This window comes from Polyodon spathula, chromosome 16, assembly GCF_017654505.1.
Source record: "Polyodon spathula isolate WHYD16114869_AA chromosome 16, ASM1765450v1, whole genome shotgun sequence".
NCBI classification, from domain to species: domain Eukaryota; kingdom Metazoa; phylum Chordata; class Actinopteri; order Acipenseriformes; family Polyodontidae; genus Polyodon; species Polyodon spathula.
In genome coordinates this window covers 6,994,724-7,112,337 of record NC_054549.1, presented here as the reverse complement: position 1 = coordinate 7,112,337, position 117,614 = coordinate 6,994,724, and the positions used below count along the sequence as shown (strand labels likewise).

The 117,614-nt window shown below is 40.6% G+C and overlaps 6 protein-coding genes and 1 long non-coding RNA gene across 10 annotated transcripts; 4 read left to right on the top strand and 3 right to left on the bottom strand.

Annotated features, from left to right (window-relative positions):
* Positions 1-491: 491 nt before the first annotated feature.
* LOC121328473 (ubiA prenyltransferase domain-containing protein 1-like) lies at positions 492-3,180 on the bottom strand. The gene is made up of 3 exons (XM_041273156.1): positions 2,885-3,180; positions 1,593-2,218; positions 492-1,395 (listed from the first exon to the last, which is right to left on the bottom strand). The coding sequence occupies exons 2-3, from the start codon at positions 2,143-2,145 to the stop codon at positions 908-910; spliced, it is 1,041 nt and encodes a 346-aa protein (XP_041129090.1). The 5' UTR covers positions 2,146-2,218; positions 2,885-3,180; the 3' UTR covers positions 492-907.
* A 310-nt stretch (positions 3,181-3,490) lies between these two features.
* LOC121328834 (serine/threonine-protein kinase mTOR-like) lies at positions 3,491-81,694 on the top strand. 4 transcript variants are annotated; one of them, XM_041273925.1, is made up of 59 exons: positions 3,491-3,597; positions 4,930-5,078; positions 5,647-5,755; positions 6,112-6,344; positions 6,723-6,923; positions 7,041-7,175; positions 7,563-7,838; positions 7,997-8,105; positions 8,373-8,556; positions 8,783-8,911; positions 9,283-9,527; positions 10,240-10,455; positions 11,083-11,288; positions 11,804-11,926; positions 12,398-12,481; positions 13,585-13,677; positions 15,316-15,450; positions 15,943-16,072; positions 18,409-18,659; positions 19,575-19,661; positions 20,482-20,649; positions 21,895-22,007; positions 22,868-23,030; positions 23,138-23,230; positions 23,646-23,792; positions 25,486-25,628; positions 27,551-27,713; positions 29,247-29,392; positions 57,259-57,334; positions 62,692-62,831; positions 64,610-64,710; positions 65,709-65,824; positions 68,244-68,321; positions 68,414-68,521; positions 69,279-69,404; positions 69,794-69,925; positions 71,112-71,227; positions 72,670-72,787; positions 73,796-73,837; positions 74,273-74,470; positions 75,022-75,122; positions 75,528-75,624; positions 75,804-75,902; positions 75,990-76,112; positions 76,294-76,476; positions 76,911-77,045; positions 77,443-77,617; positions 77,955-78,090; positions 78,216-78,363; positions 78,544-78,666; positions 78,858-78,940; positions 79,082-79,154; positions 79,357-79,431; positions 79,551-79,686; positions 79,931-79,996; positions 80,114-80,194; positions 80,578-80,658; positions 80,792-80,897; positions 81,382-81,694. In XM_041273925.1, the coding sequence occupies exons 2-59, from the start codon at positions 4,959-4,961 to the stop codon at positions 81,395-81,397; spliced, it is 7,590 nt and encodes a 2,529-aa protein (XP_041129859.1). In that variant the 5' UTR covers positions 3,491-3,597; positions 4,930-4,958; the 3' UTR covers positions 81,398-81,694. The 4 variants fall into 4 exon arrangements, with proteins under 4 accessions (XP_041129859.1, XP_041129858.1, XP_041129862.1 ...); XM_041273924.1 differs by having other exon boundaries at positions 74,273-74,479; XM_041273928.1 differs by lacking the exon at positions 73,796-73,837.
* Positions 34,055-39,777, bottom strand: LOC121328836 (angiopoietin-related protein 7-like). Its single transcript, XM_041273930.1, has 5 exons — positions 39,168-39,777; positions 37,355-37,455; positions 36,727-36,921; positions 35,503-35,701; positions 34,055-34,975 (listed from the first exon to the last, which is right to left on the bottom strand). Exons 1-5 carry the CDS (start codon positions 39,556-39,558, stop codon positions 34,806-34,808), a joined length of 1,056 nt encoding a protein of 351 aa, XP_041129864.1. The 5' UTR covers positions 39,559-39,777; the 3' UTR covers positions 34,055-34,805.
* A 287-nt stretch (positions 81,695-81,981) lies between the features above and the next one.
* On the top strand, positions 81,982-90,633 carry LOC121328835 (exosome component 10-like). The gene is made up of 25 exons (XM_041273929.1): positions 81,982-82,205; positions 82,683-82,819; positions 83,180-83,303; positions 83,461-83,562; positions 83,670-83,835; positions 84,208-84,316; positions 84,407-84,482; positions 84,827-84,937; positions 85,034-85,177; positions 85,271-85,461; positions 85,602-85,758; positions 86,128-86,276; positions 86,718-86,768; positions 87,152-87,263; positions 87,415-87,465; positions 87,743-87,818; positions 87,905-88,014; positions 88,166-88,261; positions 88,556-88,630; positions 88,785-88,890; positions 88,970-89,043; positions 89,449-89,626; positions 89,969-90,036; positions 90,169-90,245; positions 90,345-90,633. Exons 1-25 carry the CDS (start codon positions 82,080-82,082, stop codon positions 90,373-90,375), a joined length of 2,697 nt encoding a protein of 898 aa, XP_041129863.1. The 5' UTR covers positions 81,982-82,079; the 3' UTR covers positions 90,376-90,633.
* Positions 90,634-92,017: 1,384 nt separating this feature from the next.
* LOC121328837 (spermidine synthase-like) lies at positions 92,018-96,313 on the top strand. The gene is made up of 8 exons (XM_041273931.1): positions 92,018-92,291; positions 92,679-92,799; positions 93,290-93,382; positions 94,039-94,192; positions 94,335-94,418; positions 94,513-94,658; positions 94,850-94,972; positions 95,081-96,313. The coding sequence occupies exons 1-8, from the start codon at positions 92,161-92,163 to the stop codon at positions 95,096-95,098; spliced, it is 870 nt and encodes a 289-aa protein (XP_041129865.1). The 5' UTR covers positions 92,018-92,160; the 3' UTR covers positions 95,099-96,313.
* A 147-nt stretch (positions 96,314-96,460) lies between these two features.
* Positions 96,461-98,258, bottom strand: LOC121328838. The gene is made up of 4 exons (XR_005951724.1): positions 97,955-98,258; positions 97,317-97,462; positions 96,759-96,862; positions 96,461-96,630 (listed from the first exon to the last, which is right to left on the bottom strand). It is a non-coding gene; the product is annotated as an uncharacterized LOC121328838 (long non-coding RNA).
* A 3,252-nt stretch (positions 98,259-101,510) lies between these two features.
* sst7 (somatostatin family member 7) lies at positions 101,511-103,224 on the top strand. Its single transcript, XM_041274935.1, has 2 exons — positions 101,511-101,830; positions 102,845-103,224. The coding sequence occupies exons 1-2, from the start codon at positions 101,726-101,728 to the stop codon at positions 103,073-103,075; spliced, it is 336 nt and encodes a 111-aa protein (XP_041130869.1). The 5' UTR covers positions 101,511-101,725; the 3' UTR covers positions 103,076-103,224.
* The last annotated feature ends 14,390 nt before the right edge of the window (positions 103,225-117,614 follow it).

Here is a 117,614-nt window from a genome sequence, read left to right as displayed (position 1 = left end):
TCACAGATGTTAAGAAAAGACATTCTTGACAAATAGAATGATAAGACATTCTATTTGTCAAGTTACCTTACAGGCTTCTGAATTCCTTTGGTTGCACCTTTCACAGGAATAACTATTGAACCCTCAACCCATTGAAGAATGGTAGGGAGAAACATGTACGAAACAGCAAAACTGAATTGAATATTTTAAACAATGTTAAATAGAACCCTTACCAAATGTATTTTTTTAAATTTTATTTTAATTTAACTGAAAATCAGATAGCGTATAATGAACAGATAACAATGGAACTTCCGACTTGCAGTATTATTTGTTTTGTACAAATTGTGTGACAAGTTGCATATGACTGGTGCAGAGCACGCATTACTTAGTTTGGGTGAATGGGGACTTTTTCAAAGATAATTGAGGCAGGACACATGTGATAGATGTGTATGAAACAGTTGTTTGACAGTAATTAAATACTGAATTGTAGTAGAGTTTAATTATAATATGGATCATTGTGCAAACTTTATTTTATTTACTTTTTTTTTACAGAATATATTAAGCGAAACATGTAATTGCAGCAACTGTGCTACCGTACTGTATATTAAAACACATAGAAATGCTTTACTTCCTAGGCTCAAAAATCTGTATTCAAATATTTTTTCTACCTGTATACCAGTTTTATGAAATTAGAGTTAAAATAATAATTTTTTTTTTTCATAATGACCGTACAAAAGCTTTCAATTATAAATAAGCTGAGTTTTAGCCTTCGCAGTTCTCAAAAAATCCTTTTTGTTTTTGCTATTAACAGAAAGCCATAAAATATATTAAACCCGTATTTGTTACCAACAGAAGTAAAGCCAAAAGTTTAAATTACATAAATGCATATCAAATGATTATTAGTTACAATTAACACATCTTCTTGAAATTACAGCCTGGGCAGACTGCCTGGTGCAGCTAATATAATACCGAACACATAAAACAGCCCCATTAACAGGTTGAGCTTTGCAGTCTTCTGAGGAATCTTGGTGTAGCACCGACTCCTGAACTGTTTCTCCAGGGGAAAAGCCATGGGCACAGTGAGAAGCGGCAACGCCATGCTAATCGTATACCGCGTTGCGAGAATGGAGAACAAAATATAGGGCACGAACAGCAACAGGTTGTACAGCACGTAAGACAGCGTAGGTCCAATGAGAATAGCCAGGGTGACTATCCCAGCCTGTTTGTCTGAATCCATGTCTCTTGTGTTGTTGCTATGCAAGATAGCTTCAGTGTTCAGGGCCAGGGGAATGGCGTAGACCAGCGGCAAAACAGACAGATAGCCGACTTGAACTGCGTGGGCAAACATGACAGCCAGCGGTCCAAAGGTGATCAGGATGACCACATCGCCCAGAGCCACGTATTTCAACCCGATGCCTGTGTAAAGCAAGAAAAGAAGGGTTAAAAAAATCACCTTGAGGAAAAAATCTACCATAAAACTGAAAACGAACGGCACCACTGAAGCACGCAGCATTCAAGAACTTCAAAAGGGTTGGGAAGAGAAGCATAGCGGAAATCAGAAAGGCCAGGGACAAATGTCGTTCATAGCGATTTATTGAGCAGTCGTTACTCACCTCCAGTATAAAGGAAGGAACTTGAGAGGCCCCCAAAGTAAATGAGGGCAAGATGCTCTAGTTTCAAAGTGGACAAAAAATACAAGCAAGTTGCACACAAACAGCCCAGGGAGTAAAGCACAGCTCCAAACATGACCACATCTTGTGGCTCCAGAATCTGGTCCACCAGCGTCCTGTCATCACTCTTCTTGTGGTCAATCCCTTTGGAGAAGTCATAGTAAGTGTTGACCAGATTCCCTGCCCCGTGGACCACCAACACCGCCACGGCACACACCAGCAATATCAAAATATTGATGGTCCCTTCCGATTTATACGCCAGCGCACTGCCCAGAGCTACAGGAGTCAGAGAAGCACTAAAACTCCACGGTCTCAGGGCCAGAACATAGGCGGCACACTTGTGCTTCACGTCGACTGTCTCCTGGGCATTTTTCTCAATGTGATTCCGGTCGCAACCACTTAGGAGTGAATCTGTTGCATTTCCAAATCCATTCTGTTTCACCTCCACGAAAGCTTGGGGACTACTGATGGCATTATCGTTCTTCTCCTCCTCCATCGCTCTACCTTATAATGGCGGAAGGCTTCAGACAACCAATCCTCTGCTCGAATACAGTAATTCCAGCGAGATCCTGAAATGCAAAACCAAGAAGACTATTAAACAAAGTTGCAGTAAGTTAACCCCGTTGGTCTTTCAAGCAGTTGTGTGATAGCTGGCCGACAAAAGCAAAGGTTATCACTTTGTGGTAACCAAACTCATGTGTTCATGGAAAGTACCTTGCTTAAATCAGTGGTTATCAAGTAACCGCAACTGTCCAAAAGTTTGTTTCAATTAGAAGAATATTAGTCTACGGTCAAACTGACTGAAATCAAAATTGCGGGTACCCAAGCCGGACAAATAAATAAACACGTAACCAGATTAGTCAGTTTTGGTTCCAACGGTGAATTGTAATTTGAAATAAGTTTGACTGTAAATCTTTTAAGTTGGTAAAGTTCTGCAGGACAACAAAGAACATCCCCCTTTAAAAAAAAAAAAAAAAAAAAAAAAAACACTTTCACTTTTAATATTAGATGTAACTCTTGTACATGTTGCTATTAACATATCCACTTAATGTCATTGCAGAAACCTTAATAACACACTCAAGAAATCCAAGTTTAAACACAGCTAGCCTTTTGAACCCTAACCACATCAACTTTATCTGATGTAAGTCACTGGTTTTATCTCAGCAATAAAGTGGACTATTAATAGGATTAACAAAAACAGATATTTTAAGAACAGTATTAGTAAACAGTATTACCTGTTCATATGCTATCCTGGTTTAATTTAAACGCCCAAATAGCACCATCTCTCCTGAAATCCGTTACCCTGAGTCCCCTCTACGACGTGTCCACACTCTCAAGATGTTATGACTCTCCACCTGGACAGCGCCATAGCATCACGCCCCTTTGTGCAACTTCAAATGCTGTCCGACCGAAAACCTGAACGAAATACCGGTTTGCTTTCCAGCAAGGAATCATGAAAAGAAATCCACGCTTTCTCAAAACTCCACAGAGGACAATTACCAACACCCACACTGCGCTGTATTATTACCATTAAAATCCTAAAAACATCCCCTCTCCTAAATGAATGGACAGTAACTGCCTCTCAACCAAACTTAAAAGATGGAAAAGACCGCCTTTACTGAACTGTTAATGTTTACTGGACCCCTGTCCAATCAACCTTTCAGCTGATAGGCTACAACCCTAGTCAATCACCAACATACCGCCCACTTCTCTGCCAGAAACCCGCCTTCCTATTAAATACAGCAAAACCGTTGGTCAATAGGAATTACACTCCTCCGCTCTTGGTCGCCTATTGGTTTCTAGTCTCGCCAGGTTGTAATGTTAATATTCCTAACATTTGGTTGGAAATAGTTAGGGTGCACTTTTAGCTTGCTCTGTGGACGCTTCCTATCTGTAATGGGAAACGAATACACCTCGATTAGATTTAAATAAACAGCAATTAGAAAGTGTAAGTGTTTTCTGTTGATCGCATTTACAGTGGTCAGTGTGCAGGTGTTGTGACGCAAAGCATGTATACCCGCTATATCTGTATTGGTATCCGACGCATGACACAGGGAGGCTGGCATTCGGTAGAGATAATGTCATCTGTGTGTTTGTAGAGTTTTTCAAATATTTATTGCGTTCAATCTGATCAGCGAAGAAGGTTCGTAGTTGGTATTATGGCTTGTTAAAGTTGCTGCTGTTTGTTGACATTTTATGATGGGGTATTCGAAGACCCGCTGTCCGTTGCCGCATTTCACATTTGTCGATTTTCAATCAGGCTGCTGTTTAAAAGGTCTGCAGATCATATTGAAATTGATAAAGTCAAGACTGTTGTGCCTTGTCAGTGTCATTGTAAGTGAACAGATAAAACACACGCTTGTATGTGTTTGCACGTTTTTACAATTTTAAGTGCCTGCTCTACAACTATGAGCAAAACACAGCAAACAGGCTGATTTGGCATTTGCGTCTTCCTGGGTGTGTGGCACTGGATACAGCATTCTGATTAATTTAGAATTAAATATATATGTTTATAATTATTGCAAAACACACACACACGCGCAGTTTCACCCCATTAACGCTGTCTGGTCACTGTATATGCTATTACTTTTTAAATGGTATTACGTTGTAAAGGTGGGAATTGCTGATGAATACTTTTGTGTTATAATATTTAAACTTTGGTTGCGATATCGGATATAGTAATTTTGTGTTTTGGGGCATAGTATATTGCATTCAGTAATATAGACTAAACAGAAAGTCTTTATTGGAGACGGGAGGCGCGTTTGTTGTCATTGGGAGCACATATTCAGGGCATGTGGCTGCCTTCCTAACGGGAGGAACCAGCACTGAATCAAGCTTTGAGGTAACAACGAAGAACTGAGCCCTGTTCCCTGCGCGCAATACATTTTCATTTCTTCTCAACTAAAATAAGCTTAAGGAAGGAAGCATCTTCAAAATGCACACATGGCTGCCTCTGGTCTTGGATAAACAAATAGTTTTTTTTTAATTGCTAAACTTTTTTAAACTTGTTTTATGATTTTAATGTTCAGACCCAGATTAGCACTAATGTCAGACTACTTTACTTAAAATAACATTAGTTCGTCTAAGATTAGTGCTAATCAGGGTCTGTGAAACCAGCCCTTAGTCTATTAAACATAGATTTACAGGTAACATTAGGTAGCCCTGGAAGAAGAGTGCAGCCAACTTGAGCCCCCAACACTGGAGACCAGACCCAACCTTAATATAAAAATGTTGTGTAGGAGACCCTAAGTGAGCTTTCACTGTTGATCTTGTTTCCCAGGGAGATTGTGATCTGCTGCTGCTGCCATCATGTCGGGCACCACGTCTGTCCTTCAGCAGTTTGTGAGCGGCCTGAAGAATCGCAGCGAGGAGACTCGGGCCAAGGCTGCCAAGGACCTGCAGCACTATGTCACCACTGAGCTGCGGGAGGTACGGGGGGAAGCAGACCGCCTGGGTGGCGCGCCAAACCCAGCCAAGTGGAGGCAGGCAAAGAGAATGCTTTTGGGAAACGTTAGCAGGCCAGTGGAGAGCCCGGCTATCGTTTCTTCACCTTTATTATTTACTAAATGCAAACATGGTCAGATTTTAAGCAAACGTCTGAACGATCCGTGTCTTCGTGACTGATCAAAATCTTAGTGGCATCTTGTCAAGTGCAGAGAGATCTTGCAATTTAATAATCGACATTTAGAACAATATATGTTATAAAAATAGAGTATGTTTGCTTAGCCTCTTGTCAGCTGTTCAGTGTCTAATTAGCAGCTTTACTTTTTGCACAGTTGACAGTGCTCTTTACAAATCTAATGCTAATCAGCTCCCTGCCTGTGATGTGCCAAGATATTTTTATCCATTGATGTATCACCCTGTGAGCCCTGTGATTGGCTGACGTGCTGGGAGCAAATGCTTGCTAATGAATTATCCATAGCTGCAGACACTTAATCATGCATTCTGAAATAAAGCTATTAGTAACTTAGTTAACTTGTGGTTTTGTTCTCTGAAGCTGAGCCAGGAAGAAGCGACCCAGTTCTATGACGAACTCAACCATCACATCTTTGAGCTGGTGTCAAGCTCAGATGTGAATGAGAAAAAAGGGGGCATTCTTGCTATTGGTAAGTACATCGAGCACTTTCATTTCTACTCCTGTGCCTGTTCCAGTGATGCCTACAGGCTCCCCTCTCCATTCCACCAACCATAACACACCCAATTGAATTCAACCAATGAAAATCTGAATTTATATAAAGTACAGTAAATATCAATGGAATTCTGCTTATCATCAGTCAGCACTAATTAAAACAGTCCCATCCCCAAGTCATTGCATTAAGGAAGATGTATTTTTATTTCAAACAGCAGCATTAATATTTCAGTACATACCACATTACCACTACTGTTTGTTTGTAGGCAACCTGAGCCGAGACATTTTTACAGTGGCGTGTTTATTTTATATTTCCGCCTGTTTGCTTCGCAGTCAGCCTCATTGGAGTTGAAGGTGGAAATGCCACACGCATCAGTAGGTTTGCAAACTACCTTCGTAACCTGCTTCCGTCCAGCGACCCGGTTGTCATGGAGATGGCATCGAAAGCCATGGGCCGCCTGTCGATGGCTGGGGACACGTTCACCGCCGAATATGTGGAGTTTGAAGTGAAACGGGCCCTGGAGTGGCTGGGAGCTGACAGGAACGAAGGGAGGAGACATGCAGCAGTAAGCATGGTGGGGGGGGGGGCACAATTAGCCTGCCTTGTGATCCTCTTTCCATTCATTGCTGCTTTCTCATGCGGCATTTCAAAGCGCTTTACAAAGCAAGTGCATGTTCGAGTGAAGGCAAGAGACTGCTGCGTTATATTCCCCAGGATCGAGTCAGAATACTCTCTCGGTCTATGTCGGCAAAGATGCTAATGGTTTCTGTATTTAAAAATGAATGCGGGTTAGAGCCATTATCTTTTTTAGCCGCAGCAGGGACTCAAGTGTGGCAGAATGTTCCAGCAGTGTGTTTTGTATGCAGTTTGTTCCAATGTCCCCCTGATATTTTGCCCCTTTCCCCTTGTGTGTCTGGCTTGGACACTTTGTTCTTGCCCTCAGGTGCTGGTTTTGCGGGAGCTGGCAGTCAGCGCGCCTACCTTCTTCTTTCAACAAGTGCAGCCTTTCTTTGACAACATCTTCTACGCCGTGTGGGATCCCAAGCAGGCTATTCGAGAAGGAGCCGTGTCTGCTCTGAGGGCCAGCCTGATCCTCACCACCCAGAGGGAGACCAAAGAGATGCAGAAGCCACAGTGGTATAAGGTAAAGCAGTGCTTTTAATGGGGTAGATATCATTAGAATCGACTACTACTGTATGCACACATCAGAGTAGATGTCCTTTTTTATCACTGAGTAATGTCTGTTTTTGATGGTTTATAGCAAACCTTTGAGGAAGCCGAGAAGGGCTTTGATGAAACTCTTGCCAAAGAGAAAGGTATGAATCGTGATGAGCGAGTCCATGGAGCCCTGCTGATTCTGAACGAGCTGGTGAGGATCAGCAGCATGGAGGGGGAGGTGAGTCTGCACCGTGCATCCACACACACAAACACACACACACACACACACACACCACACACACACACACACACACACACAGCAGCATCAGAGTCACTGCACACACACACACACACAGCAGCATCAGAGTCACTGCACACACACACACACACAGCAGCATCAGAGTCACTGCACATCCACACACACACAGCAGCATCAGAGTCACTGCACATCCACACACACACAGCAGCATCAGAGTCACTGCACATCCACACACACACAGCAGCATCAGGCACCTGTGTCACACTTTTCATAGTCTGCAATAGAAACACACCTCTATGACCCAGCATCTTTCTTGAACGGTGGAACGAGAAGCAGTGGGATGATTTGTCCGTTTTCTTTCTGCAGCGCCTGCGTGAGGAAATGGAGGAGATCACACAGCAGCAACTGGTGCACGACAAATACTGCAAGGAAATGATGGGCTTCGGGACCAAGCCCCGTCATATCACCCCCTTCACCAGCTTCCAGTCCGTGCAGCCGCAGCAGTCCAACGCCCTGCTGAGCCTCCTGGGATACAACACCCCGCAGGGCATCCTGACCTTCGGGGCCGCACCCACCCCCGCCAAGACCACGCTGGTGGAGAGCAGGTACTGCCGGGAGATGATGGAGGAGCGATTTGATCAGGTGAGAGGGGCAGGGCTTCTTCTGTGCTTGTAGGGGGCTGTAGTGAAGTGGGGAAGAGGTCTGTCTATGTTACTTAAACAATAACCCCCTATTTTGCATTGGCAGAGGGTTTTAAATGCACTTGCTATTTTCTAAGCCTCCGGTAATTGTCTTTCCAGGTCTGCCGATGGGTGTTGAAATACAGAAGCAGCAAGAACCCCCTCATTCAAATGACAATCCTCAACCTCCTGCCCCGCCTGGCTGCCTTCCAGTCTCATTCATTCACAGGTCAGGACTGCTGGTCCTTGTGCGTCTGTTCCTGGGTTCCGTGGGCCAGGGTGGGTGCAAGGGACTGGGATAAGCTAGGAGAAAAAAACACTGTTACAGTAATTACAAACACCGAAGTACAGTTTAGAGATATGCTTACATTAAGTACTGTTCTGAAATCTTAAGCAGTCTTTTTTTGTTTAAAGGGGGTGCAGTGTTTGGGAATTGCAGTTGGAATTCCGGAATAGTACTAATGATCTAGTGCCTTTGCGTTTTTGCTTTTTCCAGATCAGTATTTGTCTGACACCATGGGTCACCTCCTGGGCTGTCTGAAGAAGGAGAAGGAGCGCACGGCTGCCTTCCAGGCTCTGGGGCTGCTGGTTGTGGCTGTCAGGACTGAGATCCAGCCGTACCTCGCCAGAATACTGGAGATCATCAAGGCAGCTCTGCCTCCCAAGGATTTTGCCCACAAGTAAGTCAGCACAACATGAGGGCACATGCTATCCCTACTGGACACTGATGAGCATTGCTTTGAATACATGTTGTAGATTCTATAGTATCCAAAATAATTCACAAAGTGATTCAAGTAGAAGTATAATTAATTTTGCACAGCTGAGAGCCAAAATCATTATGAGCCACAAAAGCTATAGAAAGTTTTAAGGAGTTGTAAATTTATTATTTATTTATTTTTAAAACAGGAGGCAGAAGAGCATGCAGGTGGACGCCACAGTGTTTACCTGTGTCAGCATGCTGTCCCGTGCAATGGGTCCCTGTATCCAGCAGGACATCAAGGAGCTGCTGGAGCCCATGCTGACTGTAGGGCTCAGGTCTGTGGATTATCAATTAAAAAAGGATGCATTTCTCCATTGCTGTATGCAATGCATGACTCGGGAAGGAGTGTGGAGGCAAAAACAATCCTTTGCTTATGGCAAACTTGACAGCCTTGCAACAAAAGATTCCCATGCTCAATCCGTAATCACAATATAAAAAGGAAATATTCTGATAAATATTCTTCTCAAATCAATTCTTTGTGTACGTTTTCATTCCCGCTTTTGACATCTTGGCTTTCCCCTCTACGCATTGTTCTAGTTTGATGTTTTTTTCATGTTTTTTTTTTTTTTTATTTAAAACCGGAATCCCAAAGCTTGTTTTAACCATAACCCGACTCGCTTCTTTCGACTGTCTCCTGTGCCTGTAGCCCAGCCCTGACAGCAGTGCTGTATGACCTGAGCCGACAGATCCCCCTGCTGAAGAAGGACATCCAGGATGGGCTGCTGAAGATGCTGTCCCTCGTTCTCATGCACAAGCCCCTCCGGCACCCTGGCATGCCCAAGGGCCTGGCTCACCAGCTTTCCTCGCCCAGCCTCACCAACATCCCCGAGGCCAGCGACGTGGGCAGCATCACACTGGCACTGCGCACGCTCGGCAGCTTTGAGTTCGAAGGTGAGACTGGTGGGGGGGAGTGAGTCATGATCAAGTGCATGTAAAAACCTGCTTGAAATTATACAACACTCAATTAATACAGGGGTACGTGAAACAGTCCACACATAGCAGCATGCTACATGTACAGCGCATGTGGTTCAGTGAGATTATACCTGGAGCGTTTTTGCACACCACGTGTCACCATGTTTTGAGCACTGCTACTGTTAGCATGCTGTAGTACTTTCAGCACTGATTATTGTTTTTTTTAACTAAGGCAAATAATTAAATCCGATTTTAGCTGGGGGAAAAACAGGCTGTTTTAGGGGAATGCAAATTCAAGACTTGTATGTCTCATCAGTCTTAATTGAATAAAAAGAAACAAGTTCTTCGCTTTCTCTTTTTAATGCTTGAACTTTGTTTTCTTAAAAAAAAAAAAAAAAAAGTGTTAAAATAATTCCAGCTTGCTGATCGTGTGTTTAATAGTTTGTCACTTCCTAGAAGATTAATAAGTTAATCCTCCTTATTTTGAATAGTGCTGTGGGACACTATTGCTGACAAATGAATATCATGGAATGAAGTCTGAATTTTGAGAGGGTGATGATAAATGAATCCTAATGTCGTCTTTCCCCCTGGATCCCCATGCCATTGCATAGGGGCTTATCCTTGTGTGTGTGTGTGTGTGTGTGTATATAAGCTTTATGGCGCCTCTCTCTCGCTCTCGTTTTCACCGCAGGACACTCGCTCACCCAGTTTGTCCGTCATTGTGCTGACCACTTCCTGAACAGCGAGCACAAGGAGATCCGCATGGAGGCGGCACGGACCTGCTCTCGCCTGCTCACCCCCTCCATCCACCTGATCAGCGGGCACGGCCATGTGGTCAGCCAGACCGCCGTGCAGGTGGTGGCCGACGTGCTCAGCAAGCTGCTGGTGGTGGGGATCACAGACCCAGGTGAGAACAGACCGGAGGGGCCGGCCGTTCTAGGGTGTTGTAAAGAGTATAGCTGTGGCCAGAAGTTTTACTTCACCTAGAATTTTAGGATTGAGACATCCATTTTAAAAAGTTAAAAACCTATATGAACATAATTGTAACGTGATCAAAGAAACTACAAAATGTTATTGTAAAAGTCTGCCGGAAGCCATAATAGCAGTATAGTATTTCATGTTTTGCAATGTCACGTTTTTCAATTTTTGTCAGTTTTTGGTTAAGTATATGGAAAACTACAAAGGGTGATACAAAACTGTAGGCTATAGCTGTATACATTGTAATTGTGACTGGTTTTTAGGGTATACCAGTAAGAAGGGTCTATTACAAACTGGACTGAGACCTGAAAAGCTGGTTCCAACTAAAAGTAGAGACCTGGTCGGGAAGGCCTTCTCTCCAATTGCTTATCACAAAGCTGTTTAAGTGTTCCATCATTATAAAGCTTGCAATAGGATCTGTGTTATTTCCCATTAATGTGTACGGCAAACCAGCCTGTTCTTACCCACTGAAATGCTGGGCCCTGTTCACATGGCTCTGTTGTTTTAATGAGTACAGTCTTACAGAAGCTTCTCCTCCCTGCTCTTCCTTACGCAGACCCTGATATCCGCTACTGCGTGTTGGCATCGCTGGATGAGCGCTTCGATGCCCACTTAGCTCAGGCTGAAAACCTCCAGGCTCTCTTCGTTGCTCTTAATGATGAGGTGTTTGAGATTCGAGAGCTCGCAATCTGCACCATCGGCCACCTGAGCAGCATGAACCCAGCCTTCGTCATGCCTTTCCTGCGCAAGATGCTGATTCAGGTAGAGAGCAGGGAGGGGGGTTACCTCGCCACTGCTTTTGCAGTCTGCAGACTCACTTTATCACTAAATGATGTATTTCAAAATGTTATTCTCTGGAAAAGCCCCATGAGCTGCAATCAGCTCGTTTACAAGGATGTCCCAGGAGGAAGGCCAGAGCGAGTTACGGTTACATACCAGCATACAGTGAGCACTCGGTTTCACAGTCCATGGAACACAATCGCAAGCATAGTTCAAGTGATCAAACAACTATCTCTTAAAACGAGAAAGCGACACTGTCGATCCGAGTTCTCTGGGTAAATTCAGTAAAATCTAAAATAAAAGATTTTATTTTTTCAAATTTGTTTATGCTTGACTACCTTACCTAAATTAACATTTAAATATTACATAAATGCACTTTAGTAGATGCAGTCCCATACCATTCCAACAGATGGCGGACGCACATTATATTTAAAGGGATCCAGCTGTGGGTGCGCCATCCCTTATTAAAGTGACAAAGCCTTTTGTTTCTCCCACAGATTTTAACTGAGCTGGAGCACAGCGGGGTGGGTAGAAACAAAGAGCAGAGTGCTAGGATGCTTGGGCACCTGGTCTCCAACGCGCCTCGCCTTATCCGACCGTACATGGAGCCCATTCTTAAGGTACCTTTGCAAACTAAACAGCCTTCAGACAGCCCAGTGCTTTTTACTGCCTTACCGTTTTGCCATATTACTCCCGCTACACATCTGTTAAAGTTAATGTGCTGCATAACCTTGTGGCACACCATGTTTGTGGAACAGTAAAAAGGAAATGGGATAATATTATGTTTGCTGAGCATTTATGCTGAGGGTTAAAGGTGATGCTGTGGTTGTGGGAGAGATGGAATACTCTTATTGTTTGGGATTAAATATAATAATTGTAATATTACATTTTTAATTTATAATGATGATAGAAAAAACAAACCGCCTTTGTCTGTTCTGTTAGGCTTTATAAAGACACATGTGTCAGGAAATGAGAAGAAACGAGATGACAGCGTACAGCAATGGTCAGCTGAGACCCTGGTCTCTCTTGAATTGTGACAAGGTTTAATCATCCCTTTTTACTGAAGTATATCTTGACCGTCTCTCTTCCAGGCTTTAATACTGAAGCTCAAGGACCCTGACCCTAACCCTGGCGTGGTGATCAGTGTTCTAGCCACTATTGGGGAGCTTGCTCAGGTATGGTAGAAAGCACATGGACCAGCAGCCCTGCACTTTCCAATCACCGATTCCAGGGTATGTCACGGCTGTATTCTTCCATCCCTTGAGAGTAACTCTAAACTTCTAAAACTAAATCTTCTGAAAGTGTCCCCATAGGAAAAGCATAGCAACGTGTAGTGAAGCACTGTAAAGCATCGATAAGCATTGTAAAGCCCAGAGGGGTATGGTAGAGCAAGTAAGCTATGATAAATGCATAGTATAACAATAGCAAAAGCATAGGAAAATGCACATTTTACTGTAGCAAACTTTTATAAGGGTGTAACCGTGTGAGATGTACATTTACAATCTGAAGCAAACTTTATTTAATTTGAGTCTTGGTTAGTCCCCTCCCCTGTCCATTCTCATGTCCTAGCGAATATGGAATTTTGGAAATAAAAATATACATAGTGAGGGATTGGTAGTGATTGGCATATCGGGTAAGCCTTTTTTGATATTGTTTTTCAAAATAAAAATGCTGCATGTTGATCATCTTACACTGGATAGACCTTTTAAGATTCTAGGTGTACACTTACACTGCAGTTAGGTATGAAGTAGGCGTGATCCAGGGAAACCTAGATTTAGAAAGCAAAGGCAGTGGAGACAGCAGCAGAGTAGGGATCAATTACAAGGTACAGTATCCTAACAGCAGCTGTACAAGCACAACTCAGGACTATTGATTAAGCTGGAGACACCTTGGAAATATAGTATAGAATAGCAGAGGCTTCATTTACATTGCATTTAAAATTTATTTTAAAAAAATCAGTTTTCTGGATGTTTTCCAGTACTTGCTGAGCCCGTTTGTTTTAACTTAAAATCATTTTTTTTGTATTCCGTTCTTGCTTTGAATTTGAAATGCGTTTTTCTAAATAAATTATAAAAGCAAGATTGCTAGTGTTTAGTGAGTGCTCTGCATTTTTCAGTTTTTTGTTTTTGTTTTTTGATATCTTGTGCCTTTTTTCTTTTAGATACAGTTTTTACAGCGTGCTTTTAAAGTGAGCTCAGGTGGCTGTAAACTGTTATTTTAACACCACTACTTTGCAGGAGCATCAGAGTGTCATCTCAGTAAGCGTTTTCCATTGCAGGTGAGCGGTCTGGAGATGAGGAAGTGGATGGATGAACTCTTCCCAATCATCATGGATATGTTGCAGGATTCCTCTTCCCTGGCTAAAAGACAGGTAACACAACCAGGATCGCTCAGTCATCCATACATATTGCCGCTGAGTGGGAAGCAATCTCCACATTTACCAAGCAGAACCAAACACTTAGAAGAGAATTAGCGAGGGTGAGATGGAATCTGGTCAGGCCAGTTTACCCAGGACACCAGGGCTACTGTGTCTGTATGGGCTAGATTCTCAAAGCTATTTATTCCATATATGAAAGAAAAAAACATAATTTATAATTCTAAAACAATTAGGAAGGCACCTGACTCACAAGCCCCTCCGTTAAATTATTTTAAACATTTTTCTTTAAGGTTTTGGGTGGCTTTTTACTTGTATTAATAAAATAATTGTACTAATGATGATTTGGAGTCGTCTAGCACTTTGACTTTTAAAACTTTTTCATACTAGATGCCTTCATAGTGAAAGCTGGTTTCATGCGTTCAGGAGAAACTGAAAGAAACGGAATAAGTGAAATGACTAGCAGTCTTTTTCGGGGTCTGCAATGTTGAAATGTGCCATTTGAATCTCTTTCCTGAATTTCTAAGTTGACCACTGTTGAGTGCTTTTTATTTCTAGATGATTTTGTAGAAATCTGCTGTGTCCGAGATACGAAACCAGCTTCACCTTCTGTTAGCGCAGAACTATAGAAGGGGAATCGGACCAACAAAAGACAAGGTTCAGAACCAGGAACAGAAAGTATGGCAGTGGTGTCCAAATCATTGACTTCAAATGTCTGCTGCTTTCCTAGTCCTTTAATTTCAGCCAGGATCTCAAAATTAAAGTTAAAAAGAATGTCACTGATCTCTGAATGACACAGTAGTTGCCTGTAAGGCACATCTATTTTTCATTTCGTATTACTTTGCCATTGTTTTGTCCAGCATAAGTAATCATTCCTGTCGTAAAGCATACACAAGCTGTTCCTTCACAAGCCGTGGTGAACTTGGGAAGTGAGGAAGAGAGCTATAAAACGGGCAATCAAACTACAGTCAGACCCCAGGATTCTGGCAAGAACAGCCAGATGGAGAGATACTGAACCAGCTGAAAATGAATGGAGCACTCAGGGGGACCATGATCTACATTACGTTTGGCAGCATTAACATGGATTATTGCTGTCAAATTCCCATTCACGATAAGTTATAGGCTACTTTTCCTCTTATTTTAAAATTCTACTTGGGAGTACTTTATCTAGTAGAGTAATTTTGGTTCAGTTTTAGTTCAGAAATGGCTGTTTATGTTTTTACCTAAAACACATCTTCGTGCATTTTTCATCGTAATAACGCTCGCTAGGCTGACACTTCTAAGTTGTATGCATTTATTAACTACCGCAACACACCAGTGATTATTGTATCATGCAAAACAATAGCAGTGCACCCTTATCTTGTACAGCAATTTGGTTTTTCTGTTCAGGTTCAGAGCAGGGATGGCAATTTCTGGTTACCTGAAATACATCTTGGAACCTCGTCATCCAAATAACGCTAGCTAACTATGCTGATGTATTTATATTATCTATGTATGCAGCAAATGTGATTTAAAAAATATAACTTATAGTGAACATAGGTGTATCAAGTTGCATGCATTTCTTAACTATACCGAAACAAGCTTATGAGGTTTGGATCATGCAAAACAAAGCTTCTTCTGTTCTTGTGATTATAGGTAGCTCTCTGGACCCTGGGGCAGCAGGTAGCCAGTACTGGCTACGTGGTGGAGCCCTATCGCAAATACCCTTCACTGCTCGAGGTGCTGCTCAATTTCCTCAAGACTGAGCAAAACCAAGGGATCCGAAGAGAGGTAAGGGAATATAGAGAGGTAAGGGAATATCCAGCTGGGCACAGAGAGAGGGCTAGGGGCAGTGACAGAATTAAGGGGAAGTAGTTCTATTGCAGTGTGCTCCCTAGACATTGTCACCCCTACAGAAAAGGGCTCTTGTTATAGGGTAGGGTGCACATTTAAGACGCAGCCTTTGACTTCTGAAAACAGACTTTTAAAATAAGTTGGTAAGTGTTAGTTTAGCATTATGGATCTGTCATAGGGTGTTCATCAAATCTGTTTTGTATTGTATTATATTTAATTGCACTATATTTATTAGGCTGATAATTCAAAGTTTACATTTTATAGTTATCGGTCCTGTAAAAAAAACAAAAAATAAGATATTTAAATGAATAGGATTTTTACTAGTATGATAAAAAAAAGAGGTAATCTTGGAATTTTGGGAAATGTAATGTATTGTTCCCTCCTGTTGCCTTGGCCCTTGTGTCAATGACTGCCTCACTGTGCTTGCAGGCTATCCGGGTGCTAGGTCTCCTAGGTGCCTTGGACCCTTACAAACACAAGGTGAACATCGGGATGATCGACCAGTCAAGAGACGCTTCTGCTGTCAGTCTGTCTGAATCCAAGTCCAGCCAGGACTCAGGTACAAATCATTATAGTGGCGCGCTGGAGCAGCTGAAACCCAGGGCATTGTCTAAATGAAGTCCAGTATTGGGAGGCATCCTGTCACCACTGTAGCTAGCTGACCACCTTGCTGAGGCATCATGCACATGAACCTGGCATCTGAAAATGTGATTTTAACCGGAAGGTTCACAGAGAAAATGAATACATTTAAACTATTAAAACAGGATCTTCCATGGAGAGACTAGCGTGCACTGTGCGATGTCTGATTCTCATACCCTTTTCAAACAGTGGCCCTATTCAGATCCACAGCTGTTCAGATTAACTGAGTAGACTCCATGGTAGGATGGAATTAATCTCTACAGGTCATCTAGCACTCTACCAATGGTGTCCTGCGGAGTGCAGTTCAATTGTAGTCTGATTGAGAAAGTGCCATTTCATTTTTATTTATTTTTGTGTGAATTTGCTTACCTTTGGCATTACACAGGCTAATAGTTTTAGCAGTTTTACATCGTAAAAATGAGCAGCCTGCAAAAGTGAAATCTCCCCATTCAGGTTTCCAGTTACAGCCGGTGCAAGTGCTTTCGAAGTCTTATTAATGCAATCTCTTTTCAGCTGTTGAGCAGCCAGCTGTGCCTGGCCTCCTGCTCCTTCAGTAGTCTTTCTTTTAATATAGAAAGCATTCTTTGCAATGACCAGGAATACCCATTATAATTTACCACTTTGAAATTTCTGGCCCCTGGTTACTTTCCAGCTAATTTCTCGGTAGCTTCACTATTTTCCCATCCAACTAAGAAAGCCGGACAGTATGTGGTTTTCTTATATTTTTTTTTTTTTACTTCACCTGAACTATTGCCTTTCTGTGTAATTATTAATCTATAACACAAGGTTGTTCTCCTTGCAGAAGTCATTCAAATAACATGCAACAGTAATATCTCATTTTGTGGGAGATCCTGCCTCTTGGTTTACAAGGTGACTTGAGTGAGACAGTGTCTAAGCAAGTATTGAAACCCCTGATCTCCTTACTCCTAGTCCTCAGTTCTAACCATTGTTAGACCATGCTGCCTCCTATAATCGAGTGAAAAGGAAGCCTCACACCCCCCTCTAACCAGATCAAGTTCAGCATCCAGACCACAACGCTGTTTACTGGGAGTGTCCGCCTTATTTGGGAGATGTTTTTCATTCTGTGAGATCCTACTGTGTGATCTGATGCAAAATTGAATACCCTAACTTGTACTTCACTCTATCACATTGAGAATAGGCTACAACATTTACGCAGACTTTATATAAATACTGAAAAGAGGTTGATTTTATATTAGTGCTTATAAAGATTTAAAGCTGACAATACTTAGACATGCCACTTCTTTAAATTATTAAAGTAGAACCCAATATTTCGTGGGCTAAATGTAGCTGTGGGTGTCTTTGAATCCCATAACCCCACACTAAAAATCATTATGTTTGTCTGTGTCAATAGAAAATGAAATTCCGTGCAAGTGAAATTTATGAAGGTGTTGGATGCATTACTCTGAGTTGCTAAAACCAGCAACGGGATTGGTTTGGCACATTAATAACACGTCTACGTGGGGTTTTCTTTTTTGTTCTTTGTATTTTTCTTTTACGTAAATCTGGAACTGGTTAGCTTTTTGGAGCAGAGAGGCATCCTCTAATCAGCGCAGTCAAAATAAAAAGCTTAGCCGCGGGCGGATCTCATGTCAGCCAGGGATTATTGCTGGTGTTTGTATTAGACAGGTGATACTGATTTCTGTGTAATGAAGAAGTTTTCTGACAAGGTGTTTAGACCGCATGAACCCAGTGGGTGCTGTGCAAGGCTTGCTGTTTGCGGTTTGGATTGCTGTGTGCTGGCACTGCGGTTGGGGTGTACTCAGTCCAGACTAGAGGAGGCAGTGTAGGGGAGAACATCATGACTGCCGTCCTCAGAGCCTTAACAACAGCCTCTGACTTGACTTGTGGGAGTGGCAAAACCCAGGCAACTGACCCCGCTTCAGACTTCAAGCACCCCTGCGTGCTCACTGGAGTCTGATCTTGAGTTGATGTGATGGGGAACCATGTGGAATTCTGAGGGTCAGTGGCTTAGCTGGCATGGCAAGAAGAATCACCCTTTCACAGACTAGATAATTAACTGTTGCAGCTCTAAGGGATTGCTTTGATCAACCTTTAATCCTTGTGTTGAAAGACACACTACTGAAAATGCATGGTTATCTACAATACTTATTGCCAGTTATGTAGGAATTAAAATCCTATAGCTATTGATGCCTTTTGCTATGTCATCAGTTGAAGTCCTGTTTCCTGATGCGCCACAGACTGTTAACTCAGCACATGTGCATCTGTGTTTTCCAGCTGACTACAGCACCAGCGAGATGCTGGTGAACATGGGGAACCTGCCCTTGGACGAGTTCTACCCAGCTGTTGCCATAGTTACCCTGATGCGTATTCTGCGGGACCCCTCTCTCTCTAACCACCACACCATGGTGGTGCAAGCCGTCACCTTCATCTTCAAGTCGCTGGGTCTCAAGTGTGTGCAGTTCCTGCCACAGGTCATGCCGACCTTCCTGAATGTCATTCGAGTGTGTGATGCCAATATCAGGGAGGTGCGTTACAATGGGATTGTAGCAGGAGCAAACAGTGCAAGAGCTCGCCACTTTTAGCTAAATGCAGTCCGTAAATGTAATCTTCTGGGATAAACCGTAGTAGACTTCTTGGGAAACTGGTTGAATGTTAAAACACACAGTAACCATTATAGGTTTATAAGTGCATCTAAAAACTAGAAACTAGAGGACTATTAACTGCTTCATAACATTGCACTAGGGTGCGTGTATTCCTATCAGTGTTCCAGTTATTTCATTATTATGCCGTCTTGTAAGCCATTCCCATGTTAACACCAATTAGTTATTTTCATTCAGGGATGCTGCAGGTAGATTTCACTATAGCATGACATGCCAGCCCCAGTTTATATTGGTATAACTTTGAGATTTACATGATGGAATAATCAAAGGCAGTAGTGCTCCTGTGATTTTAATGGAAACCATGTGTGCAGCAAACTCTTTGGACTCTGTAGCAGCGTGCGTTTTCTGAATAGGATAAAACCGGCAGTATAAAACATAATTGCCGCCAGTAGTAAATACATTATAGTTCTGAGCATTACCTTTCTAGTTTTTATACTGTTCAAATAGCTTTATTCCATTCAGAAAATGTACCCATGCACATGTTGCTAAGAGCAAACGTTTGGCTTCGTCTGTAGGGGATTACAGAGCGTTTAAAGTTAAGTACAGAGTCATCTGTGCAAATTCAGCAGATCTAGACAAATTTCTTTGGATCACCATCTCCGAACGTTATGTAATTATCAACGTGTGTCAATTAGCCCATCATGCTGATACTTCTTCTTTCTTCTAGCTCCATTATTTAATCTTTTGATCCATACTTGGAGGATCTAAATTTTCCCAGCCTTTAAAGTTTTGTCAAAGATCAGATTTAACAGATGTTGTGTTTTTTTTGTTTTTCTCCAGTTCTTGTTCCAGCAACTGGGAATGCTGGTTTGCTTTGTCAAGATCCATATCAGGCCATACATGGATGACATTTTTACCCTGATCAGAGTAAGTTTGCTTCAGTGTTTTTAATTTATATCCTGCATGTGCTTTCAGTTAGCAAATGTAATTCTTGTTGCATCCAACAAAACACTGAATGAGTGTTTTGTTGGATGCAACAAGAAATGTAAAAATATTTTCCTGACAATTAAGTGATGCTGAAAACCCTGGACTTGGTTTTAGTAGTGTAACATTCCTAGTTTTAATGCTCGCTTGTCCTCACTCAGTTAACATGTTTAGGAATCAATCTTCATGGGGCCAGAAACACTTTTTGAGTGCGATTATGCAACCCAGGGCTTGATTTCCCTTAATCTGTTAATATGAAAGTCAACGTTGTTTTTGAAGTTGGTGTGGAAAAGCATTTATTGGAGTTTTGTTGGCAATTTTTGCTGATTATTTTGCTCTGGCGTGTAAAGCCTTTTTTTTTTTTTTTTTTTTTCAGTTAGTTTTTTTATTTTTGGCATGGGGGGGTGATTTATGATGGATGTGAGTGTCATCCATCCTGGGAATAAAACAAAAGATCTTTTCTTTTGTTTACTGTCTACTGAATAGAGGGATACTTTCCATACCGTAATCATATAAGAATTGCACTGGCTGTTTGCCCTATTAGTCTAAATAGTCCATGAACAGGAATAGTAGAATTGGTGAAGGAGCCAATAAAGGACTACCCAGAGGTTTTGCAAGAAAAACATAAGGTTTCCCCCCCCCCACCCCCCTGGGGGGGGGGGGAGGTACAGTATTTCCTGTCAGTAGGGGCGCCTCCCCCTCCCAAATCTTTCTTTATTTGTATTAATTAAAATGTACCACTGTTTAACTGTGTCCTTCTCAGGAATACTGGACCCCAAACAACCCTATGCAGAATACCATCATCCTGCTGATTGAGCAGATCGTGGTGGCTCTAGGAGGAGAGTTCAAACTGTACCTGTCGCAGCTGATCCCTCACATGCTGCGCGTCTTCATGCATGACAACAGCACGGGGCGCAGCGTTACTGTGAAGGTGAGGAAGACCTGGTCTGGGGTGCAGTTTACTTAAATAATACCCTCCTTAAAAGGGCTCCTGACTGCCCTAGAGCAGGGGTCTCCAACCCTGTTCCTGTAGAGCACCAATTCTGCAGGCTGTATAGGTGCCATCAATAGCTAAAAATCTGGAACGCATGTTAATCTTGACTAATTTAGCCAATAATTTGTAACTAAGAACTTGGCTGAAATGAAAACCAGAAGACCTGTAGCTCTCCAGAAGCAGGATTGGAGACCCCTGTCCTGCAGTGTTTGCAAGAAACACATTACTTTAACTTTGCTTTATCCCCTACTGTATGTATTGCAGCAATATATTGAAATCAAGGTTATATTTGTTACTTAACAATGCTTTTCGAAAAGTAATGGTAACCTTAAAGCAAGAGTGGTCAATGTTGGCCTTGCTGGTCCTGGTTTTTGTTCCAACCCTGTTCTAAATGTTTTAATTGAACCGATTAAACCTCCATCCAGACCCTAAAGTAGTTAAAATTAGATAATTATCTGTTAAACCTGGAGTGGAATGGCCCTCCAGGACCGTGATTGGACACCCCTGACTTAAAGGGTTACAAAAGACTGCATTAGAGTACAGCAGTTTCCTCGTGCAATAGCGTCGGACGCTCTTGAAACTGTTCAGTTTCAGCTGATTTTAGTAACTTAGTAATAATAATAATAATAATAATAACTTATAGAAACTAATTCTAGTAACTAATAGAAACTTCTGTAACCAGTTCAGGTTCGCATTACTTTTCAAATAGGACTCGTAATTACCGCATGTATATCTCTATATTGTTGAAATTGTGGACTGGTTTTACTTATTCTGGAGCGTAGATGGGACTTCATTCTAACAGCAAAATAAAAACAAACCAGACGTAACCTGAACATTTTTATTTAGTGACCGATTGGCTACCTGTCAGTTGGATAATATAGAGGTATTATTATACGAAGCTTGCAGGAGCAAAGCAGGCTTCCAGCTGGCATTGTGCAGAGGAACCTATTTTGCTGTGGGGGGGGCAGCCTTATTAGCTTAGCTTTTTTTGCCAGGAATAAGTCTCTTATTTCACCCCTGCGAAATAAAAAATAAAAATAAAATCTGATAAAAGTGGGTTGAGGTAATACCCGTTTTATGTACACAGTGGGTATTAAAAAGGATTTGTATGAGTATATTGCCTGGTTAGGTAGTGTCATTGCAAATATTCTCCTAAGATGCGTTGAAATCTTTCCGTTCCAGTTGTTAAACGCTATTCAGCTGTTTGGTGCAAACCTGGATGATTACCTGCACCTGTTGCTTCCACCCATTGTAAAGCTCTTTGATGCCCAGGATGTTCCACTGCAGGCTCGCAAGTGAGTATAAACAGAGAAAAATAGATCAAGATAGTGAGAAATATGAAAGTAATTCCATTCTGGGAGCAAACCGAGCCACTCCGAGTGAATAATAAAAAGTATTGGGAACAGTTTGTTCACTTGACCAGCATGACTTCATCTCAAATTAAAGTTGACGTGTACGGACCCCTTTAGCAGTTTTCTGGATTAAATTCTCCTGGTCCTAGATTGATGAATGAAGTGTGATTTAGATGATACAATCCAGTCCAGACCGCCAACCTCAGATGATATCGGGAACAAAAACAGATCATTCTGTTCAATAGTCTGCTTCCAGTAATCTGCAGCAATGGTGATGACTGAAGCAGATTCTGTTCTACTGTAGCCTGGCAGGCTTCAGGATCAGTCACATTTCCCAGCATAAAACAAAAATACAACTTCTCTTTCAAAATAAAATTACACAGTGTTATTATGTGAGGAATAACTTTCCGAAAAACATTCCTGAATCCTTAATAACAAAACTGAAAAACGTGCCTGGAATCTTAATGTCTAAAGCAATCGGTCAGTTTTCCTCGTGTGTTGCGTTGGCTAGATCTATATGATGAGGTGCTGGTGTGTTAGGAATGCTCAACTAGTACCGTTAAGGCACTCAATCCTATTATTTCTTGGTGGGTCTTAAAAAGGAAGAAAATGTTTTTGTGTATTTTCATATTCATTTACTGCACATGCTGTTGTGGTGAAGCTTACATTAATCGCTCGAGTATTTAATGAGATTCAGGAATAAAACTCTTTAATAAAGTCTATAATGGCACTGAAGGCTGTTGAGGAGCCTGTTTTAGTTTTACAGTTCCAATTACAATTGTATTGAAAATGTGAAATGACAGGGTTGCCTTGGAGACCCTGGACAGGTTGACCGAATCCCTGGACTTCACCGACTACGCCTCCCGGATCATCCACCCCATCGTACGCACACTGGACGGGACCCCCGAGCTGCGCACCACCTCCATGGACACCCTTTCCTCTCTGGTCTTACAGCTGGGCAAGAAGGTAAGGCCCGTGTCCCTGCATTGGCACTCTCCACATTTTTTTTTTTTTTTTTTTTTTTTGCTGGATGATTTAGCCTTTGAATACCTTGGTGTGTTTTTGTTCTGCAGTACCAGATCTTCATTCCGATGGTGAACAAGGTGATGCAGAAGCACAGGATAAGCCACCAGCGCTACGATGTGCTCATATGTCGCATTGTCAAGGTGAGGGCTTCTGGGAGATAAATAGGGGTGTCTCCCTGCAATCTGTAGTCATTAGAAAGATACTGACAACTTGAACGTGAATTTAGTTTCATTCCACTTGTTACAGTCACTGATAGCTGCTGAATGTCAAGCTCCAGATTTGTGTTGTGATTTGGTTATCATCTAAAAAATCTTGGGCTTACAATTAGTGATATGGATCATTTATTGAACAAGCATGGCAGTTTCTTAGAATGACAGAAGTAAAAAAAAAAAAAAACTGCATAACTGTAAGAACCTCGGATCTACTAAAGTATGTGCCGGTAGGTCTTACATTTCAGTTAGTTCAGAATCCTCAAGCTGCCGTGTTGCTGAGGTGTTGTGTTGGTGTGGCCTTGCTGATGGGCTCCGGTTCTGTGTGTGTTTGTGTTTTCTGCAGGGTTACACGTTGGCTGAAGAGGAGGAGGACTCTCTGATCTACCAGCATCGCCAGCAGAGGAGCAACCAGGGCGACCTGCTGGTCAGCGGACCTGTGGAGACCGGGCCCATGAAGAAACTCCATGTCAGCACCTCTGCTTTGCAAAAGGTCAGCTGTCAAAGTGCATAAGAGTTTGGATGTTCTTATTATGATGCTGCAGTGCATAAAAAAAATAAATTAAAAAAAAAACACACAAAGCGTTCCTATAACAAATGTAAAGCAGTCTAGACTTACCAGCCATCTGTAAGTCCCAGGTGCCAGCTACACATAGTGTTCAACAGTTTCCTGTTTTTTTTTCTCTTCATCTATAAAATGTATTTGGTGCATCAGCCTTTGGGAGATGAAGCCTGTTTCCAGGGTTATAGCGTGTGTACAGCAACACAGCTGTTGCAGCGCTAGGAACAAAGGTTTTTTTGCATGTTTCTCAGAACTCCCCCGAGTAGGTTTATTATGAGCTGGTTTAGCAGGAGTACTTTTACCATTACCCTATAAACTTGGCTGAATCCACCACTGTTCCCGCTGTACCTGCAAGAAATCTCAGCAGTGCACAGTTTAATATTTCATCACCATCACAACGCACTGAGACATTTAAGTAGCCCATTAAGGGTAAATGACATGTCTGCGCAGAGAATTGTAACGTTATATGACTTTAAGTCCTTCACATAATAGGGTGTATTTTAATAATCTCACCACATTGGTGAGATGCTATGAATGATGATTCCACTCTAACCCAGAGATCCCTTTTAAAGTCCTTGTTCCCTATTCCCATCCCGTTCATTTTATACTTGTAACCTGGATTATTACGACCAATGTGCAACATTTCTTCACATTTAAAATGTATTTGCCACAATAGTAAAGGATAAAAAAAAATGGGGGGGGGTTCTTCTAATGTTGGCAAGAGCATCCCAAAACTCTTCTGATTTAAAGGCAGCCAGCCAGCCATGTCTCAGTTGATTTCAGTAGCAGCTCATTGATGTCGACAGCCATCCTCGATGCAGTTTAACCCCAGTCTGGATACCCACTCTCTTCCCAACAATACAAGATTTTTTTTAACATGACCTTGCTGAGTCCAGCCGTAGTAAATCTATTCCAAGCGCACATTCGAATAATGCAAGACAGCTGCACCGCATAAAGGTTAAAGGTTTTATCATTACCTTTTATTGTTCTGTCTGCTTGCATGATACCCACATCAAACTGCTAGCTTGATCATCATCTAGCAGGCACGCCATACTTGGGTACTCTCCAGAATTAATGTCAAGGGGGCTGAAAATGATTGCACACACAGTGACATTAAGGTTCTATTATAAATGAAACACCAGTTGGCTGGTAACAGAACCAAATCATCAGATTAGTTGGTAATATCAGTGTTGGAGTTTGTTTTGCATGTGTAAATAAATCCTAACCATGAAAGTTTGACTACATTGTATAAAGTGCGCTGTTGTGTATGGAGATGACCAGGGCGTGTGCCCCTCTCAGATGAGCTCGTGAGCGATGAAAACGTTTTGCGTGGGTCTCACTAGTAGGATGGCAGTAGTATTTGGTCGTCTGGTTTCTCATAAAATAAGTTTCAGTGGTTTAGGGGTTGCATCTTGGCTTTGCATTAGCTTCATGTGGAAGAAATGAGCTGAACTGGATGACTTTGTACTTAGTACTCTTTCAGGGTAGTGAATCTAAACCAAGGTGTGAAAGAGCCGTCCTCGCTGCAGTGTGACACGACCATTTCTCATTGCACCGGTGGAAACTGGTAAGCAGCTGAAAGGCGTGAGGAAAGTAATTGTTTTTTTTCGGGTTTGGGTTACAGGCATGGGGAGCTGCAAGGAAAGTCTCCAAGGATGACTGGTTGGAGTGGCTGAGACGGCTGAGTGTGGTGCTGCTGAAAGAGTCCTCCTCCCCAGCCCTGCGATCATGCTGGTCCCTGGCTCAGGCCTACATCCCTCTGGCCAGGTAACACAGTACTGCTTCATGGCTTCTGCTGCCGACACTTTTAAAAGCTGGCTGCTCACAGTTGCCAGAAGTGGTTTTATTTCTTTTCTGTGTTAGATCTTTCATAACACCTTCCTCTTCTTCTTTTTTTTTTTTTGCGTTGGACGAAAACAAAATGACCTTGCTTGGTAAAGCCAGACGTTGAGCTGCAATTGCTGATTTCTAGTAACTGTATTTCCCCAAAGTTCTAATCTTGTTATTTGTTTTCCAAAATCATATTACAACTTGATCTTCTGTAGAAAAGATTTGGCTGAAACCCAGTTCAGTTCAGTTCAGTTCAGTTCAGTTCAATCATATTAAAAAGCAGCACAGAGCACTAGTTGTTTAGATACACTTTATTTGTTTCCCAGACTTGGGTAGTGCCCATTTTTCCCTGTGGATCGAGAAAGGCGGGGTACAAAGGCATTGCCCCAATTGGAAGACTTTGTACACTTAAGCCAACATTAAAACATGAATTACACTGTACTTTGAGTGAACTGGAGATCTGTGACTGCTACCCTATCCAAAGTGCCTATGTGTTGCTCAACTGTCACGTGTTGAAACGATTTTAAATTAGAGGCATTGTGCATAGGGTATATGTTACTGAAGCCAATGAAATGTAGAAAGGTGTTTTTTTTTTTAGTGGAGCAAGCATGGCTTTAACACATCTCATACAATTGAATTGGTATGAGACTGAAACCTTCATAAGAGCTAGCTGGAGAGCCGTGCATTATTTTGAGATTGGAGGATGACTACAGGAGCACTTGATATTTAGAGCACAGTGAGGAGTTGCACAGAGTCATCAGCTCAGCGTTATTGTATGTTCAGCTGATGTTGGTTACATACCCAGATGGGGAATTCTTAAGCAGGACTGTAAAGATTTGAATGTTTTTTTTTTTTTTTTTTTTTCCCGATGTGTCGGAATTCCAGATCACATAAAGCTACGTACTCTCAAAATGGAAAAATAAATTGTGGCTAAGAATTCTGAAAAAATCGTATCCATATGTCTTTTAAACAGACCAGGGGGCGAACAAAATGGGATGAGATGCCAAATGACTTGTTATGCAGGTCGGAATATGAAATCCCAGCAGTTTGAGACAAGTATAGCATGATCACCTCCATGTGTTTGCAGGGACCTCCGAGATCTCTCAGCTTGTACCACATCTATTCCAGTCATCAAACATGAATAAATACACATGACCATATGTTCTTGTGATGTAGGAAACTTTGCATAAGAATCCTTAGACACACTGGGTAAGATGCTGGTGTAAATGCACCCATTTAAAAACTAGTTTTCAGCACGATGGATTGTAAACATGTGGTGTGAATTTGTTGCAGCTTTAGTTTGATGTTCATAATTTTTGTCTAAAGGAGTCATAAATCGTCCTTTTTATTATCAAACCAAATATCAGATCAAGTTGTTGTTTTTATTTTTTTAAATGTATTTTTACAAAAGTTTTCTTTTGAGTTCCAGGTTTCATTTTGCTTTTTGATTATTTGCTATCCTTGCCTTTCAACAAAACATCTTCATTTTAAATTATTTAAAAAATGAAAGGCACTACCATCCTTATTCTTTCCACAGAAAAGTAATTTCTAGGTTGTACAGTTATCTAAACTGTACAATATAGCTGTCATGGTGTCTGCTACAGAGAAGGTGCCACCAACACTGTTGAAAGGTTACATCACACAGCAACAATATGAACTGAAACCAAGTCAGGAAAGATGACCGGACTGTTACCGTAAAAAACGGTGTATAAGCTCCCCCCCCCACCGTTGTCTTTTGGAGACAACAATTTCAGGATTTAGGTCATGCCAGTATATAAATCGCTCCCCCCTTTTTAGAAAATAGACTTATACAAAGGTTTTTACAGTAATACAAAACTGTATGCTTCCCTCTCCCACAGAGACCTGTTCAACGCTGCCTTCCTGTCCTGTTGGTCGGAGCTCAGCGAGGAGCAGCAGGACGAGCTGATCCGCAGTATCGAGCTGGCTCTGACCTCACAGGACATTGCCGAGGTCACCCAGACCCTGCTCAACCTGGCTGAGTTCATGGAGCACAGTGACAAGGTAACGGGCTACGGGCTAGGGGGGGGGGGGGGGGGGGTGCTGCGCTGAAGCTTCTACTCCAGCGCAATAAGTTGCAGCAGTTCCAGTTGCTTAAAATATAAAAAAAAACCAACAGGACAGTTTAGTTTTGCAATGTTAGTTCTGTTCACTTTAAACACCCCCATCACTGCGAAAGTTTTAAGGTGTTAGAAGTTCATCGGTGACCTGTGCGCTCTTTGTAATAAACTGTCTTGGTTGTAACATTCTTAAAGGAGTTGCAGTATGTGTATATTTTCTCATTGTTGTGGCTCTACAGCTGTAGTTTTTGGTGCACCCTTATAGGCGAGCCACAAGGCAAATTCCCAAAAGCCTTGCAGTGTGAGAAGCTTCATTGGAACAACAGGAGAGTGTGATCTCGAATGATGAATCATTATCATTCGTTTATTCAACAACAATGTATGGCCTCTTTTTATATATAATAGTAATATACAGAGTAATAGTAATATATAACAAAGAATAATATAAATGCTTTGTTAAAAATGTCCTATGGCTTCTGCATTCTTTTAAAATAAGTTCAAAACCCACACCAGAACATTGTGTTTTTTTAATTTTATTTTTTACCCCGGGGGGGGGGGGGAATAATACAGCTCATTCATGTTATTTTCCAAAAAGCCCCAGTCAAATGACTCATTAAACTTAAATTTAATCTTCTGAGCCATGCATCTGTTTTTTAATTGTGAAAAATGTAGAAAATAATCGACTTGAATACCGTTGTGATTGTGAGGAAAATGCATTTCCTTCCAAAATGAACGGTTCTTTATTTAATCCTGGCCATTGGTGCTTGCCAGTGTTGGAAGGAAAGTCTACATAAAGGAGGTATCCTAATCAACTGCGCAATATAAGCAGAGCCCAGAAGGTTTAATTTCAAACAAATAAATTACAGGGCTCAAAATCAAGATTCGGAAAAAGCAATTGGACAGTTGGCTGATTTAACTTTAACTAATTCAGATTATTTTATTTTTTTTCCTCTAGTTCTCTTAGCTAAAGTACATCCCTTGACAGTACAGACCACCATGTAGGAGAGACTTAAACCTTGTTTGTACTGCCAGTATCGCGGAGCTGGATGGTCTGGGTGAGGTGTAGCTGGAGGGTGTTTCCAGTGACGCTCAGCTGTACCATGGCTACAGAGACAAACTGTTTTGAACGACGGCAGCTGTTTTCCACTGCATTTCTCTTATTACATGACGAAACCTCATTAATAAGACAACTGACAGCTGTGTAAAGAGACCTGAAGTAAATTCGCTTGTTTGCATAAATATTCAATCAATCCCACAATCCCACAATCCAACTTGAACTTTTACTGCCTCAGTATGTCCTTTACTGCCGCACTGACTTCCTTGAAACACAGTCATCTTTAACTATACCTCGCCTCGACCTCCGCTTTACCTGGGGAAAGGCACTAGAAACGAGGCATGAATAATAAAAGGGCTACGGAAAACAGAGGCGGGTATATAACACGATGGGTTTGTGAATCCTTTGTTGACTCCTTTGCAGGGCCCGCTGCCCTTGAGAGACGACAATGGCATCGTCCTGCTGGGCGAGAGAGCGGCTAAGTGTCGGGCCTATGCCAAAGCCTTGCACTACAAGGAGCTTGAGTTCCAGAAGGAGCCGTCCCCTCTCATCCTGGAGTCACTCATCAGGTAGGTGCAGATCGGATTCACCAGCCACGCCGAGGGGCTCGCTAATGAGATTCACTTGCAGCGTTTTCACCTTCCCGATTCAGGCCTCGGGTTTGTAGGCAGAGAGATTCAGAAGTGGAGGGCGTTTGACATTGGCAGAAGGGTCGATAACCCCTGTGAGCTTCTTTGACATGAGGGAGGAGAGCCATCTGAAGGATAGTGTGACAGCACACAACCTCCCATGTGCTTGTTGGAGGAAGAAAGCTATCCTCGGGCAAGGTTATAACCGTTTGACCTTTCGGACTCTGGGTATCGGCTCCCCCACTGAGCCATCAGCATTCCTGCTAAAGAATAAAACTGAAAGGAAATAGACCTTTAGTCTCGGTGGATATTAGCTTCGGCCAGTTAACAAAGTCAACAATAAGACAGTCAACGTCTGACTTGAGGACTTTTTACTCTCTCTGACCCCAAATGACTGGAGCTGAAAACTGAAAAGTCACACATAACCTGCCAGAGCCCTTGTTCCTGTTGTTCGTTATTCATCAAACTTTGGAACACCATACCACTAAATACTGCACGTTTGAAAAGTAGCGTTAATACTTTCCAATTGGCAAAACTGACAGATGTTCCTGCTGTCAGTGGCTTTTCCCTGTTATGACTTCTGGCTGACCCCTTGGTAATATTTCTTTTGATAATTAATGAGACGGGGTAGAATGTTTATAGAAGCTGTTTCACTCGCGGTGGTTGGACCAGTCTTTGCCTCTCATCAACCCTCCCATTTCATGCTCAGGTTTTGGGCGCCTCTTTATTTTCAGACTTTGAATCCATTTTGTGTCCAGTTTCATCCGGTGTCTGTCTCGGCCCCTGAGCATGGTTTCAGTTTCTCACATGCTTAATCGAAGCCAGCAGGGCACTGCTTTTAATCTGTCCATCTGGTTTTCACCCCTCCAGGATTTCTTATAAAAGTAAAATTATTGGAAAAAAGGCTTATGACTGCCCATGGAAGCAGCTACTTGCAGACTTAAATAATTAGATCCTTCACTAACCTAGGGCCTGGTGTTGTTTTTAACTTTATGGAAGCTATTATTGGTTCACTTCAAAGGCGCAAAGTGCATAAAAACAGGTCAGACACATTAAAAGCCTGAGGTGAAATTGTGATTCTCAAATTTTCCAATATATGTATTGAAAAAAGTGTGTGTAGTAAAAATACACACACACACACACACACACACACACACACACACACACACACACACACACACACACACACACTGCTGTGCAAAAGTCTTAGACATGTTGCATTTTTCTACTCTGATGCATTATGAGCATCAACAATTTATGGAAAGCCTCCACTAGTGTTTTCTACTATTATAACAACCTTGACATAAAGTCAAGGTTGGCATAAAGAAGGAAAAACATTGAGTGAAATAGCTGGCATCACTCGATTTTCAAGGTGTATCCAAAGCATAATCAACAAGTACAGAGAAATCTGTAATTGACAAACCCAGGACTGGAAGACCCAAAAAGCTGTCTAACAAGGATGAGCGATACTTGAAGATAATATCCTTAAGGAACAGAAAGAAGACAAGCATTGAATTGACCACAGAACTGTCCGAAGGCACAGGTGTCGTCCATCAGATCAACAGTATGAAGGTCACTCTTGAAATCAGGACTTGGAGGATGTGTTGCAGTAAGAATACCTCTGTTAAGAAAGGGGAACAAGACTAAAAGGCTAAAATATGCACAAGAACACAGAAATTGGACTATGGAACAATGGTCAAAGGTGCTTTGGACTGTTGATAGGTGGACTACGACATCTGTGCCTTCTGCCAGTTCTGTTGTCAATTCAGCGATTGTCTTTTTGAAAATCAAGTGATGCAAGCTATTTGTGATGATGTTTGCATAGCATTGCTTGGCCAAAAACAGGGAACAGGGCACTGTAAGAAATGTGGAGGTCATTGTTGATTTCAGCCATTGCTTTGTGTGCTGGTTGTGGTTCAGGAACCCCCTAATCGCATTGATTGTTAAGTGGAATTAACCTGATCTGGAGCACATTTAAAACAAACCGTAATGTTTTAATGAATCTTTGCAGAGTGTCTCTGTGTATTTGTAAGTTCGGTAGTGCAAAGAGATGTGGGATTCATGTTCTAGCCTGCAGTAATGCAAGAAGTACCCTCAAAGTGGAATTCTCTCTTTTAAGGGCAGTTTTAAATATGGGCATCTAGTCTGCCAGACCATGACTAATTTGCAGACATTTGCTTTTTAGATTTGGTTAGTTTTATTTTATTTTATTTTATTGGAAATGCGAAAGTGTAAATTTGCATGATTCTATTGCTGTACAACAGGCCAGCAGATAGCCCTGTAGGCACAGTGTCTGTGTTGGGGCCCATCTGTATACAGTAAATACCTTTTAGAACTCTGCCAAGAAGTAATATATGGAATTTCAAATAAACTTTGGAATGCTGAAATCGCAACTCTGTACCCAGAAGCTCAATAATAATGTAGAACTTTCATGTACTCTGTGTGCCTGTGTCTGCCTGTGTGTGTTTTAAACATTTCTCATTCTAATAACTTCTTCAAAGGCGATTTTTTTTGTAATTAAATATATAAGGCAATGAAAAAAAAAGTATATATATTTTAATGTAGCATTGAAATATACTTTATGAGTAATTGTAAAAGCCTTTAACACATTGGGTGTAGTTGTTTTTCACTAATGCCACCTGGCTACAGCTGTTCAAGTATAAGACTATTGTTTGTGGATTTTAAAAACAAGTGGCGTTCTAAACATTTTACCATACCTGTTGAGAGACTCTTCCCGAGAGTTATAACCGTGAACCCAGACACTAACCTCCCTGCTCACTTGCTTTGCTTGGCAGTCTTTTGATTTGCACACAAGCAGACAGTGCTCTAGAAGCTGTGTTCACTCTATTTTTTTTATGCTTTATAAAATCAAGCAGTAAATACCTGGGCTGACAGCATGACTAATTTCAAACACCTGACGTCCGTTCTCAGCGCTTTGTTCTTTTTATTTATTTATTTTTATTATTTTTTTTCTTCTTCTCCAGTGTACATTATTTATAGCAATTTAGAGTTCAGGTTTAATGATGCTGTGTATTTTCACAGCAAGGACAAACCGGTATGACTTCTTTTGAAAGAGCAAGTACTGTGGTCAAGTCCAAAGGCTGTGAATGATGGTTGCAGAATTTAGGCAGAATAGTTTTAGGAGGTGTTTGGTGATTGTCAACGCCCTCTCTCTCTCTCTCTCGTAATGTCTGTAATGAACTGTATATAATAAGGCCACAAATCACTTGCTTTCATCCCAGTTTACAGTGCTTGCTTTTCATGGCAAAGCGGAGTTATTTTAGATTATGTGCAGTGACCAAAGAACTCTGGTCACTCTTAAAAAGAACGGCACGTTTTATAGCAGCCATCTAATGAGCTGCTTATATAGCCCATGCTGCTGAGCCACTAAGAATGAGGAGGGTGCAGCAACTCGCAACCCACAAGGTCAAACAAGGGCACTAAAGAGTGGACTAAATGCCCCCCACATTGGATATTTGCTTGGTTGATCATTCGTTCATATATATATACTAAACTGTCTCTGTAAGTAATCCTAAGTACTGTAGAAACGCTATTCTGCTGTGTGTAATTACTTCCATCCTTGGTAGTCAATTATGTTATAAAGCTTTTAAACTTTTTATTTATTTGTTTGTTTATTTATTGTATATTTTAATACATACAAACTTACTTGTCATACTTGTGGACTTTTGCCTCTGAGTGCATGTTTAAATATGTAATACCTATTTAGGAGTTATTTTACTGTGGTGTGAAATGACTGAGAGATGTCAGAATAGGTCTTTGTTAAGGCTTGTAAAGATGGATTAATGCCTGGCTTCTCAAAGGTCACATTCTCAGTCACTTCAGCCTTATTACCATTTGATTATTCCTGTAGGAGATTTCAATGCCAGCCCCCCACTTTGAACCCGTACCTGGTGAAGCGTACTGGCTCCAAGTTCTCACGTTTGAATACCGGTGGAATCTTTGTATACAAATAGATGGCTGATCTGTGTGCTATTGGTAGAAGGGACTTCCCTGGGAAAGGTCACAGCCATTCATAACTGGGGGTGTCTCACTGTGAATCGATGAAACCTTGGTGTATCGTTATGCCCCCGTGCATAACACAGACACACGTTAAAAAATAAAAGCATTCGTGATGACAAGCAAGAGCAGTATCAAACAGCCTATAGTATAAATGGGTTTATTCTAACACAGTCTCTCTCTGTGCAAAATCAAGTGTATTTTAAATGTGTAGACAGTGTAACAGTATCACGTCATGCACAGTGCATACGCTAAAGTAAATGTCTTTTACACTGCGTAACTTAGTATTGCACATGTGTTTTTTTGTTTAGTTTTTTTTAAAACAGTTTGAATAATAAGTTGCTCTGCCAAAACTTTGAAGAAAAACAATATGCCTTATAAAGTAGATACATAAATAGGAAACCTGATATGGTAGAACTGTACACGCAGTGACTGAAGGGGATATTATATCCATTTAAATCATAACATAATAACCATCATACACTAAAATAAAAGTCTGTTTATGACATTGTTCCACAGAGTGAATCCTGATGGTAGACTATTTCTAATACCCACGTGTCAAATAAAACAGAACAGCACAAGGTATACAAATAAGAAGTTTTATTAATTAGAATAGAATATGGCCATACGGCGCTGTACACATTTTACACATTAGGCACTGCAAATCTGTTTATAGTTTTAAAAATATATCTTAGAGGTGGTCTAAAGTACTGCACGTTCTAGCTGTTCACTTTAACATAACATCAAGGAAAAAAGGTATTTAAACATAAGACAAGGACTTTTGTATTGGCTTGTTTTTCATGTAAATCAAGCACAGGAATGCTTCAACTCGCATATCGTGATGATTTAAAAAAATAAAAAATATATATATTTCATTGAATATTCTTTTCCGGTTTCTTTAATTTAGGCTGATGCTATAAAAAGCTGTTTGCTGTGTTTAATTTATGACACCCTTATCTTACGACTCTCCTTTCATTAGGTGTCTTTAGACTTTGATGAACAATAAGGTCATTTTATAATACAACTTTCACAAAAAAAAAAACATTTACATGGTTTAAAAAAATCATTTTAAAATACTACGTACGTTCACTTTACTTTTGAATATTATTAGAGCTTATTAGGAGTCCACCCCACAAACAATGAAAGCTTTAAATTGTTAAATACTAAAGTTTAACTACATTTTCCAATTAAATATTACACATTACTGTGAGCTTCCGATGAAAACATTCCACAAAAGTAAGATTGTGTTTTTTTTTCTTTTCTTTTTTAAGGCAGTGTTCTTGTTTTGCTGGGCTGGTAGTTGCACTGTCCCTTTTCCATTGCCCTGGAGTCTGTTTTACGGAGTGAAATTCTGAGGACGAATCTTCATCTCAACCCTTTTCAGGGAGTAGTGAGACCCGTGCCAGCCGTACCAAGTAATGCCGTCTGTGTTTTTGGTGTGATCCCCGTAGCGGTAAAACACGCCGTTCAAGTTGGAGTCAGTACAGCAGTTGTACCAGTAGCCACCTAAAAGTAAAATGCAAAACGTATTCCTGTCAAACATCGCTGTAGCTGGATGTGTACAGTTTCTGCTAATGCCTTCCATGGGCGTTGCCAAAACGTTTGTCTACTTCACTTACTTTTACCTTAATCTCAGTACATCCATTCCTAAATGATATAGTTTGTTTGTCTTTTATTAGACTGACAGAGAAATGTGCCGTTTCTTTTTTTTTACAGAATATTGCTGAAGTCATAATAAGCGCTGTCTCTGATAAACCCTGTACATTTTTGCTTTTGGGCTTAACTTTGAGTGTATATCTTACCTCTAACCCTCCCCATTCAATATACTGTCCCATACAAAATCCATATAGCTGATATTCTGGGTCCATTGAAACCGTGCTGCACAAGAATGATTTAAATGAAGCCAGACCTGAGCATTTCATTTGCAGCATGTGGTATCTTTGTCTGAGTTCACTTTTCTATTGGCTGAAACCTAGTGTTTTTGAAGCAACGCGCTTGCTGAATCGTCTGTTGACAATCTGTATTTCCCTTACCTTTACGGAGCTGGGCGCAGTTATCCACGCACTTGTCGTTGTCTTTGTTCTTCGTGCTGAAGTTGGTGTTGTTGTGATACCTCAGAGAGTCGTGGCCAGCGCTCCCACTGTAGTTGGCGAGGAAAAGCTTGTAACTGTTCATTTCGTTGCTGATCGTGAAAAAGTTGTACTCGGCATAGCGGGTTTGACCTTCCCAGTCCTTCAGCAAAGCAAGAAAAATAAATAAATGAGCACAACAGCTTAGTAAGGGTACGTGGTGAGTTCTTCATCAAAACAACGATTCTTAATCTGCGTTTCCTAGGAGGTATGTAAATACTTGCGCTGTGTTGGGGCACCCTGCGTGTTTGAACCAGCCTGGCTGTGCAGAGTCTCAATTGGTTCAAGGCTTCTGTCTGTTCAGTAATGGCTGGTTGAGAAGCGTCACCCAAAACCTCCCAATAGCCTACCACCGTTATGTGTCTTTTTATTGTAAGTGTTGGTCAACGCCAATAGAAGTGGGCCCAAACATGTCTGATTTGAGTGATGTGATTCATCACTCCACCCTCTTTCCACTGCTCAGGAGACCACTAAAGATGTTCTGGGCACCTTTAGAAGGAGCCAGTGGGTGTTGGTTCCAGCAAGCAGTGTCTTGTGTTCTTCAGCTTGTGTTCTTCAGCTTGACCAAACCCTTGAATGGATTTTTGTACTGTTGTCACCCAGATTCTGTTTGCTTTTTCAAACACCAGTGTAACTTCTGCAGTTCTAGCTCGTCTGCTAAGGGTTGTGATCTGGGTCAATCTCGTAATTTGACGGGGGTGGGAAGCAGTGTTTGTAGAAACTGTTGACTTCAGATTGGCCGCAGTGTTGCTTTAGTGGACTTTGGGATACCAGTTACATTTTCACAAATAGACATTTCACTGACGAGGCTCCATTTGACCACACCACTTTGTGACTCAGACTAGCAAACTACACCCAATAATGGTTTCCCAATTGTGCTAAGTATGTGTTCTCATTTTTATAAACAGTGATGAGTGGTGGACTAACTGTGTAACAATCTTTCCCTAGTGCAAAAAGCATTTTATAAACATTTTGTAAGCAATCATTTTTTGTTATGAACAAGGGGGGAAAAAATGCATTTCTCTTGAGCATTATAACAAACAGTACCAGTGTTGAACAGCTCTCCTGCTAAGATTTGGGGTGATAAACACCTCAAATAAAAAAAAAAAAAAGAGAAAAGAAAGTTACCTCCATGTCTATCCTCAACACGGTGGGCTGCCTGGTGAGGCGGAAGATGTGTTCGTTTCCAAGCCAGAAATCCCCACGAATGTTCCCAAAGCCGTCCTTGTACTGTTTCCAGTCTCGGTTGAAGGAAGTCAGGCCCACTTTGCGTCTCTGGATCACTGTCCAGCCGCCCCCGTTCGTCTCCATGTCACAGAGTACCTGAGTACGAGTCACACAGGGAAGCATGAGCCTCTGCACACATTTCTCAGGGGGAGAGGATCTGGGGTTTTTTGGTACACTGTGAACTAGATCATATATTTTGATGCTGATAGTAATAGTGTAAGTATTACTGATACAGTAATAACGTAATATTTATTTATTTTCATTTTGTTGTATCAGGTACTGCTGCCTGTCCCTAAAAAGAGATACTAAACTCTATTAGAAAACGGATGTAGCAGGAATTTGGGCTTTGGAGGGGGGCTAGGAATTTTGAATTGGTTATTACCTCTTTCGAATGTTAAAAGACTAGAATTTTGCATAAGTGTTTGCAAGTAAAATATAGATGTTAGCCTTTTGATTTATTGGGAAAATAATTAATTAATTGGGGTTGAACTCGTCCCCCTCTCGGGAGTTTCAGTTTTAATCGGCTTACTTCAAGTTCAGGAGTTCCCATGAATTCGTTTGAAGGTAGTTTGTATACTCCAGAGATTTTATAACTCCTGCTATACAGAGACGAGCAGTCGTAGATCGCATCTGAAACAAGGCCAAGAAAAAAAAGAAACCCCTTTTTAGAATTCAATTCACAGCATGAATTGCAGCAGCCGTCTGTCAGAATACAAACTAGTTAAGATCGAACAGCAACTTCAGCCCCTTGTTGGAAGGCATCAACCTTCAAGTCTAATTCAGCAACAAAGTAGTCTTCGGGTGCAGAAAATCTAAATCATTCACTTACCATTGCATAACAGAACTACAAATGCCAGCCAAGCGATGACTGTCTTTTGTTATAGGAAAGGGACTCATTTTTACATTTACAGTAATGACATGCTGTGCTATGTTTCTATATGCATTCATACAAGACACAATAGAAATTCCAGACCCATGGATGAACAGCTGTGTATAATTGTCATTCATTACTGCGCTGCAGTTTTGAAGAGAAGTACCTGCTTTTGTTGGGAAATTACCTGGTTGATCGAGCTGTTCTGTTTGTGAGATTACTACTGGGAATGAGTACATTGGAATACCAGTGAGGTTCTCGTGAAAAGCCTGTACATTGTAATTTTAAAGCAGTCTGCAGCCTGGCCTCTCTCTGCCAGAAAGGCAATGTGGTAATTATTGCTTCTGAGAGCCAAAGAAATTCCAATAGCGTGACACATTGGCATCACCGAGTATGTACGTCCATCAAACATGAAGGGCTATCAAAATAAAACAACAGCATTTTAGCATCATGTGTAAACTGGCAGAGTGGTACATGTGAAAATGATAATCTTGAGTCAGGCATGAATTATGCTGGTGTGAATCCTTGTGGAATGCATTGAAATCCCTTACAGTAGAGGGATCAAGCAGTAAAGATGTATTACTGCAATTGGAGGAAATCAAACGTGAAGAACTAATGGAGAATATCCACTGCCGTGCTGTTTAACGGTAACGATTTGTAGCTTTACAATTGTGTTTTAACTCTTTATCATCCCTCTATTGCACTAATCCTGGAAGAAGCTAATACAATGCTGTGAAAAGGACTGCAGTTATTAATACCAGTTTGGACTCCCAAAGGTTGCTTAATTTCCACCTGTGGCTCACGCTGGTATAAGTGAAGTTTGATCTGCACAGTTACCCACTGCATGTCTGGGTTAGGTGGTTTGTGTTTTCTATTGTTAAATTATTGTCTTCAGTACATGCTTTATCATAGTTTGTGTATTTTAATTACTGTGTCAGTACATAGAGTTCATTTAGAAAGTGCATTCTTGTTTTTTGCCTATGTCTGTAGTTACTAGACTCAGCATTAAAGCTTTCCGTGATCAACTCTTCACCCATTTCCATGTGAAGTTGTAGCACAGCTTGCTTACTCTACAGCTAGAGCATTGTGGAAATCTGTTTCCTCAATAAAATGAGGCAGTTTAGATGGGGGAAAATCATAACGCAACTGTAGTTTTTACATTTAGATAAGACTTTCCTCTATATTGGTATTTTCTCAATTTTCTCAATGTTCGAAAAACAACTAAAAATGAAAATAATTCTGTACAATAACACCACGTCGAAGTAGGACAGCAAAAATCGTTTAGCAGCACAGAACAAACACCTGCCATTTTCACCGTACCTATCCTGTGCCAGTCCTGTCATATCCACTGAGAAGCTGTGTGTTAATCAATCAATCAATCAATCAATCAATCAATCAAAACCTGTATTTATTCAGATACAGTGCAAGCAACATGAAACAGGATGTAGCCCAGCATGGAGTGTGCTCTTACCTGCAGAGGTCTGTGGGAGGGTCTGGGCTGCCTGGAGCTGCATGATCTCCAATCGGCTGTTGATCTCGGAGTACTTGCCCTCCACCTCTGTGATGCGGCCTTCGTGCTGCCGGTGGCCGTTCTCCAGCTCCATCATCTGCATGACCACATTGATCCAGTCTGCCTCCTGCTTCTTGCTGAGCTCCGCCAGCATGCTGGTCAGGTTGGCCACTTGCACCGTGAGCTCCTTGACATCCTCACAGCAGCTAATGTGCTTGAGCAGGTTGGCACCTCCAGCAGCCGGGGTCTTGCGGCGAGCAGCCCGGGCCGGCTGCGTCCCTACCTGAGCGAAGGACAGCAGGGCGAGTGAGACACCCAAGGAGAAAAAACGCAAAATTGTTCTCCTGAGCATTTTTACTTAAATATATTTTTTAAAATAATAATAATAAAAAAATATGTATTTAGTCCTAGATCGGTTTAACAAAAAAGGTCAAAGTTCCTTTTTAAAAGCTAACCAAAAAAAGTGTTTCAGGTTATATCAAATACTGAACTACTACTTGTGCCTGCAGAAGCTGGACTAAGTGCATTTCTTTCCACCTCTTGCCTGAAAGCTCTGTAGACTTTCTTCTAAGTAGCTTCTGTTTTAGCATCTTAAATATCTTTACATTTGAGACCTCCCCCTTTTAGTGTGCTTCCATTGACATGCACACTCACACTTGCAGCTCCACCCAGCTCATCAATTCACATCAGGTGCTGACAAGGTTTCCGGGGGACCACCCCCCCCGTGGGAGGGGCCAGCATGTGATGCAGCCGAGTGGGTGTGACTCATGGCTCCTCCTTTATTACAGCATGCTTAACCCTTTGAGGTTAAATAAGGCACAGCTTAACACACAGCTATTTACTAGGAAAGGTTATATCTGAGCATCTGTAGTTCAGCAGTAAAAAGTGACACCAAAAATAAGTTTCCATACAAAATAAACAGATGACTAATGACCGCAAAGTGACAGGAATGAGACTAAGAAATCATTAGAAGAAATCAAGATTGATTGATTGATTTTTTGTTTTGTTTAGCTAGGATGTATAACACAAGCTGGGATACTGGTTGACGTTTGCTGCGCCTGTTTTTCATTTCAACTTCAAATGGTCTGAGTAGCAAATTTCTCCCAATTGTAGATGTTTCTCCGCAGTTCAGCTTCAGGGATAAGGTTAAGATTCAAGCTGAATGTAGCCCCTTTATGTGCCAGGTGAGGCAGCACAGAAGTGAAAAAACAGATGGAACTGCAAGCAGGGTCTGGCCTGCGGGAAAGCACTTTTCAACAGTCTACGTGCCAGACACAGTACTTTGGCTAAAAAAATATATATATATAATTTGGCAATATTATCAGCTATTGGTACATTTTGAAGAACACTGAGGCAAGGAGTCCCAAGGATAGTTCCTGTTTTTGAACCTTTTTTGTGGTCCCTGTTACACAGCTATCAGGGACTATGCCGTTTCAGCCAGACATTTACCGTCATGTGTGACGGAAGGTTCAGTTTAAGTGTTCTTTTCATGCAGTCTCGTGACCCGGGGTCTGGGACCTATTTCTGAGAGGCGTGTGTGGAATGCTTGGAGGAAAACAGCATTGCTGTAGAACCCTGGCTCCTTTCATTTCATGAGACACCTTCCCCATGAGTTGCATCAAATAAGCACCCAATTAAATCCCTCCTGGATTTATATGTTAACTGGACTGTCTGCAGCTTTGTTCCTGGAAGCACTTTAAAGGGGAAGCCAGGTGCTCCTGAAGGATAAACCCATGATCCAAAAACATAAAGTCAACACTGGTACCAAGTACAGTACCTCAGTTGTTTCGTGCAATTGGCTTGCAAGTTGTCTCCTTTGCGAATCTTTGTTATGTCCAGTTAGAAGATTGAAGTATCTGTTTTCCATCCGGCTTGATTGCAGTGACAGATTTAGCATAAATAAAATATGCGTGGAAGTTTAGTGCTTGCTTTCATTTAATTATTTTTTTAATTAATGTATTTATTTAAAAGCTTGACACAAGAGCCTTTCAATCTGGAACGGCTTTAGTGCAGTCATTTTCTGGAAGGAAGCTTTCTGCTCTTGACAGCGGGTTCGTCAAGATACTGCTTATTCTATGATCAGTGCCATAAAATGTTTTCATTTTCTTGACAGTTTTGTACTGGCCTTCGGTCCAAAAATGATGTAATTCCCTTGTGAGAATTTGTTTGTTTCCCCAATCAAACCAAAAGAGATGCACTTTGCCAGCTAATGAGGGTGGCACAGACAATCATGACTTGATTTGGCAAAAATAGAATAAATAAATCAATAACATTTCCTTCTGATACTTGCTCATTCTTTTTTCATTATTTTTCCTTCCAATTTTACAGACAGACAGTACAAAGCAGGAGCTTTGAGGTGTTAGGCAGCACGCAATGCCCATGCAACCAATATTATTCCAGAAGTGCTGGAAACAAAATCATTCGCTCATACACTGGCAGCTATTTTCGCCCCCACATGCATGTGTATTTTTGTTATGAGAGAAGATATTTTGCACTTTTTTTTAAAAGTATCTAACATGGAAATATAAATGAAGCTAGTCGAAAAGGTTCATGACCTGCTGCTGTCAGCAGTTAGACTAATTAACGGGAAATACTCCGGAGGTCCTGTTTCAACTTTGACCTGAGGACCGTAGATCTAGACTTGACAGGGCTTCTCTGTCTTTCTAATCCTCTAAAATCCTCCCGCAAGTTTATAGCTAAAGATTTTATTTAACTTTGCTGTATCAAACTCCCAAGTCTCCCCTGGTGTGCCGTTCAGTGACCTTAAACCTAACCTCCTGAAACCATGTTCCTTGGCTTGTGTTCTGTCATCTTAATGCAGTGTTCTGGTACAAGTCTCCAAGACCAGATTAGAGCAAGTTTGACGGACCCTACCTATCTGGTTGCCTACTGGAGGCTTTCGGGCACAGTGAAAGTGCCAGGGGAGTGTAATCCGTCCTGGAAACAGTCTGCTGTTTCACCCAGCGCACTGGCATACCTGCTAACATGCTGGCGTCATGAACAGGGCTAGTGTGTGAAGTCCAAAATGGTAAACAACAGGAAAGAGGCCTCCTGTTGTGTGTCGGTGACTAATCTGATCTATTTTATTAAATCCACCAGCCTGTGCTTTTCAGAAAGGCTCTCTGGAAAATGCAGACACAGTGTAAGGGCTGTTGCTGCTATTCTAATGGGGAGATCTCAACAGGGTTTCGAGCGCCATCATGATTTATCTGTCCCTTTAACGTTGTCCTGGTAGGATGCAGCAGCAGATGGAGCTGTTTTAGACCAGATTGTCAAACAGGGTCCCAGTCTGAACCTGAGGGAAAAATGCATAATATCCTTCCCAGTGGCGTACCGAGATGGTATCAAAAAATTGAGAACGGAGGCATTCTGCTTGTTGTAGTGGCCCACTTGGTTTCGATGCTATGTATTTTTATTTGTAATTACAATACTCATATATTCTTGAGTTGCATTTGACATATGGAAATCAAACTGCTAAATACATTTTTTCAACATTTTAATGAAATCTAGATATATTAAAGGATTTACCATTAACCTTAAAGTACATGAACAGCTAAATCCTGGTCTCTGTGCCTTCATTCATAAGTTTGATGTCTTGCAGAGGTCAAGCCGACCCTGTATAATTAGAAACGCCGGCAATGTAAAGCTGTGATTGTATCTACTGGAGTAGACTTGTAGGAAAGTGTTCTTCATTCACTGCAGGCAGCTCAAGTGTGGAATTGATAACCTTTAATTAGTGCAGATATTAAACCTTGGTAGTAAAAATTCCCTCACTGTCTTGGTTTTATTTTCCTCTTTCCGCTGTGCTTTTATCCTGGCACCGGCGTTAATTATTTCTTAATTGCATTTCAGACATCTAGGAAGAGAGTTTTTTTGTTTTTCTCTTGCTTTTCGTAGAATGTCGATTTTTTTTTTTTTAAATTTGTATTTATTTTTTGCCAAGTAATACCTCTGTGGTGTCTTTACACAAGGAAAAGTGCTTCCTTGTGAGGAAACATTGCTTGACAGAACTAGGGATCCCAAGAATATTTCAATCATCCAAATCCTGAGGTTCTTCTATCAGGTGTGTGGGGGAGTTGACACTAGGATCCAGCTTGGTGTCTTATAGAAAGGCATTAGCTCTTAGCTTGGATGTATTGTAACTGCCCTGTAAGGTAGCACTTTCACAAGTTTTAATTGTTAACACTTGTTGTATGTGTATATAGCAGGAGAACTAGTAGTTTGAAGGCGTGTCAATTGGTGCCATATTACTGGTCTGTTATAGTCGCAATTTGTTCATTGTCCAATTGATCGAGGTACATCCACCACCAAAGCTGTCTTTTCTACTGGACTTCTTAAATGTTCTGTCAAAGAAGCGTGTGATATTTTATAAATATGTTTATGGGTGTGAAAGAGATTGAGGCTAGATTGGGGAAAAAAAAAAAAAGATAAACCTCTTTTTGAATTTTCTGTACTGCCCAGGTTCAAGAGAGATGATGAAAAGTAATAAACGTGATTTAGAGAAACCGAGCGCGAGGCTAAAGTCGGATGTCTTCTGCAAGACTTAAATAATCTATTTTAAACAACATCAGAGCCACGCTTCCATTCCTAGTACAAGAGTGTATGGATTCAATTATGGGATTGAGAAAATTTTGGTTAACCCTATTCTTGTGTAGGAGAATGGAGAGGGGGGATTTAATTCATTATGATATCTGCTATTGGAAGTAAAACTTCATCTAGATTTGTTGTCTTTTGGGTTTCTGGTTAGTTTAAATTGTATGTTTTTTTTAAGGAATTGTGCCACGCAGGGAAGTCTGCACAGTGTTCAGGTGTCTTCGGCTTTAGATTCCTGGACGGATTGTCAAAAGGAATTTGAAATCAAGCTTTAAAGGGACCGTCCTCAGTTTTGTAACAAGAGCGATCTATTGGAATGATATGTTTTCTTCAACAGTAGAATTCGTTTTTACAGTTCATACTTTCGTAGACGATTATCTGATCTAAAGTATGCATTTCTAATTCCCGGCTGTCTAAAGGAAGTTGCTGTTTTTGCCAGGAAGTTCCCCACTTTAGTTCTCAACCAGCGTTCATCTTCAGATCAGTAAAATTATAAAAACAAATCACTGAAGATGTAATAGAAGCCTTTTAAAAAAAAAAAAAAAAAAAAAAAAAAAAGTTTCCCACAGTCTTTAACCTAAAGCTTGCAAGGGAATTGTGTGGTAGCAGTTTGTTTAATGGGCTGCCAACTGAAATAGTGGGCAGCGTAGATACCCTCTGATCTATTGATTACAGACCCAGTATCAAACTGACAATGAATCATCCCATGTACAAACCCGAAACTGCTACCCTGGGGCACACTGTCTGCGGTCCACAAAATCCATCTTGGTTTGAAAAATAAATGGCTGCACATAGAAGGAATTGCCGCTTGGTCCCAATGGTCCTGTGGAGTGGGCTGTGTGTTAGCTCATTCTAACGCTGCGTGTGAAACTCGGCTGAAGATTAAGGGGCTATCAACAGCAAGTCAGGCAAACAGAATAATTAAGCGTTCTGTTGTTTGGTGCTTGGGCAATTTTAGCATTCAAATGCATTTGCAATTCTGAATCAAAGATGCTGTGCTCTCTGCCAAAGCGCAGCTGTCAGCAAGTAATTAATCACTAAATAGTGACACTGGATATTTACAGGTAGTGTCTATTCAATGGCAATGGACACATTCCAGGTACAAGCTGTATATGTTTTCAGTGACAGTAGCTGGAACAAAGACAGTGGGATTAATGTGTAATGTATCCTCTTAGAACAGTTTGTTTGTATCTCAGCCTTTTTATTTTGCTGCATAGAGATTTGGCAAAAAGTCAACACTGAATTTGTAAAGCATTTCTTGCTTATGTAAAGACATGGACAGGGTTCTGCATACAATGCTACCGTTGCTGGCAGTCTCAAAAAGGTCAAACATTGGATTAACTGTTCACCCTGTCGTCAGGGTGGAGCCCCAAGACTGGACCAGCAATGCTCACAGGGCCAATGCTTTTGCTGTCCTTTTATCTATGGATAAATAGAGAGTACTCCAGTGCTATCTCAACTCATGTGTCAATACTAAAATGCATTTCTTAAATAATATATAAAATATGTAAACAATATGAGAAAATTAATCTGACTTCTCGGCATGACGAATCGCATTGGTAGCTTGCTGATCATGAGCTTCTGTTAACATAGTAAAAAGTACATGCTTGTTTCATTTCAAAAGCACACCTAATCACAGATGAAATCAGTGTTTTTACTGTGGTTCTGGTTTAACGTTAGCACCTGTGCCGTATCAGAATAGTACAATCAATTGGTGTAAAACACATGAAAGCAGTTTATATGCATTGTATTGCCACTGAAGCGTTTCCCTGGCACAAGTTCTCTAGGTTAAATAATGCTGTGATTCATGTTTTCTCCCAAAACTAATGGTGACCCAGATGTGTTCATTTAATTTCTTTTGTAACTGCACATTCAGAAGGCAGTGGAATCTGAAGCAGGGTGCTAGGTTAATGGTCTCGGCTTTCTTTCTAAGAACTGTATTTTAAAATTGTATTGTCTCTATGAAGTCATAGCCCTCCACTTTAACCCCAGCTGTATAGATTTCCCCCCCCCCCCAAGCTGAATTCATATCTGAAAACTTGCCTTAGGGTGATTTGCACCTCTTAAAGAGCCATCAACTTCATGGAAGTTTGCCAGTGTCTTGCTGCTACAATACATAAAATTTGCTATCCGTTTTCATTGTTTAAAATGTATTATTGTAACTTTTCACTTGTCATACAAACATTTCCATGTGGTGCTGAATTGTACAGAAAACCATGCTCTTTATTGTTCAGTACACTGTGGAAAATGTACCCTCGGGCTTTCTTAGTAATGACACTTTTATGGGAAGCCATTTAAATTGTTTTAACAGCATTAAACCCACTACGATGTCAGACCGAGTTACAGTGCGTATTATTTTACATACTTAAACCTGCATTAGATCTCGCCTTCAAGCAAGCTTTAATCAGATCCTGACAGAATCCAAAATATTCCAGTATGAATATGAACCATTAACAAACTGCCAAAGTTAATCCTTTCAGGAGGACGAGCAAATGCTGCTTGAGTACTGGAATCAAAGAGAACTTGGTGTTCTGCCCTTTTGATTTGTGACTTGCCTAGGATCGGCGGCGACCTCACTTTCACTCTGTGGAGCTTTTGAATACACGCACACAAAAAATCCTGGTTGTCCATCATAGATCCTGTGTAAAAAAACAGATATTGCTTTTCAAATGCTTTAAAAGAAATGTCACAAGCTGTAAGAACCTTGCAGTGTAGCGTTGTTACAATGGGGACCTTGCACAGCCCTAGTGGCCATCTCTTTTTGAGCACTCTGTGATTACACAGTAATCGCATGACACTGTTACCGTTCGACTGCTGGCTCTTCAGTAATAGTATGAAGCAGCATTCCACAGGCTTCGATGTGGGTTCTGATGCAGAGAAGGTGATTCAAGTTCAGTAGAGGAGCAGCAGAACTCAGGACCACCCACAATAACCAGGTAAAGGAAACTGGAGAATTGAAATGACTTTTCCTTTTAGTTACACAAATTGAATTTTTTGTCTGAAATCATCTTCTCTTCTCTGGCCGAGCTGTCTGAGCTCATCGTGGGTTGTCTGAAGCTGTCAAGCTTGTTTAAAACTCTTTGGGCCACATGGCACATCCATACCCAACCAAGTCTGTTCTAGGAGCTGGAGCCAAGACCTGAGAACAAAAACAAGGCCTGTCTGTAGAATCCGTTTCCATGGTTCTGCGATGTTCCATTTTGAGCAGCTTTCACATACTCGGAACGCCAGAATACTGTGTTCCTTTCTGCTAGGCAATTAATTGCAATCAGATTTTGTTGCAAGCTGATCTGTTGACTTTAATGTTGTTGGCAGTTTGTGCTGTATTTAATTGTTCATTGCAGGAGCACAATGTTCATTTTGTAATAAATAAATGCAAAAAGATGTATTTTACCAATAGGCTACAGCAAGCCAGTACCAACTGTGCTTTTAGTGCAAATGTACATCATGTGGGGTTGAATTTCAAGCAGGTGGCTCAGTGGTAGACTCCAAACTTATATAGAAACCCATTTTTATACTTTAATAGCTTAATTCATTAAATTGTTGTATTAGCTATAATTGTGGAAATGGACCATATGTGGCATACTTTAGTCTGAATGGTAAGAAAGCGTAATTTGTAATACTTTAGGCTTTGAGGCAGCCAAAACCCCAATTCCATCACGTTTGCAGGAACTACATATTAATTTTAATTTTCCATAAATGCCTGTTAAATAGAGAGCTTTGCTCCTGTTTCAGGGTGTCTGGATGTTCTCCACATGGTCTCGGATATGCTTTCTCAGTGTTGCTTTGGCCCAGTGTTGTTGTGAATCTTTTCCATGCCCAGGTGGTAGCTCACCCGTACAAGCCCACACTAAACTTTGCGGTCACCTGTTTTTTCCCCACAGTGCTATTACTTCTTTGCTGAATGTCACCAGGTTTATTAAAAAGTCACGCTGGAAAGATAACGGAGTAACTCCAGACCGCCAGACACTGGTAACGAGTCGGCAAGAGCAGAGTTTAGACAGTATGTTGAGGGTGTGTCGGGGCTGCTCCCAAGCACAATGCTGCATTGTCAAGAAGAGGAAGCCCTTCATTTGTTTTGATAATAAAATGGACCGTGTTGTTTCTTGAACCACATCTGCAAATCATTTGGTTTAAAACCCTGCTCCTTTGACAGAGTGTTCAACATTCATTCAAGTAACCGGCAAGGCCAGACTTGACAAAACAAATAAACAGAAACACTTTTTGGGATCACCTTCGTATTATACTTGGAGATGAGAATCTCAGCAAGCCGTTTATCCCATTTATATACCACGTTTCTTTGAAAATAGACAGAACGCAAGTTTGAGACATTACATGCGGTGAATAAAGTGAAGGTAAGTTATCACAGCAATAAAGTTAAAGAGAAAATCAAAACAGGTAGCTGCCAGTTAAAAATGGTCTAAAAATAATTACAAATTTGTGACGGGCGTCTCAGCCTTGGTAACATGGTCTCGATTTGTTTAACCAAAAAAAAAAAAAAAGTCCCAGATGCAGGTGGCTTCAATACCTAAATCAAATGAACACGATGGGGGGGAAATACAAGGCTCATTCATCTTGATTGACATGATTTCACCTAATTTGCAAAACGGGTCTCTAGCCAAGACAAAATGCCTTCTCTTTTGCTGCGCTCCACAGCGTTGAGTTACTTAAACCAGTGTTTTGATTTCATTAATGCGGGCTCTTAGTGGAACTTTATTTAGATAACCAGTTGTTATGTATTGATATTTAGTATATTATAGCTGTTACTGACATCTAGCTTCTGAGCTTTAAGTAGGAAATATAAAACTTGTATTGAACTCTTCAAATGGTGTCTTTGAGTCCAAACTGGCAGATCAGACGCATTTTGTATCCTGACAAAGTCATTTCAAATCTGTTTGCGTTGAGTTGAATTCAGTATGTTTTATAATCAAAAGCTCCACCAAAGGTGCTGAGGCTAATCCAAACCACTTCTGTGAGAGAAGCTGAACTAAAAGCATAGCCTCACGCTATATGAAATGCAATACTGGTATGGGGGGGGGGAAATAGTTTGCGAGTAATGAAGAAAGGCAGGTCTCTTTAACAGCAAGGCTAGCATGTTGTGTGCCCAGGTTTATTGCAGATTAGCTTGCTGTCCAGTCCCAGGAAACTGTGTCTTGGCAGGGGGGGGGGGGTAAGATATTTAGCTGCTGCTGAAGAAACTTTGCATCAAGCCTTGGAAAATGGATCTCCGATCTACTGCATTGGAATGGATTCGTGTAACAGTATCCTAGTCCTTGAAAAATGCACAAGAATTAGGAACATTGTCGTATTACCTCCTGTGGGTAGTTCAGGATCTAATGTGTAAAGAAGGCTGACTGGAATATCAAACTAGTTTGCCAGCAGCCAGTGCATTGTGTTATCTTATCCAAGCTCTATTAAAATGAGTTGTAGTCTGAGAATGTTATCCGTTATGGCTTGTGATGTGAGGGCTTCCCAGCTTTTGCGTGCTTGTAAGCTACTAAAACCCTGAAAGAAAAAGCCCTGCTTGTGCTGTGACACCGTTTAAAAACATTATTCAAGCTGTATGTTTTAAAATAGGAATCCAGTACTATTTTTAACCTTGGTATTGGCTGACACTAAGCAACACAAATAAGATGTCATTAATCGGCAAAGCCCAGCTAACAGTGGTTATAGTTGCATTAGTTACAAAGTTAACCCTTTATACGCTGATCACGAACAGTACCCAACCACATTGCAAACACCCATCAGGTGATTGTTTTGTACAGGATATGCATATTTTGTCATTGCAAAAGATAAGACAATAAATATATAGGTGTTCCATTCCAAATGCTATAAGATATACCTATAAACCATACTGCGCCAGTGTGTGGAATTGACAAGTATTTAGACGGGCACATTTTCAACAGAGGTTCCCTCAGGATAACGTTTGTTTAAGGCTACAGCAGATTATTATTTAAAGGCGTGCCTGTTTAATCAGATTTGTGTTTATTTTAACAGAGGATATTGTTATAATTTAAATCGTAATTGTGTTACGTGTTTCTAGGCTCCAGACTCTGTGGCTTTTTTAAAAAAAAATGTTCTCCTTTTTAAAGTACTTAAATCAATAAATACTATACAGAAACAAGAAGCTACTTCAAATAAAAAGGGCCCTTCAGCAGGTTAAAATAGGGCCGGGCTTCTAACGGACACATCTGTTTCAGATCCAACACAATTCCCACTCTGTCTGTCTGTCTCTTGCGGATTGAATACCACACTTTTGTCTCCAGCTTTGATGATGGTGATTTTAAAAAAACAAAAAATGTTCTGAAGTGTTTCTCCAAGGAAACAAATAACTGGAGAAATAGAGTTTTTGTGGTATACAGCGATGTTGCTTTTCTACATTAATCAGTGCTGGAGAAGATATAGTTGTTTTTTTTTTTTTGCCCTGATTTAAGCTGCCCTGCTGAACAGAAATGATTTAATACACAAATATCACTCAGACAGCAGCAGGGTGAAAGACCTCTTGCCTCTTGAGCTGTGCAAGGTCATGAGGATTCAGATCCAGTTCTGGTACCGATGAATGTTAATTAGCTCTGCTGCTTTTCAACCCGCTCTTTTTTAAAGTGTTTAAATGAACAAAATGCTCTACAGAAATACTGTGTGAAGATAGCAAGAGGCGTGACGTCATTCTGACAACAGCCGGCATCGCAAAGTCTTTCTGGTGGGGGTTCTGTCTCCTGGATGGTTAGCTTTTAAATGGCCCTGACCGAAGTGGTGTGGTTTCTTTAGGGAGTGTGCCAACTGCTCAAGTGAGGCTGGTAGTTTATTTTTCAAAGTTGCGGCACAGCACTGTATTTCTATCAGCCTTGAGCTGATAAACTGGGACAGGGTTATCAACATCTGGTTTTCTTTCTGGAATAAGGATAAAACTTTTTTTTTTTTCTTACAGACAAGACCTTTTTTGTTCAGTACTGACAGAGTTTAAATGTGCCATTGCTGTTTGTTGGAAATACAGACCTGTCTTTTTAAATCTAAAAGAATCACAGTGGGTTACCATGGTTGTCATAGTGTTTTGCCATGAGATAGTATTGTATAATTCATGCCATAGTGCGGTTCAAAACATCTGGAGTGCAGAAGATGAAACTCTCAAATCAGATGTGTCTTTTAATCCCAGCAGTGACCAAGCCCTAGTGTACTCTCACTTAGACCCAATGAGGTCATCGGTGGCAGATTGAAAACAATCACAGCAGGTGGATTTTTTGGCACCACTTGTATGCTGAGCGACATTGATGTGTTTTATGAGGCTTGTGTCTTTCTTCAGGCTTCATCAGCTGGCAGAATTACAAAATGATACCCAGTAGCATTCCATTATTAGAATGGTCTTGTATATGATAGCAACCAGTGACCCCACGCTGCAGTTGTCGCCAAAGCAAATTGGTTGTAGGAGCAGGCTTTCACATAACATTGTCATTGCTTTACATAATGCTACAGCACAAACAATTTCATCCGCATTAACATTTTACATGGTTTACTCATAAAACACTGAAACAGCTTAATCGTAGACAGATTTTAAGTTATATTGTGTTTATTTTCTAGGTAACTTCATTCTTTTGTTTCCTGTCCAAACGATTGTTTTAAAATACCAATTTGAAGTCAGTTGGCAGTAACATGGACGATTTTCTATCGTTGCGTAAAAGGAAATATGATTCATTCCGGCCGTTTTTGAAAAAAGGAGAGACCAAGTGCAGGCACAGAGAAGAAGAGATGCTTTGTTATCTTGGTTCAGTACAAGGCGTCTTGCATCTGGAGTGAAGTGGGAAACAGCTGTGATCCAGATGTGTGAGGGGGTGACAGTCCAGTCTCTGCACCCTGTCATCACTTTATTTCGGTTGATGTCAGAACCGCGGAAGTTCAAATGGCGTTTTCTCTTCTTTTTATTTGAGTCACACATTACAGCGCTCTGAGACAGGAAGGCTACAGATTAGTGCTCTGTATACTTCAGGCCAGAGATTATGAGCCATCCTTATATTAGGGATTTTTAAACTGCTAGATTATAACCCATTATTTTCTTGATAGATTGTCAAAAGTGACAAACATGCAATTGGTCTGACTTTTAGCTTTGCCATATTGTGCTGCATCCGTTCGTTACAGAAACCGAAAAGTGTTCAAAACAACATTCTGGTTTAAAACGTAGTACCTGTCAGTCGTAAATTCAGAAGCAGTTTGTGTTAATTCATCGTGGGAGTGTTCTTGCACGTCTCGCTGCAAATTCTGCCGGTTATTTTAGCAGAAAAGTGGGAGCTGGAGGGTGGAGCTGAACTAGCTTTCATTACATGTTAGCACTCTGTTACCCACTTTGATAATTAACATGCCTTGATTGCGTGGGTCCAGATGTTTAAAATCGTTTTCAGGATTTAAATGTATAAATCCCACCATTTAAAAAAAATTTTGTACCACATTTGACCTCATTTATGATTGAGTGTTCTTAAAGTTTCCCATTCCACATTCCCTTACTCTGCTGTCGGTGGTGCGTTTGTTTTTGTTGGTGACCGTTGAACCGTTTTTCATAAAATGCATTCCCATTGTAATAGTAGACGAGCAGTAAAGGTAGCATAAACATCAGGACTGTAAATAAAAGGTATAATAAATACAGAATTCGGAGCGATTGGAGTCCTACACTGTGCTGGTGCCGGCTGCATACCTTTCTGTCATTTCGGTAAAGTACATTACAAAGGCCTGAAAGTATAGCCAGCTGGCAAGAGGAAACCCCTTTTGAAGATGCACACAGCCATGGAGCAGGGTGGGTTCAATCAACGCCCTAGCCTTGTGCCAGTCCAATGACGCATATTACATTATGTTATATAAAATTCCCAATCAAAACAGATCAACACAAACGTTTAACAGATAACGGCACCTGCACTTGCCATTATCGCTGGTTGTGCTGAAGCTACTAGATATTTGATTTGGTTTTGAAGCTTTGACTTTGAGCTGTTTCATCTAAGAAGTTGCCTTTTAATTAGTAAGTGTGATATCTAGAAGCAGGCTTGGTGCTGTCAGTTGCTATGTAGAGCTACCAGTGGTTGTTTCTTACAGGTCTCCTGTTTTTTGTTGTACAGTTAAAACGGCCAACTGTTTTGAGGAATAAGGTTTTGAGCATCAGTGTTAAACTCACTCAGGCAAGAAATCAATGTATTTAGTTCCTGAAGCATATCTCCTCCAGCTTGGATTCAATTCATTTGAAACTCCAACATGCATGTGCATGGAAGTAAAGCAATATTAACTCAAGTTCTTAGTCGCAGTAAATCTGAGTCATGTTTTAGAGGAATGCAAATGTGAAGTTTAAGAAATACCAGCCCTGTAAAATTAAATAGAGTGGCTTTACAGTATGTAGAACAGGACCTTTTTTATTCAACGCTTCATTTAATTGATCAGACATTATTGAGAATGTAATATAATGAATTCCTTCCACCTATACAGTGCAATCTTAATTGTTTTGTCGACTTAATTCTTTTTAAAAACCACTGCCAGGTTTCCAGAGGCCATGTTAGTTCTCCCTGAAAGGACTTCAGCTCAGTATACAAACTTCTACTGCAAACAGTCTTGTTTATTACATTTACAACAAGCTGTCAGATACAGTTGTCAAAAGGTCTTTACCTGGAACTATTAAAAAGGGAAAGCAGGGTGTTTGTTTGGTTTGAAAGAAAAGCTTATTTAGTTCAGAAGGAAGCAGGGTAATGAAGAGCATATCCCACCCTGTTTCACAGCTGTCACAGTGAATTATAAGGGCTCCTGCTCAAGCACATCTTCAGAGAGCAAATCCGTGCGACCTTGCCATGAATAAAAAAACACCTCGGCATCTCCAAATCCCTTTTCCATTAGTTAACGGGTTCTAATATCACCGCTGTAAGCACTCTCAGAGCCGAAATGCTTTCAAGATGTGCTTGGATGGTCTGTAGCATCAAGCAGAGCTGTTTAGTTTAATCCTTATACCATTTAACATTATCTAATGCCTTCATTACAGTAAAACCACCCTCATACCCAATCCAGTAGGGAGAGTTATCGTCAACATGTAACATTAGCATTGAGTATGTGTGAAGGATGGTTTACCGCATGCTAGGACCTCTGAAAGGTGATGAAAATAATAGAGGCAAGCCAGCTGGTTTGGCCTTGTGTCTGTTTGCGCAACATTGAAGATGGAGAAACCTGTTCTTTTTTTTAAGCACATAAATTGGTTACACAGAAGCAGAAATTCCTCTTTTAGTAAAACAAATCGCAGATATAAATTATAACTCCCCAGGGATAAGCCTACGCCACCCACAGTGGGTCGTCTTTATTGGTTTACAAATGGAACGTCAAAGGTCATTCAAACATAGGGTTATGTGTTAGCTCTGGAAGTGATATTTCACATTTAAATGCATGTAGGTTTGGTGTTGGTATTAGGAAATGCCAAGACTGACACAATGGATGTCCTGTGTTGTCACTGTGGGTAGCAGAAACTGAGTTGCCTTTTCTTCAAAACTGTTTGCATTTTACATACTTTATTTTAAAGGTCAAATTTTGAAGGTGAATAAAGTCAGTAAGGGAGTCCTCCTTACAAAACTCAAAAGCAGGTTTTTGCTGCAGAGGACAGAGTCTTTAGTCAATCCTTTCTCAGCCAGAAAACAAACGAATTTTTTTTTCATAAAAAAAAATCCACTTGTTTTCATAAAGGAAAAAAAAAAAAACTGTATTGTTTAGCAATAGCTTAAGTATTGTGAGTGAATGGAGAAATCTGAATGGGGTCTGGAATACATTCAAACAGTCATAAGAATTCTGTAGCAAAGGCTTTCGTGAAAACTGAATTTTCTTTTAACGTGACGCTAATCCTGATGGGTACCAAATGAAAAACAATACTGTATTGAGCTGGCAGCACAGAGTATAACTGTGTGCCACTGTGGCTTGTTGACGCTGATTTGCAGACCCATTGTTCTGCTGAGGGTCTGCAGAGGAATGGCTGGCATGGGGCAGGGAGAAAGAGTGGGAATCTGCTGACTCGTCCCAATTAGCTTCACCAACCCCCGTTTTCCTTTTGTGTGATGCCCATCTTTTCAGTCAAACTTAAAGATGTCAATAGAGTGCAGGAGGAAAAAAAAGGGCAAAATACAAGACTAGAGAAGAGGATAAAAAAAAAGTATATAATGAGGTTTTCAAGGAACCTTGAATTCATTTGAACAAAGGGGTATTTTTAGTCGTTTTGGGGGCCTGTCTCAAAGCGAGGCGTCATAGCTCTGGCAGGGCCTCTCTTGTGAGTTTATGAAGTGGCAGGGCACTAAGATGTATTTTTTTTTTTGTTTGTTTTTTTTTGGTTCCCTCTCATCCGTAGTCTCTGTGTCTGAGTGACAGTGGTAGCCGTACCCCTCTGACTTGCCTAGTGTGCGTGAAGGAGACGCCGGTGTGTTTAAAAGTCATAAATCTTGTTGACATGGCAGCTGTGCTTTGCAGGAGGTTTGGGGATTGCCTTCGCGTCGGTGATGGATCCACACTGGAGTGCTCACCACCAGATCTGTAAAGGTCTCTCGCTCATCTGTATTCAAAAGGAAATCCCGTCTTGTTGACCATTTCCTTTCCTCTCAAACAGTGTTGAATATTAGACTGGATATAATCCAGCGGTCCTGCAGGCCAACCTCATCTCTTTTTGAAGTGCATGTAATAATGCCACAAGACATTCAGCTCCTCCTCATTGTTATTAGCTTGTAATGATGATAAACCTTCATCTCCCAGCCAGCCTGCTCCCAGAAGGCACTCCCACTCCATTAGAGCATTCAAATAAAATCTTTTGCTTAAAATAACCAACCAAACAAGAGGAATTTGGTTGAACTGTGTTCTGCAAGATTCTACAGGTAGCATTCTATTCGGTGGAAAGACTGGGATTTTCTTAAAAGCATGGCAGAGAGATGTTTTTTTTCCTTTCAATTCTACATTGAAAAAGACTGTTGAGACGCAAAATGGCAAATTATTTATGCTAAACTCGTCGTTCCTCTGTTAAACTCTCTCAGGTAAGAAATCCCTTCATTTGGTTCAAGATGAACATGTTTAGAAGTATCTGAATGCTATATGACAAGATAAGTTAAGCCCAGTAAATTTAAATAGAATGGCTTTTGTAGTTGTACAGTATTGGGAAGGATCAGTTTTCAATGCTTTAATGCGTTCCTTAGCTACTTTCTTATTCCATTCATCTACTATGCCCTACTTGAGAGTTGACCATTGAGGTGTAATCTGATTATTCCCATGTTGATGGCACGAGTCCTCCTGGTGACTCACCTGTGTCTCTTTCTGCGTATCAGTCTTGCATTGCAATTGCTTGGACTGAAACGACTCATTTCTCGAAAATCTTCCCATCACAAAATGTGCCAAGACTTTCCATTGAGACTTTGCCCAGTTTTACTGGAAATAGCTCAGAGCCGGAACTTAGACTTGAAAACTGAAAGCCAAAAAGTGAGGCTCACCTGAAGTATTCATCCTTGAGAGATGCGGAAGACATAAATCGCGGCGAGGGGGGCACTTTAAAGATGTGCCAAGAAACCAAGAGTAACCTTGCATTGCCTTCGGCAACCGACAGCGCCGTTAAGGATCCACGCTGCAGACAGCGCAATAGCGCAACAAACAATATCATTTCCTATGAGCTAAGGGGTTAGCTCTTCCTCTTCAGACTGCCAGGGAGTTACATTTTTACCAGATGGACACGCTGTGTCTATACAGAGCCGAGCGGGGGTGCAGCGTTGCGTTTGGACAATAAGGCTGCTTAGCTCGAGAGCTCTTCCAGATGTAGAAATTTTCATCTGTATTCAGTGGGATCCTGGCCCGGACTGAAAAAGAGATGGCAGACTATTTATTCTTCTGCACGAGGAATGAAATGTGTAATTGGGTCTTATTTGTAACGTACTTTGATAAAAATATCGGTCCTTTTTTTTTTTTTATATGAGAAGCAAGCAGCCTGTTGGTATAGCTCATTTGGTGGCCAGTGTGATGATTGCAGTTTGAAATGGCAGTGTCTGAAGATCAATGTCAAAGTACCTCCGTGGTTGTTCTGCGGTGGTGTATTTAGTTTACAGGCATGTTCACACGGTGACCCAGGGCTCTTGACAGGTTGATACAATCCACATTCTCTTCAGCGCTGCGTGTACTGAAGGTGGTTGGTTGGTTTCATCAGCAGTTGGCCAAGCCCTCATTTTGGCGATTCACATAAATCCTTTGAAGGATTGTATCGTGAAAAGTAGCACACAAAATTGAAACAGATGGGGGAAGAGTGTGATCTGTAAAGACCTCAACAGCAGGACAAGTTACCTCCACGTTCATCAGAAACCCCAAAACAAAAAGAGTAGCATTAGTCAGCAGTATGTAGATCCCATTCACCTCTTGCCTGGGCACGGTTGGTTGCGTGTTCAGTGTTGGTTGTATGACTTGTATTTGACTGCAGTCTTCTCTTTGTGTGTTTTTACAGCATCAACAACAAGTTGCAGCAACCAGAAGCAGCAGCCGGTGTTCTGGAATATGCCATGAAGCATTTCGGGGAGCTGGTAGGTGCTTTAAGAACCAGACCTGTTTTCCCGTGGCTTGTGAAGCTCTTCGTTATTGATTTCAAAGGGTTCCAGTTGAATCCCATTGGTTTGTATCAGCAGCTGTGATCGGGGAAATGTTTCTGCTTTCCATCAGATATTTTTACTCTGCAATGTCGAACACTCTCGGATTGCAGTGTGAGCTTTTCAAATGACCTGAGAGTTTGCCTTCACGCCAAGGGAAAGACAAGGGTTTTATGCAGTTAGTGTCTTAATGCTCCCCTTTTACACTGTATTATATACTGGGGTTGACCAGGCTGTAAAGAAAATGTCATTCAACCCTAAAATGTCTGAATAACTAACGGCACTGCCACAGCTCACATTTGTGTCAAAGTGCAACAGGGAATTGATTAACTTAGCACAGAGGGCAATGGACTATTGAATTGCCTTTTGAAAATAGGGATCATTTTTCAGATTGATTTATTCGACGCAAGGACTGCTGTAGCCTTTCCAAACTTTCGAAGCTGGCAAGCAGATTTCATTAGTCTTAGCTGCAGTGTATACAACACAGAACATTTATTTCAGTTTGTTGAATTGTGGCTTTTAATGCAGGGCTCAAACTGCAGATTGGCATGTGAAAAGTTATATGTGTTTGCTTCCTATTAACTTTGTACTGTAAATATTTTTAAAACTAATGTAACATTCTTGCTCATTTGAATTAGGCCAGATGTATGGTGGAGATGGTGTTCATTCATATATTCTGTAATTTAAGTGACTAATTCCTATTGACTTGGCTGTAGTGAGGCCAGATCTTGAGTACAACAGGGTCTGGCTGTTGCTAAGTCTTTAAATCTTCAAAGGGGCTCAAGGTCTGTAAACTCTGGGAAGAACGGCAGCGAGGGACATAATGAGTAAAGAATATGTGTGATCCCCAGACACCAACACTTATGTGTATGTAAGGATTAAGACTTCATTAAAGTATATCTGTCAAAAATGCACTGTAAAAAGAATTAGCAGCCATGGCAATTCTTATTTTAAGAATTCCAAAGCAGGATGCTTAGAGTTGGGTGCAGTATAACATTTCTGAGGCAACGTGTAAGATATATAAAACAAAATATGGACAAACCTTGACTTGCTTGTATTTTACCCGAGGGGAACGGGGTGCGCTTTATTTTACTGCGGTCTTGTTATGCAAGTATTGAAAAGCTGGGACACGCTTAGTCTTTTGTTCATCATTCTCCTAGTTTTCCATGTAAAAGCTGAAGCTGTGTTCGGAGAGTAAGGGAGCAGGTAACCCTTGAAAGAATCTGTGCAATGTGTCAGACTCGGTGCGGCTGTGTCTGCCTAGGGGGTGCAGGCCACCTGCCTGTGCCTTTTGGGCAGCTCTGGAGCTCAGGGCTTTATTAAGCAGAGACACGCTGCTGTCTGAGCGCTGTGTGAGGGTCTGGTTTCTCAGACAGTGGAATAGCTGCCTGATGAGGTCACTGTGCTTGTACGCCACCTCAGTCCCCTTGGAGAGTGAAGACATGTGCAGGGTCACTCGCTGCAGTGCTTCTGAATGGATTACAAGCTGTTGGCTTTGTTACATCTGCTATGTGTCAATACCTTGATTGAAAAATGTGTCACATTGCCTGTTTTGTTGTCTGTGCCTTTCTTGTTATCTTTAAACTTCATTGAGGGCTGTTTGAGATCACCAGAAGCTAAAAGCTATTTCATATAATAGGCTGGTTTGTAGTCTCTGGTAATTTTCCTCGAATTATTGTTTCTGTGTTTTTTCAATGAAGCATAGTGGCTGACCATAGTGGGGTGGGGGTTGCTTTTGTAATTTGGCGTTTGTGTTGGAAAACCTGTTATGCAATGTGAAATAAATTGTAGTAAATTAGGCATGCTGTATTGAGTGTTGGATATATAAAGCAGCGGGTGTCTGTTTTACATTGTCTCTGCGATACCAGAGTAGTTGGAGTCGGCAGGGAATTTGCATTTACAGACCCTCTCTTGCGCTCTTGCACTGGATTGCAAATGAATTAACAGTGTACGCTTTTTTATTTTATTTTTTTAAATAAGCTTTTTCAGATATTTTTTTAAAATTACGTCAAATGATCTTATTGTAAATCATTTGGGGTCGTTGACATGTTGCTGCGGAACCCCGCTAGCTTTGCGAAAACATTCGCAGGCAGAAAGTAATGAGGCACAGCGAAAAAAAACAAAAAAAAAACATGTTGGAGTCCAACTCCTGATAATCATCCCAAAAACCAAGCACGGTACCGTCATGAAACCTGCTTTCTGTATAGAACATAATCAAGACTTGGAAACAATGTGGCTTTTATAGCCCTGAATGCGAATATTTTATTTCGAATAGCAGTTTAGTTGGGCATGTTCTTTGTGTATTGTGTCTTCTGTGCTCAGTTTTGAAGTACAATGTGCAGTGCAAATTGGAAAGCATGACCAAAACGAAACGTTGTCTACTCTGGATTGGGTAATCCAGTGAAAGACCTCTTATGCATATTGACTTGTCAAGAACTAAAGAATTTGCAGGCAGGGATACTGGATGCTGTACACGTAAAGTTGGGAAGCACAAATAAATGTGTGAATTAGGTTACTGGGTGATGTAGCGACACTGAAGTGCTGGGGTCAGTTGATGAAACAAGAGTCAAACTTTTTTTTTTTTCTTCCAGATGTCTGGTGCATGTTGATACTTGGACACTTATTCCTTCTCTAAATCGGGTTGTTACATTGGGTTAAAAAAAAAAGGAGTAAATTACAAGCAATTGCTTTAACAGAAGTCCCATATAAAGAAATGGTTAAGCATTGTTATAAAACAGTAATGACCAAATGGACAGCATTTTCTGTGAACACAGCATGTAGAGGCATGAATAGCATCTGACTGAATTTTTTTAAAGATTTTCTTTTTTTTTTAGTTTTAGTTTTTGTAGGAATTTGAGTAAATACATTACTGTAACCAAATGGAGCATTCTTTACAGTGCACCACTAAAGTTAAGCAATTTCTTCGGTTTGGCTTTGAACTCAGTAAAAATGCAATTAGGTTTGCATCTTAAAAGGTGGCAGCTGCACTGTATTACGTACATGCCTGATACATGGACATGCATAGTCGGCTTCAGACAAAATGTTTACAGGTCTCGCAGGTAAGCAGGGGATTATATTAGATGTGGTCTATTGCGTAGTTAAAAGCAGAGCCTGTGTTTTTGAGGTTTGTTAAAGATTTCATGCTGCTAGTGATGGAACTTCAATGGCTCATGAAAATATAAAAGCAAAACATGACATCACTGGTCCAGACTGAGCATGCCACATTACAGGGCCACCGAGGTCAAGACCAGATTTTATTGCTGTGAATTCCTCATGAAGTCCGACTGTAGGCAGCTGAGAGGTAATCTTGGATCACGGTGGGGTCAGAGAGAGACAGACGTTGTCGTTTTATTTACGAGTTAGAAAACTGTTTTTAAAAATTGACGTCATCCTCCTAGAATGTCAGAAAGGGAAGACTCGATTCTTTAATGAAACAGGTGACCGCTAACGGGATATATCCTCAAAGGGTCCCGGCTGCCTGGTGTTACATTGTATTGGGGAGTTTTCAACCAAGTTGACTTGTTTAAGCTAAAAGGACTACAGCAACGGATCTTTGGATGTCAAACTTTTTTTTTTTTTTTTTTTTAAGTTGATGTCATGATTAAGTCAACACAAAACAACAAAAAAAGCCAAGTAAAATTTCCCTAATACACAGCTCAGACAAACTTGGATGCTACTGCTTATGGAACAATGGTACCAGACCACTGTATCAATTCATGCGGCAAATTTTCATTTGGCTTTCACTGGTGGGGTCTGTCTTTTCTCCACTATGATTAATGGAACCAGTGAGCAACTTCTAGTCCCTATAGTAACAGAGCAGGTTTCTATCATAATCTGACCCTGGAAAGAAAACAGTAGTCTTTAAGACCGCTCTAGGGAGAGTTTTGGAACCCAAGACCTTCCAGTTTGAAAGAGTCTGTGCCAATCATTACACATTGTCATTCTCTCCATTCCTGTCATTAGACATTGCTTAAGGTTAAGACCCTGACTTTTAATAGAGATATGACAGAAAATGAAATTTCCAGGATGCCTTTTAATTAGCTTTTTGTCAAAAGATTTCTTTGACGACCCGGTGGAGGTTTTAGGGGCTGGCTTGATCAATCCCATTCCTAAAGTGAAGCCTTGGTAAACTGTCCTTTCGTTACTGATGAAGAAAGCGTTATTGCTTTTCCATACCGTTTGGTGACCTTGTGTAGTTTACCAAGGATTACATGGTGGTTTCGGTCAAAAAGTGTTCTCCAGCAGGTATAGGACATAAACCGTTAAAAAAAAAAAAAAAAAAAAAAAAAAAAAAAAAAAAAAGGAAAACAACGCTTTTGAATATTAAAAACCAAAGGAACAAAGTGCGTTCTCTCTCCAAGCTTCCAAAATTAAAACTAATGATCTTGACACCTCTGGGTGTGTGTCTACAATGGAGAAATAATCATTTGGTGGCCACCTTGCGTCAAACTTCAAAGGGAGGTTAACTGCTGAGGTCATTGTATGTATGTGTGTGTGTGGTGGGGAGGTGGGGGTTGCCCTTGGAGCTCCCTTTACACTGTTGCCATGGTTCTGAACATGACATCATCGTAAAGAAACAGCATGGGGTCCAAATAAAGCCATGTGATTTATGATGCATTATCTTGGATGATCCGCTACTGCCAGGCACGTTCTGCTGCTGACTGGGCTGCTTGCAGGGAAGTGTGGAACAACTAGGGCTGTAAAACTGGGAAGGTTTTCTAAGGCTGCTTCGTTTTAACAGCCTCCTAAAAATCACGCTGTTTTGGGAAAGCACTGCCCTTTTGCTGTACAAGAAGGTATTGTCAGCAACCCCACCCCCACCCCGCCCCCTGCAATGTCTGTTTAGTTACTGATGTACTGCATGCGGCTTTACTGTTTGGCCATCATCTCTAAAATGAATGGGGTCTGGTTTTGAGTTTATGGATGGGTTTGCAATTCTATCAGTATGTTCATGGGTTCTGGTTTTGAGTTTATGAATGGGTTTGCAGTGCTATCACTGTGTTCATGGGGTCTGGTTTTGAGTTTATGAATGGGTTTGCAGTGCTATCAGCGTGTTCATGGGGTCTGGTTTTGAGTTTATGAATGGGTTTGCAGTGCTATCACTGTGTTCATGGGGTCTGGTTTTGAGTTTATGAATGGGTTTGCAGTGCTATCAGCGTGTTCATGGGGTCTGGTTTTGAGTTTATGAATGGGTTTGCAGTGCTATCAGCGTGTTCATGGGGTCTGGTTTTGAGTTTATGAATGGGTTTGCAGTGCTATCAGCGTGTTCATGCTCACACCCTTCTGTTCCCCAGGAGATCCAGGCCACCTGGTATGAGAAGCTACACGAATGGGAAGATGCTCTGGTGGCATATGATAAGAAGATTGACATGAACAAGGAGGACCCTGAGCTGATGCTGGGGAGAATGCGCTGCCTGGAGGCACTAGGGGAATGGTGAGTGGGGTCAGGATTCACCATGAACCAGTTCTACTTCTATACCAGCAGAGGAAGACAATTGCAATGGTATAAGTGTAAAGCAAGCTGCTCCACAACTGCCAGCTCCTTAAAAGTCAACATAAACTGATGGTTCACGTTTATGAACGAATGTTGATTACTGAATACTGGCTCCTAATTGCTGTTTTTCTTTTTAAACAATACCTCATCTTCAGAGGGATCTAATTTGTGTTTTGACTTATGGAAAGTAAACACAGAAACAGTCGCTCGGAGCAAAACACGGATCCGTCTAGAATCAATGGAGTCAGGGCTGTTTTGATTTGTGCCAACACTCTTGCATAATGTTATCATCCAGTGGCACGCACAGATAACGATTGGGATCACCACAATGTTTGCCAAATCTGAGTTGGGTAAACGTTGATAGAAGCAGTCGGTCTGGAATGTGAGCCTATTGAAGGCAGGCAGTGCATGCCTGTGAGATCTGGCAACTAGCAGTCTGTTTAAAAGACTTTGCTTTGTAGTTCTTCACAGAAGGTGACCTTCTTATCTTTGATGGTACAGTGAAAAAACAAATTTGTGTAAACAGAAATCATTATTGGAAGACCGGGTATGTACAGATGTGGCCAAAAGTTTTCCCATCACCTAAATATCAGTAGGTCGTTTTTAAAGATACATTTGTAAATAGTACTGTGCAAACCACTGGCAAATTGCCTCCAAACCAAATTAATAAAAGTTCTGAGGATTTAAAACTGAAAACAATTCACGATGTGTTCAGTCAGTCTAAATAAACATTCCTCCACATTTGGTGTGTTATGGCTTCAATGCGTAACTTCCTAAACATTTTCACAGATTAAACGTTTATTGAGTTGGCTCTTAAACTGTCTATTCCCTTCCTTGTATATAATGATAGACGACTGGGGGAGAACCGCAACACAGACAAGCTGGCTCTTAGCAGCTAAGATTAGGAGCCAAGCCGTGATTCAACATAGCTACCCTGATTTAGCCGGATATATTGCAACAACGTGACATGACAAAGTACTTTTCAACGGTAAATCAGTGAGTAGTTATGTCGTTCTCTCGCACTGCTGATATGACTGTAAATAAGTCTTCCCTGAAATCGCTTGCTTGCAGTTTCCTGAAGGCAGTGGTTCTGTACATGCAGCAGCAGTACCTGCAGATGGTTTATTTAACTGGTTCCTGGAACTGCACTCAAGTGTTTTACCAGCTGTCATAAAATACACCGTGCTCAAGGCTGCTGGCTACTGCCGACATATATAATATCAATGGAGGGTGAAATGAAAATAAGAACAGCAGGGCTGTTTTAAGCAAGGGGACTGTCTGACAGGGAGCTCTTTTGCTAAACTCGACCTAAGTTAGGTTGGTTTAATTAATATACAGCTATGGCTAAAATATTTGCATTACCAAGAATTTTAGGATGACATCATGTAATCAGAAAATCAAAGTAATCACATCATTGGTTAGTTTTTCAGCATATGCAGCCCACTTTGAGGACAGGTTCTTTTCAAGACTTTTTTAAAATGTTTTTTATTATTTTTTAAATGTTCCCAGTGTTTTAGGTCCTACTACTTCACCTGGTAGGCTATTCCAGAAATTAATAACTGCAAAAAAAAAGTGCTTCCTGCCTTCTGTTCTTACTTTTCCTCAGCTTCCATTCGTGCCCTCTTGTTCTTCTCTCTGTGCGCAGTTTGAAGTCGTGTCTCCGGGTCGCTTTGTGTGTACCATTTTAAAGGAGGCGTTTGCGCTGGTTGTTTTTCCAGGGGTCAGCTGCATCAGCAGTGCTGCGAGGAATGGGCTCTGGTCAGCGAGGACACTCAAGCTAAGATGGCCCGGATGGCGGCTGCAGCTGCTTGGGGCCTGGGTACGTTACTCTGCCATGAAACCCATTCTGTTAACTTGCCTCCCCCCCCCCTCTGGAGGTCAGGGCTGCAGATCCAGCTGCTGAGATTGGTGGTTCGCGGTCTTCCTTGTTACAGAATTACAGTTTGTTCCATCGCTTGCATTTAGTGTTCCAAGCTTGCATTGTCACTGATGCCGCAGGATGAACAGTCAGGTCTATAGTGTTCCCAATACAGCAGCAGCTTTAACGATGATAATAACTTCAAGAGCATACACATTGTAACTATTTTATAGAAAGTTAACTTTCTATGATGCCGAGAACCATACCCCTTAGCTTTCCAAGTCAGGGCATTCCAAATGTACATGAAGAAATCACCAGACTGAGCAAGCCACTGTTTTGAATATTTTTTTTACTTTTATAAAGAGCAGATGCTTTTTGTTTTTCTGTTGTTTTTCTTGTCAGAGCAGCTGCATTTAAGGGAGCTGGAGGCAGGCATTGGGTTTCATTTTTTAAAATTTTATTTACCCAAGTTTCGCTGAGATTTGAAATCTGTTTTTTTAAAGAGTCTAGCTCCAGTGGAGTCCAAGATCAACAACAATAATATAAAACATGTTCTAGACGATGCGTTACAATTCAATTCCAGTCAAGTATAAAGGTCAGAGGAGGACAGAGCATGATTTAAATTCATGCAGTTATGCAAATACAAAATCCAATTTAATATTGCTTATCGTAGCAGGTGCCACCTGATATTTTTATTGCGAGGCCGCTCTTAAGGTGAAGTCAGCTCTGCTGGCCTCCCTCCAGTTCATTAGATTTTGAATTTGGCTTCCATTGTAGAAATATATGTATGAACTCGAAATGATATGCCAGTGGCTGAAAGTAATATCCCTGCGCTCCACAATAATAAAAAAAAATAATAACTTCCCCTCCTAATAAAATTTACAGCCCACATCTTCATTTCCATATAACCACGGCAATCCCCATTATCATGTGATTAATCATTATCCCTCTGCTTGCAGGCCACTGGGACAGTATGGAAGAGTACACCTGCATGATCCCCAGAGACACCCATGACGGGGCTTTCTATAGGGCAGTCCTGGCTCTGCATCAGGATCTCTTCTCATTGGCTCAGCAGGTACATGGCAGCAGCATTTCCAACCAATCGATGACTTCCGTTTTGTTTCAGAAGCCTCATAGCCACATAGGATCCAAGGCCGGTGGCCCCGCTTATGTGCTTAACTTGACTGTTTGGTATTTCAATCCGTCCGTCTCATCTGGGTCCAGAAGAATTTTGCTCAGAAGTGAAACTTCCTCCTCACAGATCCCTGTGGAATGCAAGTAGCCCGGTACTGGATTGTTGCTGGAAGTTGCGCACTGTTGCACTTAAAGGTATCATGATGTGTACATCTGTTTGCCTTTAGCGATGCTCTAAGGCAACGGAAATCCTTAGATTCGATGGGTTTTGATGCTTTCTTTAGTGTATTTGAAATAAAAGAGTATTTCTCTGACCTACGTTATGACTGAAGGCTTAGAAAAAAAAGAAATCTGCACCAGAGTTTCTTGGATATAAAATTAAACAAAAATAATAATAAATTTCAGCATATAACCTGCATCAGATTAGCTGCCAATTATGGTGTTGCATAGTTGAACTGAATGTAAGATTTTTCTGCGATGATGCTGAGCAAGGACATTGTGTTTCTCTATGCATGTTTCAATGCAGAAGCCCACATTTGTCATCCACTGGAGCATGGGCACTCGTTTGGGCAAGTATTTGGCCCCCTGCTCTGGAGCTTTCATACAGAGGAATTTAGGAACGCATTTGCCAGGTGGGCGCTGTGGAGAAGTGAGAAAGAGCTAAAAGAACACAGCAGACCTGCACAGATCATTAACATTGCAAAACGTATGATCAAGATAAACGGACAGATTCAAAACAGAGTCAATCTGCAGATTTTGGCAGATGGAATGTCTTTGTCATCCACTTGTTCTATCCCATACTGCCCAAAGGTAATGACGTCTGGATATGTGGAGACACCCGCAGAAGTAGCTCATTTAAAATTAGACCACAGCATTCACAGCACAAAAGCACAAGTACACTACAGCGACGTACTTTTCGTTCTTTTAGTTTCAGGGGCGTTTTATTGTTTTATAACCAGCCTAAAGTCTGAAACCATAATTAGATAATAATGAATGTAATAAAAAAAAAACATAAATAAATAAATAAATAGTGATTGCAAAGTTTTCTAGAGTTGAAGGTCAACAGAAACTTAATGAGCTTGCGTGCATGCTTGCATGACTTTGAAAATAAAGTCTTTCTAAATTACTCGGTGTGCATTGCAATAAACAGAAATGATCATTTAAAGGTGCCGTGTTCCGTACATTCGTTTTCAAAGTGTTTTCCATAGATCGCAGGAGGTTTTTACCTGACTGGGCTTGTGTCCCACCAAAATGATCTGGACTGTAAACTAACTGGACTGTCAACATAGTACACAAAACGAAACATGCGTACAAAGAGGGACTATTATATTAAACATTTCTTTGTTACTCTGAAGTTGCACAGGCTGGGTTATTTCCCCCAAAACCACAATCACAGTGTACCACAATCCCTTTGATACAGTGCTATAGTAACACCACCAGCTTTATTCCGGTAATGTGAAATACAAGTAATGGAGCTGCATCCAGATCTCAGCTGGTATGATCTATATATAGAGATTCCTAGACAGGTGACAGTAGTTTCACTGCTCCCAGTAAAATGTCTGGTATGCGGTGGCTAGCCAGAGGCAGACAGGCCTGGGACCCATGCTGCATTGCTCTGTGCAGATGTTAAATACAGTCTGGCGTTAATCGCCTCAAATGAATGCCTACATCCCCCACATGCAAAGTGTGTTGCTTCTATACTATGTAATGTAATGTAATGTGACAGCCCATTGTGTGCCGGAATCTGTACTTTCTACAGTGTCTCGTAGTGTGTAATTCATGCCCGTCAGGCACCCGAACCAGACTCCCACCACACCAGCTGGCTCTCAAAGCAGCCACATTAAGAAAAGCAAAACAAACCTGAAATTATTTTACAGTAGGGATTTTTTTTATTTTTTAAAACAGTCCCAGAATGACAGTCAAGCAGATGTTATCTAAAACTAAAGGTGTTTGTATCTGTTTTTCATTAACGTTGTGTTTTAAATGCGTCCATTTAAACTAAACATGTACAGGTCGTACGGGAAAGTTAGCATAGATTTCCCATGGTGGTCATGGTCATGGATATTTTGTTGCTTTTCAAAAACAATGATGTCAACACAACAGCATCAAGACAAGAAAGACACGTGGAAATAAATAATAATACATACAGCGAACATGGGCTCCAGGCCTCTCGTGATATTTAGACAGGGCTTTTAGAACAGTTTCATAAATATCAACACTTTTCAGCTTTTAAACACACTTTTAAAGAAGTTATTCTACTGCATTGGAAAATATGACGTAAAATCATCTTCGTGAATCACATTTTTCATTTTCCTAGCTGCCACGTGGTGGTTTTATCTTTCAAATTGTTTTTATTTCAGTGTATTGACAAAGCAAGAGACCTCCTGGATGCTGAGCTGACTGCCATGGCTGGAGAGAGCTACAGTCGGGCCTATGGGGTGAGGAGAAAGATTTGCCAGGGCAAGAACGGGGAGCAACATTATAAACACAAAATAATAACCATGCTCTGTATGTGTGTTTCTGTTTCTAGGCCATGGTGTCGTGTCAGATGCTGTCTGAGCTGGAGGAGGTGATCCAGTACAAACTGGTTCCAGAGAGAAGGGAGATCATTAGGGAGACCTGGTGGGAGCGCCTACAGGTGACTGGGGGCAGGATCGAGGGGCTGGGAGGGGCAGCGGGAGAACGCATGCACCTTTCAGCCCTGGAGTCGGAAGTGACATTTGTTGTTATGGTCTTAACTTCGCCCTCTATGGACAGACCCTTCACACAGTTCATCGCTGTTCGTACTGGACCCCCTTTGCAGTCATTTGATAGGCGTGGAGAAAGAGTGGCCCTGTCCAGTCCACATGGACTTTTAGTTTCACAACGATTTCAAATCCTTTTGCTTTTATAGAGTTTCTTCCTCTTATGAATTATTCCCATACTTGCATGTGCTGATTTAGGCCAGACAGACTGGAAGCAGAACAGTTACATAATGCTGGTCCTCAGTGCTGTAATGCTGTAACAACTGTCGCCTGCAGCCAGGGGAGTTTTTAGCTTTAAAACACACTAAATGCCAGATGCATACTTGTATGAAGAATATAAAAAAGTTGTCGCAATACAATCCTACAATTTTCCCCTTTATTGTTTAGTTTTATATGTATCTTTCTGCTGCACAGCACTTCTGACCCTGTCTAAGTATAAGAAGTCCCTTTTATTGTTGATTTTACATTAGAGTATTAGCCAAGAAAGTTCCCTTCGCTGTAGCTTAGAAACCAGTTCAACAGAAATAATTAGATTTTAGTTGCTTTTTTTAAATTATTATTCTTCCCTTAACACTTGTTTGGTGTTTCTGACTGCAAGGAACACTTGACTTCCGTTTCGTCTAAACTTTGTGAACTGTCCCTTGCTTGCAGGGCTGCCAGAGAATCGTGGAGGACTGGCAGAGGATCCTGATGGTGCGTTCCCTGGTTATCAGCCCGCATGAAGACATGAGGACGTGGCTCAAATACGCCAGCCTCTGTGGCAGGAGCGGACGCTTGGTGAGCGGAGGGGGAATGTCGACACGAAAACTGACCAGCTCTAGTGCACTGACTCAGCCATGAGACATCATTAATAGTAATATTAGTATTAGTTAAATCCTTGGTAGCCGAGGCTCTTTCTACTAAAATGTCACTAAAATAAAATAGAAAATCCATTACTTCAAAACACTAGATCAGAATTCTAAAGTACAACTGTAAGTATAGACGTTTACTGCAGTTGCCACATTGATGGTGCCTGACTAAGTTGCAGACACCAGAATAAGTGATTTACAGTTTGGAATTCAAAAACGCAAAGAGGAAATCTTTTAAGCTAAATGATCCTGTGTATCAGTAAAGCACAGAGATAGTTAAAAGCTGTGCAAGTAAAGCCCTGATCCTCTGACCCTTAGGCTCTGGCTCACAAGACCCTTGTCCTGCTGCTCGGAGTGGATCCCTCTAAACAGCTGGACCACCCCCTGCCGACTGTCCACCCCCACGTCACCTACGCGTACATGAAGCACATGTGGAAGAGCACACGCAAGGTAGGCTTTACAGCAGGGGCAGGGCACTTTACTGCTGTACTCCATTCATTCATTTCTGTACAATCGTGGTAGTATCAAACATGGGATTGCATCTAATCACCGCATGATGTGGTGCAGGTAGTTTATTCCTAACCCTGTCATTCAAGTACTTTTACATCACAATCACAAATTTAATATATCAGGGGTCTCCAATCACAGTCCTGGAGGGCTGTTCCACTCCAGGTTTGACAGGAAGCATGATATAATGAACTCCTTCAGGATCTGGATGGCGGTTTAATTGGTTATATTTAGATCAGGGTTGGAACAAAGACCAGGAGTGGAAGGACCAAATGTGACCGCCCTTGAATTAGACAAATGTCTTTTGAGTTATAATGAAGATATAAACTTTTTGTCTCCACTGTGTATCAGTCATAGCTCTCAAAGGGAGGAGTCAGATGCTGATTATTTATAGCTGGTCCATATGGTGCGCTTACACAAAGTTTCTTACAGCTTTGCTTTGTAGTTTCAGCCTGGTGTTTTTAAAGAAAGCAGAGTAGCATCTCTAAAGGGTAGTTTTACTAGTGCTGCACTCATTAGCAAAGTGTTTAGTCTGTTGAAGATTACAGCACCGTAGTATTCCCTTCCCCAGTAAAAAGAAATAACAACTATCCCCGAGTGCTGAGCGATGAGGAACCCACGCCCTAGAGCAGTCTGAGTGGCTCAGGGCTTTGGTAACGGGATATATGAAGTGTCTCACTGAGGTAGCTTGTTGCTTATAGTGTCTGTTGGAGACTGTGTGAAATGTACTCCAGGGGTCCTAGCTGACAGCTGTTGTCATCATGAAACTGTTGCTGTAATCCCCTAAGGCATGATTCAGGTATTTGTTAGGTCTGAACCCACACTTCTCTAATCAAACAAGAAACTGCATTCTTATGTGTTATGACCAGAGGGGGAGGGGTGTTATTCCTTCAAAATATGATGTTTGTAACCCTGGATAAATCATTTGTATCAAACCACTGGCAAGACTTCTTGATGATCGGCTTCTGTGTGTTTGGAGAGGTGCATCCACACACAACTCTTGGGCTTGCCATTAGAAATCGACGACTCATCGGTGTAATGAAGGGGTTGTCAAGCTGTCTTTGTTTTTTCTTGAGTGCTCAAGCGGGTGGTGTTAAATAATGTCTGGTGATGTTTCTGCCCTCATCAGATCGATGCCTTCCAGCACATGCAGCACTTTGTTCAGAACATGCAGCAGGAAGCCCAGCACGCCATCGCAGCTGAGGATCAGCACCACAAACTGGAGCTCCACAAACTCATGGCCAGGTGAGTGAAGCACTGTGCAGCGGACAGGGTGTGCACACACACTTGGGCACCTGCCTGCCACCTTGTCCCTGAAAACAGGCACCAATCAGATGCTTAACTTCCATGGTGGAAATTATAAGGAAAAAAATCAACAGTGTTAATATGGGTCTGATTTCAGTGGGCTTTTAAAGGTCTTGTGTGTATATATACTGGATTTCTCATTAAGAGCTTAAGAATAGGTCTTTCAAAGTCTAGATTGCATTGGTAACACACGCAGGACCCCTGCCGTGCACTACAAAGGTAGGTAAGCATCATTAACTTATACCATACATTAACGAGTTAGGTCGTCTTTATAATCTCACATATTTAGTGTATGGAATGTGTAATGCTTTACGAGTTGAGCTGAAGGTGAATGCGAGTTTATTTGGCAGTAATCTCAACATGCATTGCAAAAATCGTAATGCAAACTGACAGAGTTTATTGCAAGCTCACTCTGCATGAAGAGCCAAAGTTAAATAAACAACCGACAAACAATTCTGTGGCAGGTCCTGGGTATACAGCCATATTGATTGTTTTTCTTTTATGTTAACCATCTCAAAATGAATCCCCACGTTCATACTGCAAAGCAGAAAATCACTTGTTTGAATTATTATGATGATTAAAAGTGGCTTCCTGGTAAATGTCTCGCACTCGATTCCTAAGCGCATACACCTGTTTCCCCTTAAGGGATTGTGAGCCAACCTGTTCCTGTTTCGTCAGCATGTGCAAGACATCTGTGTAATTTCAGTAATTTACACTGCACGATTCTCAGCAGTAGCATTTGGGAAAGAGTATGATCTGTGGGCCTGAATGTCCATGTTCTTCTCTCAAGTCCATAGGAAAAAGAGTATATTCTGCAGAGCGTTAATATTTAAATGCAAAGTAAATGTACATCTCTGCAGCTCGGATAAATTCAGCATTTAGAAGTCTAAGCCCTCTGCTGCTCAAAGTTCAATTTCCATGAACAGTACAACTGCACCAGCATTGCCTTGCTCTGCTACATGAGAAATCCTGAAGGGACATCCATCTCGGGGTGAAGTTTGCAGAGCAAGAGGTTGAGTGCTTACAGAATGGCTTTAAAAATGCAGCACTCATAACTGAATCCTCAAACCTAATGAGTTTTTAAAAGGCTTCATATTATGAAGTACTTCCTCTGTACGATTCAGCACAAGTCGTTTCTTGTGGCTGGAAATGTCAAGAACCGCGTGGAACTTGATTTATTTGAAGCGTGACGTTATTTTCCCAGCGTCTCTTGTTAATACCCTTTAAACAGTGTATACAGGTTTTGCTGATCACATTTTTTTTAAACTTTTTTTTCCCCCCCAATTGAAAATCTTCTGATTCCTGGGACCCAGCAGCTGGGAGGTGAGTGTGTGTGCGTTCTGTTTGGTAAAAGTTCTGTCTCGCGCTCTCTCTCTCGTCAGATGCTTCCTGAAGCTGGGTGAGTGGCAGCTGAGCCTTCAGGGAATCAACGAAAGCACCATTCCCAAGGTCCTGAAGTACTACAGCCATTCCACAGAGCACGATCGCAACTGGTACAAGGTGAGCGGCAGACATGCTGGCGCCCTCTTGTGTGCGCCGTCTGTATCTGCTTTTAGAAGAAGCCTTGTCTTCAATTACATCTGTTTGTTGTTGTTATTGTTGTTGCTATGGGTCTCATCGAAGTTTAAAATCAAAGTTTTTCCCACTATTGTCAGAGATTTCATGTTTTAACGTTTTGACCTCTTGCAGCATCTGTACAGAAAGACGTGACACCCTTTTGGTGATTTAGTAAGCTACATGCTGACATAGATACATGCATTCAAAAATACATACACACACGGCCAAAAGTTTTGCATCATCCTATAACATAATTAACTAATTTAGCTTCATAAAGTCAAACCTGCTGTATAATGTTACGATAACATATTGAATTACATATTGCTTTGTAGTTTTCTAATGCTTAATGAAAAAAGGACAAAAATTGAAAAATTTGACATTTGAAATACTGTATTACTATTATGGCTTCCGGTAGACTTTTTGTGATTTTCATTGATTACATGATGTTAAATAAAAGATCTAAATGATGTTTTAATTATCTAAATAGATGTAAATACAGTGTTTTTTTTTTGTTTTTTTTTTAAATCCTAAAATTCTAGATGATGCTAAGCTTTTGGCCATAGCAGTACATACACACACACACACACACAAAAATCGCCTCATTGCTCTGCAGGCGGCAGCGTTCTAAGTCCATGTCTTGAATTCACATTGAAGCATGTTCCAATAGTGTATCTAATACATTATTCTATAGTTCAGAAAACAAAAATCGCATTGACAGTCCAGTTTGTTTACACTGAAAAGCTGAGAAAAAACCATATCCCTCCTTAAAACTTGTGTTAGACAAATAGACAGACCTGCTCCTGCTAGTACAGTAGCTACTGCAATAGAAGGTCATAGATCAGCATGCTTTCTGCTATACTAGTCCTTCAGTAACTTCACAAAGCGGGGGTCACCTTTATTTACAAATTTTGTTTTTTGTTTTGTTTTTGTTATTCTAACAACATTTTACAGGAAACCCCCTCTGAGCTGATATTTTCAACATGGGCTTATAAGGTAACAATCTCCATTTAATAGCATGTTATTAAAAGGCTACGCCTGTAAAGATTAGCTTGTTAAATCTCACTTACCCGCAGCAGCAGCAGTGGTGATGGGGTTTAGAAAAAGATAAGAAAAAAAAATGTCTTTAGAAATAGTTGCCTGGGAATTGTCACAGTGGTTTAATGGTGTTCGTTTACTGGGGTTGGATAAGTAAGTGCTTGCAATACAAGAAGTAGCCTGTGATGTATTGGGGGGCTATCTCACGTGACTCATTAACGTGGGATAATCACGATGGGCAAGACAACATATCTGAAAGTCGACAGTGGCCCTGCAACGCTGCCTGTGTCATGGCAGTTTATCTGTATTTTTCTTGCGCAGCCTCTTGTAGATTGTTTCTGAATGTGCAGTGTGTTGTGATTGTCATGCCGTGCTCTCTGTTCCATGTCCCAGGCCTGGCATGCGTGGGCAGTGATGAACTTCGAAGCCGTACTTCACTACAAGCACCAGAACCAGGGGCGGGACGACAAGAAGAAGCTGCGCCACGCCAGCGGAGCCAGCGCCAACGGCGAGGCCAGCAACAGCGAGAGCGAGGCGGACAGCAACGACAACAGCCCCGCACCCTCGCCCCTGCAGAAGAAGGTCAACGAGGTAGAGTCGGTGTGTTAAGGGAACCTCGTATCAGGAATCCTGGTGAATGTCAAAGATTGAAATGTTTCAAGAAAACTAATAATTAAATTGATTTAGGGTTTCTGGTTAGGGGTGGGTTTGATCAATTGATAACCAGCCTGGATGAGCCAGAAGAAGAGATTTTCTAAAGCATTTTATAGCAATGGAGCATCCCTCTACCCCTGGATTACCCTGAAAAAATGTCATGTCCCCATTAAAGCAGGTTTGGTATTTTTAGCCAAGCCCTTACGAGATTGTAGTGTTACTCAAAATACAACCATGTAATTCAGCACAATTGACACTGGGCAGTTATGCTGCAAAAGAAAGACTCAGGATTGACCTAACAGCAGTCTCTCCAGTCAGGAGTAAAGCATATGAGGAAGCTTTCAATGCCACAGCTTCAGATTCCAGTTATGCCTTACGTTATATAATACGTTATACATATATATATATATATTTTAGACAAGCGTTTCAATAATTGACTAAATGATTTGGAGGTTAACTGTCCATTTGTCCCCTCTCCTGTCCTCCAGGACCTGTCCAAAACCCTGCTGATGTACGCCGTCCCTGCCGTCCAGGGCTTCTTCCGCTCCATCGCCCTGTCCCGGGGCAACAACCTGCAGGACACACTCCGGTAAGACACCCCCCGGCTCAGTCCAGCCAGGCAACCGTGCTGGAGGAGTCATCCTCCAACCCCTTTATTCATCTTCAAACTGGCTTGTGTCCTGAAAGCTAATGGGGCTCTAATATTCCATTCCACAGTGTGTTTAGGAGAGATCACGGAGCTGTGGGTTACTCTAATTTCTTATGCTGTAAGATAGGTGCTTACTTGGTTAGAGAGAGGTAGACATCTAGTGGCTATATTGCGATATGACAACTCATTACAAGAGAAACAACTGCTTAAGACTTTTTTTTTTTTTTTTTTTTTTTTAATTTATTTTGTATCATTCCAAAACTTTTGTTGCATTGTCATTTAGGAACTCTTTGTATCTGAAATGCATTAGTCTCACGCTGTTGTTGTTTTTCTCCTGTGTGTCAGAGTCCTGACATTGTGGTTTGATTATGGACACTGGCCTGAAGTGAATGAAGCCTTGGTGGAGGGGATCAAGACTATTCAGATTGACACCTGGTTACAGGTAAAGAGTCAAGCAATACAATACAATACAATACAATACTGTGCAGCACCTCACAGCTAAGTGGATTCTGACGCAAGGTATTCTAGAGAGATGGAGAACTCGTTCACTTAAACTGTGCATGTATGGGTATAAAGAGGGTAGGGTTTCACAGAGCTGATTGCTGCTCTTTCTGGTTTCAGGTTATCCCTCAGCTCATTGCTCGAATCGACACCCCTCGAGCCCTGGTGGGACGTCTCATTCATCAACTCCTCACTGACATTGGCAGATACCACCCGCAGGTAAGCGCAGTCCCAGAGGGTCTTGCCATCGAGTCTGTGTTTTTTTTTTGGGAGTCGTTGATCCTAACTGTTTGGTTGGTGTTCTAGGCGCTGATCTATCCACTGACTGTAGCCTCCAAGTCCACCACCACTGCCCGGCACAATGCAGCCAACAAGATCCTGAAGAACATGTGCGAGCACTGCAATACCTTGGTCCAGCAGGCCATGATGGTAAACGACTCTGCATCATACACACGAATACACTGCAACTCATTATTATTGATATACCTGTACCGAAGTACACCAGGTTACACTTTAAAAACACACAATCTCTCCTTCCTCTCCTTTCTCCTCTGTCCTCTCTCCACTCCTGTCCTTGTCCTCTTTCCTGTCCCCTCTCACACGCTCCCAGGTAAGTGAGGAGTTGATTCGAGTGGCTATCCTCTGGCATGAGATGTGGCACGAGGGTCTGGAGGAGGCGTCGCGTCTTTACTTTGGTGAGCGGAACGTCAAGGGCATGTTCGCCGTGCTGGAGCCGCTCCACGCCATGATGGAGAGGGGCCCACAGACTCTCAAAGAGACCTCCTTCAACCAGGTGAGCATACCTGACATTGGGAGGAGTCCAGCCTTGTTTCTAGTGCTGAAAACAGAACAGGCCCTAAACTGGGATTCAAATCCAGAAGCTGTAGTTATTTTAGATAGGAAATAATTATCCATTTATTGCCAAACTTCACAATCTTGTTAATAACTTATAAAAATTATGTTGCCAATACTAAAAACATTTAATTGTTAGACTCTAGTTCAGTTTAGTTTACCCCTGGAGATCACCACTTTAACATCAGTGGAAATTAATTGGATCTCAGAATCTGCTGGTTTAAAGGCATGGTAATCTGCAATTAAACAAGCTTATTTTTCCACTTCAGTTTTTATAAACCTTCCATGTAGTTGTTTGCCCATCGCCTCTGTCTCTGGGAACCCATTCACACAGTGTACTTCGCTGGTCACTGTAACCCTGCCTGTCTTGTGCAGGCGTACGGTCGAGACCTGATGGAGGCTCAGGAGTGGTGCAGGAAGTACATGAGGTCTGGGAATGTGAAGGACCTCACCCAGGCCTGGGACCTCTACTACCACGTCTTCCGCAGGATATCCAAGCAGCTGCCACAGGTGAGCCAGCGAGATCCCCAGAATACCAGCCCACTGACGCAGTAGAAGTGCAGGGCCCCCCACGTCTCCGTTTCACATGCCATCATTCTGGCCTTGGAGAGTTTTGTTTGATGGCATTGCACTTGTAGATAGATCATTGTAAAGGCGTTGCCACAGAATGCAAAGTTGTGTCTGACCACAGCAACTGAGCCAGGCGAGTTTCTGCTCCTTTTCTGCCAGGTGTTGCAATTCCTCCCCTGTCGTGATGTCTTTGGGAGGCAAGGAGAATTAGTTCACCTGACAAAAAGTCCTGTACGTTGCTCCAAAAGAGATAATGGCACTGAGCTTCAATGTAAAAGAAAATGTAGGTGAAAGTATTCCTTTTTTTTCCGATCTGTGCTTTTGTTTTTGTTTCCAGTTGACCTCTCTTGAACTCCAGTACGTGTCCCCCAAACTCCTCATGTGTCGGGATCTGGAATTGGCAGTTCCTGGAACATATGACCCCAATCAGCCAATCATACACATTCAGTCCATAGCGCCTTCTCTACAAGTCATCACTTCCAAACAGAGACCAAGAAAACTGACGATCATGGGTAAGAAAGAGTGCGTTTAAACTTGAATCTGCAAGGCTTACTGATCAGGATTATACATGCCAATCCATGTGCCCAGCCATGCCATCAAAAATCTTCCTAGCCCAGCCCAACCCAGCCACAGATAAGAAATAGCCAGTGTCTGTTTCTCTAGGATTGGGTCCAACTGGGTCTCCAGCATGATCCAGCCAGGGCACATCATCCAATTTGGGATCACTGACATCCATATAAAATCTCTGTCCATAGGTCGATCCTCTGTATAATGTCCTGTTTCCAGCAGTCGGGGTGTCTTTGCTCCACCCTTTGCCTCACCTGTTCTGTTATCTTTCTTCAACCACAGGGAGCAATGGCCACGAGTTCATGTTCTTGCTGAAGGGTCACGAGGACCTGCGGCAAGATGAGAGGGTCATGCAGCTCTTCGGATTGGTCAACACCCTCCTGGCAAACGACCCTGCGTCCCTGCGCAAGAACCTCAGGTAAGAAATGAAGAGGTGAGGCTCACCAGAGGGTAATGATGTGAGAGGAGCACCGACAGAAACGTGTGGATGTGGCCGTTGTGAAGTCAGACTTCCGGATTTAGTGTTTTCTGGATTTGTTTCAGCATCCAGAGGTATGCTGTGATTCCTCTGTCTACAAACTCTGGTTTGATTGGCTGGGTCCCGCACTGCGACACTCTGCACGCGCTCATCAGGGACTACAGAGAGAAGAAGAAAATTCTCCTGAACATCGAGCACCGCATCATGCTGCGGGTACAATTGCACAATGGACTTGCTGCAATATCAGTTTTTAAGCACCGGGAGGCACTGTTTGCTATGCATGAATCCCATTCAAAAGAACTGTAATTGCGACAGCTGCTCCTACAAGTAGTAGATCTTCATAAAAGAGAGGATTTATTTTTATTCTCAACCTGTCCCCCCCTCCTTATCTAGATGGCTCCCGATTACGACCACCTGACTCTGATGCAGAAAGTGGAGGTGTTTGAGCACGCTGTCAACAACACAGCTGGGGACGACCTGGCCAAGCTGCTGTGGCTCAAGAGCCCCAGCTCTGAGGTAAAGCCTTCCTCGTCACACTGCCTCAAGAGATGCCATCATTGGAGAAGAGTCGTCCTTAGCAGTCACTAGTGGAGTGATTTTTGTCCACATGCAGAAAATACTTTTCCTATGGAATGTCTCCTTCGTTAATTTTATTATAACCAGGAAATCGACTGCAGCGTTAAAGCTCTTCAATATTTTCCCCCTAGGTATGGTTTGACAGGAGGACCAATTACACTCGCTCCTTAGCTGTGATGTCAATGGTGGGCTACATTTTGGGTCTCGGAGACAGGTAAGGAATAGGATTTTGTGGTGACCATTAAGCATTTTCATAGTTTGAGCCATCTAATGTAGATGGTCTCGGGTTGCATGGTTTTGCTCTGGTGTGCTGCTTATATTCACCCTGCAGTAACTTTCTAAACTTGCTGTTTAGGCATCCTTCAAACTTGATGTTGGACAGGTTAAGTGGAAAGATCTTACACATTGACTTCGGCGACTGTTTTGAGGTGAGTTTTTTTCTTTTTTATTATTATTTTTATGATTGTGTGTTTTCTTCCGCTTTTGTATCAAAATGAAAAAATGACCAATCAAATGCGTGTCTTTCTTTAAAAAACAGGTTCAAGTTACAGAAGCTGTTTTACTGTTTTTGATGTAGCATCCAAGCAGATCCAAAGTTGTCTTTCTGAACCTGGATCAATTGTCTCGCAGGTTGCCATGACGAGAGAGAAGTTTCCAGAAAAAATTCCCTTCAGGCTGACGAGAATGTTGACCAACGCTATGGAGGTGAGCGAGAGGGTTTCCAAAGACAGATTATCAGCCCATTCTTTTCCAGTGTTAATCAGCCCTGTGGTCAGTTTTAGTGTGATCCCATTTTAACACTGGGACCCTGGCTTTCCCTTCAGGTGACGGGTCTGGATGGTAACTACAGGATCACTTGTCACACAGTGATGGAGGTGTTGCGTGAGCACAGAGACAGCGTGATGGCTGTGCTGGAAGCATTTGTGTACGACCCACTGCTCAACTGGAGGCTGATGGATAGTGAGTATTAACTATCCTCTGAAGAGGCAGGACTGGATCCAGCACAGCTGCCAGTCAGGGTCGCCTCCTGCATTTGCAGCTTGTACTAGCTTGGATGTTATAGTGCCGTCTTCCACCACTCCACATTGTTGAATAGCATTGCTCTTTAACAGGATCTGCAGACGCACTGCAGTGAAGATGTCTACAGGCGATGCTAAGCCCCATTTAGCCCTAATGCATTGCTCTTCTCGAATTTTATCCACAGCGAACACCAAAGGTAATAAACGTTCCAGGACGGGAACAGACTCCTACACTGCCGGTCACTCCGTAGGTGAGTACCATCCACGACAGTGATGGGAATCATGAAGCTAACTGTACAGTTCAGGGGAAGATCTTTCCTAACTCTGGAGTTGCCCAACCCGTTTACAAGATCTTTCTTTTGACTCAGAAACCCTGGAGGGAATCGAGCTTGGGGAGAGCTCTCACAAGAAGCCAGGAACCACAGTGCCTGAATCGATTCATACCTTCAGTGAGTATATTCACACAGAGGAAAGCTGGGGTAGCTCAGAGCAGTCAGTTTAACAGCGTCCTCCAAGTCCTCCAAGCAGCGCTCATGCAAGGGAGCTTTGCTGAGATGTGTGGAAGAGGTTTGTCAACATTTCTGGGACGTTGATGCCCTGGCTAGATTAAAATACTCATCGTCCAATCAGATCACTGTTTTAAAATTTGTTCTTACAAAAGTAGGCAAACTGTAGGCATAGCATTTGTTGGTGCGCACATTTTGTTTTCAGTGAGCGACGACTGTAGCAGAGTAAGCTTGGACAGCACAGAATCTGACCTGTTGTTGTTGTTTTTTTAACCCGCTAATGTGTATGTGATAAGTCCTTTCCAATGTTCCCATTCTGGTTCCAGTTGGAGATGGCCAAGTGCAGCCTGAAGCCTTGAACAAAAAAGCTATTCAGATTATCAATCGTGTCCGGGACAAGCTCACGGGTAAGTGAACCCCGCGGACACTCGTCTTTTTGTGACCAGGACATGCGTGTCGCCCTTTTAAAAGTTTGACCGTGGTGTGATTGTTGCCCGTAGAGCAGGCAGTGGAGTATTGTTTTTAATGCTTTCCCTCCAGGACGAGATTTCTCTCATGACGAGACCCTGGACGTCCCAACTCAAGTGGAGCTGCTGATCAAGCAGGCAACATCCCACGAGAACCTCTGCCAGTGTTACATAGGATGGTGAGTACTGTTAGAAGATTTCAAAAATTACAGCGGGTTTCAAAAGTTAAATCCTAAACAGACTAGGTGTGGTGCTCTGCTCTCCTACTAAGTTCTCCTACTTCATGGTTTAGTCTGTTTTGTAGGTTTGTTTAAAAAAAAAAAATAAAAATGTGTTTGGTTGCCCCAGTAAGTTTCGGCACCTGCCCTCGTATTTGCTACAAAACCGTCCTCTACAAACTACCACCAAAACTATTTTTATTGCAAAGAGAAATTGTTGTGATAAAATGGAGCACACAAGCCTGTACCGGTGAGCAATGAACAAGCCAAGTTCTGTATCCCTTTTAATATTCTTTAGCATGGAGTTATACAGCTTGAAAATAGGGCCCACAATCTACTATCCACTATTATTATTGTTGTTGTTGTAATAATCTTCATTTGTAATATGCCCAGCAACAGGCCAATGCAGCTCACATGGTTTTGAATTTATTTTTTCCTATTCCAGGTGTCCATTTTGGTAACTAATTTCTTGCCCACTGATTTTCTGCATCACAACAAAGGGAAGCCATTTTTCTTCTCTACATGTGCCCAGGATCGAGTAGATTCAGACATGTATTTCTATAACAACCCAAAATAAACGGTACTTGCAGTTTAATTGTGTTACAGTAGAAATAAACGTACATAATAAAAATGAACCTTGACTATGTCTTTACTGGAAATAAATTATAAAAATATGAAGTTCTGTGTTCTTTATTCAAAGAGGATACTTGATGCACATAAATCAAGTCAACTCAGATAGACTGGGATTAGGAGGCTTAGAAGTTTCCACAGCTGTGTTTTAGTTTTATATTGTTCACCACTGCCTGTTTACTGTATTTTCAATACATTGCTCTTTTGTGCGTTCACTGCAAACACTATCATAACGCTGACAGCAGCAGGTGAATTTAAATATTACTGCACACAGATACCAAGAAAATGATTCTGTCTCTTTTTCTTTTCTGTTGCTACAAAGCTGTAATACTTGGTATCAAAATAGAATCAAAGACTAGGTTGGGTATGTTAGTATGAGACCGTCACAGATTACTCTGCCCTTTTAAAACAAAACGCCGGTTTTCAACAAAAGCAACGCACTGCTCTATTTCTGACCGGATCTAATTCTCGCAGAGAACGCTTCTGCTCTCGCGTTTGTTGCTTAGTATCAACATGGCGGCCTCCAGAGCAGCTGCCGTGGGAGCGAAACAGGAGTCTGTTTCTGTGGAAAATGACGAGACAACAAGTGAAGTGACCGAAGTTTTTCCGGGTTTCAAGGATGCCGATTCCTTTGTGAAGGTTGGTGCCAGCGTTTCGGTTGTCTAGTGTTGTATACAATGGGGAAAGGCCTGCACGTTGGTCTAACGTGGGCTTAGTCTGTACCGTGTTTACAGACGGAGGATTTCAAACACGTTGTAAATCGCAAATGCAGCAAATTCGAGAAAACCCCACGAATTATCGGGCGATTTTACCATATCTTTATCATTTATATGACACGGGTCAGTGGAAATTATGTGTATGTGATATATGAAAAACGCAGTGAAGTCATCATAATGTTCGGAGTAGTTACACAGTAGAAAATCCTTTTAACTTACTAAGAAGCCAGAAAGGCTGCTGCCGGTAGTTTAACAAACATCAGGGCCGAAGAAAGAGAATTGTATAGAATCTTCTATATTTTGTTCTAAATTTGTTTTGTGCGGCTAAATGCGGGCATCCGCGGAATGGGCTGTAACATCTACCAGTATAAGTTATGTCTTTCTGTTGTGATTTGTCTAGTATGGTTTGGGGACAGTTGTGGCAGCTACGAAGGCTTCTGCTAATCTACCCCAGTCCGGAGATGAGCATGATTTCTACCGGAGCTTTCCTGGGTTTCAGGGATTTTGCGAGACTCAAGGGGAAAGACTGCTGCAGTGGTAAGCGCATTAAGAGTGGTTTAAAGTACTGAGCTTAGAATCCGTGCGTGTGTGTAGCGTCTACTGTTATATCCTTTGTGTCATTGATCCAGTGTTGCAAAAGCATTTTATTTGACTTTTCATTACAGGTGCTAATGTATTATTGAAAATGTATATTTTCATAGCAAATGGGTTTAGAGACTCTGAAATGAATTATGTTTTCTGATTAAGCAAGTACTAATGTAGTGTATTAAATAATCTGTTGCATATACAGAAGTTCATAAGCTCCTGTTCTGCACAGCAATATTTGTAATAGCAATACTATTATAGCAAAATCCATGTGGCTCCCTTTCCTGTCTAATCTGACCTGTCTGTTTGCAGTATGAGCAGGATAATGCAGTACCACGGCTGCAGAAGTCACATGAGAGACAGAAACCAGGTGACTGGACTGGAAGACAGGTTTGATTTGCTGGTGGATTCAAATGATGTCATCTTGGAGAAAGTGGTATGTAGATCAATGTTTTTTTTTTTTTTTTCTCCCAGTCCAGTCATATGAGTGATCAAGAGGATTCATGTCTTGATTGTATGAGAGCTAGCTTGACAAGTGCTTATTTCATTGCTATGAGCTCCCTTTCTATGTCTAAATGTTTTGACTGTTTTAGGGTATACTGTTAGACGAGGCCTCCGGGGTGAACAGAAAGCAGCCTATCCTACCAGCTGGTGTTCAGCCTCCGAAAACCATTGTGTCCAGCTGGAACCGCAAGGTTTGTGCATCAAACACGGTCAAATCAAAACCAGCTGATTTTCATCCTGTTTTTACTGATTTGTTTTGCTCACCATGTAAAGCTGACCAATGTCTTTGTATTCCCAGGGCGGGGCATTAAGCCAAAGAAACAAGTGTGAAACATTTCGTCTTCTGCACGCAAAGAACATCCAGCGACCTCAGATGAAGTTCAGGGAGAAGGTTGACAATGCTAACACACCTTTTGTACCCAAGATCTTTGCTAAACCGAATGCATTAAAACCACTGCCGGTTGGTAAGTTTGGGGTGCAGTGAGGGAGTTATTTATAAGCTAAGTGTCCTACAAGTGTGACTCCCTTATACATGGCTGATGAGGAGGTTAGCGTTCATTGGATTTCTCCCCGATGTCACCCTAATGTCTAAATTTCCCTCGCTTTACTGCCATTGCTTCTGGTGTGCAATTCAGAATTGTAAAGAGACTGTCCTGAAATAAACTTTCTGAGCCAGTGGTGTTTAGTTGTAGTGATTCCTTTTTTCGTTCTGTACGTCAGGTCACAAGATAGAGTGTAACTACCAAAGCAAATGCAGCATTGGAGGGGATTCACTTTGCAAATATGTGGACTGCAGGTCTGTTTCCATACCCTCATGTTGTGTATTGCATTTCCAGTTCTTGCAAACAGAAAATTGCAAAATGCAAGGCCTGAAGACCTGGATGTCCCCCCAGCACTGGCTGATTTCATCCATCAACAGAGGTACCAGCAACAAGAGGAAGACATGTAAGCCCAACTGCTTTCATAGAGCACTCTTAAATAAAAAACAAAATAAATACTTGTTAACAAGTGTGTTTTCTATTTGTTTTTTTGCAGGTTTTCACACCCATATAAGTATGAACTGGACCAGTTTACCCCAGATGAAAAATTGCTTTCCAAACCCGAACCCCAAGTTAGTTCAACCTCCGTCTCGATCTCTTGCCTGTCACTCAGCAGCGAATGCACACACCCACACGGCAGACTGTCGCAAGCACTATACCTGTATCTTTCTAAACAAGGGGTTTAGGGGAGCTAATAAAAGCTGAATCTCACAACCAGAATGATGTGAATATAGTCATTGTTGCAGCTGTGTATAATGGTATTTAAAACAGGATTCATTCATCCGGCTTTTTACTTATCCATCCTTACTCTGGTCCCACCACAGTCTGATACGCGACGGACTACTTTGTGTGTGTGTATATATACACAGTAACCTTTCTTACGTGTTTTATGGATGTTTTCAATTTGTTTTTTTAGATGTACAAACCTTTGCAAGAGACCAATTGCCACTTTGTAACCACCTTGGAGGAGCTAGTTGAATTAAATGAAAAACTCGCTCACTGTTCTGAGTTTGCAGTGGATTTGGAGGTATATTAAAATATCTAATCGGCTACCTTAAGAAATCCTTTTCTTGAAATCCCAGGCATGCTTTGAAATCTGTATCGTTTCCATCGCTTTTTCTAGCACCACTCGTATAGGAGTTTTCTTGGATTAACCTGCCTGATGCAGATTTCTACAAGAGATGAAGATTTCATTATAGACACCTTGGAACTGCGCAGCGAGATGTACATTCTCAATGAGACCTTTACTGACCCTTCCATTGTTAAGGTTAGTACAGTGGCATTGCTTACCATCACTCTGTGACTACACTCATAACCGGGCAGCCCACACTGATAATCCAAGTTTCTGTTTTATTTAAAGGTGTTCCATGGTGCAGATTCGGACATTGAGTGGCTACAGAGAGATTTTGGACTGTACGTAGTCAACTTGTTCGATACACACCAAGCTTCACGCCTTCTCAACCTGGGGAGAAATTCGCTTGAACACTTGATGAAACTGTTCTGCAATGTAGAGGCTGACAAGCAGTACCAGCTGGCTGACTGGAGGATAAGGTATGACATTCTTTTTTTGTTTTTTAGGCTTTCTGACCACATGAGCGTATCGTGTTACTAAATCAGGCAGATGGGTTAATATTGAAGATCTGTATTACATCGTTCTGTCCTCTTTTTTTTTTTTTTTTTTTTTTTTTAAGGCCATTGCCAGAGGAGATGTTAAATTATGCTCGGGATGACACTCATTACCTGCTGTACATTTATGACAAAATGAGAGCCGAGTTGTACGAGAAAGGAAATGCCCAGACTAGTCTGCTGCAGATGGCCTGGCAAAAGAGCAAAGACGTTAGCTTGAAGGTACTGCTATGTTGTGATTTGTTAGAATTAAACACATGTAAATATTTTGGTTGCTACTTGATGTGTTTATTTGATTCTGAATACAGTAAAAATGATGGTACGCTTGTGTACTGCGCAGCTATCTGTGGTACTGTAGCTTTAATTGGAAGACCTGCACTGTGACATTGCTGCTCACTGCTTGAGTGAGGCGGTGTTTTCGGATGATCTCCTTCAGATCGGGTTTGGGTTAAGTAAATTTTCTGCATCGCGGTGTGGTCATTTTAATTAACCCCAACCCGATGGGGTCGTATTTCGGGTTGGGGTCTTAATATATACTTGACATTCCCATAATGACAGTTGTGTATGTATGTATTTTTTATTCCTGTAAAGAAATACATCAAGCCCATATTTACGGAGGACTCCTACCAGGACCTGTACAGGAAACAGAAGAAGCCTCTGGACACACAGCAGCTGACTGCGTTCCGGCTGCTCTACGCTTGGAGAGACCAGATATCCCGACAGGAGGATGAAAGCACAGGGTACGGGAATAACAAATGCTGCGTTGCTGCACCTACAGCAGTGGCCGAAGGTTTAGCATCACCCAGTAGAACAAACTCCTTTTGCTTCATAAAGTCGAATGAAACCTGCTGAATAATGTTACATTAACATATTGAATTACATACCGCTTTATAGTTTTCCATGTACTTAACCAAAAACTGACACATTGAAAAATGTGACATTCCGAAATCTGACATGAAATACTCTGCCACTATTATGGCTTCCGGTAGACTTTTGCAATGTAATGATTGCATAATGTTACATTCGATTGCATAATGTTACAAATTATATTGATATAGCTAGTTTTGTTTTTTTCTTAATCGTCTCACTCTTAAAGTTGTAGGTGAGGCAAAACTTTTGGCCATAACTCTACAGTTCAAGAATTGATTTTCTTTTTATTTATTTATTGATTTTTATTTCAGCTATGTCCTGCCCAACCACATGTTGATAAAGATTTCAGAAGAGTTGCCAAAGTAAGTTGGATTTTTTTTTTTTTCAATTATTGTTTTTTTATGATTTAGTCTCTCAGATCTTGTGTTAGTTTAGAACAGAAGGTGGGAAGCACTTTTTTTACACAGTTATAAATGAATGGAATAGCCTACCAGGCTACACTTTCAGATTGGGCCCCACCCCAGTAGGGGAGAATGATGTGCTAACAAGGGACAAGCCTTAATGGGCCAAATGGCATTTTCTCATTCCCAACCTTTTCTTATGTTCTGCTCCAGTTGATATCCGAAAATCATTTGCTGGAGGGAGAAAAAAAGATACATTAAAATGTCATCTTCACCGAAAAGGTTTTTCAATAACTTAGCCAGATATAACGGTCGTCTTATGTGTGTTCTGTGTAATTGTTTAGGGAGCCACAAGGCATTATTGCATGTTGTAATCCAGTCCCGCCGCTGGTTCGACAGCAGGTCAATGAGATTCACCTCCTTATGCAGCAGGCGAGAGAGATGCCTCTTCTCAAGGTAAGACTGGAATAACAAGCATGGCCAACTTTTACATTACGAGCGGCAGCATGCATGCAAGTAAGTTGTATTTGAATTGGTGGATGCCTGAAGTTCTCATAACACAACTTGCAATACTTGCTATCTGTGTAACAACCGATGATTCTTGCAGACGGAAGTTCAGACTACTGAAAAGAAGACGGCTACAACTCTCAAAAGAAAGGTTTGTTACATTTTATGATAAATACTTGAGGCTATAACAAGGGTTTAGGATCAGAAAAGAGGTATGGAAATGTGTAATATATACAAAAGCTGGCACTGTATACTTTAATGGGCATCATATATGAATGTGTTGTATTGGAATATGGGTGGATAAAGGTATTCCAGCAAAGCGAATGGCAGAAACATTGTGAAGCAAAAAGCTGTGTTTTGGGCTAACACGGTAATAAACGAGAGCTTGTAAAATATGAATTATGATCTTTCTTTTCCTACCAATGTAGTCGGAGAACCCTTTGTTTGGACCTCATGACAGTTCTCACATCTCTGAAAGTGAAATTCCAAATTCTCATTCCGCTGGTAAGATAGACCCTATTTTATAAAATGATTGTGCATAAAAATCCTGGTTCTTCTCTTTTAGAACAGTTGTACTGTTTTTCTTGCAGCACCCTTGCTGAAGCGAGGCAAACTGTTCTCCGAGAACGAGGAGATGGAAGAAGGAAAGGAGGTTCAAGACTGCAGCCCCCTCATTGCCAGAGCGACCATCACTATCTTTGTAAGGAGCAAATATTGAAGAACTACTGTCCTCTACTGCATATATTTTATCTGTTGCAGAAGAAGGGAAAGTTCATCTCTCAACATGTTAAATGTTATCTGAACACATTTTGTTGCAGTTTTCAGTAGTAACACTATTCTTTTTCTTGCAGGATTTTGAATCCGATGTGAAGGAGGAGAACCACCTGACAGTAGCTCAGCAGAAATCTCACTGTATAATGCAGTCTTTTGAAAACCCTTTCAGAATGGTGTGTGGTTTCAATGAATTCAAATAACTTTTTCCCATGTTTTTGATATCTGATTATTATGCATGTTATGTGGGTATTTTATTTGAAAGTTCAAATTAATTTTTTGAATTGTTATCGCAGCATTACTGGTTCACTTGACGTATCTTTTGGAGTATAATTCTTAAATGTAAAAGGAGTGTTTTCTATCCTTCCAAACTATTGAGGCTTGTGTTTTACAGTGTGGTTTCTTTCCCTTATTCTTTCTTATTTAAAGTATTTCTTTACCTGCTAACATGTTCTGTTGTCTCTCCATAGTATTTACCTTCAAAGGAAACTAATATTCACATCTCACGCAATGCCAAGTACGATCCTTCCTCAAAAGTATATGAGGTATGTACACATTGCCTGTTAACTTAATGCATCAAATCCAGCTGCTCTGTTTCAAGGAGAAAATCAGCAAAATCTGATGGCTTTCTTTCACACAGCATTTCCTGGACTATACAACTGCAGTGCAATTAAAGAGTTAATTCTTTTTTGCTTTTAGATCAGTAATAGATGGAAGCTCTTAAGCCAGGAGCTGCAGCAAAAGGAAGCCAAAGAAAAAGCAGCAGCCAAGGCGGCCGCAAAAGAAGCAGCACAGAAAGCAGCTGGTAAGAGCCGTTTTCTTTTATTTCTTTTCCGCTGCTGTTTAAAGTCACACGCGGACGCTGAATTGAGCTTGCATTTCAGATGAGCGGAAGAAGGCACAGGAAGAATACAAGACCGCGGCACAAAGCATAGTGACTGTCAGGCAACAAGCTGCAGTAAGGAAAGATCATCTGTTCTCATTGAGTTCTGTGCTGTGCTTTCAAAAATTTATTGGTAATGTAAAAGCTGCAGTCACTCAATTACCGTGTGTGTGTGTGTGTGTGTATATGGTATATATATATATATATATATATATATATATATATATATATATATATATGTATATATATATATATATATATATATATATATATATAATATGTGTATATGCATTATTAAACTGGACATATATGGATAAATCTTAGATATACTTAACAAACCTGATCAATGTAATAAAAGTAATAACATTGGAAAGCCTCTCTTTTTAACGGTCATCTGTATCAAATCTACTTGGACTGTTTTCATTGCTCTCTCTATTTAGTCTGCGTCTCAAGTAGAGTTTTCTTCGCGCTGTGTCGCAGGTTGCAGCTGCAGAGCAAAAAGGGAACAAGAAGAAGAAGAAAGAGAGGAGTGCGAGTGAACCCGGAGCTGGGGCTCCAAAACAAGAGAAGAAACGCACAGTGCAGCCAGCAGAGCACGCGCCAGCCACAGACTTCCAGCCATTCGACTACAGCAAGTCTGACTTTAAAGTCTTTGCTGGTATGTTCATGTCATTGGAGTACTGATCAGAATCTACTAAAATAGCTTGTCTAGTCTTTGTTATCTGTTTAATACTCTCACAAGATATATGTAATCAAAAACCAGCAGTTTGCCTTTTACTTCTTAATGATAACCTGCATTTGAGCATTTCACAAGCTGATGTTTGCAGCAATATTTAAATTCACCTTTATGCATTATTCAGTTACTAATCTAGAATCAGTTTGCAGTTGCAGTGTTTCATTTCTAGTTATGTACGGTTTGTTTAAGTCAGCCAGTGCATCTTTCTAGTCGTCACAACCTTTATTTATTAACTCTTGTTTAAACATGTTAAATGAATTTCAGGAAGAAAATCGAAGGAGTCTTTGCAGTTTGATCCAGCTAAGCAAGCTCAGGACCCCAAGCAATCCAAGGTAGACCTTTTTTTAAATATTTAAAAGAAACTAAACCTTTCTCTTGTGTGTGTGTGAACAGCATGTGGTCGATGTAGAAATATGTGTTAAGCTTATTGACGCTATCAATGTTATTTGTGTTGCCTTTTTCAGAAAAACTCTAAAGCACACAGAAATAACTCCACTCCAGGAAACAAAAGCATGTCTTATTTGGCTGGCAAGTCAGACAGGTAAACATTTCTACATCTTTCATCGAACTTTATTTCATATTGATGGGTTGTGGTGAACGCTAAATAAAAAGTATTTTTGCATGTTTTTTTTTTTTTTAGGGGTTTTAAACATAACTGGCCAAAGAGATAAGACACAAGAAAACTATGAATGGACTTCAATCAACGAATGGACTTGCAAACGACTGTTAACAAACATAAACCCAAACTTTGTTCAGTAATCGAATTTACAGAACATTTCCTGGTTTATTTAAGTTTAAAGTCACTGAGTTATTAAAAACTAGTGCGTGAAAAATAATGCCAGGATCAAGTCGTGTTATGAAGCTTATTATGTTATACCTTTGTGTCAGATTTTTAGGCAAAATAAAGCGGACACACTATTTGTGATAAACAAAGTGTTTTGTGTGTGTGTGTGTGCGCGTGTGATTTGGTAAGAAGTATGTAGTTTCTGTCTGTAAGTTGTTACCAGTATTAATAAAATACTTCTTCATATTCTCTTCTTCCTTTACATGTATGTTGGATTTTCCTAGATTTAGCAACACTGGTCTACACTTGTTTTTATAAAAACCCACATTTGTTTTCTAAACCTATTCAGAAGCATTGGTTTAGAATTTATCCTGTAGATTAGATTTTTAAGAGGCAGAATCAACACTTCCACTTCAAAATGAATTGGGTGAACAGCTCTGATAGCTAAACACACAATGCAAATGTACTTTAATTCCAATAAGCCTGGAGAGTTCTTCTTAATCACCACTGCAGTTTAATTGATCCAGTTAAAGGTTCTTAGAGCTCTGTATCAAAGTAGTATCATCATAGTATTCAGAGCTACTGTTTAACCCTTTCGTGTTTGAGATATTGTAGCTGAAAAGTGTTGGAGTCATAATAAATGTATCTCATTGAAATTGTATTTTTTTCCCATTGTTTTATATGGGGGCAAAAGACAACCTTAATGGTCTCGTCATGCATTTGCGTCTTCCCAATGCCCCCATACAAACCCTAGAACATCTGTACCCATGAGGTCGCCAGTAATGAAAGGGTTAAACGATCTACTAAACCAATAGACTTTTAAACATGCTTTGAAATGCTAGTTCCAACCAGTACGGGAGGAAGCTCAAAGATCTGTACACCCACTACCACTCTGCCTTGATCTGGGCTTCTGCATAAATATATAACGTGTGGCTTCTTCATTATGGGAGGAAAGCACTCCTACCGAAAATAACTGAACCTTGCGTTTCAAAACAATATACAAGGCTGAACAGCTGGCAGTTAAATGACCAAACAAACCATCTATTAAAAGCTTTGGAGACAGTGCGTTAAACATGCATTACACCGCTAATGACAAAATACGAAATGTGGGTTACAATAAGCACTGATACAAAGTGAAGGGGGAAGCCAAAATCACTCAGTGAGAAAATCGATAACTAAAATTAACTGGTACTCCTGTAAAAACGAATCATCGAAAGAAAATCTAATTAATAAAGTAGCATTTCAATCCTATATTACATCAAACCGTTTCAATATTTGTTTTTCGCTACTGAGGTGGCAGATGTACGGTATAGCCAAATGTTTGGAAAATATAAAATCTCGACGCTGATTTCAAACACGCCAGACTCACATGGACTCCTGCCGGCTGTGGTCAACCAATCTTGAGACTTCAAGTCCTTTACCCGTCTCTGTTTCTGTCTTACTGGCTGTTTTCGGGTCCTATCGCAGTACTGTCTCTTTGCAATTCGACAGTCTCAATTTGTCAAACCCTCCCATTGAAGTTCGGTTTAACTGCAAAGGGTAGAGTATGCTGATGAAATCAGGCGTACGTCTTGTGTGTGCGTTGCTGTTTCAGTAAAACGCGTTCTAGCATACAGTTTTTAGCCTTTATTTTTGTTTTTGTTTTGTTTTTTTAATTTAGAAAACAGAGATAATGAATAATATAAAAGACGGTTGGTTCACAGAAACATGCACGCTGTGGCCTGGGCAAGCTTTAAGCCTGCAAGTTGAAGAGATTTTATATCAGCAGAAATCGCAATTCCAGGATGTCATGGTTTTTAAAAGGTCAGTAGCTGTATCAAATGCCGGTCTTTTGTAATATAATTAAACACAATACATGTGAGGAAACATTGGATGAAAAATCTTATTTCACAATATGCCTGGTGGCAGACTCGTTCGCTTTTCTAATAAAAAAGCATAGAACAGTACTTGCTTTCTTTAGAGCCGACGGGTTGTAATGTTTCTTGGGGTTAATTGTGTTTTTGTTGATCTGATACTATGTGTTTGTTTTGTTTCAACTAATAGTTGCTTGCAAGTGTTTCCAGTTCTTGCAGGCTGAGGCTCAACCATATGGCTTTCATACATGAATTAAAACTGAGTGCGATCAATCGGAAACGCAGGAAGCGGTTCTTTACTACGCTTGCTGTAGTAACGTAGTTTTGGTTCTTGCAGTAAAACTTATGGCAATGTTCTGGTATTGGATGGGGTGATCCAGTGTACTGAACGAGACGAGTTTTCTTACCAGGAAATGATCGCTAATCTACCTCTCTGCAGCCACCCCAACCCCAAAAAGGTACGCACCGACTGACACTCTTTTACTGGTTTGTTTTTGTTTTCATAATGGCTCAGCGTTAAACTTTTTCTAGTAGTAACCAAGGTTTTAAAAATGCATTTTCTCAACATGCATTGTGGCCAGTCCCTTTGTTTCACTATGTTAAAATATCTGGGCGGTCAGCACAACTATAGAGCGGTCCGTTCCTCGTTGGTTTAATGTACAGTAGTCAGCGTTAGGGTCAGATCCTTTCGATGCATAATAATTGTGATTAATTCATTTGAAGCCGGTTTAGCTGACGAACAGTGACTTCAATTTCAGTAATGAGTTGCCATGGGGATAAGCTAATTTTAACAGAATGCTGCAGGTTGCAATTTTGATCAGTGATGTGTTGGAATTGAATGAATGAGAACCCTCAGCCCTGAATCTTGAAGTACATTGTAGCATTGGAAAAGGTTCGGGGTGTAACGAGGCGAGGAACTCCTTTTCATTCTCATTGGCTCTGTTGTAGGTGCTGATTATTGGTGGGGGCGATGGTGGAGTGCTAAGAGAAGTCGTGAAGCACCCCTTAGTAGAGTCTGTGGTTCAGTGTGAAATTGACGAGGTAAGCAGGGAAAACCTTTCTTTTTTCTTCTTTTTCCTGTTGCTGGTATTTATTTTATTTTCTAATCATCCTGTGTGTGTATATACGAAGGGGGAAATATAGGACAAATTAATCCACAATAATATAAAATATATATATCGATATGGGTGAACGATATAGATATAATATAATAATGACCATAGTAACATGGGTTATTATAAGATTGCATTTGCCATTTCATAAGAAGACACTTGAATATTTTCATGTAATTCCTAAGTGTTTCATTTGGGTGTTTCTGTGACTGCAGTTGTGTAAGCCATCTGTTCTACCGCATGGGGAGAGTGGTTTATGCACCCATATGTCTTTATGCTGCCACTGAGTCCTCTGTTTATCTACAGGAATGGGAGGGGGTGATATGGTAAAGTTGCCTGGGTTATTGACAATCAAAGAACATTGCTATGTTGACGAGGACAGAAAAGTCCTGCCATGGAAAAATAAAGGATACTTTTATTCGAGTGCAGTGGAGGCTTTAATAAACAAATAGAAACCTCTTGATTTCTTTAGCTGACAGATAACTGAATCAGAAATGCACTGCTCAAAGGAGGGCTTGCGTCTCCATCAGTAAGTAATTGAATTGTGTTGAAGCTTTTCCTGTTTCCCTTTTCTCTTTGTTTCAGGATGTTATTAATGTATCAAAGAAGTACCTTCCCGGCATGGCAAAGGGCTTCTTCAGCCCCAAACTGACCCTCAACGTTGGGGACGGCTTCGAGTTCATGAAGCAGAACCAGGTTGCCTTCGATGTCATTATCACTGATTCCTCCGACCCTGTAGGTAAGAACTGACTTCTGATCAGCTGTTTACTCAAACTGCTTGTGCTAGTGTAATGGAGCTATTGCATTAGTATTTTGTAAGCCTGAGGCGACAGGGATTTTTTTAATAAAATTGTTTTTAATTTTATTATTTCCAATTCTAGGTCCTGCTGAAAGCCTCTTCAAAGAGTCCTATTATCAGCTAATGAAGACGGCCTTGCGCGACGGTGGCATTCTCTGTTGCCAAGGTAAGAATGGCAACCTTACAAAGAGGGGGGCTTCCTAAAGGAATGCAATTGCTGTTGTGATCCAGTTCTATTGCAATTGTTCTAAATTCTGCAGGAGAATGTCAGTGGCTGCATTTGGAACTGATTAAAGAGATGAGGACCTTCTGCAAGTCACTCTTCCCCGTGGTTGATTATGCATACTGTACTATCCCTACGTACCCTAGTGGGCAGATTGGCTTCATGCTCTGCAGTAAGAACACAGTAAGCAACAGTTACCAAGATCAATTCCATTTGAAAAAAAAAAAAAGTTCACCATTCATATCATTTTCTGGTAGGTATGTCCTACTTGGGTTCTCTGAATATTAAGATTACCCACAACAAGGTGATGTTTATACCATTTAAGGTACCAGACACTATATTGAATTGCCCGTCATTTTATATTTTTGCATTAGGAAACAAACTTCCGTGAGCCTGTGCGAAAACTGACCGATGAAGAAGTGGAGAGTATGAACCTTAAATATTACAATTACGAGATACACCGGGCTGCTTTTATTCTACCAGAATTCGCCAGGAAGGTAAAGCGTGAATGATGAATTGGAAACTGCCTGTTTAACGCACCTGAGTAAAATGTGGTCGTTGTGTATGAAGGGTCTTTATATATATTTTTTTTTTTTTTCTTCCAGGTACTCAGTGAAGCATAAAGCGTTCTGGAGATGTCCTAGATTCCTACCATGGCCTTCAGTGTTGACAGAAAGAAACCGCTCCACAGTCACTCAAAACCCGCTCCCTCTCTGGGAGTTAACCCTTTCCGGACCACGATAGGACCACTGGGGAAGGAGGAGAAGAGAAACCTCGAGCAATTCTGTGGTTTTAAACCACAAGTCTTACGTGCTCATTGCTACACCTTTTAAGGGCTGTAGCTGCATGAAAAGGGATGAGTGTTCGCAAAGTACTAGGATTGCATTTTTTTTTTTTCTGTTGTCATTATGGCATTTGACTCTCTAATATTGCTGTAACAGAGAAAGCTTTGCAGTTTGTCCAGAGTGTGCAGATGACATTTATAGTAAACCAAGTAGTTTTACACATTGTTGCATCAAACATGTACTCAGTTCTTCATAAAGTAGTGTGCACTTTTGCATTATAAATGAATGCTAGTTACATGCCAAGCTTTCCCCTGAGAGCTGCCATTACCTTATTTATTGGAACTGGTTACCAATACTGCTGTAACACAAACTCATCATGGTTGTAGATTAATTCAGTGTCTAAGAGACAGGCCTTGACATGGTTAGTCACTGGAAACAAAGTCTTTGCTCAAACAGGTCTGATGGCAAATCTTCATGGCTTGTACAAACAGATTACTTGCTTACCAAGCATGCAAATGTGCAGAATCAATCTGTTTAGTTGGCAGTCTTCAATAATGTTTAGCACAGAAGCACTATTTCCTCTTCTGTTTTATTAAAACACGTTTAAAATGTGTGTTTATTTCACAAGAGGGAGTATGCTTGAACTGAGCATTGTTCTGTCACGGGCAGATGTCTGATGCACTTTAAGCAGTGTTGGACAATTTTTCTGGATGACTTAAAGAAATATTTACAGTCCCCCAAATCTCCCTTCGGATTGTATAGTACCTATGCAGTCAGTGTGCAGGACAAGCATTCACTTTTCAGTGTCCCCAGAGAATACGGTGGCCGTTCAATATCCCATGGAACCTCTAGCTACTGTCAGTAGCAATGGCATTCTTTACCTTGGGGTGCAGAACTATATTCTGAACAAATCTGTCAAAGTATATATAGCTAGAATGCAACTCTTTGGTAAAGGTTGTAATGCTTTCTGAACTGAACTACTTGTAAACTTGTATGTGATTCACTTGGACCTGTAAGCATTCACATTGTCCAAGTTACTCTTGTAAACACCTGTAATTATGTTTTCAAATAAAATAACAAAAAAATGTGGTCGTGCTTAAAATTCCTGTTTTATACCATTGTTTGAAGTGCAGCAGTTAACTTGACGAACACTTTTGTGAATCAACCGGGTTGATTCTGTTCAGACGGTACAATACTTCAGAACAGATTGGTCTTTAACATGACTTTTGTAAATTCCTCGCGGTCCACAGCACCGTCTCCGTTTGTGTCTGTTTCCGTGATCATCTCTCGCAGCTTCTGATGTGAGAAATGAATGCCCGCTGACTGACAGGCTTTTTTCAGATTATCAAATGTTACTTTCCCATCGTTATCTGTAATAAAAAAGTGTATATTTTTAGTACAACAATTAGTAGTTGTATGGTATTATTAGCATCTAAGCAAGTTATATTGCCCAAGTTAATGATGTGAAATTATACTAGCCCATTGTTTACTATCTTACCACAGTCTAAATACTTGAATCCTTGTTCAATTTCTTCACAGATGTCTCTTCCATCTCCCTCCAACTCAACGACAAGTTCCAGAAAATCACTGAAGCTGACTTTTCTGAAAAGCACAATACAATAGTTATTTGTCATCACATCAATAACTACAAGCTAAAGTACATGCCTATATAACTGGGAATGCAAAGAAACTGGACCGTCAAGAAAGGCTGCGTTGTGCACAAAAGGCTAGAAAAATAATAAACGTTTTTTCGTGTAACTACAGTACATGACAGGGGATACTGCACATTTATTAAGGAAACCGATGTATTTATAAAACAAGAACATTCATATACGTACGATGTGTTTTGAACATTGCGGTGCTGAATGGCGTTAACTCTGAACCGGTATTTTATCGCACTTGAACCAGTAGAACATCTACTGGCGCCAGTCTTGAGGCTGTTAATACCAGTACAACTTCTACTGCCGATAAGAAGAGCAGCGGAATCACCTGCCTTAGTGCCAGTAAAAACCCTACTGGTAGCACTATCTGCTTTTAATTATAGTCCTTTCCTTACCCAGTCTTTTCATTGTCCGTAAGATTGAAGACCATCTTCAGATCTTGAATCTCCTGTCTTGAGAGTTTCTGTGAAGCCCTGTCCGATACATGCACTCCGTTCACCTGGGTCTTCTCTTCCTTCCATCCTTGCAGAACTTGTAAAAGCTAAGGTGTGGGCGAGAGAAAGTTCTCAAACAATGGAACAGGGGATCATATGTTATTACGGAACAGGTTTGTTAAGTTCTGCCCCACACAAGCTTCGAATGGGGATGGTACGACTGGACACGCAAAAAAGCTACAGCTAAACTCTCGGGCAATACTATCTCTGGACACCAGTAATACTTCATTACTATACATGTAAATACCGTTACGCGTGGCAGATTGCATTATTTTTAAAGGTACACAACACTATTAATTTATAGTATAATGAAAATGATTAATTTTCATGAGAGCCACAGAAATGGCGTTTTGCTAATCGTCATTGGAAATAGAAACAGAAAAACAAAACAGTAATAATTGTTTATAGGACTGAAGAAATGCAACGTGTTTTTAAACAGACAGACATACAGAAAATGGGTATGTTGCTGAATTTGAGAAATTGTAAAAAGTTAAATAAATACATAAGTAAATAATATAGCAGTACTTTGCAAGGGTTACCTTTTGCCCCAGCACGGGCGGCGGAGGCACGTAGAGAGGTGTAATTGCATCCGGGGCCACGACTTTCGTGCCTGCAGCTTTTGCAGTCTTTTTAGTTATTCTCTTCCTTCGCCTTTTTCTCGGTCCCTGGCATCGCTGTGCAGGCTATTTTTTTATATTTATTTTCCCTGTTGATTCTAGACTCGTAACCTGCAGCCGACTAGACAGAAGCACATTTTGTGCCCAGTTGTTTTGACTTGTAGCCAATGGCAACGATAGAAAAAGGACACAGCTTACCACCAGAGGGCACCAAAGACACGTCAGCGTTAAGCGCTGCGCAGGTATATTTTTCATCTGTAAATTCAGTGGCAGGTTCTAAATGCCACGACTCATAGGGTTTAGAGGAATTTAATTGGGCATTTTTGTCATTGGTCTAATACAATAGTTTTTTTTTTTTAATGTATTGGAAGAAAGTGGTTTTAGGAGGCAGTGTGGTCCTGTGGTTAAAGTCCAGCGCTTGTAACCAGACCGTCACAGGTTCAAATCCCACGCCTGTCACCAACTGACTCAGTGTGTGAACCTGAGCAAGTCACTTAACCTCTTGTGGTCCATCCTGCGGACAAGATGTTAAATCAGTGCCCTATTGGAAGTAACTCTGCACATAATGCACAGTTCCCAGCCTGCCTCTGTAAAGCGCTTTGTAATGGTGGTCCACTATGAAAGGCGCTATATAAAGATATTATCACTGTGTATGTAGGTCAGCTACACGAAGTGTTTAAAAAAGAAAAAAAGTACCCTAGATCAAATAATAAATCCAATACAGGCTATATAAATAAATGTGCATGTATTGTAATAATAATACATTGGTGTAGTCGCTTAGCTAGACAGTTCATTTGGTAATGGGGGTTCGTAGCGGAGATCTGATAACACCAAACATTTTAATAGCAAAGACTGAACTAAATACCTTTCCATTAATATTTAAATGACCCGAACCCTAACCCTAACCTGAACCCTGAACTTATTTCCCCCCTTTTTAATTACATTTTCTTTATTGATTGTTTTAATGAATTTGAATAATAACGGAAGATTAATTAAACTGGGTCACCAGGTCAAGAAAATAAATACTGAATAATATACTTAAGTACAGAATAAGAACTATAGGGCATAGCCACAAAAACAAAAACAACAACAACGACAGAAAAACTCCCCCTGATTACATTCAATACCCTTATATACGTTTACTACAATAGAAGCATATGGTGCACCACAATAACAACCATTGTAAACTATGGTAAATGCATAGCATAACCACGAGAAAGCATGGGACACTGTGGAATTATTGAGCACATGTAGTAAATCCGCACCTGGGAAGTATTGGGACAGAGGAATATGTAAAGAGCAATAGGAGGTGAGCATTGGCAGGCCAGCTTACATCTCAGACCCCTCGTTTACTAAATATCGTGGTATTCCTGGAGATATCACTGTCCCCTTTTCAAAAACAGGCATTGTGTTGTTAAAATGCTTTGAACAGACGTTATTCAGGTAAATCCAGGTTAGACGTGAGTCCCCATGTTAATAGAGATGTGAATACATATTGCTTTAACTTATATGAACAGGAATAAGGGAGTGTCCAAAAAATGACATATTTACCAGCTTCTAAATGGATATTTGGACAGCTGCTGTCGACTGAGAATATCATCCAAAACGAAAGGCTAAGAGCAGCGGTTATGGTCCTGTTCATTTACATTCCCCTCACGACAGAGCGAGTCCTGCGACTCTGAGAGCTGGCTGCAGGTCTCCTTACTCTAATGCTGACGTCATTGTCGTGTTTTTAAAAAAAGGGAAATGCGGGCACCGAGCGCAGAGAGAAGTTTTTTTTTTTTTTTTTTTAGATTGCTGGTAATAACCATATTGAGTTATCGCCATGGGCGTATATAAAGTTTTCATATTAAATTGTTGTTTGTAGTTGCTCGGCTAGCAGACTAACGGGTCCGCATTTCAGACTCTTGTAGTTTAGAAAATGCTTTTTAACATAAAATAATGCACTGTAAAGGTCGTCAGCATTTATTGAATACAAGTGTCAAATTTTTAGCAATCAGCAAGCGTTAGAAAACACTTTTAAATGCTATCGTGGTATATTCCCAAATCAGTTAAATCCCTGCATCGTTCGGTTGAACGGAACATTGGAAACACCTGCCGTAGCACTGTCAACAAACAAACAAACAAACAGACAAACCAAACAACATAATGGCCAATCGCTTTGGATTCTGAATAATAAAAAAAAAAATCTAACAGAAATTCTTGACAGCAATAATAATAATAATAATAATAATAATAATAATAATAATAATAATAATAATAATAATAATAATAATAATAATAATAATACCCAGTGATAACGTTCACTATTGCATACAAGAACTAAGTAATTCCTGTAATCCCAATTGATTATTATGTGTGACAGACAAATGTAGGGACAGACAGACATCCCCATATATCTTCAACATACATACATACATACATACATACGTTTGAACGTTGGGATTTGATCCCTACAGGGGATAATACATAATAAGCTAACAAAAACCTGATGTTTAAAAAAACATATCGCGGTTGACCCCTAATAATGACAAATAGTGCTTTGATAATACCTTGGTATCTCGCTGCCTGGCTTTCAATTTCCTTTGATGCCCTTACCAACAATTAGTGCGCAGAAATATGGCTATCTGTAACTTTAGGGTTATTGATTCAAGTCATGGTTTTACCAAGAAGTGACACATGACATGCGCAACATGTTGTATCTCAACTGCACACGGGACACACGCTCAAGCATAGGCAGCTCATCGGAGCTCTTCTGTTTTTGGAGCGCACTATTTACATATAGATTGATTTCAAGGGTATACTTTACATAAAATGAATACAAGAACATTAATCCAATAAGGTAAACCAGAGCTTGAATGTATTTAACTACGGGACGGTTTCTATGCAAGCTTGTACAATCATACAGCCAGCTGTTTTGTGTCTTAAGTTCCTATCCTTCTGTTTTATGTCGTGGTCTGCAGCCGGATGATTGTCTTGTACTGGGTGTGCAAGTGCCAGACGGTTCAATACATCGACGCCAGCGTGCGCTTTAAAAGCGCACACCATACTGTGCTCTGTATGAGAAACAGAACTGTGTTACTGTGCTGTATAGCACTCTAGGACTGTATCACAACAGCAACAAAAATATCTCCTTTTAATATTGTTTTAGCTTCCCTTTTTGGGGAAAATAACAAATGCGATCATTTTTTGGTTCAGACAAGCAAAACCTTTGAGATCTCCAATGTTAGGTGACAAATGTTACATACAGAGTTAACACATCATTGCGTTTGCACTTGTTAACCTTTTTTGTCATTGCAACTTGTGACAAGGCAATCCCCAAACCTTTTGTTTTGCAATGACGGGAGAGGTACTCTTTTATATCAACTTGCCCTGATGAAATAGCTTGCTCCTAACCTCTGAGTGGATGTCTTTTGCAGTATTGTATTTAGTGTAGTATCCTCTGCTGGGTCAAGCTGGCTCCACTTGTGATGAAAATGATCAAGTGAAAGGGAAGGAAAGGGTTAATCTCGTCCACAGGCGTAATGTGGGTTTGAGCCACGCTTCGTGTCGCCTCTGCGTCAGTGCCAGCCTTGGTGAGGGGGTATATATAAAAGGGGCTAGAGTAGAGAAGAGGAAAGCCCTCATTGTGGAAGACAGCAGCAACACCTTGTAGAGCCTCACCCTGCATTGATCTCCTCCGCATCACTCAGCATGCAGCTCCGAGCCAGCCTGGTGTCCCTAATGCTTGTGGTGTACAGCCTGAGAGTTGTAGCAGTCCTGCCTGGTGAGGAGAGGCTCTCTGTGCACACTAACAGGGTGAGTAGGGGACAGGGGAACAGGGGACTCCTGCCAGCAAGAGGCATATTGTCTGTAAAGGATTTGTAAACAAATGACTAGTCATATTTATTTAGTATTGCAATAGGGTTTCATTTATGGTTATTATAGTTTTTTTTTAATAATGTGTATGGATGACTGTATATCATATTTCTTTACTTGAGGTTTCAATTTTTTGGAGGGGGGGGGGTAAATTATTTATTTAAATACAAATGTGGTTTATCACTGGTTATTTTGTTATTGAGTAATAGGTTTGCAGGGATAGACAGTTGATAAGAAGCAGAGAAGCAATTTCGTTACATTACGTTTTTCACATCATTACATTTTTTTCCAGTGCAAAAAAATGAGTAATTTTCCGTTGCAAAAAGTTTGAACACTATCTACGATTCGGGCAAGATAGTTTGTTATGATTATTTTTTTGCCAATATTTTACTACTCAAGATAACTTTTTGATGTTCCGACTGTTAAATTAGGGTTACGCAAGGTTATATATATTTTTTTTCTAACAAGAGGAGTACAGGAATAAAATAATGAATGCAAATAATTATAACATTTAATTAGACTTTTCTGCAAACTAGAATTTGAGACCCTCTTGTTCCATCAGAAACTATTGCTTTATCAGAAATGTAACTTAATTCAATTTTTTAATATTGCAATAGGTTTACATTTATGATTTCTTTAATTGTATTGTATGGATGTCTGTGTATTATGAATCCCTATAAAAGTGGTACCAAACGGAATTTCAATGTGTCTTTATTATTCCTTTTTGGATTGTAATATACAAATAATTGTGCAGTTTGGCTCTTGGAGAATAAAACAAATACAGATACGAGAAAATAAATCTGGACACATGCTTTGCACCAGTCTTTCAGGCAATCAACGGGGTGCCTGTAGAAATACTAGAAGAGATGTCAGTAAGAAAGTATTTTCTATTGTTGCATGTGTCTAGGCTTGTCCCATCTCTCTGTTCACCCATCTGTTCCACTGCACACACAGGAGCTGAGAAAAGAGCGGAAGGAGGTCTTTCTCAAGTTGCTATCTGGCTTGTTGGATGGAGCTGACAGTTCAGAAGTGCTGGGGGGGGACGTGACCCCTATGGACCTCGAGGAGCCCCTGGAGTCCCGTCTTGAGGAGCGGGCCGTCTATAACCGTCTCTCACAGCTACCCCAGAGAGCTCGCAAAGCCCCCTGTAAAAACTTCTTCTGGAAAACCTTCACGTCCTGCTAACACCCAGACACCCCCCGCCCAGCCTCCAGCACCAGACCTGTGACACAATGAACTGAACTCACACTGTAAATAACATGAAAAAAAACAAAAAAACCTGTGGACTTCATTCACAGTCTGTTTGATTATTATTACATCCAAAATAAAGCATGATTAAGAGATTTGTCTTCCATGTGTTTCCATTCCTTAACATGCCCACAACTAGACTTGCTAGTGTACAGTAGTGCGAGTTCACTTGGTCTGAATTCTTTAGAAATTCTAAGGGGTTCTATTTTGCATTAAGAACCCTTTCTAATATTCCATATGTAGTGATCTCGGTTCCTGCAGGCAGGCGCATCACACAGGGCGAGGCAATCCACACACAGGTGGAGGGCGGGCGTGAACCTGGGACCTCTCGCACTAAAGCTTAGCTCCGATACCGCTGTACAAAAGAGCCAGCTCCTTTGCAAGGAGTGTATATCGGGCTTATGTCTTTGTATGTGATTACATCACCTACCAGTCCTGCTGCTGCCTTCCTCCCGTGCACGCTACCCATAGAATGCTAGCACTAGATATTAGAGGGGTTACAGTCCACTAGGTTTACCAGTGCAGCTGTGAAATGTTATTCAGATCATTATATAAGGGTGGAACCATCATCTAGGTAAAGCTTCTGGTTAAGAAACAATATTAGCAGCTCGGCTGTGCATAAAAATAGATGGACTACAATTTATAACAGAGATGTTGACTAGTTGGCCACTGTAATTAAAGTTAATACGGAGAAAGGGTGCAGTTATGAGGGATCTAATGTAAGAAAAATCTTTTGTAGTCATTTTTGTATTACTTTCGTATAAATACATGTTAATTTGGATTCATATGTTGTTTTTTTTTCTTTATGTGAACGAAAAGACTCAAATTCGCCCGTTTTCTCATTGGAAATAGTGATATTTTGAAATTTACCTGTCCTGGTCACAAAAGCAAAGTTTGTGGGGAATAATAGACATTTTCTATACTTTTGAGGCATAAGCAATTAGGAAATAACACTTACTACCCAGGAACAAAAACTGTATTACATAATGTAATTACAGTGCAGGGCTTCCAGCTCACCAATATGACTTACCTATCCATCGGACACTCATTTTACCTAGAATGATCGGTTATAGAACAATATCTTGGAATTCGAATTGCTATACCATTAATCAATGCCATAGCAATATTATAATAGCAGCCTAAGTTAATACAATTAAAAGTCACTACTAAAAGTAAGTAAAGTAGAACACGTTTTCTTACTAATTCTAATTTCTAAGCCCAATTCAATTATGCAGAAAAAGGTTATGAGGGGAAAAAACAGAGCAAATATAGACCTATTTTTATTTGTGATTCATCGCTGATAATGTGTTAAAATAATCAAATCAATAAATTGTGCCACAGATGTGCTCAAATACACAGTACTTGAACATTGGCTTGAGACCTTAATCTTAATCAGGCACAAGTACAGTACTTTAGCCATTGCCTCCTAAGGAGACAAAAAATGGAGTTAGCAATAGGGTACACCAAGCCATAAAAAAAGTTACACAGAATACAATAATATATGGTGGTGGTTGTCATAGCAATTTTATAATGAATCAGGTTTCTCTAGCAAGAAGGTACACACCGGCAGTTCTGCTATCAATCTGTTATTCTGCATTTGTTAGGGTTTCAGATTTGTCTGTTCTGTGTCCTTTTATGTCTGTGCCTTTATTTCTTGCTTTAATAATTTGCGACTGACGCACAGGAAGTCAAATCAACATTATATGTCAGAAATCAAACTGCTTTTCACTTGTTTGAGGCCTATTCGGTGAACATTATTATACCTCGATTCATTTCCGATGCTCGTGCGCAAAAGCCAGCAGCACCGCACTGTAGCAGCCTGCTTGACTCTTTGAAAATATGAAACAGTTTCCCAGCTGAAGGCTTTGGTCCCTGACTTTTTTTGGTTACGTGTGAAAAATGCTATTTGCGTTTAAGAGTGTTTGTTTTGCTCCTAAGTAGGATTTGCAGACGCATGCTAGGCCCGATGCAATAAAGGATTGTGGATTTAGGTTTCAGAATGCTCAGGCCTTGTTTCCTCTCAGGTAGATTAACAGGAACGTGAAATAATAGGCTACACATAGAATTACAGTGTGTTGCATTATTATAATATACACTGGCGATATCATGACTCAAACATAATTTTCCAAAGCACACACTCTCTAAACTTTGTCATACAGTCAAGGCTTGGAAACATGACTTTCCATACCTCTAAAGTTTCACAATCCTCTATAAAATAAAACAGTGTCGTAAATTACATCAGGAACATAACAAATATTAAAAAAAACAACGCGCTCCAGGAGCAGTTTATTAAATCGACACAGTGTCTATTTAATTTATATAAAGAGGGATATTTCAGAATCATCAAAAGGGTTTTAAAAAATATCGCAGTGCGGAAATGTCCCTGCAGATTATAACATATTCTAATGGATCTGGTCGTTTTTGTGTAGCTGGTATTCCAGATAATTCATGGTGACAGTGTTTAGTTGTGCTTTAATTGCAATGTAAATGCATAGTAGTAATTACATTTGATTACAAAATACATTAACGACTGCCTAACATTAGCGTTAGCACTGTATTATCTACCTTTGTAAAAGCAAGACAGCCATAAAGAAAGGAGGCATGAAAGGGCACATGCTGAAATGTTGCTGTCCTGAAGTCTAAGGCATCCCACACTGAATGCTTTCTCCTTCAATATAATTATTACCTTGCACCGTGGTATTTGTCTTGCATTTAAAAAATGTTATAATCACCGTGATTTGGGGATTATTTAATGACTGTGACAGCATCCATTTAAGACAATACATAGAAGAAATATATTTGAGAGATCAAAGGGCCCTTTTAACTTAAACCGATGCAGAACTTGTACGGTCTTTTGGCGTTTGTAGCAGCTAGATCCTTATTTCTTTCAAACCGTACTGAAGGAGGCAGTGGTAATCCTAGGCTGCCCTTTTCCACTATTCAGCATATGCTAGAGCCAGCCAGCCTTTCAAAAGAAAATTGGCAATATTAGATTTCAAATTGTGTGTTCACCCACTGTTGCTGTTTTAATTATTGATCCTCCTGCTTTCGCTGGTACTGTTTTAACTGTCTGAATTAAAACCCACCACCTGTTCCCACTTCCTTATTCAAATCTTGTTTCTCAGCCATGTGTCTCTTTGTTATTAGCATTATGAATGAATCATGAGATCTGGAATTGTTCCCTCACCCCTCAAAATGCTGATGTTACTCCTTTATTAAAAATAAAAATAATAATAATTATTTGGGATGTGCTGTGCAACTACAGGCCAATTTCAAATGTACCTTTTCTGGCAAAAATATTAGAACGGGTGATAGCATCTCATGTAAAGTCTAATGAGCTCTATGAACCTTTTCAGTCTGGTTTTAGAGCTTTACACAGCATGGAAGTGTAACAATGTAACAAATGGAGTCAAACTACTATAGGGGTGTGCACAGTTGCAGTAGGTGCAATGCTCAGTATTAGCCACCATGCAGTAATCCAACCGCACCAGCTCTAGAAAAGAGCACCTGTTTCCCAGTTCTTGCCCTAGTTTAACAACAGTTTTTATTGGGAAAGAGCAACGCATGAACCGCAAAAAAAGCAGAGGACAAGCAAAAAGAAAGGTGAATGTTTTTATTTCTAAGATAAAATATGCTTTTTCCATTTGCAACCATAGACTATATCAAATGGATCAGCTTCCAGGGCTTTGTAAAAAACCGAGGCATATTAGTTAACATCAGCTACACAAATTAGACACCATTGTTCACAAGTCAACATCACAGGCATGGCTGACATTCTGCCAGGTCAAACTTAGGTTTCAAGTTATAGCTGGCAGTGTTTATGACTGCTTGCTATTTACTATTCAACCTCCAAATCTATGTTACATGGCAAGCCAACAGAGAAAATTGGTACTTTTCCAGAATTTTTACATGAGCAACAGCATTTATGATTTATGATATAAAAAATAAAAAATAAATGAGGACACGACCTCAGTGTCTTCATAGCTGGTTACTGCCATGGTCACAGCTTGTAAAGCACCGAAGAACACCTAAGCAGAATAAAACAATCCAGGTTTAGTTACATCGGTGAATTGGAGATGTGGTTGAGGACTCGGTCAAAGGAAATGTATTCAAGTCAAAATAAATTGGAGCTTCAGCTAAACAGGATGCAAAATCTAACGAGTCCTCAATCTCACCTCCAGTGGTGTTCAGATACCAAGCACCAGGTATGTATTCTACTGGCTAAAGAATCCATTCTCACAGATGTCAAGCAAACAAACTGGATTTTCAATTTACAGGCTTAACAATAACACCCATTATCCTCCCTGCTCTTCTCCTTCTCCTGCATAAAATTAGACTAATTGATTAATGACATTTCTTACACACATTCAGACATACTTTAAAAACATATCAATACAAATAATAATAATAATAATAATAATAATAAAATCTTAAATCATTATAAACACAAAATAAAATGCAAAGAAATCTTAACCATGTTACAGGAGTGACATTTATGCAGAAAGGACTATGGGACTATAAGGTTTGCCTTGACTAGCTGTCCATCCTTAAATAAAGGCAGCGACAGTGATTCCTGGATCAGAGTTCAGTAAGTGTTGGTTCACATTGATCATTTGGTAACACTGTTCATTGTGTCTCTAATGTTTTGTATTGACATAGTACTTACTTAGTGAATACATTTGTACTTACACAATCTTATTATGCATAGTTACAATTAATGTTTTTGCATGATTTAAACCTAACCCTAACTCTATCCCTAACCCTAAACCTAAACTTAACCCTAACCCTAACTCTATCCCTAACCTTAAACCTAAACCTAAACTTAACCCTAACCCCCTAACCATAAATATTTACACATTACGTACCTTGTAACTATGCATAATAACATTGTAACTATGTGTAATAACATTGTAACTATGTGTAATAACATTGTAACTATGTGTAATAACATTGTAACTATGTGTAAGTACACATGTATTTACTAAGTAACTATTACGTGAATACACAGTAATTAGAGTCTCTAAATGTAAAGTGTAACCATTTTAGCGCAAGGTTTTAATGTTAAAAATATGTTTTGTAGGTAAGCTAAAAACAGTATGAATATCTGAACATGATCTGTGCTATCTGACATCTCAGTTAAGTAACCCCCCACCTCAAAAACAGAACAATCAATACGGGCATCAGTATTCATTAGGTACTGTTTGGTCTAGCTTCTATATCTGGGCAATTATTGTGCACTGTGTCTCTGAGCCTCTCAACTACTGACCGTCCTCAACGTTTGATGTTTCTGAGTTTTATTTAGTACGGTACCAAAAAGATTTAGGTCTTAAAAAAACCGAACTTTTCCACTTGTACTATGTCCTTGAGCAGTACAGCGTTACAGGAACAACAAAGCCTGCTTCTGTAACTAAAGGGTTTCATTAGTTTGCTTTTGATCAAATAAAATAAATAAAAAAAAGCAAATTGATGACGCAGAATTTCTTTTTTTCTGGGGGGGACAAAAATGCAATTGAGTTTTACAAATTGAAGACTTCAAAGGTCGATCCTTCGCAAAGACGTGCGTCAAGTAGAATTCTTTTTGATGAGGGGGAGCAAGGGGCTCTAGTAAGACTGCAACATTGCAGGGGATGATCAGAATGCCAAACTGCTTTCCAGGATCATGCTCCAATGGGTTGCTTGCATTTTAAGGGGATGCCCAAAAAGATAACTTTCTTACCCCTTAACATCAAGTACACTTTAGTTAGTGAATAATAAATTAGCTTTAAAAGCCATTTTCATTTTTTATTATTATTATATTTTTTACATGTACCAATTTGATGACATTTGCAGTCATTCAGATTGGTTGTAGGTTCTGCTGCTCCAATGTTTCGTAATTATGTCTTTGTTTTAACCTTTGACCCGGTTTGAGCTTGTCTGGACAAAAGCTGGGGCTGTGGAACTATCCAGCTTGCCAGCCCTATCTATTCGCTGTCTGTGTGTATGGCTTCCAGCCCTATCTATTTACTGTCTGTATAAACGCAGAGTAGAGTTGAGAGGTAACAGGATTTGAATGGAATGAGGAATGGTGTTCAGTGCCGGTGTAAATATTTGTTCCTCTCAATAACTGTTCCCACAGGCGAACATGTGTTCCCCCATTAGGTGCGTGTGTGTTATGTATCCTATTTTTCTATCAATTCTGCATGTATAATGCTAGTAAATGTGAGCAGTGTTTGCAGGCTGTTCTCATGTATTATTGTAGGAGAGAATGGGAATGTCAGAAGGGATTGGATGGTACAGGGTTAGGTTTAGGGAAAGGGGTCTTTAAACTAAGGTTTTAGTTGAAATGGATAAAGACTTATAATCAAAGAAAGATTACTTTGTTGCACAAAAATAAGGGCATACAAATATTCAGAAGGGGAACCAATAATCCTGAATAACGGTTGCTAGGGGAACAACATATATTCTCTGACTCTGACTCTCTTGACAATTTCAAAGCCGCTCACAGCCTGACAGATTTAGAGAAAAATGATACTGACTCAATACTGAAGCAATACAAGCCAGTACCACCAGATAAAAAAAATGACATTGGAAGCAACTACACTGTGTTCTAAAGTGTATCCAAACATCTCATTCCAAACATCTTGTACTAAAGCGTTTGTCTGAGGAAGAATCGCAGAACCGAATGCAGAGCTACTGTGAGGCTGCAGAGGTTGGTGGTGAAAGGGCTTCCAGTGTGTTCATTCTGCATGGTTCAGGCATGCCAGCCTCTCAGTTAGTGCTTTGCTTAGTAATTGGTTGATGGGAATATTCACACCTCTGATGCTTGCCTGCTTGTAGCGAGCCTGACAAATACTGCAGAAAGCCAGAGGCTAGCGTTTCGACATGAGCTGCGCATCTAGGAACTGAAACCGAATAGATTATGTTGCTGGAAAAGATTTACTCAGCGATACATTGCATATGTATATAAAGTCGAATACAGGTTTTGAACAGCTAGATTTATTTAGGAGTTGAGATCACGTGACTCGCATGGGGCAAACTGAAAGAAGGTCTTGTGGACTGACGCTAACAAAGCAAACAAGCATATCATATAACGTTGCATCGAGGGTATGATTTACTGAACTCGTTTAATCACTGTTTTAAAGGGGAGTGAAAGATTTCATTTCCTGCACATCTCTAATGACTGAATGATTCCAGCTCTCTCTCTCTCTCTCTCCAGAGTCCCGTTCATTCTCAGGCGCTCAGCTGTAACATTTCCGAAGAACACGTTTGCTTTTGACTGGTTTGAAGCTGAGCTCGTGACAAATGGAGGCATAGTTGCTTTTTTTTTTTTTTTTAGGTGTTTTTCAAGGAGGCACAGGCCTGGCTAATAAATGTCTTGCGTCTGTCAGGACCGTTCTAACTAAAAGTCAGACACCGCGGGTCTCTTTAATGCACTGGTGGCGGGTCACAAAGCGAATATGGCATTTACTAAGAGAAGAATAAGATAGATTTGGCTGTAATTGTTTTCAGCCCGCCTCTTAATTGTCTTAAAGCACATAATGACCACTTTGCACAATACAGCGAAACAGGTTTCTCAGAAAATGAGATGTCATGGCGATAAAGAAGTGAGGTCAGACACCCATCTCCATAGCAATGCAAGTCGTTATATACAGCCTCACACTTCACCAGCTCGAGGACATTTTGATTTTTAAATAATGCAGAAAAGACCAAAATTAAATTTTGTTTTTTAAAGATCAACCGAATCAACATTTTGGACAGGAATGCATCTAGTGTGCACCTTTTTTTGTGTAAAACAACCAGTAACATTTCCCAAAAATTAATAAGTTGCGAGCAGAAGACTTAAGGTTTGGGTGAACTGCAATTACCAGTACTTTCCCACTCTTCCAGTTTTATTTCACTGCTCACAGTGGGGTGTTTGATCTCGCTGAAAGACAGATATTCTGCAGAGTTCTTTAAACCCAGCCTCAGTATACTTCAATGGTATATCAGCAGCATTTTTTAAATGTATTAGAGTCCTCTTTTACACCTACTGTATATAAATAAGAATTTCAATGAACCTACTTCTCCATTGTTCAAATAATAGGAACGCAGGCAGGTTTAACATTAAATGATTATATTGGTTTTTTCTCAAATGATACAGGCATCATTGAGATCTTGAAGTTTCTGGATCAATTTTAAGGTTATTACCTTCTGTCGTGTCCCCAGACGGCTTATTTTAAATTGTGTGGAAACAGGTTAAGAAAATAATGTTTTGCACACAGTGTCTTTGTGATTGAAAAGCCCAGCGGTGTGGAAAACTCATCTGTCTCAGTGTTACAGTTGTGATTCCACCCCCCCCGCCCTCTCCAAGGGACAGAACATCACAGTAAAAGGGTATTGATTAAAGACAGGTCAGGGTTTAAACCTTTTTTAAACATTACAGCAGAACGTGATGTGATGGGAATTTATACATATCTACAGCTTTAAAAGCTATGACTAATGCACATTAAATCAAGCGACCAATGCCCATCACTGATATTTAAAAGAAAATACTAATACCCAATATCACCACCCAAACCAACAGGCGCAGCTGATGGTGGAGAAAATCAGTGCTGTAGTGTTACATTGTTACATTGCCTTTCCTTTCACAGTGTAACATCGTGTACTGTTTCTGGGCTTTTCTGCTGCTGCTCTCCAGTCTTGAATTATTGAAGCAAGGAGCCTGAAGCACAATTCTCCTTTTCATCTTGATGATATATAAATGAATTGTTAAGATATTTTGAATTCAAACAATGAATGCTACTGTGACTCAATTGACTTTAAAATGTCTACAGTAAAAAAGAGTTTTTCTCTTGAACCAGTATTACAGGCTCTTGAATCACCACGACCTGTTGAAAACCAGCAACTACCAGCTCATCCCAGTGCTGGCCATTGCTGGAATTTCCAAGTCACATGATCACGTGACACCCCCCCCCACACACATTTCCTATGTGGGGCAAACTGAAAACAACAGGTCTTCCGGACTGATGCTAACAAAACAAAACCCCGTAGCTCTTTCTCACAGAGCAAGGTTCTTCTCCTGCCAGAACATTATACTAATCCTTTAAACAAAATTTGTAAGCAGGGCCCTGCTTGTTTCATTCAGAGAGTGGCATGTAGGTTCAGGTGTAAAGCTGCCCTACAGAAATGTGTTTGAAATAGAGACAGCAGCTGCTCCCATCTTATTATCACATCCCATTCCCTCTCATTACTGGTTCACAGTGGTCTTATTATCACATCCCATTCCCTCTCATTACTGGTTCACAGCGGTCCACCTGGGATCTCAATTGGACCATGACAGGGCTTGGCTGTACCTGACAGAGGCACAGGAGCACCAGGAGACGGATCCTAATAATTGAAAGAATAATGGGCTTCTCAGAGCCAGGATTAACCTCAGCGCAAGATTCAACATCAATTCATCAAGTGCAATTTTCTGCTATTAGCCTTGCTTTTAAAAGCAGCTGGGAAGTAAATGTGGCTTCATTTTTAGCTCAGCCCTAACTCCTCATTTTGACAACAGCCTTGCTTTCTCTTCTAATACTAGGCAAAGTCTGTGATTTTGATACATCATTTGTAGAATCTGTTATAGGAACGAACGCTGTCAGTTTTGACACTTCGCTACATTTCAAGCAGTGTTTGTTTGAAGATTAGAAAATCCATCCTAGCGCTATTTGAAAGGTACTGTATGCTCCTGGACAATCCTGAACAAATTCGGCATCAAATTTCAAATTTACAAATGTATTTATTATAGAACCCTTGAGATATGCATCTCATTTACAAGGGAGCCCTAGCAAGAGAAACAACGTTATAAAATCAATAAATCATTCAAACAGGAGAAAAACTGTTCAAACAATCATAAAAACATTAAGACAAATAGAAGTCAAATAATTCCAATTGACATGATCCTGGTCACAGTCAATATTTACAGGATTTGCATTTACAAACTACTGCAGATCTCTACATACAAAAAATACCTGCTCAGCATAGTTCTGCTGAGTATCAAAGGTCCCAGGAATTTTCTAGAGATACGTCACGGCATTGACCAGGAAAAGTCAATATTAAATTGGTACATCAAACATGTACAGTCATAACAAAACAATGACCTCCTCCTCCTCCTAGTATTGTAAGAGTCTCAAAAGGCACATCATTGTTTCCTGCTCAAACATATTATATGAATAATATTTCATAGCTATGGCGGCACCTTTTTTTTTAATGCTAGTGTGCTCATGTTCCTTTACCACAGCAATCCCGGGTCCCAAGGTCATTAGGCATGCTTACTGCTGCATCCAACTGGAAGGGTTATGTTATTATAGGCCAATGAGACTATATTTAACCCTTTAGGTCTTTATTTTAGAGCTATATGTTAACCATCGGAAATCATGCTGAAACCCCACTGGACTCCTGTTCCAGTCTGAGTTAGTGTATAAATACAAATTATAAAAAAAAGTGTTTTATCTTGTTCTCATGTTTACTCAATAAAGGAGTTCATTCTTTAATTATTAACTTAATTTTGACAACAGTAACCCAGGACTGAAAGGGTTATCTTGATTGTGGGTGGCATCATAGAATTGATTGCCCTTGTATGCACAGTACCAAAAGCATGCACAGTAGAGCAATGCAACACCAAAGAAGCAAAATGGAATGGTGGTCTATGGTGCTTCCTGCAGCTTACGGTGCAAACTTTTTCATATCCATGAACGAGTTAAACAACATTTGAATCACCCTGTACCTTAATACTAACCAGAGCAACAATCAAAACTCATTTTACTTTGTACTGTGTCAAACATAATTTGGCTTCTGCTCCCCACACAACTCTAGCAGTAATAGACATGAAGCTTGTTGGAAGTAACAGCAAGCTTCTGTTCTGAAGTACGCTATTTGTGCCTCAATCAATGGAACGGTTTAAGAACATTATATTTTCTGGTCTGCTGCAGGAATTCATTATCTAACTCAGGGTGGAGCAATGGGTAATGTTTCTGCTTGTTAAAGGTCTATCAGCTTGGGATAGATGATTTTGTGTTTGGAGAGCTGATGGTTCAATATCCATCCAGGATTGACTCAAACCTTAATTGAGATCCTGGTTTCTGATTGTACAGCAAGGTCTGCATCTGGAGTACTTGATTCAACTGACAAAACCACTGTTTTGAATAATTGCCTTACATGTTGCTACTGTCCAAATAAACTTGGGTGGCAGGGATGCTGGCAGAGAATTGCGCTGCACCACAGTACAGTGCCAGGACTTTGATATCCGACAGAGACTTCCATTAAAACGAAACATTCCATCTGGAATAATTCTGTAGATTGAAGAAAATTCAATGCATTGTACCATGCACTGTTTATAGCATGCAGGGTTTTAGTGAGTTCAGGATTAGATTAAAGTTGGGATTTAGGATTAAATGCCATAGTCAAAACAAAGTGATATTTTAATAGTATTTTAATGAGTGTTTTTTTATTGAAAGGGGTGTGTATTGTGTAGCTTTTTCCTTTTAAATAATTGTAATAATATGCACTGATTATATTTTACACTGGTATACGAATAGAGAAATAAATAACTGAAGCTTTCACTTTGATAGGTAGACCGGGGAGTACAGTATGTGTGTGTTTTATCCTCATTACATTTAGAAAAGTAACACAATGCAATTACAGAGACAACATGGATTCCAGGAAGGGGCAACTGGGTCTGCATTTCTTATTATCTTATTGAGAACCTAATCAAGCTGCACAGGGATAAAAAAAATCCCTTTGTTTTCAAACGAGTCCCTGACAAAATGACACCAAGGCATCAGGAAATGCAGTCAATTCTACAAAAGGTTGCTTCATGTTGCCACAGGGACAAGAGCTAGTTTTCCGCTCGAGTGATCCTTAAAAAGTTACAGCAGCAGACACAAGCTCCCCATTTCTAGTTTCTCGTCTCGCATTGACATTGATCATTTCCATTACTCGCTGACTGCAGTCTGGAGGGTGTCAGCCGGACCACAATCCCGGCCTCTGCCTTTTGATGTCAAGCAGGCTGCTCTTAGTTTAATGAGTAAATGCAATCACTGTCTTCTTGTGTGGAAGAACCTCATTTCTCTATGGAGCAGCAAGCATTAGAGCTGGGAGGTTTGTGTTCAGATCTAAAGAGCCCCTGGGGGTCATGGATAGGTCTGTGAGTGTGTGTCATGTTTGTCTTTTGAATTCAGCTGCACGCTCGACTGAGCATTATTTCTCAGAGTCCAGGGTGACACATTATCAGATGTGCCCTGACTTTATGTATTGTCTCTCCCGTCTTGATTAAATTGGAAAAAATATCACCAGGTTCTTTACTTCTGAGGTGCAACAGACACAACAAATATGTAGTCCTTGGTCTATCAATGTAAAAGTAATTCTGGTTCATTAGTAAGTCATAAAATGATTTAGTTAAGGGTTAACAGCATTTAATGTATTTCTTTTCTTTTACCTACAGTTACAACTCAATTGGCTTAATTTCCAAGCAAACTCAAGAATATTAACAATACTGTAATAGAAGAGCTGACTACTGAATAAGGGTGACAGCGTCCTAAATGCAATACTTTAATGGTACACTATATACAATTAAATCTAAATGAACTGTTCATCAAAGGAACTGAACATTTGTGGTTGCTTATTGCACCTGATCTGAAAGAAATCAAAGTGTATGGCACTATATTTTATAGGTGCTATGGCACCACCATTATTTTTATATAATCCAGACCACAACCTTTTACTTGTTCTTAATAAAACAGTTCCAGGGGTTATAGGCTGGTAAGAACAGGTGTCTGGTCCTTTTTAACTGTAGAGCATTTATATTTCTATAGTTATTTAGAAATTAGATAAACTGTGAGATTTCATTCTGATTTTTTTTTTTGTTCCTTATTTCTTCCCATGAGACAAAAAATGGGAATCGAAGACATTTATCCAAATAATGATAATTATCATTGAATATTTGCAAAGACATTTGAAAAAACAACCAGTGGGAGTCATTAGATTTGCTCTTTGTTTGAGTTAATTGTCTTTATACTGATTCATGAATCATTGAGTCCTTTCAATTTCTCTTACTTCTCTAAAATGTAACATTTAATTACACACCAGCGCTTTGAAGGGTGAAGTGGCAGTCTTGCAAGCCTTTGTATTGGGTTCATAGCAAACTTTGAGCATGAATCTGTTATTCATCAAAGCAGAACTGTCATGTTTTATTGGGAAGTACTAACCCCGCGACTGTGATATGATGGCAACACATAATTAAAAGCACTCAGGTAGAAGAACGGAACAGAACAGAGGAGATTTCACTCATGATGATGTCTTTCCTTACTTAAGAAGAATCACAATCTAGATGCTATTTGTATAACTTCCATAAATTAGAGCTATATAAATCAAATCTTGTCATTTTGTTCTCAAGTTCTGAAGCCAGTTTCTTAAATGAATGATAAGGCTTCAAAACTAATTTTAAACAGATCAGTACTATGCTTAAGATTTAGCAACTCACACTGCTGCTTCCTGTTACAGTCTCACTTCCTGTGCTGAAGGTCAATAAAGTCTCATACTGGAAGTAATAAGGTACTGTACCAAGAAGTAGTTGCTTTCCTTATTTGTAGTTTACTTGCAAGATCGGTATATTTCAAATTTAAGTAAAAATGTGCTGTTCTTTTCACTTCAAAATAGTTAGAATATTGGAAAATATATACAGTGATGCTATCTAAAACAATTTGTTTTTGTTTTAGTTTAGCAGTCAGTGACTGACCTCTGCCCTCTTACAATCAGCCACACATATAGCTCGATGCATCTTTGAAAAACACAATCAATGCTTACATTTCCTAACGAAATAGCCTTCCGGGCTACCTTATAATTACAACTCTCAACGAGCACTTGGGAACTAGGATGTGGTTTAAAGACCCACTTGGCTGAAATAATTGTTTAGCACAAGCAGGATGACAAATTTACCATTAGCATCCTCCATCAGTTTTAATAACGGTGGGAAATCATTTCATTTCATGTTTATTGGGATGTTTATGTCCATCTGGATGCGTTCACATTTCCACTTCATTTAAAATTCATAACACTGCTGTAATTGGCAAAGCAGCACGCACCTGTTAGTTTATCGGTACCCTATTGTTTTTCAACAGCGTAATCTGGTCCCATTCATCAAAAAACCCTTGTTTGATTGCTTCTCGACATGAACTGTGGCTCTGTCGTACAGATCACCTCCTAGAAGGAGAGCAAGTATGTCATTGAGTACCAAAGTCTTGCAAGAAAGTTGCTTAAACCTCACAGATCTTGTGTGGTACAATATGGAAACCCTCGGAGAAGAATTAATGATGCCTAATCAGAGAAAGATCCTGCTACTCTCATTACAATCACAGCCCATTAGAACCTTCAAACTAATTCTTCTTGATTTTACAAGTGGTACAATTGTCAAGAAAGACACCATCGCCAATTATGTAGGTTTCTCAGACCCTCATTAGAGCTAAGCATTAACTTGGAT

Coding starts and splice junctions, on each gene's coding strand:
- LOC121328473 (XM_041273156.1), bottom strand. CDS start 2,145: ATGGAGGAGGAGAAGAACGATAATGCCATCAGTAGTCCCCAAGCTTTC. Junction 1,396..1,592: donor TTCCTTCCTTTATACTGGAG/GTGAGTAACGAC, acceptor TGCTTTACACAG/GCATCGGGTTGAAATACGTG.
- LOC121328834 (XM_041273924.1), top strand. CDS start 4,959: ATGTCGGGCACCACGTCTGTCCTTCAGCAGTTTGTGAGCGGCCTGAAG. Junction 6,924..7,040: donor AGAAGCCACAGTGGTATAAG/GTAAAGCAGTGC, acceptor GATGGTTTATAG/CAAACCTTTGAGGAAGCCGA. Junction 65,825..68,243: donor TCTTCTCATTGGCTCAGCAG/GTACATGGCAGC, acceptor TTTTTATTTCAG/TGTATTGACAAAGCAAGAGA.
- LOC121328836 (XM_041273930.1), bottom strand. CDS start 39,558: ATGCTCAGGAGAACAATTTTGCGTTTTTTCTCCTTGGGTGTCTCACTC. Junction 37,456..39,167: donor CCTCCCACAGACCTCTGCAG/GTAAGAGCACAC, acceptor GCCTTGTTTCAG/ATGCGATCTACGACTGCTCG. Junction 36,922..37,354: donor TGGGAACTCCTGAACTTGAA/GTAAGCCGATTA, acceptor ACTCGTACTCAG/GTACTCTGTGACATGGAGAC.
- LOC121328835 (XM_041273929.1), top strand. CDS start 82,080: ATGGCGGCCTCCAGAGCAGCTGCCGTGGGAGCGAAACAGGAGTCTGTT. Junction 84,317..84,406: donor CAGCAACAAGAGGAAGACAT/GTAAGCCCAACT, acceptor GTTTTTTTGCAG/GTTTTCACACCCATATAAGT. Junction 86,769..87,151: donor ATTTCAGAAGAGTTGCCAAA/GTAAGTTGGATT, acceptor GTAATTGTTTAG/GGAGCCACAAGGCATTATTG.
- LOC121328837 (XM_041273931.1), top strand. CDS start 92,161: ATGAATAATATAAAAGACGGTTGGTTCACAGAAACATGCACGCTGTGG. Junction 92,800..93,289: donor GCCACCCCAACCCCAAAAAG/GTACGCACCGAC, acceptor GCTCTGTTGTAG/GTGCTGATTATTGGTGGGGG. Junction 94,193..94,334: donor TGATTCCTCCGACCCTGTAG/GTAAGAACTGAC, acceptor TTCCAATTCTAG/GTCCTGCTGAAAGCCTCTTC.
- sst7 (XM_041274935.1), top strand. CDS start 101,726: ATGCAGCTCCGAGCCAGCCTGGTGTCCCTAATGCTTGTGGTGTACAGC. Junction 101,831..102,844: donor TCTCTGTGCACACTAACAGG/GTGAGTAGGGGA, acceptor CTGCACACACAG/GAGCTGAGAAAAGAGCGGAA.